This window comes from Ochlerotatus camptorhynchus, unplaced genomic scaffold (genome assembly GCF_037179485.1).
Source record: "Ochlerotatus camptorhynchus isolate MF236.1 unplaced genomic scaffold, CSIRO-AGI_Acam_v1.1 ptg000014l, whole genome shotgun sequence".
In the NCBI taxonomy this organism is placed as follows: Eukaryota; Metazoa; Arthropoda; class Insecta; order Diptera; family Culicidae; genus Ochlerotatus; species Ochlerotatus camptorhynchus.
In genome coordinates this window covers 4482804-4604699 of record NW_027040506.1, presented here as the reverse complement: position 1 = coordinate 4604699, position 121896 = coordinate 4482804, and the positions used below count along the sequence as shown (strand labels likewise).

Here is a 121896-nt window from a genome sequence, read left to right as displayed (position 1 = left end):
ACTGTTTCAAACACGCAGTTGGTACTTGAGCGGTCGGTTTTCATCTCTTTTTGCCAGTGGTAGCGGGGGGGGGGGACACCCCTCACCATCCCTCTCCAAAGGGGGAGTTTGGTAAAGAGAGATGAAAAAAACGATTTGTACCTTCCTTAAAAGTTGTCCTAGCTCGCAATTGTAATATCTATATGCAATCTTCACACTGCCGTACTCTAACGGAACTATCAACTCTATGCTTTCATCTACTCCATCTATCGTATAAAAATTACCACTACAGTATGTTATTTTAAATTAGCATCTTCAACACTTTCAGTTATTAATTGAGAGCATAAATTTGCATATTGTATGGCATTTCTAATGATATCCAGCTGAGTGATAGGATGCATTTCGCGCCAAATCGTATTCGGAGCTGGCAGCACCCTCTCAGATTTCAATGAAACTTTCTGGATGTGTGGACCTTGACTAAATATGCCACTTTGCATACTCAGTTTTTCCAAAATTTATCTAGACTAACATTTGAGAAGGGCCAAACTTTTTCTGCCGATTTTTTTCAAAAAAATATTATGGAAAAATGACAACTCCTACAAAAATATGTTGTATGGATGACTTTAAGGAAATTGACCAAATTATCAAAAAAAAAATACTGAAAAAAATTTCATTTGAGGCCTACACTGAAAAAAATCGATTTTTAAAATTTAAAGTCGATTTAAAAAAAATGGCCATGTTTGATTTGGATGAAACTTTGCCTCAAGATAGGTAATTATGTTTACTACCATCCGTCCATACATTGCGAGATGGACACTTTTAAGGAAAAAAAGGTTTTGTTACAAAAACTTTTTCTTGTCTGAACTGATTTTTTTTTTTGATTTGCGATTTTCACACAAAACTAAACCAGTGAAGCTCAAAATCATCTCAGAATCCAATGAAGCTAAATTTGCGATTCAGTTTTGTCTTGTCATGTCATGTCATGTGTTGATCATTAATTTTACATTTTCATGAATTGTACAAATACATACATTATGTATACCATTAGAATCAAGCAAAATGCAATGTTTTGGTCGCAATTGTGCAAATACAGTGAAACCAATATTATGTTTATCAACAAAAATCATGTACGCTTCTTTTAGGGACATCATTAACAGGCGTTTTTGAACGTGTTCTTTTCGTCCATTTCTAAACTCGGAAACAAAATCATTTGTTCCGGGCATAGGTCTACTAATATCATTGTCATCAAAAAAATCCCTAACTAGTTTTTTTTGTATCATCGTTGATCCCATGCCCACTTCTTTTGTTGGGTGTGCTTAGAATACCCTGCTCATTAACAAGGCTCTTCACCTGCCTCACCATGTACGTTGGTGCGTCGAATTCTGCTACAACTTTATTCACGGACCAAGACTTCGGCAATACTGCTAATACTGTTATCTGATCTTTTCTGTCAGCTGTAGGGGAATTGAACTTCTTCTTTAGCTGCACAATCATTTCTTCGTATGCCTCTACTTTGCTAATGTCTGCTGTATCTAGGCCAAATATATTTTTTCGCACTGCTTGTGTAATTTCTAGAGGTTTTATTGAACGATAATCCATGCTCCTCATGTTCCTCGATGAAATTGGAGATAAATTCAACGTTTGCACAAAGCTATTAAACTTCTCAACATGGTATGGGCATTGCAGATCATCTGCTGATGGAATTGACTCCAATGATGGAACCGATGGTACCGTATCTGAAGGAAAGAAGAAGAAGAAATAATTAATAAGTGCAATTAGGAGGTTGCAGTTAAAAGTTGATAGAATCATCAGGATGACTGTTCTTACCTAGCTCATCTACGGATTGATGGCCACTCATTGATGGACCTGGATCATCACTATGCTGCTGCCCACTAGTTGACGGTTGGATATTTACTTCATTTCCAACCGATCGGCGTTTTTTCATAACTGGACTTCTATTATGAGATATCACGCTACGGCATGACTCACAAATGCTCATCGTTTCATCAATTTCGTGGTTATATCCCATAGAATGTATTTTTTTTACCATCGTTGACGATATGGCCCGTAACTTATTTCGGTTGCATCTCGGATTATTTATATTTGCACAACATTTCAATCCTTTGAGCCTTAATTTACTACTTTGGTCCATGATAATGTAGTAATAATTTTACTACAACTTGTCTTCACAACTTTCGTTATCAGATTGACTGCTGCTTGTAAGAAATCAACCTTAGTTTTATAGTGCTCATAGGTAGACATAGTTATAAATAACAGAAGGGCATATAGAATTATGATGCGATACGTTGACTTCCCAAATCGTTGTTGATTCGAAAGAAGATCTCAATTTAAATTTTATTCATACCTAATTCTTTATGGATAATTTGAGCTAAGAATTCTAAGTTGCTATAGAAGTATCGGATTTTCCCTCAGTAGTAGACAATATAATCAATTATATTATTTTCTAATGATATCAGCCCTTTTCATATGGAATTCTCGATTAATCCAATTGATTAGTTGCTGAATAGACATAATTGAATCACAAATGGAGCTTCATTGGGTTCTGAGATGATTTTGAGCTTCACTGGTTTAGTTTTGTGTGAAAATCGCAAATCAAAAAAAATCAGTTCAGACATGAAAAAGTTTTTGTAAGAAAAACTTTTTTTCCTTAAAAGTGCCCATCTCGCGATGTATTGACGGATGGTAGTAAACATAATAACCCATCTTGAGGCAAAGTTTCATCCAAATCAAACATGGCCATTTTTTTTAAATCGACTTTAAATTTTAAAAATCGATTTTTTTTAGTGTAGGTCTCGAATGGAATTTTTGTTCAGTATTTTTTTTTCGATAATTTGGTCAATTTCCTAAAAGTCATCCATACAACATATTTTTGTTGGAGTTGCCATTTTTCCATAATATATTTTTGAAAAAAATCAGCAGAAAAAGTTTGGCCCTTCTCAAATGTTAGTCTAGATATATTTTGGAAAAACTGTGTATGCAAAAGTGCTTATTTAGTCAAAGTCTACACATCCAGAAAATTTTATTGAAATCTGAGAGGGTGCTGCCAGCTTCGATTCGATTTGGCGCGAAATGCGTCATAGGCAAAATGTTTTACCCTCCTGGTATGAAGAAACGAATATAAGTGTTGCAGTCCATCAAATGGCGATGAATCAATCATTTCAGCGCTGCCAGCATTGAAAAAAATCACCTCGCATCACCCAGATATTCAGAGAAGTCGAACCGTGATAGGCCTTTTTAATGCATCACCAATGTAGAGTGCGCCAGGCGAGTTCGAGAGGAAACGTCAACTAAGGGATCGTCCATTAATTATGTCACACTTTTGGGGGACGGAGAGTTTTGGAAACTGTGACGAGCCTTACAAAAAACAATTAAGGTCCATGTAAAAAATGTGATAAAGGGGGGAGGGGGGTTGAAAATGGACCAAATTTGCGTGACATAATTAATGGACCTTCACTAAACCGTTTGTTTACATCCGAATAACAGTTTTTCACAACGCAAATTTTATCATTTTTCATTGAAAATCTTGCAATTTATATCAGTAACTGTCTATTTATACGAATTTCCACATATCTGAACTGATTTGCACCTAAATTATTCACACACAAGAAATCCGGATGATCATTACCACTAAAGCTATTATGTAATATATTAAATACTATTACAACTATCCATTTTATGAACAAAAATATTGCTGAACACCAGTTGGATCCTTACAAAAATGATACAGGATTAAATTTGTCAACTGTAGATCAAGTGTTGGAGCATCTCAGCTCAATCAATTTACCAGGCAATTTGAAAAAGTGTTCCGCTTCTATGTCTCACGGCAAAAAATTCTGCTCACAACACTCTTTTTGACGTTTTCCTATTCACAACCAGAGGTTGAATCAATCGCTTGGTTTCTATTAAAAAGGCGTATAGCCATTTTGCCTTGAAAATTCCTTGCCTTAACTGAGTAGACTATCTGCGGATTTTATTTAGTTATACCGAACATCTACGAAGAGATATTGGAGCGTGGACTTTGTATGGAAGCGAGCTGTGAATTTGCTAGTTTAGTGTCAAACAGTGAAGCTATTAGTTAGCTTTAAATCTTGATGAAAGTCTATGGGTTCGACGCCAGAGACGAACAAGCCAATGGCTGAAAGTCTCTTTAATAAACTATCATACATAGCAAAAAATAAATATTAATATTATATCTAGTTGAGCCGGTGGTGTAGTGGTAAGCGTGAAGGGAAGTAAAGCCGTTGGTCCCCGGTTCATGAGTTGATGGGTCGATATGTAGGGGCTAGGTGTGGGTGCTGCCTTCCTGGCGTCGGTAGCATTGGTGCTCAGCACGGAAAACAAGATCAACGGAAAACAAATCGAGGAAAAAAAATATTACATCCAAGAGAATGCACTTCTATTATGTTGAAAATCTCATGTAATTTGTACGGCCACAAAAAATAAACAAATGCAGTAAAAGCAGCGTAATGTCACAGTATTGGCAAATCAAAGTTGGCACTCGTGGAGAATAGATGAACTATGAAAGTGATGATGGTTTCAAAATTTTACACGGTGAGGTATACGAGTTCAATCTTAAAATGCCTTTATTTTGCAAATGGAACATTTTATTTAAATCTGGTTAGTGCTACGTTAGTAGAAAACTTAAGGACCACTCAAAAGGTATATAATATAGAAAAAATAATTTCTTTTCAGATTTTTAGGTGTATGCATACATTTCAGCTTTTCTACAACTGTAGCAACAACCAGATTTAAATTCAATGCTCAGTTTTCAAAATAAAAGCATTTTAAGATTGCACTCGTATACCTGTCCGTGGAAAATTTTGAAACCATCATCACTTTCATAGTTCGTCTATTCTCCACGAGTGGCAACTTTGATTTTCCAATTAGCAATCATTTTGTCCTTTTTGGCTAATAATATTACACCATATTTTCGACACGATGGAAGTGCATCCATTTTGATGTGATATCAAAATTAATATTTTGCTGTGTAACCTAACCTTTGAAAACAAAATCATTGTGCTCAGAAAACGAAATTTCAGATGATAAAATCCGATTTTATTTCTTATTTAAGGGGAAGATTACCACCCTGAAAATAAAAAAATATTTTCGGCACGTTTGTAGTTCTCTAAAAACATTGCAAAAATTATCAAAAATCCAAGAAAATCTGTTTTTTCCTTAGATTCTTGAGAAAATTTACATGTAAAAATAGTTTTTCTATCTCATCATGAAAAAAATATTGGACTCTCGCAAAACCGAAAAGTTGATGTTTTGTGATTTTTTGAGTCTAACTTTATGCCATGATAAATTACAAAAAATATTTTTGCAAGTGAAATTTCTTTAAAAAATACGAAAAAATGTGATTTTTTTTAGATTTTTGATATCTTTTCCAAATAATTTTTGAAAAATCGAAACATAATTATTTTTTTCGGAGCAATATGCTTCCCCTTAAAGAACCCAATTGAGCGCTTCCTCGAATGGAGATTTTTCACTAGCTTGGAGGATACAGTGTGTGACCGAACTGTCAGTTGATTTTGACGTTCAAAGTGTCATTTTACATGCTTAATAGACGAGTGCACGGATGGATTTGAGTTCACTCACTCGACAAAAAGTGACACAACAGCGGGGCAATGTTTACTAAAAATGAACACATGAATAATGCTCGAATAACATTTGAAAATGGATTATCAATTTTTCTAAACAACTTGCAAGGTCCTTTTCCCGAGAACCGAAGTATGCTTACGTAAACCAAGAGCACTATCGGGAAGGGGAGAATTTCTCCTATCCGATGGTGTTGTTAGTTTGCGTGGGAGTATTCGGTTCACGTGAAAAGGGCTTAACAAGTCTTGTGTACAAAAGTTGATAGACCCGTTTCAAATGTTACGCGAGCATTATTCATGTGTTCATTTTTAGTAAACAGGGCCCCGCTGTTGTGTCACTTTTTGTCGAGCGAGTGAACTCAAATCCATCCGTGCACTCGTCTATATTGTCTGTTGCAGTTGTGACTGGATTTTTGGGAATATTTTGAGTCGCACTTTGATGGTACGCTGACGAAAAACAACGAACTTTTTGGTTATTTCACTCCTAGAACGCTATTGAGTTTAACACATTTGGAAACAAAAAAGGTTCACCATTTGAATTTAAACACGTCTTAAAATCATTTTCAATCTAATTCATACTTAGAAAACCATATAATTGTTCACAAATAAGTAATTTAGAATTGTTTGCAAAATTGCAAATATTTTGCAAAACTATTTTTACACGTGTTTCGAGTAGAATGCAATGAGAGTGTAAGATCTTGAAATCAAAACAACAACAAAAACCAAAACAGACACTTTGTTGTTGTTGTTTAGTATTCACTTCGGATAAGCATATAACTGTCACTTTGACAACTCTATCTGTCATACGCATGGCCCGCACTTATTTCATCCCCACACTTTCAAAGTGCGGAGTCCAGTAAGGTGCAAAATGCGCAATATTACAGTGTATTAATTGTATTTTCACTTTCAGCGGCGCAATTCGTGTCTTCTGTGAATCGTAAGAGTCGCTCATCTCTTTGCTCTACATCATATTTGAAATTATAATATACCGGCTACTTTTTCGAAGGGACGTATCAGATTTTGTAAACAATGCATTTGATCGTCCAGTTAGCGTAACTGGTAGCTTGCCTACGCATACTTACACTACTATCAGGTAATACGTAAGCGAGCTACCAGTTAAGCCAAACTGACGATCAAATACATTATTTACAAAAAAAAACTAATACGTCCCTTCGAAAAAGCAATCAAAATATGAACTAAAACTCTCAATTTACGTCAATATCCGCATGATTCAGAATGGTGACCAAACGATTGTGAGTGGGAGGAGTTGAGACGGACGCAAACCTTCGAGCAAGTAGTTTTACATCAAATCACCTAAAATATAAAATAAATGGTGTAGTGGTAAGCGTGATTACCTCTCACCCTAGCAGGCCTGCGTTCAATCCCAGTCGGCGCCACCGGGATGTTCTGAGGCATAACATCTCTGATCACGCCTTCCTTCGGAAGGGAAGTAAAGCCGTTGGTCTCCAGTTCATGAGTTGATGGGTCGATAGGTAGGGTCCAGGTGAGGGAGCTGCCTCCCTGGCATCGCGCATCGGTGCAGCACGGAAAACAAATCAAAGGAAAAAAAAGGCGCTTTAAGACAAACGTGTGGAAAGGGGGGAGAGGGGGTAATTTTTTCCTCAATTTAACGTTACATAACTATTGCACGGCTCCTAAGTTTTTTTTTAAAGTTTTCAGTGCACTTATGCCTTATGAAGTTAACATTCATCACCTTTTTCGGGTAGTCCAAATTAAGTTACAATCAGCAATAGCGTTTCTGCACAAAAAAAAACTCTAGAATTATAAATAGGAAAGCAGTTGAAAGCCATGCGGGACCATTTCACCCTAATGAGGGTTGTTTAAAGGATCTGCTAGTCCGTCAACCGGTCCAAAATCCGACCACACTGTTTCGAAGCATGCGCAAATGGAGGTACATGCCACAAGCCGCCCGCATGAATCGCCAAATTCGAACCACGCGCCATGACAACCGTTACGTGTTGCACACGTGAATCAACGCCGCTCTGATGGTTGATTGATTGCAAACTTGTCAATCAACAGCTGGTTGTTTTGGTCGGCGAACAAACCCCTAGCAACCGCCTTGGCGCTATCGACCAAACTCGATTTGCGAAAAGTTTTGCCCCGAAAACTGCTTCGCATCGTCAGAAATTCCTGCACAGTGCAACAACACGGATCGGTTTGATTCTTGGTGGTAATCCGAAATGTCGACGGTGCGCCGTAACGTGGGACGTGGTGGCAAAAGTGTCCGTGGAAAAAGTGGTAAAATTACCACTCCGAAGGGTTCCTCTGTCGCCGGCAGCGTTGCTGGACCACCGAAGGAGAAAATTCCGCCGAAGCAGGACAGCGAAGAATCGGAATCGACGGATGCCGTTTCGTCCTCGGACGAGGAGGAACGCTGGAAGGAGTCCAAGCATACCAATGACGTTCCGTCGGAGTACTGGCACATCCAGAAGCTGGTCAAGTACATGAAGGCGGGCAACCAGACGGCCACGATTGTGGCACTGTGTTGCCTCAAGGACCACGACCTGACGACGCAGATGAACCAACGGGCGATCCAGGACTGCGGCGGACTGGAAGTGCTTGTCAATCTACTCGAGAGCAACGATCTCAAGTGTCGACTGGGAGCACTGACGGTCCTGTCGGAGATCTCGTCCAACTTGGACATCCGCCGATCGATAGTTGACCTAGGAGGTATTCCGCTGTTAGTGCAGATACTGTCGGAACCCGGACGGGACCTGAAGGTAATGGCAGCCGAAACGCTGGGCAACGTGGCCAAGGTGCGGCTGGCGCGGAAGCTGGTCCGCAAATGCGACGGAGTGCCACGGTTGGTCGACCTGCTGGATGTTAATATCAGGTGGGTGGATGGTTTTTGCTCTATCGTTGTTTTTTTTTTCATCGCTCTATTTGGCTGTTTGGAATATTTCCTTCATCGCATAAAAGGCACTTATACCCTTGGAACGTTTGAAAAATGTCAGTTTATCTGAAGGTTGAAATGTTGCGTCTTTGGCTGGAAATGGATTTTTATTTGGCCTTTTTTTTCGGAATTTAATGAGGTAACGTATTTTATAGTTTTAAAACTTTTAAAGAGATGAACTAGCCTTAGGCAAAAATCTCTCTAATAAAGAAAAAAAAAAAAAAAAAGAAAGTTTTAAAACTTGCCCTAATTATTAATTCAACTACCTGAATTGCGTCTTCACGTTTTCATGGCTGTTCACAACTCGAAGTCGGTAATATTGGAAAAGCTACTGAAAATTTAAAGCTATACGCATGACCCAGATAGACATTATATTTCTCTACAACTTTATCTCAGACGTCATTTTGATCAGAAGTGACGTTTTCTTGCAACAATGTATTGATAAATGACAAAAAGGCCAATTTGAAAAAAAATGCAAGATCCAAAATGGCTGATTTTTTGCCAAAATGGGAATGATTGCCACACAGCCAAAAATAAATTTTAATGTTACATCCAAGAGGATGCACTTCAGTCATGTCGAAAATCTCATGTAATTTTTATGGCCACAAAAATAAACAAATGCAGTAAAAGCAGCATAATGTCAGTTCATGCACTGTATTAATAATAATTTTGTCGTTTTTGGCAAGTAATATTACACAATATTTTCGACACGATTGAAGTGCATCCACTTTGATGTGATATCAAAATTATGTTTTTGCTGTGCATAACAAACAATTGTGCAAAGTTTTATGCAAATCGGAGAAGGTCATGTTATCCGATTCGTCTTTTGGCGTGGAACTACTCATATGTACACCCCCGACCATAAGATTGGGGTCACCCCCAAAAAAACATTGTAATGTGTTATTACCATTACATGTTATTAACGCCCAATTTTCGACTCTTTAGGTCATTTGAAAGGTATTGAATGGAATTTTCTTCGTAGGTAAATGGCTCAATATAATGTTCGAATTGTGTATGATAAAAGTTCATTTAAAGTTACAACATTTTTCAAATTTTACTCTAAATAATCATGACTAATTTGTTCAGAATTGGGTTGGCAAAATTTTGAAATTAAAATACTAGTAGAACAATTATTATATTCCCAACAGGACACTTTTGCGAACATTTAGATCAATTTATAAAATTTTTAATTCATGAGAATATTTATTCAAGCCACCGAACAAAAGTTTAGGCCCTGGGCTTTGGTAAAACCTCGAGTTTAATTAGGCTACCAGGTCCCAGGACGGATCTGGATCATTACCACATTGGGAAGATGCACACTAATGTTGCCATATCAGTGTTGATGCTTACCAAAAGTGCATATGAACCCGCTTTTAAAAGTATAATCATAGAAAAACAGACGTAACTCTTTGAAAAAGTTTTTCTTGAAAACATAGTATCTCAAAATATAGGACCTCAGTAACGGCATCTCTCGGGCTTCTCACGGAAAACAAGTTTATATTGCATAAATATTACAGAATGTATAGAAACGTCAAAGTGATCCGATGCCAGAACTGTGGCGAGTAGTTCGCGGAACTGCTGATATTCAAATCAACCGTTAAGTGTAAAGATACACAATGAAGAGTTACGTCTGTTTGTCTGTGGTATAAAAACAGATTAATCATTACCGTACATTATTTTTTTGCTAACTGATTTTGATTTTTTTTTTTTTACCAGGAATGCTGGATTTAATCACTGTAAAAATCATCTGTTTGATAACGGATCCTTTATTGAATTTGATTTATTTCTATGGGTATGTACGTTTGGAAAGTATCAGCACAAAGATTCTGCACACGGTCTTGTGAGCAGAAAGTGATTTTTTGAATCTATTTATACAGTCAATTTAATCTTTTAAGGATTTTTCCTAAATGTTGGGATACAAGGGTTTAAAAATCATGGATTTTATTTTTGTATTCGGTGTTTTGAATCTAGGAGAGCACGCTAAGAGACGTATCGTCTGTTTGAAGTAACTTAAATTTGATTTAAAGCAGTACAGACCTCTCAGTAATGAATTCAGGTATAATTAAATAGCTTATTCAAATTCAACATTATATCTAGCTTACACATTTCATATCATTTGGTAGCATCGTAGGCAACTCAATTAAAAAAACATCCAACCACCTACCTCAATCTAATCATTATCCCTTCCCATGGCGATCATGTAGCCTGAATGTGACGAGTCAGCTATCTATCGGCTTTGGATTGACTTGTGCTCTTAATGCCCCATCATGCGCTGCAAAATGAATAAATGAAAATGAAAGTCACCGATCAAAAGTTTAGTGTCACCACACAGTATGGCGTTTCACTGATGTATTTTAAGGTGATATGTTACTTTAAAAAAATATATGTTAAGCTGCTTATCACATATCTAAAGTTGTGCGGAAAATAGCAAAGATATGATTAGAAAACATTTTCAGGATCTGTTTAGAGGGTGAACCCAAACTTTTGATCGATGACTTGAATACATATTTTCATGATTCAAATATTTTTAAATTTTTCCATCAAACTTTCTCAACTGGGCCGTTGAGTATTGAATAAGGGTTGCACCACCACTTTAGTTTCAAAATTTGGCTTATACCCCGTTCACATTACAACCTATATCACGTAATATAGGCTGTCTTGCAATGAGCACTCATACATAGGATTTCCAGTGAAAACTAGATGTATGAGTGCTCATTGCAAGACAGCGTATATCACGTGATATACGCTGTAATGTGAACGGGGTATTACCTATTCACGCTTATCCAGTGTAAATATTGAAACATTTTGTGACTTTAGATTTAGTATAAAACATCTGAGAAAAATAATTAGCGGCACCGGTGGTGTAGTGGCAAGCGTGATTGCCTCTCACTCCAAAAGTCCTGGGTTCAATCCCAGTCGGCGCCTGATCTGAGGCATAAAATCTCTGATCACGCCTTCCTTTGGAAGGGAAGTAAAGCCTTTGGTCCCCGGTCCATGAATTGATGGGTCGATAGGTAAGGTCCAGGTGTGAGGACTGCCTCCCTAGCAGGTTCCAGTAGCATTGATGCTCAGTATGGAAAACAAGATCGACGGAAAAAAAATCAAGGAAAAAATATCTGAAAATTAAATTGCGCCATTTGTGTAAGAAATAATTTTTATTCAATACCTTTCAAAAGACCTAAGGAGAACGAAAATTTGACGTAAAATGACAGAGATAGGGAAAATGTATGTAATGTCGGCCTAAGTGTCCCTAATTTGGGCCCATAAATAAATTCTGGAATCGACTAAATTTTCAATAGCAACCAAAAATATCCATTAATACCGTCCCAATGACACGTTCATCTAGATACAATTGATAAATAGCAGATTTTTAGCGATGGGCCCAATCTTAGATCCATAGGCCAACATTAGAGCCATTTCCCCTATGAACAAAACACACTTGCATGTTTTTTTGGAGGCAACCCCAAACTTATGATCGGGAGTGTAGGTGCGCATGCGAGATAAACTGATGTTAATGTTTACAATCACACATCATGACACTCTTAGTGTATTGGTGACCTAGCGTTGCGAAAAAAAGCCTATCCAGTTTGATCATCTCTCCTGTTCTTTCCACAGCATACTCCGGTCCCAGCGCGATCAGCTGAGCGAGGACGAGCGCGAGATGTTGGACATGGCCCGGGCTGGGGCGCGTGCTCTCTGGTCCCTGTCCGAGTCCCGACACAACAAGGAACTCATGTGCAAGGGTGGCATCGTCCCTCTGATGGGCAGACTGCTGAAGAGCGTCCACATCGACATCGTGGTTCCGACTATGGGTACCATACAGCAGTGCGCCTCGCAGGCCAACTATCAGCTAGCTATCACCACCGAGGGAATGATTTTTGACATCGTGTCGCACCTGACCTCGGACAACCTGGACTTGAAGCGGCAGTGCAGCTCTGCGATCTTCAAGTGCGCGAGCGATAAGGTAAGTCGGGTGGTTTACAGGTACAAATGCCCATTAGACTGATGCAAAATTTGACATTTTAGCTCCACAGTGCTCAAGCGGCTCCAAATCGGGTCCAGATTAGCCTCCCATGGTTTGAACAGATTTGGTAAGAAACTGACTGGGCACAACCAATTTGAAGTTTATATGAGAATTTCTATGGGGAAACCAAACTATTTTTTCGTAGTCTTCTATTCTTCTTCCATATAGCACCGTTAAAAAATTCTATAGTTATTTTTATGCAAAAATTTCACAGCTACAACTTTTCGGAATAATGTTTTTCAGCCAATTGTTTAAGATGACATGATCAAGCAACTGTTTTGTGGGCAACACTGTATTCTTTAGTGTGACATAGTATGTCTTAGCTCAATTCTACGTGCCAGAAACACCAATGTTGCCTGCTGACCAGTTGATAGAGCATAATCACAAGACAATAGTGACTTTAATCATTAATAACTTTTCATCCTTACATGTTATGGAAAAATGGTCTGCAACAAAGTTGTAGCTATGAAAATTTACTACAATTGCAGTAATCAAGTTTTAGATCAGAGTAATAGAGTGAATTATTAAATAGATACGTACACAAAATTTGGCTTTCCCATAGTAATTTCGATATAAACTTTAAATGGTTTGTGCCAAGTCAGTTTCTTGCTAAATGATTTTAAATTTTGGAAGGCTAATCAGGAACCAAATAGGAACCGTTTGAACACTGTGGAGCGAAAATTTCAAATTTTGCATCAGTCTAATGCCCATTTATATGTTCAAATAAGGGTTTGCGTTTAGATTTCTCTATATTCCGCAGAGTGAGTCAAAATTTGTAGTTTTTGAACTTAATGTCTCGAGCATAATTTTGATAGGGTACATGTACTAAATATTGGCCATACATTTCACTATGGTGTAAGGCCATGGTTTTGAAATTTCACCAATTTTCTCCTCTGGAATACACCATTTACAGTAGTGGCCTTTAAATTAGCACAATAGGTTGATTTTCATACAAACTATACACTTAGAAATTCAGCTACTTTGAGACTAAATCTCCACTAAAATGACAAGATCTGATCATTCAAACAAGGTTGTACATGTTTTGAAATTATTTTCAAATTCAATAACCTTTATAATGAAGGTCCCTCCCCTTGGCTAGTTTTTTGCACCTTTTTGTTGGTGGGCGGGCTTAATTTCATGCTTTTTAGTGGAGTGTTGGAGACGGTAGGTTTATGGCCGGCGTTGTTGGCTCATGCCGCGATAGAATGGTGCCATGGGCAGGCAATGGGGATTACTAAGCTTCCCCTCTCTGATAATCCACTGCATGATAGAACCAAAGATCTAGTCTAGCAGTGATAGTATTACACTTGTTACTCCTTTTAGCCGCGTCGTAGTACGCTTACGTATAGGCACTGACAGTGGGTGCGATACTGGGGGGTTTTGCCGCAAATAATTTTTTTTACGCAGATAGATTTATTTGGGTTTGCAAGGGAATTTTAGGGGTTTGAAAAATTTATTAAAGTACCCAACAGTGCTCCTTCTACTTGCGTGACAAGCTTTCATTGTTGTTTTCATTGAGGTATTACTCAGGGAACAATGTTAAACACCATTTTTGTACATGGCATTGTAACTAATCTTATATGTGCTTCATTTTGATTTGAGATAAGTGTTTGAACTATGACTCGGGATTTCCACTGTGGTGTGGTTCAATTGTGACATACCCATATGTATTTTTGTGGTGCCACATAGTGGAAACGTGAGAGCATAATTGGAACATTTACCCTATACAATATACAATTTAAAATTAGCTTGGAAACTATCTTCAAAGTGAAGCATTTTAGTCACTTGAAGGTGTCACCTGGGACGAACAAACATATAATTAATATATGTTAAAGCCAGAAGTACTTGAAACACGTTAAATTTTAGTTTAAAAGCATGGGTTATGATTGTGTAGGTAGATTAGAGATTTCAGTTATTTATTGAATAAGACTAAATAAACATCAAATGAACTTCAATTAGAGAATTCAGAAAGTTAATTAACATAAGAGATAGGACGCGGGGGGTCCGCTTAGGGAGGCAACTAGCCTTTAGAGTTGTATAATAAATCTTTCTATTTAGTATATTTGTTAATTACAGGCAATGTCAAAAGCAGTCATATCTTCAATCAGGCGCTTACGAATAAGTGAAGTTTTAGGAAAGGTGTGTTAAATATGTTGATAGGATTGAAATAAGAATTAGGATTGTTGTGCTTTAGTTTTCGATAAGGTGTGATGGGTCAACTAAACCCTTTTGAGCAAATTTACAAAAAATCAAATTGATTGAGTGATCTATTGAAAGACATTGCGTTGCGTTAGAAAACAGTATTCTTCTCTAACGAAAATTGACAAGTCATACATCTAACATAGTAGTAGTAGCAGTGACGTATAATCAAATCACAATTTCTGTCAATAGTGCTGGAGGGGCCGGCAGGGCTGAATATGGATCAAAACTAACATAACTCTTAACACTAAAATGATCCCGGAACTAACACTCATCCATTGCACTTTTAGTTATATATTAGTTTTATTTTCCAACTAATTTATCTATGCTTCTTTCTATTGTTTGGATCAAGTACAACTAATACTAATCTACCTTTATGTATGATTTAATCCATTTTAACCCATTATCTTGGCGAATCATATGGAGCTGGAACTCAAAGAAATAACGTGATTTCAATGGACTAAGGAGAAGGACTAGAATTACTCCGAACAGGATACCAAACAAATTCAGGACCAATCCAAATCAGACCATACACCAACAAGGCATCGGGGCGTTATATACTCGGAGAGGTATTTGATAAATAATCAAAAAGTGGTGAGGTAAAATCAGAGTAGAGCCAAGGATCATGAGAGATAATTGTCAATAATTCATTAATTAGTAGAAATCTCGATAACTTTTTCAAAGGGACGTGTCGGCTTTTGTGGGCAGTACATTGGATCGTCAATTTGGCGTAGCTGGTGGCTCGCCTACGCGTTGGCGATCGGGTGCATTGTTTGCTGGAGCTGATACGTCTCTTTGAAAAAGTAGTCGAGAAATAACCATATTATCTTATAATTGATATTGCTATATTTAAAATAAGGGTTTAACGAGTTTAAAAACAGATAGGGAAGGACAATATACACAAGTTGACACAATACACAAGACAAGTTGGGGTTAATACACAAGACAAAATGACAAAATAAGTGACGACAGAAGACAAGACTGGGACAAAAATCAACCTTAAAAAAAAACAAGAATGCGCAATCAAAACGCTATCAAAACTATTTGGATCAACAAAAAAACAACAGGGACCAAACAGGCACCATAGCCTATTTAGGAACGTCTGTGTGTTGATTTAAATAGAGGCTCATAGAAGCAAAATTTATCAATAAAAGGGGTCCAGTATAGAGTTTAAGCAAGTGCTGCCACTGTGATCACTACAAAAAAATAACCTTTAAAATGAAGGTCAAAGTTTTACCGAACGTTCAGATGTTATGATTTCGGTAAAATTTACCCAACACGAAAACAAAATCATAGTATGTAGCCAACTCTGACATGTTGCAACTATGTTTTGTTATGATCAATCAAGCTGAAATTTTGAAACAGAACTAAAAATAATGAAGTAATGAAATTGGGTTTATCATATCAAAACATAGTTGCAACATGCCAAAGTTGGCTAGTTTGTATGAAAATCGGCCTAAATATTGTGCTAATTTAAGGGCCACCACTGTACATGCCCAGGAGTTCATCATTTGGCAGTTCCGGACTATGGACTCTTAAAAATAGACAAAAAATTGTGGCACAAGTTTGTTGAAAAATTACAAAGACGCCATTTTGAAAAATTTACAAAATCTAAAATAACTATTTTTTTGCAAAAAAAAACTGTGAATTACTGCCCACGACAAACAATTCTGCAAAATTTCATGAAATCGCAGAAGATCGAGTTGTTCCGATTCGTCATTTGGCGTTCCGATTTTTGGATTCTCCCCCTTCCCCCCCTCTCTCATTGCAGACAGCGAGCGATATGGTACGTGAGTCGGGAGGCTTAGAACCGTTGGTCGGTATTGCCCGGGACAAATCCGTGCGGGACAACAAGCCTTTGTTGGCGGCAGCTACGGGTGCACTGTGGAAGTGTGCGGCTAGTGAAGCGAATGTGAAAAAGCTTGATCAACTGAAGACAGTTCAGGTTCTGGTACAACTACTCAACGACGAGAGCGAAGATGTACTTACTAATGCCGTTGGGGCTATCTCGGAGTGCGTCAAGTATCAAAACAACCGCGAAACGCTACGCATGTGCGGTGGCATACCACTATTGGTCAATTTGCTCAATATGACTCACGCACCGCTCCTGGAGAATATCGCCAAAACGCTGAAGGAGTGCGCCACAGACCCGGAGAGTATGACCATCATGGAAGATCTGGATGCGATCCGTTTGATTTGGTCTCTACTGAAGAACTCCAATCCGAAAGTGCAAGCCTACGCTGCATGGGCACTTTGTCCGTGCATCGAAAATGCAAAGGTATGTGCAGTACAAGATTTTACCTGGTGTTCTAATGTTAGTCCCATTGTTTGTAGGATTCCGGAGAGCTGGTGCGTAGCTTCGTTGGTGCTTTGGAACTGGTCGTCGGACTGCTCAGCTCTCGGGATAACTTTGTCTTGTCGGCGGTTTGTGCCGCCATTGCCACCATAGCCAAGGATAGGGAAAACCTGTCGGTCCTGTCGGATCACAAGGTCATTCCCATGTTGGCCCATCTCGTGTACACGACGGACGATCTGCTGAGGGAAAATTTGGCCGCAGCTATAGCAAGCTGTGCACCGTATGCTTCGAACACCCAGGAGTTGGGTCGCCTTCGAACCGTGACGCCCATAGTCGGCTACATGGTCAGCAACAATCCGCGAGTTCATCGGACGACGGCAATGGCACTGCAGAAGCTCTCGGAAGACCCTCAGAATTGTATCACGATGCATCAGGTGGGTTTGGGAAGAGCTTTTCCCGTAATTGGTTGACTAATATTTGTGTTTCTTTTTCTGTTTCGTATGTGTCAAGAGCGGCGTGGTTCCATTTCTGTTGGAAACTGTCGGCTCTAAAGATCGTGAACTACAGGAGGCTTCCGCTGGTTGTCTGCAAAATATTAGGAAATTGGCTCTCCGGGCAGAGGAGCTAGAATTCCGTGGCGAGTACTAGCGAAATAGTTTACGGTCTAGGATGATTTCAATTCTCATTTAGGTTTGATAAGATACGGAATCTAGTCGATGTTTTATGGACTGTTCCACTAAATTTTGGATTTGATTGTTTATTGCATTGAAAATTTGTGTAGAGAATAAACTCAATTGTTTGAATGATCTTTGGGGGCTATCCATATACCACGTGGACAGTTTAGGTTCAAGGAGGTTGATGTTTGTTTACATAGGGGGAGGGGGATCTAAAATCTCTTGAAAACTGACCACATGGTTTGCGAATAGCCCCTTACGTTTATAAAAAAAAAATAGTGACATGACACCACCTTTCAACAAAATCAATATATCTTAAAAGCTTAATTCTAGCTTTTCGTTTACAAATTTAGAATCAAGTTTCGTTGGCCTTGACCTTTTCAAGCCGATCGAAAATTGAAATAAGTTCGATATTGCTCATCACAGACTTATTGGTCGGTGTTAAGTCAGATGGGACTAATTATTATTTATTTATTTCGAGAAAAAAATGAATTTAAAGTTTGTTTAGCAGCATTGCGTCTTATGAATAGGGTAACCCGTTTTTCCGTTGTCCCTTGCTTACATTTACCAAATATACCAAACAGGCTTGTATTGCTCATTACAACTAAAATGTTATTTTTCGTAATTATGAAACTATGAGATACTATAATGATATTTTTAATTTGTAAGAAGCAAGAAGAGGTGGAAAAGTTTGTGTATGACATATAAAATTTGTCAATTTTGCTATCAGAAGGTCACAACTAGTGTTTTTATAATCGCTGAATGCTCGTCACATTGCTCATCGTTACAGCTAATCTCTATTGTGACCCTCTGAAAGCTAAATTAACAGGTTTTATGTGTCATACTCACACTTTATCTTCTCTTCTTGCATCTTGTAAATAACAATTATCATTAAAATATCTCATAACATCATAAATCCGAAAAAAAAAGTATTTAAGCTGTAATGAGCATTTGCCAGCTTGATGTCAAACAGCATTTTCTGGCAAAATAGCGAAGATTTGCATGAAGCCTTGCGTAATTGTTTAAAATGGGTGATGTTTCACATTTTTACTATAATTCGGTCATTTTATATCATGTTTTATTTTCAAAATGGCATCCTTAAAATTTTCAAAAAATTAAATCACGGAAATGGCATTTCTGATTGAAATGACGTCTGACCAAAGTTGAAGAGAAAAATAATGTCTTTCTTCATTTTTATTTTAAAACATTTTTAACATTTTACTTTAAGTAAAAAATTGAAACTAAATTAAAACCCCAAATATCTCAATATATAGGTTAAATGGCTCTAATGTTAACCTATGCTTGATCCCATCGCTAAAAATCTGTTATTTATCAATCTTATCTAGATGAACGCGTCATTGGGACGGTACTAATGGATATTTTTGGCGCTATTAAAAATTTACTCGATTGCAAAATTTATGTTTGAGCCAAAATTAGGGGCATTTAGGCCGACATTACATCCAATTCACCTGCTTACCCGATTTAAAAAGAAAAAAGTGAAAAAGAGCTTATGAAATATCTAAAACCATGAACTCTTGAAATCTTGCAAAATTCGTATAACATGAACTGTTGGTAAAATGATGGGCAACGGGTTGACTCACCAGGAAATTTTGCGGGACGGGCTTCGGGTTTATATGTACCGGGACGGGTTTCTCTTCTTCTCTATTCCTTACAGGTGATGTAAAAGCGATTAGCTTCCACGGGCAGCGGCAGCGGCAACAGCAGAATATACAGGCGAAACGAAGTTTAGGATAGGCTCCTCCAGTTGCAGCAGGTTGGTGCCCTCCAATAGGGGAGACTCACTTGCCTTTCTTCCAATCAGCAACGGAATCACACACGACTGGAAACTAACGCGCGACGGGTAAGAATCGGGGAAAAACTCGGGAAAAACGCACTTTTCGGGAATAGCAAAGAAAAACAACTTTCACTTTCAATTGCTTCCTACGTTGTTGACGATGATTGACGTATCGAACTTGAAAACGTCTGCCTCAGGTTCCCAACTGATGCCGAGTGTTTTGATGGTCTCTTCGGGGCTGAACTTGATGGAAGATTGAGTGCCGAGAAGCTCTGGAGGAAGACCATCCAATACCTGCAGCGAATTCGAGCACCACTTCCGCAAAAGAAAACCACCCTTCTGCAGAAGCTGCATCAACTCCGTGCGCAATTGGATTGCTCAATCGATTGTGTTGTCACCGGTAATGAAGTCGTCCACGTACACATTCTTCCTCAGTGCCTTACTTGCCTTCGGATATTGACTTCCATGATCTTCAGCTAACTGCAACAGAGTTCTCGTGGCTAGAAACGGAGACGGCGCGAGTCCATACGTAACGGTGCACAGCTCATAAGCTTGAACGGTTCCGCTGCTACTGGGTGGCCACAGAATCTTCTGCAATGGCCGATCTGTATGGTGCATCAATACCTGCCGGTACATCTTCTCCGCATCCGCCACTACTGCGATCTTGATCATCCGAAAACGAAGATGAATGTCCAGAATGTCGTCCTGAACAACTGGCCCAACTAGCAGCGCATCGTTGAGAGAATGTCCGGTGCTAGTTTTCGCTGAGCCATCGAACACAACTCAAACCTTGGTCGTCGTGCTCGATTGTTTCACCACGGGATGGTGCGGGAGGTAGCAATTGGTTGATCCATTATTATCGTCATGGGGATCGAGAACCATATGGCCGAGACTGATATATTCTTCCATGAACGCGTAATACTGAGCCTTCATTTCATCATCCTTTTGCAGCCTCTTGTCCAACCACTGTAGACGCCGCATTGCCATGGCTCTAGATTCCCCAATCATCTGGTCACATTGGGGATGTTTGGGTATCCGAACGATATATCGTCCGGTAGGATCTCGGGAAACTGTCTGCTGATAGAAATCCTCGCAATTCTGCTCGTCTACGGAGTAATTTGAGCCGCTTACTTCCTCGATCTGCCAAAATCGCTGCAGCAGTTCATCAACCGGTACAACTGTCGCCACATGACAAGTTGCTATTGGCTGATGGTAATTACCGCTGGACTCATCGATCTTTCCAGAGGCAATCCACCCAAACACGGTTTCGACGAATAGGAGACTTGGGAGGCGGAACCGTCCATTCCGCAAAAAGGAAAAGAAGTGAGCAGCTCCAATGATCATGTCCACCCTACGAGGTGTGCCAAAGTCGGGATCCGCCAGTGGAAGATCGTTGGAAAGCTTCAGTTCAGATGCGTTGAACGGTACGGATGGAGTGTCGCTGGTCACTTTCCGCAATACCAGGAAATCAATCACCTCACGAAAGTCGGACACACGTGATCGAACCTCGGCAGATACTTCATGCTTGGCGTTCGTAACGGTCCCATCTACGCCAGCGATCGGCACGTTAACAGACCTACGGTTAAGGTGAAGTTGCTGACAAAGACGCTCGCTAATCGCATTCGGTTGGGATCCAGTATCCAACAAGACACGGGCGATGTGCTCTTGACCGTACGCATCTACTACCAGCAAGACTACGGTGGTCAGGAGAACACTGGTTGATTGAGCCACTGCCATCGAGGACGGGGGTTCGTTTACGGGAACAGCGGAAACGGCGGCAAGCATAGTGGAAGAACCTGGATTGGCAAGTTCAGATACTGAATTTTCATTGGTGGTTGGCAAGTTGAGCTCGTATGGCCCCGGATGGATCATCGAATGATGTCGCTTCGAGCAATGCTTGCATGAATACTTCGAGCGACAGTTGCGGGCAAAGTGATCACTACGGACGCAGTTGCTGCAAAGTTTCTTGTCCGTAACCACCTTCATACGACCTTTCGAGTCCAGACCGTTGAAAACGGAGCAATCGAAAATGGAATGTTTCTGCCTCTCACAAGCAGGGCACATCGGGAACGATTTTGCTGCAATTTCAGTTGCTGCATTTGCGCTGAATCGGGGCTGGTTTGATTTCTTCGGAGCTGAAGGATGATTAACGGACTTGGGATTAACATGCTGCGGTCGGTTGATAGAAATCGTCTCAAGTACGCGCGCTCGCTTCTGCAGAAACTCGACCATTTTGGAGTACGTAGGGTGTTCCTCCGTTGCGATCGATTCTTCCCATGCTGTAAGCGAAGCGTCGTCCAACTTGTCCTCGAGCAACTCGATGAGGATTGAACTAAACTGCTCGACTGGCTCACCAAGTTGTTCCAGAACTATGGTGTGGCGCTGAAACTCGTCCACAATTCGATGAAGCGCTTCCACGGTGTTACTCTGGATCTTCGGGTACTTGAGCAGGGCTCGGATGTGTTTTTTTTTTCGGAGAATGGCCTTGTTCGAGTAACGATTGATTAACGTCTCCCACGCGACAGCGTAATTACTTGCCGTTATCGTTATCGACTGGATCAAGTTGGCTGCCTCTCCCTTCAGGGCAGCCCGGAGGTAATGGAACTTCTGCACCTGCGATATCTCCGTGGACGAATGTATCATCGACAGAAACGTATCGTGAAATGTCAGCCAGTTGTTGAAATCGCCATCGAACTCTGGCAGCGATATCGTCGGCAGCTTTATATTGGCGAGGGTGGTTGGAGCAGCAGGTGCGGTAGATGGACCAGCAACAGCAGGAATGGCGGCAACTTCGTGGCTAGGCCTGCCTTCACACGGAAATAAACTTCTTCTACCTTTGCTCTCAGCTCCAAGTTGTTTTCCAAAGATTCTTCGGAGTCATCCAGATCTTCACATTCTTCCTGCAGGGTCTCGAATACGTCCCACACCTTCTCCAGACGATCCAATCCATGGGAAACTTCATGCTGATGCTGCTCGGGAACGTAGTCGGTGAGAAACTGATCTAATCGATTGATCCGTTCGATGGCATTCCTTCTTCTAGCCTCCTTCATCTTGATCCGTTTTTCGTCAGACATCTCGTAAACACGGCACAAGCAATAAGGCTAAAATGGTCAAAAATAGACCCAAGAAGCACCGCGATGATGGACGTAGAGGAGAGGTACTCACCTTGTACCTCTTAGAATGAGGCCTTTTGTTTTCAAAATCACGATCCGGGAACATTTTTTCCAGTGGGTACGAGCTGATTTGGGCCACTCTAATGCGGGCACAATAGCGTCGAAGTGAGGTTCCACTGACGACTTCACGCGGTCGGGAAAGGGACACCAGTATCCTGGTCACGGCACCATATTTTTTTTTCCAGAGATTGAAATTCTCGCTCAACTGCAAAATAATCTACGCATCACTCAAGCTGTTATTTGCAGAACTGAGCACCGGCAGTATTTTCATCTCTCATTATTTAACGATTATTCATTATCCTCTCCCATCTAAACCGTAAAAAAAAAACGCTCTCTCAAAATCGCCTCCCTTTGGACAACGAAAATATTTGCTGATGTCCGAGCAGGAGTGTAAAAAATAAGCGTTTGAGTCGAATGTGATATGGGAAATGGCTCTAATGTTGGTCTATGCATCTAAGATTGGGCCCATCGCTTAAAATCTGCTATTTATCAATTTTATCTAGCTGGACGCGTACATATGACATATGAGTTGAAAAAGTAATTAGAACTGTCAGAAATGGCTTTTGACTTCAATTTAGATGGGCTACAGTCCAACTAACGACTCCTTCATTTTATTTTATTTTGATCCTATGTTGGCCAACCAATGTGAGGCTAAGTGAATTGACATTAAACCATGTCAAACTCCGTCATCCAGTTAAACAGTAGGCGAACAAAAAAGCCTAAAAATTCACACCGCCTCACCTGTTAACAGCGATGCCATTTTGCCTGATTTTTGTACAAGAAAAAAGAAAGGACAACCATGTTTATTTTGATATCGGTAGGTAATTTAACCAGTTTGTAGCATCAAAAATAGTTTCAAAAATTAACTATTTTTTGAGCTAACTAATTTGTTTCAGAACCTTACGGTATCAAAATATACAAGAGGATCCCATCTATTTTCGTGTTCCAAAATCCGAAAATGTGGAATCACTGGCTGTTAATAAAGGGAAATGGATGTAATGTCATCATAAATGCCCCTAATTTGGGCCCATACATAAATTCAACAATCGGCTAAATTTTCAATATCCATTAGTACCGTCCCATTAGCCGGAGGCGGCGGGTTCGATTCCCGGTCCGGTCGAGGGAATCTTTCGGGTTGGAAATTTTCTCGACTTCCCTGGGCATAGAGTATCATTGTGCTTGCCACACAATATACAAATTCATGCATTGGTATTGGCATCGAAAGCTCTCAATTAATAACTGTGGAAGTGCATTTAGAACACTAAGTTGAGAGCACGCAATAAGCTAATATGCGCTAAGCAATAAGCTTGAAATGCGAATAAGAAGAAGAAGTAGTACCGTCCCATTGACGCGCTCATCTAGATAAAGTTGATTTAGTTAGCAGACATTAGAGCCATTTCCACTATCTTAAAAGTCTGAAAGAAATTTAAATTATAACCTATTTTTTCATGATTTTTCTATGACTGAGATTCGAAATTTCAAAATCCAAATGTTGTTTTAGTTCCAATCTCGAAGATTTTTTTCTCTCCAACTGAACCGAGGTAAGTTTTTCAAGATCTTTGATTACGATATTATTTTGAAGTCGAAAAGATTGAAAGCTGGTCGGAGCTGAATTTTTTAATTATTTGGTATTTTTCTGCATTGAAAAACATTTGGTCGATTTTGTTTAATGTTCGACTAGGTGCAACAAAGAAAAAATGTTAAAATTATCAATTCATTTTTTTTTTTAATATTCACGTACTAGGATGAGTACTTAAGGGGGTTGATCTTGATAAGTTCTTTAGTGGGAATGACACTGATGAAGACTGCACATTGTAGTCGAAATACGTATCTGTCGTGGATACCAAAATTAATAAAGTAGAATTAAATGAAAGATAACCTTTTTGCTGTTTTATTTAAGCATTCCGCTAACAACCCAATTTCTTTATCTAACAAGAAAATTTTCTTAAGTTTGAGATCCTTAAAAACCTTATGAGATTGTTTAGAAATAAATATAATTAAATTTAGTGTTTCACCATTAAAATAAAAGCAAGCCTCGCCATAATTGGTTATATTATTTGACGAAATTGAAATTTATCCTACAGGAAGATCAAATAACAAATAGCCTTGACGCCTTTTGATTGAATAGCAGTTTAAGAGTTTCTAGTTAACCGTAGTTTAACAAAACAAAGTAATGCCACAGGCCCCACCTAGGTCCTCTTCAGTCAAATTTTCTAGCTACGTCAATGCAAACATATCTCTCCCTTCAGATTCTCATGCATTTTCACGCACTCATACTCCCAACGCAAAACATATTATTCCAGGTTAAAAATCGTCAAAATCGCTCAAACGTCAATTGATAGCATACTTATGCATGTTGTGTTAGTTTTTCATCCAGTGATGCAAAAACAACAGTAGATAATTACAATGAATATCGCCAAAATATAGAGCAATGAATTTTTGAACCTGAAAACTCATCGGTGATTTTTGCGCTAGTGAATTTTGCAGGGACAAAACTCCGAACACTGTGAATAACCATGGGTTTGCGAACGGCAGACTCACCAGCACATGAATCAGCACAAGTTTTCACTAGATAAATCAGCTCAACCAACTAGCACGAATTTCAGTTGCTCCTGAAATCTTATGCTGACTACTTTTTAGTACAGTTTTAGAACACTAGCACACCAGGACAAGTGTAAACACGCCATATGCCCGGTTTACATTAGTGCTGGTTCATTACCCTAGCAACACACATGTTCTATAACAGTTTATGTAACCTTTGCATGGCTGGATTTGGTTGTAAAGAAGTTTACTCATACTTACTACATAATTATATGAATTGGTGTTACTTGGGTAGTGCAGATGAGCTACTTGCTAGCAAACATGGACATCAGCATTTTGTTAACAGTTGTCTGCAACTGGTTCCTGATGAATTCTGATGAATGTGGGCGTTTTGCGTTAAGCAACTGATTGTTATTGGCAACCCTGTTTTAGGTGCTCCTGAATTTGCAAGCTGACTATCATTTTGGGTTTTCAGTATGATTGGAATGCTTGCATTGTGTCAAAACTACTTCATACTGATTGTTATTTTCGTAATAGGGTGTTTACATCTGTGTTCGTGTGCTTGTGCTAGTGGGATTAGGGTGGTCCTCAAATGATTGTCGAAGATTAATTAAGTTCCTATTTTTTGAAAATAATGACGCACGCTCTGCAAAAAGTTGAAGCTGAGATTATTTCAAGCAGGCTTCCGGAAATCTCACGCGTACACAAATGCGACAGCGAGCTGTGAGACGGAGCGTCGCATGACTCTCAAATCCATGGTGTGCTACATTAATTGTACAAAAGAGAGACCAGAACGATGCGCGCGACAAGCTACACGCTCTCAACAAATTCGAGCGTTTCAATTTTTTTTTTGTCTCATCGCATTGCTCTCTCAATGCGACGCATGTATTCAGTCACATGCGACTGTTTCATTGAAACATCTCAATGCGCTCTCTCAGGGCGCCATCGCCGTGCGCTGTTTCGCATGCCTTGACTCTCGCGGTCCCATCATATGTGATGTCGGGTGACGAGAGAAGGCACAGAAGGCTTGTGTGCCCTTTTCACATGTGGCTTTTGAAATGGGGTGAAGTTTTTAGATGGTTCCAGAAATATCTTCTAGTAAAGATTCAAGCAGGCTCAACACATGGTTCCAGAGATATACTGGAAACACCGTAAGATCACCATTCATGCTCCTAGGAAGACGCAATTGCTTGTCGAAAGGATTCTAAAGGAAGGTAAAGGAAGACTACGTGAGCGGTGGATGGCAACCTTACGGTAGTTGGGATACCGTTAGCATGTTAGCACCCCAAATAATTCCGGAATAAATATCTCTGGAGCTATTTGTCCTTCAACAAGTCCTTATGCGGAAATCTTCTAAAATACTTTTTTTTTAAGCCTCTGAAGCTTTCAGCCCATTTGGCGGAAAAATAAACAAGCTATTGCGCATTTGCACCAAATTAGACTGCCGCGCTAAAAAAATCCCTCAGAATACTTTTACTCAGACCAGTAAAAAAATAAATGGACGATTTTGAATGTAAATAAAAACAAAAAAATGAGTTAATGATATCATAAGATCAAGAATTCCCTCAGCTACATTTCACTTTTTCAGCCAGATTTGAAAAATTAGAGTAGCAAGCGAAAACGGTCGAAAGATTTGTCCCATTACATAAGACACAACATTGAACAGCCAACTTTTAATTCATTTTTCTCGAAATCAAAAAAAAATGTCACAGTTCGGTCTGACTTGACCGATCATATCAACACGCTAGTAATGATGTAACTCTGAAGATTAATATTTGTATTTTGTCTGGCTTGAGTGAACAATATTTTATGGGATTATTTTCAACGCAGAAGTGTACTTTGCTGCAAAAACGTTGGTGGTGACTTCTCATGACATACACACAAATCTACACTTAAAAATTAACCAAGTTTAACATGCTGTAAATTTGTTCTGTTATGATCAATTGAGCTGAAATTTTGACTAAAAACTTGCTTATCCATTGACCTTTTTCCGATCAGCGATGCACAAATTTTAATTTTGTTGTCACCTTCCAGCAGGTGCTTCAAAATATTAGGTATTTCTTACACGTGAAATTCAACATATTTGTAGTTTTGCGTCAAAATTTCAGCTCAATTGATCATAACAGAATACATTTACAACATGTTAAACTTGGCTAGTTTGTATAAAAATACCTTTGTCCGATCAACTTTGCACCGCAGTGTACGTTGGTACAAAATGCTGGATTAAGGTTAATGTAATAAATTTAGGAAAAAGTTGTGTCATATCTGTATTACGGAACTTGTATTGCTTCAGGAATTGTATTGAACACCTGTCAATGAACAAAACTTACTACGGCAGCATCTGAATTCTTCAGATGTGTTAGTGCTCACAGGATAGTTCATACCAGCCATCATGATGCTGAATTGAAAAGATCAATTTGCGTCAACAGATTTCCAAAAAGTCCTAGTGTTAGTACCGTGGACCCTCGGTGAAATTGAAAAGAAAGCATATTAACGAGCAAATAAACCACAACTTGATTGTACATTTCGCTGACCAAAGCCACATCTCTTCCTTCGTTCGTTATGGATGGGCTATTTTTCAAGTTTATGCTTTAGTCAACGAAAATTGCCGCTAGAAAAACTTTGTTGGTCATAGACATCTGACACCTCTTCTACAGGTTCGATAAGAGTGTAGTAGCTACGTCGCTTTCCATCGTTTTCAAAACAAAACAACACTTTTCCCACATCAAGAACACGAGTTGGTCTTCCAGTATAGTTTGTTATTTCAATGTCGTATTGAGACGTCGCTTAGCGACGTCTCATTGAGAAAAGCGCATGAGCTTCGCCACGCGATGTCGCATGATACTCGTTCTCATGAAACGCATACATCCGGAAATGTGCTGTGCTTACAAAACAGTGCGACACACAGACTTTATGAGAATGTGAGATGCGACAAAACTGAAGAGAGAGAAACAGAGTGCTACAAATCTCTTGCGCATGAGACTGCTATGATTATGAGACTATTCGTATTGCGTCTCGCATACGGTAGCGCGCGCACTGGAAGCCTGATTTCAAGTTACTTTGCTGATGGAACGTTTTTTCCATCTCATATCTTTCTTATTTTGCAGCAATTTTGCAGAATTGACTTAGGTGAGCCTGAAAATTCCAGTTTTTTGCTCTAACTTTTTTTTAAATTTAAAGTCATCTTGAGATGATTTGTAGAGCTTGTTGAAGTCACTCCGGTGGCAAAAACGTCATCCAGGATCATTTTGCTTGAAGCCACAGTTGTTGGTTCTTTGGCTCGATTATCTGCCAATCTAAGACAGCTGATGTTAACATTGAGAAATTATGCTCCGTCCGCATAGATGTTTGATTTGTTACGCGGCAAAATAATCGTGATAAATGTTCAACAAGCGCGTTCTTGTAGGAATTAAATATTTATTATATTATTTTTAAATTAGACAAGCTAACCATGAAAAGTTTAAGTTTCAATAATGACTATTCACGTAATATTTTTTTAACACATACGTGTCGTCAATGCACATATAAACATAACATAAAAACTGTAGGGTACAGTGCTGACACCACCAATGGTGGTGGCTTCAGCAACCATCCTTCTTGGCAGAGGATAGAGTCGGTGTATAATGAGTCACGCCAAGAGAAAAACAGTTGAACTCGCATCACGGTTTTCGAAAGATTCCCATTCTTTTAACTTGGCAACAGAGGACTTCTACATCAACTTCAAATGACTTCTATCGAGAAAAAATAATAGCGGCTGCAGTAAATCATTAAATCAGTGATTTTGTCACATTATCTTAACAAAAAATAGTAGAAATTCTCATTACTGATCATAACCAAACATATCCCATGACAATTGAATGCTCACTGCGTGTTTACTATCATTTCTTCGATTATATTTTATATTTTATTGCAATACCTTTCGTGGACCTTTCATAGCATCGTAATGTTTGTTTACTTTGTACGATAGGTAGCTGGTTTGACAGTTCGATAGGTGGACTTGGCTTCACTCTTGGCGTGACTCATTACACACCAACTCTAGCAGAGGAATGGTTGAAGTACACATTTTTATCAAGAAAAGTAAATTGATATCTCCTATAATTTATGATTTAACGAAGCAAAAGTCATAATGCCTTTGTCTTAAGTTTTAGAGGATTGATGTCCTGTGCGAACTTTGCTTTTATATGTTTTGGATTTTTTTAGATTATGGTGGTTTTCAAATTGTTTATATAGAAAAACTGCTTATTTAACTTTTGAAAATAAAGATGCATGTTTTTCAGTAAAGTTGTAGCTGAAATGATTTCATGCTACTTTGCTGAAGAAACATCTTAACGTTTCGTTTTAGGGGAACTTTTTCTTAATTGACTTTGGGAGTTTTTAAAATTTGAGAGCTATTTGAGAAATAAGATCGTTAAGAGATAGAAAAAATGTTTCTTCAGCAAACTAGATTAAAATGATCGCAACTACAACTTTACGAAAAAACATGCGACTTTATTATAAAAAAAAAGTTTTTTTTTATTTCAATACCTTGAGCATTTCAAAAACGGTCCAATAAAGGATTTTTTTATGCTGTAAGAGTTCAAGGAAGACACTTAACCTCCAAAACTTAATATAAAAGCACTGTGATTTTGTCTTACTGAATTCCCATCCTGGATCACTGTGCAGCAAAACTATAATTACCTCATTTTGTATAAATGTTGCTACTTAGTCCACTTTGACTGACTTCCGACCAATTTTAAGTAAAAAAAATGACATTTTGAACAATTTTAGAATCATATTGTTATACCGATGGCTTCTTTATGAACAGTTCTACTTGATAAGCCATGTACGCAAGTGTGCATATCGGGTCAATTCGACAGTGAGCATGCCTAAGGGCGTAAACGCGATGATCGATTCACTTCGTCGATTTTCTCTTTTGTTAATAACTTACTAGATTTAACGTTTCTCGTTGTTTCGCTTAGCTGAACCAATGCAAAGAGAAAATCGATGAAGAGAATCGATCATCCCGTCTACGCCCTTATGCATGCTCACTGTTGAATTTAATTTTATATTAATCACCCAACAGGGACTGTTCATTAACTACGTAGACAGTTTTTTTTTTTTGGATTCTCGAACCCCCCCCCCCCTCCGTAGACAATAGTCCGTAAAAAAAAAATTTTAATTTGTATGGGCCGTGGATAGTTGTCAACCCTTCCCCCTAAACTTTCTACGTAGTTTGTGAACAGCCACACAAGCTTATATTAGTACCAACATACTGCGAAGCCGCAAAGAATCTACATTCAAACATAATATTGCATCGCATCCAAATACAAACTCTTCCATCGTGTGTGAACATGTGCCACACCAAACCGTCAGACGGGGAACACCCGTATGACTAAGTCTCCGGGAGAGTAGTTGATGGAATGATGCCTATGCATTGCAGTCAGTAGCAATTGCACATTCATTGCAAATAGTTGTATTCAAACGAACCGTCATGGCGCTAAGTGACATCTTTGGAGTTTTGGAAGCAAATCAAATGGAGCTAGCTGAGGACCTAATGCGGCACGAATGGAACCAATCGGACCCGGCCAATGTGTTTTACCGAATCATTCGCAGTGGAGAAGTGCCGGTACTTGCATTGCTACAATCGCTCAAGCTATGTACCGAGAGGGATGTGTTTTTGCGCTGTTCGAATGCTCTGCACGAGTTGGTTATCAAACAGGTATCCATCGCCGATGACATGTACATGTATCTGTTGCGTCTGTTTGCCTCGTTCGGGTTGCGTCGTTTTTGCGGAAATCTGAATGCCAAGCAAGTGAATATCGTCGGGCGAAAGTGGACGGATTCGATTGATCTGGCGGTTGGGTGGATTGATGAACTGCGGAAGCGAGAGCAGTGGTTTGATTTCTTGAGTGTAGACAACGAGGTCGTGTTTCGTATTCGCATGATTCATAACGAATTGTTCTTCATCAAGGATCACAAGGCATTGAAGGAACTACCACTGAAAGAGACAATCTTCTGCTTGGCTATTTTCGTGACAAGCACAAACAATTGCCCGGGAGATTTTCTATACAAGACGATAATAAATCAACGAAATTTGAAGCAGTTCTTGTGTGCCGTTTCAGAGGATTTGAAGAACGTTAAGAAGAATAAAAAATGCACATCAAAAAGACATGTGTTGAAGAAATTAATTAAAACCTACCGCAAACTAAAGCAAATTCGATCGGTTATGAAACTTGTTCAGAACGTTCCGGTCAAGTTGGATGAGTTTACAGAGCAGGATTTCAAACGTTCGAAAGCTTCAACGACGATGGCTGCCTTCAAAAGGTTCGTGCAAATTTTCGGAGAAGCCACAAAAAATACTCTTGATTCGCCAAACTTCCCAAAGAAGCTAAACAAAATTTTGAAAAACTGTTTTCAAGACTCACTGTGGCTCAATTCTAAGTTCAGAGATCTTTCCAGCCATGGATATCCCCTGTCCAACTTGTATACGCGTGAATTTGACCAAATGTTCTACTATCGACATATGAAGCAGTACATGATGGTGATTGCGATATCAAGTTTGATTTTTAGTGTTTACATTTTCCACGACTGTACCCAGAACTTGTTTGGATTGATGAGACGAGCAACAACGATCGAGGAGCTTCGTGCACTGGTGCGTTATGCTGGAAGCCATAAAATGCACATCAACCAAAAATTTGCTCTCAGCGCTATTTTCCGCTACTTGGAGTACTACAAGTATGTACTGGATCTGAATACCCACTCAAATCCAGATCTGATCAAAGGTTCCTATGAAAGCTACTTTCAAAAGCTAGAGGCGGTGCAAGAACTAAACAAAGCTCACAAAGAGGCGGAAAGGCACATGCATATGATACAAATTGCAGCTTTTGCAAACGCCTCTATTCGATCAATCCATGTCATGCTTGATTCAAAACTGCAAACCTATAGCAGCAAGGATTTATTCGAGAAGATTGCTTCCAAATGGCTAACCAACGAATCGATGGAATCGATAGACTTTTTCACTGAAACTGCGATTCATATGCAAAGCTACATCCATCAACGGATCGAGCTTGATCACACATATTCCGATCAATGGATATGCCAGGAGGAAACGTGCAAGATCTTTACCAACTTCATTGCCGAATCCACGGACGGTAACGAAACGCTGGAAAAATTAAAGTCTCAGTTGCATGATAATCTCACCGGTGGCTATTACCAGAACATCTTCGGTCTCGACAGTAAAGCTCAAGCAATCACAAAGTCGCTCAAAGAACACTTCACGGGGCCAAAAGAGTCCGCTGAGTTCAAAGATCGGAACCGGGACTTCAAATTGATCCTGGCAAGAATTCGAAGAGAGGATGAAACCCTGTTGGAACATGAATTCAAGAGAATCATTCAACAAATCCGGAACGTTTTTGTAGAGAACCACTGTGAAACGTTTGAGAGCTTCTGCGTAAACTACATGAAGATTCCGTTAAAGTTTCGTCTTGCCTTGGAGTACTGGCAGATGCAGGCTATGGAAATACTGATCAAAACAAAACACTTCGGTGATAATTTCAGCACTCTTAAACGATCGCTCCCGATGATTTGGGGCAAAACGTATCGCAACTATCTGGCACATGATTCGATTTCGTACAACTTGTTAACAGTGTCGGATGTAACCAGAGGCCTTGTGAATGGATTTGTACTAGCATTCGACTCGGACGGGCTGAAAATTTTCTCAAAAGCTCAGGATTTTGATCTGCAAGGATTTGTGACGGTTGAAGAGAAAGGTTTCGAGTGGATTGGGATACAAACGCAGCTTCTTCAAGCATATCGGTACTGTGATGAAGCCGTGGTCAATGATTTTCTGCAGATGAAAGCTGACAAATGGGGTAGATTCTATCATGCCCCAGGAAGATTTCTTATCCATCGAGCATACTCGATTGCGGAAATATTAGCCCATGAAACGTTCAATGCGGGACAAATTGATCCGGCAGTTGTGGAATTAAGTACGAACGATCTTGTTTACAGTCGGATCATCACTCGAGGCGAAATAACGACAAATCTCCTGCTAAATTTAGAGCAATTTGATTACCTGGACATAACGGAAGCAATCGATCAATTTAAAGCACTACAACCAGATCTCATAGCTCCCTGCATAGGAGCTGTCCTGAAATACCTGGCAGATAATGAGAATTTTGATACAATGCTAATTCTACTAGAGGATTACGAAGATTATGCTGAGAACATTCTCAACCTCAGTGTGGGCTACTCTACGAACGGAAAAGTGTTCTGCAATCCGCTGATCACAATGGATAGCTCAAAGCTCGATCACTTCTTTCAAACCCAATCCGACGTAGCATTTTCAGCTGAAAGTTTACTGTTGATCGTCAGAAGCAACAACGTAGAAGCACTGGAAAAAGCGCTACAGTGTGATAGAAAATTGATTGCTGAATCCATCTGGGAGGAAGTTGTTCGAACCTGTTTCTCTGCAGGTCGGCTGGACATGATCAAGATCCTCCTTGCCAATAAATTAGAGTGCAGCAGTGGTTTGATCAAGGCCGTTTATCATCATCGCTGGGACATTGCCGAGCATCTACTCGACAATGGAATCGATCCATGGATCGATGAAGGGTTTATAATTTTCGTATCTGTATATGAAAAAAACTTTAAACTTGTTCGATCCATCGTCAGAAGATCGTTCCCAAAGGAATTTCATTCCAATGTTATTCAATACGTGGCAAGACAGGGATCGCTGAAATTGATGAAATTCATCTTGAACAAAACGATTGATTTGTGGTACTGCGAAGGTATTATGGAATGCGCACTGCAGAACTCAAACCCTATAGTAGTTAAATTTTTGTTGGAAAAAATATTCAAACCCAAGGACAATTGCTGCGATGATCCCGAGTTGAAACATTGGGTGCAGATTTTGAATGAGTTGCGGATTTTGGAATTTCTGAAATCTGAACCAACAGTCATTAGAACGGCTACCGAGTACAACCTGGAAGTGGCAGAGTGGTTAACGGACCAGATCTCCTCATTCTTCTGGATCAATCAATCGGGAGCAATCATTGGTGATACTGAAAATTACAACGAAGGTTCGCCAGCTAAGAGAACAATAGAATTGTGCTCTGCCTTGATTCGTCAAGTGCAAGAGTTACCAAATAAATTGCATCTTAAAACAGTCAGTCGCAACGTGACTTTCATTAATCGAGATAGAGAATTTAATATAGCGATCGAACTAGCAGTGCAGTCATCTAATCCAACACCTTACTTCAATAATGATCGTATAGAAATTGTTATCCCACCTTCTAATCACTACATGGATGCCGTTGTAATGTTACTGCGAAATCTGCTATTAAAACATGCTGATGTTGCATTGGCCAAAGCTACTGTTACCGTCTTGAGCGGCATCGATCCCCCTGAATGTCTCCGAATGCTCCACACTAAGTCTAGTAGTTGCATCATCCAAGATACTACCCGGAACACAGGCGTGCTACCTCACATCCCAGATTTTTCAGTATTAGACATCGTCCCAGCAAATGCTACCACGCGCTTTTTGCAGAACCTTCTCACTCTTGGTGCTGACCCTCTAATATTGCGCAGCACGAACAGAAACACCTTCCATAGTATTCTCTTGGAGAACCGCTCCCTAGAACACATCGACCTCGTATACCAGCACTGTGTCAAATCTAACCGAACTCACCTGCCGAACGGCGTCCACGTATTCAACCTAGCTGATGTCGATGGCCTTACTCCGTTGATGTATGCCGTGCGATCCAACAACTTAAAGGCAGTCGAATATCTTCTGCAAAACGGTGCTGAACCGATGGTAGCGGACCACCAAGGAGAAGCAGGAATCCTTCATGATGCCATACTGAATCAAAACATTCAAATGGTAGTGCTGCTTCTAAAGAACTCCCCACAACTCATCAACAAACCAGTCAATAGCGAACGGAACGAATCGGTGCTGGAAAAGGCAGTTGAAATCAACCATTTTCGCATGGTTCAGCTGATGCTAGAGCACGGAGCCAGCCTGGATCATCGCAACGGGAATGGAATGACGGCTGTAGGTATTGCCATTCGTAATCAGGCTGTCGAGTCGCTAAAGGTTATGCTTGATTTTGCCGACAAGATTGGAGAATCGATAGAAGAATCTGTTACCGTAGATGGTCAATCGGCACTGGAATTGGCTAGAGACGAGAACGATCCAGAGATGTTGAGCCTGTTAGTTGACCGAACACCCGTTGATGAATAAATGTGAAAAATTATATGTTGGCTTTCTCTACCATTCGAAATGGATCCTTTTCTTTCTGTCTTATTTGTGTATATTTGAGGTTCCGTTATTTCTCCGGTAATGTAGGCCGTTCAGTTTATACAAATCTACAGTAAAATTGAATATTTGCGGCATATCTGATCCCGGAGGTTCCCGGTTTGTGGATGTATCTCAAAAAAGCACATTCACATCCAAGTAATCACAATATTGTCAAGCATAAAAACAAATCGACACGGAACAAGTTTTTCAATAGCTAGCATTACTTCCCCTCATCGATATGCTCATGCGTCGCTCAACACGGCTCACATGTGGCATGAGGGATCCAGGTGGCGCAAACCGCCACCGTCGTGGCCTGGACAGCAACGTTCCATCGGTCGACGCCCGGCCTCGGAATGGTTCTTCAACGTCAGACTTTTGCGAGGAGCAACAGCTCGATTCGGACTCGTCCGTTTCGTCCGGTTCCTCTTCGGTCCATGGACGGCCTAAAAATGTGTATAAATTGTATCATTTACATCTCAGTCTTCGAAAACACCCCACCTCCGTCTCTCACCTAGAATAATGATTGATCGTCGCTTTTCATGGCTCAAATCACAGTTACAGAACGGATGCACACTGTCCGGACTGAGGATTAGCTCTACCTCCGAGTGCAAATCGTGCACGTCGCTGGTGGACCGTTTCAGCTTGGGGTAGCGATTCAGTACTCGCCAGAAGCGGCTCGCATCCCGGAAGACACCCGTTACTTGGTCGATGCTTTCGCGGACGGAGATCTCGTGGAAGCAGGCACAGGAGATTTCCTTCGCTCGGCGTTGGCCTTCCTCGGTCGATACCATTCGGTCGCCAATTTGGTCGATCTTGTTTCCCACCAGGATGACCGGAACGTCCAGCAGTGAGTCCTGGAACAAGTTGGAATTGGGGTTGAATGAAGTCAAGTTCAGCACTAGTCGGAAGGAAATTTGAAGCTGACCCAGGTAACCACTAAGCATTAGAATTTTCAGCATATCAACAGGTCTCATATTTGTATTACAGAAGATACAAGTGTGCTGTGCTCGTGAACGGACGTGTTTTTCTCACGTTTTTTTTCAATTTTTTTTTTTTTTTAATTTCTTTTCCAAAAAGCGTGATGAGAATTTGTCGTTATTGTTGGTCGTTTAAGTCATAGTGTGATTTATTGGGATTTCGCGAAAATAGACAGTGTTTCCGATTAGGACTTGCGGATCTGGCCGGGTGGTGGAGAGCTACTAATTTAACGGTGGAAGGTTAGGGGAGACATAGAGGAAGAATAAAAACATGTCTTTGGTGTGAGGAGATATTTCCTAGAGAACAAGTCTAGATAGAGCTGGAAACTGCTTTTGCAAACAATGACTTCTCGTGGTAATTTCTAGGAATTCAAGGCACGCCCACGCAAACCAACAAAACCAAACCAGTCTTCCCCTATCCGATGAAGATGATGGTTTGCATGGGCGAGCCTTGACTTTTTAGAAATCATCGGCCCTTATTACGAGTGTCACTTCACGATGAAAACGAAGTGAAGAGACCACTTGTCACTCACGGTGAAGTGATTGCCGTGTAAATCAAATATTAATCACTTCACCGTGAGTGATAAGTTGTCACTTCACCGTGAAGTGACATCGGTAATAAGCCCAATCGAGAGAATTCATTGTTAACAAAAGCTGTTACGCCCTAATTTCAGCTCTATCTAGAAGTAGGGATAGGTAGAAAACATAAGTAGGGGAAATGGCTCTAATGTGGGCCTATGGATCTAAGATTGGGCCCATCGCTAAAAATCTGATATTTATCAATATTATCTAGATGAACGCATCATTGGGACGGTACTAAAGGATATTTTTGGTTGCTATTGAAAATTTAGTCGATTGCGGAAATTATGTATCGGCCCAAATTAGGGGCATTTAGGCTGACATTACATCCATTTCCCCTATTAGATTTATTAGTAGAAGTTAAGTTAAGTTTTCTTTATTAGGGAGGCTTTCAGCCTGGGGCTGGTTCGCCTCCGGTTATTAGTGGGTTAAGAAGATAAGGGAAATAATACGCTATCGATATTGTTTTGAAGAAGGAGAATGATTTAGGGAAAAAGTAACAGTGAACCTTCCGTGGACGTGGACGGAAAGAAATGTTTACGATAGCTGTTTAGATCATCGCGAGCAATGAGGTACAGAGAGAGGTGGCGCAGATCGTGAAATAGGGTTGTATTAGTAAACCAAAAAATCAACGTAAACGCAAGTAGTGACGTCACTACTTGCGTGTACTTGCGTGTATCGTACAGTGGTTGTGTGAGTGATTGCTTCACCTCGGTAATCCAGCTCATTGCATCGCGAGCACTTGGTGGTATTGCGGAGGCAGAGTTTGGTGAGATCAATCTGATTATAAATCAATTTTAAATTCTATTTCCATTTACTACTACGTGGAGTTTCAAAATCTGAAAGTGTGTTTGCAGTACCATTAACTTTATGATAACGGTAGTGTTTACATGTGGGGCTTGTTGTAAGTGAAAGTAACCTCGGAATGGGGGGCGTGACTCTCCAGACACTCTGAAAGGGTTGCTGAATCTGTAATAGAGCTATCACCTTCTAACTCCACACAAACACAAATCAACCTCATATTTGCGTTACAGAGGCTTCTTGCATTTTAAATGCAAATCTGTTATAAATCAGCTATTAAAATGCACAATAGTCACAAATCAGCATTGCCAATGCTTTGATAACAAACGAGATTCAAGACGCTTTTATTAATTATTAATAATAAAATAAATTAAACCCTCGAATGCTGGAATGCCACATCCAGCGGTGGGATATAGCTGTCAAATACGAACAATCGCCGCCTACTTCGTATCGCTGGTTTTTATGGTTCGTAAACAAGCCATAAGAAATCTATAGGGTATGTACACGTTTGGAAGCAATTTCGTACAAGAATGATCATCAGTAGGCAGATTTGACAGCACCGAGGCTGTATCGTCAGCATTGAGTGTGCTACCAACGGTTGTCAAATTTCTGTCAGTAGCGCCATTAGCTTGTGGAGTCTAGCAGTAAAGTAGTCGTGTATTTTGTCAAAAGTGGCATTTAAGCAGCATTTGCTGCTGATAATGTGCTGTTTTTAATGCTTCTTGGTTACCTGTAGAGATATGAAATTTTGAGGTAAGAATGAGGACAAAGATCTTTAGAGTTGGTTGGAAATGCTAACATGAAGCTTTAGTGTGATAATTTATTAGCTAGAGAATGATCTTTAGAAGAGGGTAGGTGGATAGTTCCATTAGAGTACGGCAGTATGAAAATTGAATAGAAGTTGAAAATGAGCGAAGGGCCATTAATGCGACAGTTTTTAAAGTCAGACGCTCATCTTTTGCCTAACCCGTACGCGGAGACTTGAAGTATGTCTTCAAGTCTACAGGCAAACAATGTGCGTCCTCGTTTTGCTCATAAACTGACTGCGGCTGTGGAATACCCTCTTCTAAAGATCATTCTCTAGCTAATAAATTATCGCACTAAAGCTTCATGTTAGCATTTCCAACCAACTCTGAAAATCGCTAACTTCGCGTATGAAGTAATATAAAAACACTTTGAATGTAACAAAGATCTTGTTTATTTTTAAGGTTTTTCAAGGCAGTGCTACTAGAAAATCTAGTTAGAACATTCAAAAACCACCCACGGCATGTTCTGGTTGACCTGAACTGTAAATAAAGAAACCATCATCAGGACAGGAAATCAATTTCGAAATGCTTGTTGCACTGTTTCGAAGTTAATGGGGTGTTTACGCTTGTGCTGCTGTGTTGGTGCTAGTTTACTAGAGTTAGTAAGTAGTTATTGTCTAAGTTGGAGGTTTTGATTCGTGGTTCCAAGTTTGATTGGTGGGAAGGCCCGAGGGCACTACGATAATCGGGATTTATTAGTAGGTTTAAACTTGGTTGTAGAGTCCGGTTTCGTGAAGAAAACCAGTAAGGGCCGCAATCCTGGTGGGGTCGTTGTTGGCCGGTAACCCCGATGCCGACACCCGTATGGGTAACTGGACCATCGGAGTATCTGATGGTGTAGTCGTGGTACTTGTCGCGCTGGAGTTGGGTAACCGAGTTGGTTACCGCTTGTGGGTTGGAACCTGCTTTAGAACGGTTTTTGATAGTTGGATCAAAACTGGGCTTAGGTAAGTTTCAAATCCTGGCTCCAACACAGTGAACCTGGCACACTGTGGGGAGCTCCTGGTTGGCAAATTCCATCAGGAATTGATTGGCTTCCTCTAGGAGGAACCTTCCCTCACCTGTTGTCTTTGAAGCAATTCCGATCGCTCTTCGACAGAAGGCGTTGGCAATGAACCGGTTGAAAGGGAGCGAACCACTCTCTACACATGTAGTATCACCTAGGGCAGTTGAGGGCAGTAGGCCAGTGGAAATTCTGATGGCTTGATTGAACGTGGGCTGAGAACGTGATACGAGGGTTGACTATGGCCCTGGACAGGTGGAGTCTTGGTTGCAGTCCTGGTGTCGACCTCCAAAGTTAAGGAGAAGATTAACCTAGATTTGCAGTTAGATTTGACCTCGTTGAAGAGCGCTGTGAATGAATACTTTCTGTTAAACCGAACACCGGGAATGCGAATGGTGTTGCAGTATGGAATCGTGTTGAGAGTTTTTGTGGTATTTCTAATGACGACCAGAACGATATCGTCAGCGTGAGCAAACATGTATATCTTCTTAGGGAGATTTTGGAAGATCCCATTCATCCATACTAGAAATAACGTTACGACGATAACCTGTACTTGTGGGACTCCTGTCTCCTCCGAGAATGTTTTCGAGCAATGGTTCCCAATAATTACCAGGAAGGTTCGGCAGAGGAGTAAATTTCTTATGAAGTGGAGGATGTGTCCGCGGAGGCCCCATTCTACTAGTTGTCGGATGATGTCAGGCATCCAAGGCCTATTATATGCTTTTGAGACAGTGTACTAGAACCAACAATCAATTCGAAACTAACGATTTTAAATTGGCTCACTACTTGACTAGCCTATTGGTCCCAAGCAAACGATTAACGTATCCCATTCTAGTCGAAATTCTAGTACTACACTATGTTTGTTTAGATTTGCTATGAAAGTTTGACAGATAAAATGAGGGGTTCCTGGATTTTCTTATGTTTCGAGGGGTGCATCGATTAGCTTGGGACCGAAGATAGTACTCGAGCTGAGCCAAAAAGTTGAGCACGCAGCACAATTCAAAAATATCTGCTAATTTATCTAAAAGTAGAATTAGTATATTGATTCTGATATCAAGATAGGCTATACAACTTCATTTAAGCTGTAGTGTGCCCCGTAACGTGGGTAGATCACCTTTTCGTGGTACGTTACGGGATGTAAGATCTACCACCGATTCCTAGTCCTGACTACTTGAAACTAGGGGAATAGAATTTTTCAGTAATCCAAGGAACACATCTTAGTCCTTGTTACTTTTTATGCCTTGTTGATAGTGACAAGACTCGGCTTTGCCTACCGAGGATGATCTTGAAACAAGGAAAAAATGAGTTAGTTGTCTTCATCTATGTGATTCCTAATCTTCTAATCGTTGTTCCCTAGTTTGAAGTGGTTAAGACTAGGGTTCTGATGCATGGTCATTATCGGTGTCATACCTTAATTTTGTTGCTAAGGAATCCAATTTTGACTGACAAAGGGGCGCGCCTTTGGAGGGTGTTTCAACACTCGGAAGGGTATAAATAGCGGGACCTTTCTATTAGAGTCGGATCCTTGCGATAAATGCAAGAGTGGCAACTGTAAAAAAAATCGAATACTTCATCATTTGTCAATAGTGATGGAGTAATACGACATGCACTAAACTAAGGACACGGGATATACTACAATAGATCAATTTACTGGTCACAGTAGTGTTAGGTCCCGAACAGAAAAAAAAAGCTGTAGTGTGGACGAACTATTGATGGAGTAACTACTAGTTTAATCATAAATATCAGGACAAGTTTGGTCAAAAACGAGTTTGCAAACATTTTTGGAAATTCCCAGGCATTTTAAATTTTAATCGCTTTTTTTTAATGTGACATCCCAGCTCTTAAAAAAAACATAATATACTCTCCCCACGTTAAACAGTGACGGTGAAGACATTTAAACATATTTTTTCGATATTGTTGAAGAGTTTTTCGGAAACCATAGGTCGTATGAATAAAAGCGTTTACTTTACTTTTCCCGTAAGAAAAGTACGGGAAAGTAAAGTCAACTCTTTTTATTCATACGGCCCCATAGCTGGTGTGCGATCATTATTATTATTATTATTTTTAATAGGGATGACAAAAACCAAAATGAATTTTTTGACGTAAGACTACGGCCCTTATTACTGATGTCCCTTCACGGTGAAGCGACAGCTTATCACTCACGGTGAAGTGATACCCATTTGATAAACAAGGCAAGTGGTCACTTTACTTCGTTTTCACCATGAAGTGACACTCGTAATTAGGGCCTTCATCTTTGTGGACTATACTGGGGCACAAATAAAAAAAAAGTGTGACGAAATAGTGTCAAGGTTTGAACGCTTATAGTACGGTCAATGTAATTTATAAATAAATTTTAATTTTAATTGCATCATTTAATTCAGGTTGGACGAAAGATTTGTTTTGTATAAAGATGATAGTTTTTTTATTAATGGATAACTTTTGAAAATTGATCAAAAATGTTAGCCTTAATCAACAAATCACATGCTCACTCGCTATAATTATCGATAAAACATGGAGACGAGCCGATTCGCGCAATTGGCTCGTCTCTCTGTTCTCTCGATAATTATAGCGCAGGTTATAAAAGAGTGTGCCAGTATGTTTTGATGTCAGTTCATTTGCAGATGTGATGTGAGAATACTCTGCACATCATTAAATACTATTGAAGTTTGACTTGAATGACTCCTTTAAATATCGGAATTCCCAACAAAGTGAAAGATACCAGATGTACATTAGACTGATGCAAAATTTGACTTTTTCGCTCCACAGTGCTTAAATGGTTTCAAATCGGGTCCTGATTAGCCTCCCAAAGTTACAACTCATTTGGTTAGAAACAGACTTCACACAAGCCATTTGAAGTTTACATGTAAATTACTATGGGAAATCTCAACTTTTTGTTCATTGCTTTCTAGTCTTTTTTTCCGTATTAAGCTGCGAAACAGTTCGATAGCCATTCTTATAGAAAATTTTCTCAGCTACAACTTTGCTGGAGATCATTTCTATGTGAAACGAGACAAGAAAAAGTTATTAATTATTTAAGAGATTGGTAAACTTATGACATGATCAAGCAGCTGTTCTGTAGGCAATGTTGTATTTTGCAGTGTGACATAGTAGTCATGATTTTTGTGTCCTATTCAACGCCCCAGAAACACCAATATTGCCTGCTGAGCAGTTGATTGAGCATGATCATAAGACATCAGCGCATTGAACCATTGATAACATTCGATCCTTGCATTTAATCAAAAAGTGGTTGCACCTATTTGTTTATTTGTTCTTCGTCTTCGACAGTGTCGTACAGACTAGTTTAACTTATGCTATGTTTTTAATCCTATTTTTAAAACAATTTTTGGACACAATAAAATCAAACAAATCACTAACATTGTTGAAAGCTCTGAGGCAAGAACTGAGCGGGTTGTTATGACCATAACATGTTCTATGTGCGGGAACTGCGATAAGTGCTGAGTACCGCAGCTGACGCTGTGGAACGTTCAGTGATACTTGCAGGAGAAGATCCGAACAGTCGACGTTATTCTGGACGATATCGAATATAACCAGCCGCTGCAATTTCAGCCGTCTTGCCGATAGCAGTTCCAGATCAATTAGTTGACATCGTTCTGGATATGCAGGTAGATGGACAGGATCATTCCACGGTAGGTGCCGAAGAGCAAAGCGAATGAATGATTTCTGCACACGTTCGATGCGGATCACCTGAGATGTATGGTACGGTGCCCAAATGGGAGCAGCATATTCCAGGATACTTCGCACTAAAGCACAGAACAAGGCTTTTAATGTGTGCACGTCGGTGAATTGAGATGCATTGCGGCGAATGAACCCAAGAACGGAGAAGGCTTTGGCAGTAACGGTGGATATATGTTCGTTGAATCGAAGCTTACAATCCATGATAACTCCTAAATCACGGATAGACTGCACACGTTCCAGCGGAGCAGTGTCAATATTGTAAAGATGATTGATGGGAATCCAACAACGGCTAAAAGTGATCACCTTGCACTTATTGATGTTCACGCACATTCCATTTTCCTTGCACCATCGTGAAAGGGCATCGATGTCAATCTGCAGAGCAACACAGTCCAAAACAGACTTGATGACTCTGAAGATTTTGAGGTCGTCGGCAAAAAACAACTTTCCAGAAGATATTTGCAGGCACAAGTCATTGATGAAGAGCACAAAGATCAATGGACCTAACACACTCCCTTGTGGAACTCCAGATGGAATGTAGAAGGTCCTGGATCGTGCTGAGTTCACCTGGACGAATGCTTTCCTACCAGTCAGGTAAGACATTAGCCAGTCGGCTATCCAATCGGGAAAACCCATATGTCTCAGCTTTTCCACGGCATAGCTATGCGGAACAGTATCAAATGCTTTCGAAAAATCAATGTATACAGAGTCCACTTGATTCCGGCTTTCAATCTCACGAAACAAAACGTTGGTGTAGCATAATAAGTTGGTTGTTGCAGAGCGATGGGGAACGAATCCATGCTGGTATTCCGAAATTATCGGTTTTGCTGCAGACAGTAAGACCTCGTGGACCAAGGATTCAAAGAGCTTTCCCAGGCAACAGAGAATCGAGATCCCGCGGTAATTTTCAACGTGCCGCACGCTACCCGATTTGTGGATGGGAATCATTTTGGCAGTTTTCCATAAACCTGGGAATGTTTTTTCATTTAACGATCGATTGAACAGTATCGTCAAAGGTTTAACTATAGACTCGGCGCAATTCTTCAGCAGTGTTGGAGTTAAACCGTCGACTCCGGCTCCTTTCGACGCATCTAGTTTGGCTAACGCTCTCAACACTTCCTCACGAAAAAAATTGAAAAAAGGAAGGTGGATATCATGGGATGGCACATTTTGAAAACAACCCGGGTGAGGTTGGGGCGACTCCGCATTAAACACACTTTGAAAGAAGGTCGAAAAAAGATTAGCTGCCTCTTCAGAAGAGCAGGCCAAAGCGTCACCATACTTGACATTGTCCGGAACACGATTGCTTGCCCTTTGTTGCTTCACGAACCTCCAGAACATTGATGGGTTTTGTTTCAAATTCGATTGCAGCCTCTGCATGTATTCATGGTAGCTTGATGCTACGAGCTCTTTGTAGGACAGTTCCACAAGGTGAAGCGATTCTCGGTTTTCAATGGTTTTGTTAGCGAAGAATCGTTTACGTGCTTTACGCAGTCTGTTGCGCAGGTTTCTTAACTCAATGGACCACCAGGGCTTCCTGTTGGCTCCACTAATAGCAGGGCGGCGTCGAGAGACCTTCAAATGGAGAATTTCGTAAAGCTTGTCGTAAAACAGAAGAACAATATCATCGACAGAGTGCCCCTGAAGAAGCTGCTCCCAGTCAACCGATGAAAATTCTGCATTGAGAGATTCGAAGTCGCAGCGCCTAAGATCCAGATCAATAGAGTCCGACTGAGCGTTTGCTGGAACGTGCACACATCTATGTACATCAACTTGAAGTTCTAACGGCGGATGGTGAGGATCGATAGGCAAGAGTGGTAAAACAGGATGCGATATTTCAAAATCGTCAGGAGCGTTCGTAAAAGCCAGATCGAGTAGCCTGCCATTCGGGTTTGAGAATGAGTTTAGTTGAACCAAACCACATGTAGAAATGGATTCGGTAAGTACGAGTTCTTGTTCGCTGGAGGCATTCGCAGGCAGGTATCCATTGACATCTTCATCGAAGGTCCATTGCAGCTGAGGGAGATTGTAATCCCCAAGAAGTAAGACTATGTCGCTGGCCGCCGATCGATCAGCAACATACTGAACAGCGGAAGAGTGGGTGGAATATAACGCAGGATCAGAATTCGGACGAAGGTAAATACCGAAAATGTGCAGAGACCGGTTTGGTAGTTTCACGCACACAGCGACTTGCTCAAGCTGTCTACAGTCGGTTAAAGATACCTCGGTACAGTGCAGACTCAATTTTACTGCAACGAGCACACCCCCGCCTCTCGACAAGTTGCTTGTTGATTCACTACGATCACATCGAAACAGCGAGTAATCCGATGTTAGCTCCGCATCGATTATATCGGGCCGGAGCCACGTTTCGGTGAGAACGACCACATCGTAATCGCAGCTGGATAATCCTAACTTCAAGTCAGATGTTTTCGTTCGTAGACCTCTGACGTTTTGGTAATAAACCGACAGAAATCGATGTCTTGATGGGGTTCCACTACTGCCCCCACAGTCGTCGAACGAGGTCACGCAACGCTGGTAATCGGGTGCATTAGAAAGTGAATGATCATCAGGGAGCGAGCAGGTTGTTAAGCTTGAGTACTTGCCGGTGTTCACTGTTTGGAAGACCCCCTCTCCACTCCCGACAACGGGACCGAGACTCTGATGGCAGGATACTAAGTTGATACGGGATGCAAACTGGACCATGTCGGGAGGATCGGGGGCTTCCATGATGCTGTATAGCGGGCGTCTCGGTGTCGAAGTGTAGTTGGTTTGTATCGATGAAGTAGTTGATGCAGTATTAGCAGTCTCGGTTTCGATCTCGTCATTGGTGTTTGAACAAACAGAAGTCACAGTGCTATAAGTCGAAGCTACATCAGGCGAAGCATAAGTCGATAGTGGAAAGTACTTGCCTGATAATTCCGGTTGGAAGACCCCCTCCCCTACCCTAACAGGCCCGGGACGACTCGGTTGGCAGGATGCAGGAATGGGCACGACTGTTTCAGGTGGCTTGGGGGCTTCCATTAGGCTATCGACGTTGCATCCCGGGATCAGCCAGTAGGAGACGGGTTGACGGGCTTTCGAAATTTTTGGGAACCGTTGAACTCTCGAAACATGATACCTTCCGGCCACGTTGAAGGGTCCAGCGCTTGGGATTTCAATCCAGGGTCCAAACCAATTTTGAAGGAAATAAACGTTAGGTTCGATACGTCTTTTCCTTTGGGCACTAGTTTGACTATGTCAGGATTTTCACTGAGATTCAGGTTTGCCTTCACCATCACCAGAACTGACTCGTTTGCCACGTCAGGCCTGATTCGTGACAGGTAAAGCCAGAATTTCTTCGGCTCCGAGTACGTTGGGACGCATACGACATCCTGGCACGATGCTTTGGATCCAGACAAACAGTTGTCAACGATGCGAGGCTTCTCAACTTGCGGAATCGGCCTAGGCGCAGGCGGCGAAGCGGTACTGGTAGAATTAGACGCCAACTGCTTGATTTCGGTGCGCAACTCACTGATGGCCTGAGTGAGAGACACGAGCGGAGCAGTATCGATGGGTTTGATTGCAATAGATCGAAGGTGAGAATTTTCGAATAATTCCACGCATTTGTCGCACATCCAATAAAGGTTGCTTCGGTGTGTGGTGAAGTATCCCAATAGCGCACGAGACACTCCGGCGCAGCCCATGTGGAACGATCCACCGCAAAATCCGCGACAAGCAACCTGCTCAATGCCAACGATGGCAGAGTCACATTTCGAGCAGTTTTTCTCCATCTCGATGTTGATCACGTCTGAATGCGCCTAATGATGTACTCTTCGCTGTCCTTCGATGAAAGATAATTCGAACGCTGGTTGCAGGAGAACAGGCGCCACAACCAATGTCGACTAAGGCGGCAAAATCAGTGACGTGGGTGGTCGATGAGTTACGTCAATAAATTTTGGATCACAACAGCGTGAAACAAAACCACACGAATTCACACGGGACAACTAGTGTTTGCACTGAACTTCACGTTGCTCTTGATGTTTATGGAGAACTCAAGCCAGCAAACGTTAACACAAGAAAAAAGTCACAAAATATACACGAGAAAAGAAATAAAATTGAAACAGCTAGTAAACAAACTTAACCGTAACTCAAGTGCGAGTGAGTGACTGAGCAATACTCTCGGTTATTATCTGAATCTCAGAATGGTTTTTACGGAGACCCAGCAATATAATTGCCATTCAGAATCAGAAATCGGCATTCAATAGGTTGTAGTTGCAAACAAGTCGAATTGGGTAGCTCTCGGCGAAAATCTAGGTTTCTAATTTTTTTCCGTTTTCAGCTAGTACAACAAATGAGACCAAAACAATTAAAAATATTTGTGTTTTTATCACAGCCTTTTACACGGATACTAAAGCTTCTACTTTTCATGGTAACAACTTTAAAAAATATTGTTCAATATGTACACCTGTTTTGTCACACTGTACAAATTTTATAAGAAAACTAAATTCTAAGATCATAAAAATACCTAAAAGAATAGCTATTAATTTTTCATGAATTTAACTTTTTAAGGACCACATTATTCAACCTTTTTCATTTCAAAATATTTTTATGGATTTGGAAAGAAACATTTGCTTACACAACATAAAGATTTGTGATATCATGTGCACTCTGATTTTAAAAGTTGTTTTGCCGTGACTAACATTAGTATGTTTCTGATAGGTGGGTGAACATGAAACCTAATTATGAATAATAAAGTTTTATAATTTTGGTAATATTCTGTTTGATGATTGTTCTGCAGGTTATTACACTATTAAATATCCAAACAGTCCAACATGCTTTTTTTCTGCAAGAAATCCCTCAACTATTGATTTGGTCTTAACTGATTCATGTCAACTTTGTAGCCAATTGGTTACCCATGCTGACTTCGGTTCTGATCACCTTCCAGTAACTTTTGAAATATCCCAAGAAATAACTTGTAGTCCCAACAGCCCTATTTTCAATTACCATAGAGCTGATTGGGAGCAATATCGAACATTTATGGAATATAACTTCGATCCAAACATTCCTTTGCATACCAAAGATGAAATTAATTATGCTCTTGAATCTCTGACTACTTCTATAGTTGAAGCAAGAGCTGCCTCAGTACCAAAATGCGAGGTTAAATTCGATTCAATTATAATAGACGACGATCTTCAGCTCTTGATCCGTCTTAAAAATGTCCGTAGGAGACAATATCAAAGAACACGCGATCCTGCCATGAAAGTTATCTGGCGGGATTTGCAAAAACAAATTAAAAAGCGATTCTCTGCCCTGAGGAACAAAACTTTTGAAAATAATGTTTCTAAATTAGACCCGAGTTCCAAACCCTTTTGGAAACTCACAAAAATTTTGAAAAAACCTCAAAAGCCTATTCAAGCACTTAAAGAAGGTTGTAAAATTTTGTTCACAAATTTGGAAAAAGCTCAGAAACTTGCTAAGCAATTCGAGAGTTCCCATAATTTCAGTTTGGGTCTTACTAGTCCTATTGAGATTCAGGTTGCTCGGGATTTTCTGAATATTTTCTCTCGGGAAAATATTTTTGATGATTCCTGGGGGACTGATTTGGACGAAGTAAGGTCTATAACTAAAAAGTTTCAAAATATGAAAGCTCCAGGTGATGATGGAATTTTCTATATCCTCACCAAAAAACTCTCAGAGAGTACCTTGTCTTTCTTGGTAAAATTATTTAACAGATGTTTCCATTTGGCATACTTTCCTGATAAATGGAAAAATGCAAAAGTTGTTCCAATTTTGAAGCCGGATAAAAATCCAGCTGAAGCTTCTAGCTACCGTCCAATAAGTTTGCTTTCTTCAACAAGTAAACTTTTTGAAAAGATAATTTTAAACAGAATGATGCTTCACATCAATACGAACTCAATTTTTGCAGATGAGCAGTTTGGATTTCGCCATGGACATTCAACTACTCATCAACTCTTAAGAGTTACAAATTTAATTCGTTCAAACAAATCTGAAGGCCACTCAACTGGAGTTGCTCTTCTAGACATAGGAAAAGCATTCGACAGTGTTTGGCATGAAGGTTTGATTGCTAAATTGAAAAAGTTTAATTTTCCACTTTACATTCTGAAATTAGTTCAGAATTATTTAACTGACAGAACTCTGCAGGTAAATTACCAAAATTCCAAATCCAATCGACTACCTGTTAGAGCAGGAGTTCCTCAGGGTAGCATTCTTGGGCCTATATTGTATGACATTTTCACTTCGTACCTCCCTGATTTGCCTCAGGGTTGCCACAAATCTTTGTTCGCTGATGACACAGGCATTTCCGCTAAAGGAAGAAGTCTTCGTGTTATTTGCAGCAGACTTCAGAAAAGTTTAGATATTTTCTCTACTTATTTACAAAAATGGAAGATTTCTCCCAACGCTTCCAAAACTCAACTTATAATATTTCCACATAAGCCCAGGGCTTCCTTTTTGAAACCTAGTAGTAGTCACATAGTCACTATGAACGGAGTTCCAATTTCCTGGTCAAACCAAGTGAATTATCTTGGATTAATACTTGACCAAAAATTAACTTTTAAAGATCACATTGAGGGCATTCAAGCCAAATGTAACAAATATATAAAATGTTTGTATCCTCTTATAAACAGAAAATCCAAACTTTGACGAACGAATAAACTTCTAATATTTAAACAAGTTTTTCGACCGGCCATGCTTTACGCTGTGCCAATATGGTCTAGTTTTTGCACTACCAGGAAAAAAAGCACTTCAAAGGATTCAGAACAAAGTTCTGAAGATGATTTTGAAGTTGCCTCTCTGGTACAGTACTACTGAGGTACATAGAATTTCGAATGTTGAGACTTTAGAACAAATGTCCAACAAAATAATTAATAATTTCAGGCAAAAATTTAAGCAATCCTCAATTGCAACGATTAATTCCCTTTATACTTAGATAATATTTAGTTTTAGTTTTTAGTTTTAAGATATCAATTGTTATACTGACATGCAGGTTTAAAAGACCTGTTTAAAATACTGAATTGCCAAGGCAGGAACAATGTAAAAAGACTTAGTTATATATCATAACAATTAAGGCTGGTAAGTTACTGTAGTAACTGGAGCACCTAGGTTAAAATGAAATGTATTTTTTTTTTGAATTTGAAACAAATAAAGAGTTAAAAAAAAAGTTTTATAATTTCAAAATTTGAATCTTAATTTATTCAATAATCGCCAAATTTCAATTTTTTTTATAATTAATTGTTTATTTTGAAGTTTAACTTCTCAATAATTAATTTTGTTATTAATATATTATTGAATGGAGCTGCAAAAATAATCGCATAGTCCTACGTCAGCAATTATCATCAATGCCGTTAATATCATTTTAAGCTTTTTCGTTTCAACGTTTTTTTTTATTTATTTACGGTGCCCCCCACTTATAACGGCTTGAAGTTGACGATGACCGTAACTCAATAAACGATTTAGCTGTCAGGTTCAATTTGCTGCTATGGTGGTTTGCGCCAAATATTACTAAAGCTTTTTTTTCGCATGAAGTTTACCCATCTAATATATTTGCTGTATAAAAGTTGATTCAGTCTCTTTTTAGCTGATTAAGCATATTTTGGGTGAATAAGCTATTATTCAGCACTCATTGCTGTCGGTGAAAAATGTCGTCCACGGTAACGTTTATTGGCAATAGAGATCAGAACAGCACCCTTACGGTGAAGATAAAACTGCTATGATTATGATGAGCTTCTGGAGACCTAATCCTACAATTAGAATAGATATAAAGTAAATATATTAACCTTGCTGTAAGATCCTAACCGACGTCTTCGTTTGTTGTAATTGATTAGAAACTTCAACCGATTGCACTCATCGAAGCTGCACTTATCTGCCACCGAATACATCAAAATAAACGCTTCCGCCCATCGGATGTTTGCCTCCAGCGTCATGCAATCTGCTTCCTGTAAGTCAAATGAAAAGCAAAATATCAACCATAAAACGAAATCCTCAACCCTCCAAACCAGGTAAACAAACTCACATTCGGTTGTCCCGCAGCGTCCAAAATCTCAAACTGCACCACCTCGTTGTCCACTAGGGTGTGAAATGTGTACACCTTCTCCAGGTTTGGGTCGTACTCGCCGATGAAGCGTTTCGTGATGAATCTCACCACCATGGCTGCGTGGTAAAAACGAGACAAGAAAACAAAAAACCTTTAATCAAACAAACATCTTTACAAACATCTTTAATCACGATCGGAATCGCGTTTCCGAACTGCGTCTTTGAAGGTTGCGGAAAGAACGTAGGAAAGGAGTTCTTTTTTCCTTCTTCCCTTTGTTGATCGAAAAGCGATAAACGACAGTTAGAAATTTCCGCGACGCAAACGCTGTTCAATCGACGTCGTCGTTGTCGTTGACTGCTGAGTGTTGATAATAACAAACAATTGATCAATATCGCAAGTTGTGAAATGTCAGCCAGCGAACAAGCGTGAAAGTGCGCAGTATTTCTTTGTGCCACCAAGTGTACTCATTGTTGAATTAAATTGCTTGTTGAAAGCGGATGGAATTTATGCCAGCACGCTGTGAAGAGACGCACATTTCTAACAGAATACGGGGAATGGATGTTCTGTAAATCAGTAGCGGCATAATTCCATAATTGGAAATTTAAAAATCAAATAAACTAATTTTAGCAGAATTGGGAATAACGAAAATGCTACAAATGTCCCACATGACAAAATTTTCGTCACTATTTCCATCAATTTTTTCATGTCAATATTTTCAACAATATTCACAACCACCTTGACAAAAGTTGCCGAGGGTTAGGCCCCATCTGCTGGAAGGGGAAAACGAGGGGAAACATTGAAACATGAAACCAACCTAGAGTATTGACAATATTTTGGCTCGTGTGACGCTTGCTTTTAGCTAGCGGACAAACGGACAAAAATATGTGGGGTTATTCCGAGAGTCGAAGTGATTTTTGTCACTAGTGAAGTGAGAAAAGTCACGTCTAGGTGACGTGACTCTCCATTTGATTTACACAGAGAGTCACGTCACCACGACGTGACTTTTGTCACTTCGCTAGAGACAAAAGTCACTTCGACTCTCGGAATAACCCCCATGGTGAATACTCAGAAGCGTTGACAATCATATTGACGCAAACATTGACGACGAAAATATTAATGAACATATGAACGCGAAATCAAAAAAAAGTTTCAATATTTCCCCTTCAGTTTAACTACAGTAGCAGATTGGGCCTTGGTCTCGGCTACTTTTGTCAAGGTGGTTGTGATTTAAATCGGTATATTCCATCGGACACAACAATGTTAGTGAGGAGCGACCCTGTATTGATGACGCCCCGGAAATATTATTGAAAATATTGATGGAAATATTGACGGAACTTCTGTCGTTTGGAGTGCACCTTTAAATAAATTTCGAAAAATCGGCATACCGAGTGTTTTACCCGTAGTGTTCAGAATGTTTCCGAGCTCCGTAAAGCAAACAAAAAAATCAAAACTTCCATGCACCATTATCCTTTCCCTTTGCCTTCGCTCGAAAAGTGTTAGTAAAATTCCACTCCATTGTTTGCGGAATTATCGGTCTCCTGGGAAAACAAACTTCTCCCAGCCCCTACATTTACGGCGTGTGCTGTACTCCCATTACCCGCCCTTAAAACCGGAGAAAGTGGGTTACCGGTCGTCGTTTCAGGATGGCTATCGTGGAAAATTTGAGCCTCGTAATGCCCGGATCGGATCCAATGTATCTTCCCATTCTTCTTGTTCCCAGATCCTGTTGTGGCTGTATGTTTGCTCATCCACTGTTGGTGAAGGTACATCGTCGTAGCAGACGTACGATGATCATTAAAAGTTTTTTCTACGCTTCAGACTGTAGACTGTAGGACCACACTGATGACGACAGTACGGTGAGTGTAGGGGTGGTGTCATCGTAGTACTACAGCAGTACGTTACGAGGTCCGCTGATGCTGATGTTCATTCTATCCTGTCATTTTATCGCGACAGGAGGAAATAATTGCGCGAATAACCACGTCGTCGTCGTCGAGAGCGAGTCGATGGGCTGGAGTAGAGCTCAATAATGGTGTGCAGGAGGAGGTAGATTGGTGCCAATATTTTGCGTTTGTTATCACTTCCCAATGGTTGACTTTCCCCGGGGCTTATAGGTCGATTAAGTTCGGTTGATTTTCATCCCTTTTTTTACTGAACATGAAAGCACGTTGATTGACAGGTCTTTGCTTTTTAGATGATCAGATTGATGGTTTTTGCAGTTAGTGCTTTTGTTATTTGGTGCTTTTTCGGCTGGTGGGGATTCTCGGAAATCATCAATTGAAATTGTTTGGCTGGTCGTCGTTGTTTGTGTTGCAGTCCCATAAGAATAAATCGATTTTTTTTATGACATTCCTCAGAGCCGATAAGGAAATGGAACCGTTCGGAGAAAAATCAAAGAATGGAATTTCAATCGTATTTAAGGCACAGAGAGGAGCTGATGCGGATGGAGCAGGTGTTTTTTTATGGATTCTATGATACCTGATTTTTGGTAATAAATATGCTAGTTGCAGTCAGTATTCTTAGTACTAGAACTCCACCCGCAAACAACGGTACCCCTCTGTATCTCCTCGTAGTTTTATCACTGGTATTATTTAAACCTCTATCATCTTCTTCTTCTTTTTCGCATATCAAGCATATTGCTTAACGCATATTAGCTTATTGCGTGCTCTCAACTTAGTGTTCTAAATGCACTTCCACAGTTATTAATTGAGAGCTTTCGATGCCAATACCAATGCATGAATTTATATATAGTGTGGCAAGCACAATGATACTCAATGCCCAGGGAAGTCGAGAAAATTTCCAACCCGAAAGATTCCCTCGACCGGACCGGGAAATTGAAACCGCCGCCAACGACTTGATAATACCGTGCCTTTACTGACTAGGCTATGATGCCCCACCTTTAAACCTCCATCATTCTATTGCCATATAATCGAAAGTCAATAAAATTAGATATTTAACACACAAACAGATGTGTGAGGTACAGATGAAACGATCAAAACTCAGATTATTCCGCTTGTCAGATCATTCGCCGAATCTCATCATTTCCGTTTTGCAAATCGCTTCACATAAAAATACCATGTACACATGACTAATTCCGAGGAAGTCTCCCCTGGCAGGGAGGAAGGCGACTAAAACGATCTGGATCTGAGATTCCGCTTACTAGATGTTTATTTTTAGTTTCAACTGGTAGATTAGATTTCATGCACGCATCATCGATCGGTAGAGTTAGACTGTTGCTACCTTCTCTCCACATGCCGGCACATGCCACCACATGAAGCACTTGGAAGAAGAAAGAGAACATTCAACCTTCTATAACTACACGTGACATCAGATTCTAATATTTCGACTGGCAAGACCTTGACATTGTATTTGGAGTTTTCCGATGTTGAAATGTGGGTGTGCTATCCTCGACGAACGATGAACAAAAAGAAGCGTGGAACGTTTCGCCATAAAAACAATCAGAGATAAATAAACCCGTTCGGAATGAACGTACGAAATAGATTTGAAGATCCCTCTTCTCTCCTCAATGGCTCCATTACGTCCCCACTGGGACTTAACGCCGGCTCTCAACTTGATGTTATTTTAGCAATCCAACGGTTGTTAATTGAGAGCTTTCAAAGTCAGAACAATGTTTGCATTAGTAAACAGTAACCCCTCCATGTATGCGATGGGTGGTACTCTCCACCCACCGCTGTTTCTCGGCTGCCCTCCAAAAATTACGCTGATTTTTTGTATGTGGTTACCCAACAAACAATTGAGAGCTCTTATAAAACACCTGAGTTGATCAAACGTTGAATAATAGCTTCCAGAGTTGAACAAGAATGTATTTTTTTTTTTCCTTTATTTACAAGGCTTTCAGCCATTGGCTGGTTCGCCTTGGGAACTCCAGAAGGGAGTTCCAAAAGGTTTGTAAGAGCTGCTACAGTGTTTGTATAACCATTAACACCATTAACATAAAACACAAATCAGTATAAACATAAAGGACATATTAAAATAAGAACTGGCGTGGTACATCTGCGTTAATTCAGTTGGACTTCCAATTGGATTGCGGTAAGTTGTCATCAGGGTTCAGGGTTGAAACGTATCGTGTATGCCGGTAGTTGGAGCTAGTCATTGAGGGTTGCGTGGGTCGAGTAGTTTAGATCATATTGAAGAGTCCGGTTTCCTTCAGGAAGATAAACAGCGTAGCAGTCCGAACGGGATCATCGGAGAGGACATCCCGGATGCTGCCGGAAATGTCGTAGCTTCTCCTGGTTCCATCGTATTTCGGGCATATGCAGATGAAGTGCTCGACGGTCTGTGGGATGTGGCAGTGGTCGCATATCCTCCGGAAGGGTCCGTCCCCCTTATAGTTGTGGGAGACGTTTGTGTGGCCGGACCGGAGTCGCGATAAAACAACCTGCTCACGGTGGAGGGGTGGATCCTCCCATCTGCTTGTGTCCCCTTTTATCTTCCGTATAAACAGTATACTTCCGGCGAGCCAGTCCCGGCTCCAGGATTGGTCTACGGTCTTGGTGACCCACTTCTTCAGATCCTGCCCGGGGACCTTCCGGGTATATTTGGTCATACGACGGCCTGTTCCGGCGAGATGATCAGCTTCCTCATTCCCTTTTACACCGCAATGTCCAGGCAACCAAATGAATACCGTGTTGGGTGGCGCGTACTCTTGGATGGCCTGTATCCAGGGGTGCCTGCTGGTTGCGGATTCAAGTGCAGTGACTACACTAGCAGAGTCTGTGAAAAGTGCGATTGGCCGTGTATCCGGGGTAGTAACTGCGATAAAAGCTGCGGCTGCCTCGGCGGAAAAAATAGAGCACTCATCCGGGAGCCTATGACACTCCTTTAGGTGGTCACCGGAGATGCCGATGCCCACCCTTTTCTGGGCTACGGAACCATCCGAGTAACGGATGGCGTATCCAGCGTACGTCCTTCTCTGCAAATCCAATACCGCCTGATTTACTGCAGAGGGATTGGAACCAGCCTTGAAGTGCCGTTTGATGGTGTGGTCGGTCTTAATTGGCGGTTTGTTCCAGCCTCTGGCTCCAACTCAATGTGTCTTGCACACTGGGGGGAGAGCTCGGTTGGAGATTTCCCTGAGGGACTTGTTGGCCTCCTTTAGGAGGGAACCTTCCTCGTCTGTACCTGACGTTATCTCATTCAGCCCGATGGCGCGTTTGCATATAGTCGCGGTAATCAGGTGGTTGAAGGGGATTACTCCTCCCTCGATGCAGGCGGCGATCCCAGGGGTACCAGGAAGGAGTCCGGAAGAAATCCGAAGTGCTTGCTGGTAGACTGGTGTAAGCCTTTCCACCAGGCGTGGTTTGGCAAGGTACGTAGCCTCGATGCCGTAGGTCAGCCGCGAGTTTACTATAGCCTTCGCAACATTGAAGCGTGAGGTCCGGTTGGCGTTAGGATGTCGGCCTGCTAGTGTCCTCAGGATGTTTAGGCGCTGTTTGCAAGCACTCTTTACCTCGTTCAGGTGCGTGTTGAACGTAAGAGAGCGGTCGAAATGGACACCAAGTATCCGAAGGGTTTTTCTGAACGGAATTACCTCGTCCTGGATGCTGATCTTCGTGCTGAGGATCCGGTGATTGGACGGGCAAATATGAGTGTACCCGCTTTTTGCTGCGGACATCTGGAATCCCGCGTTTGATGCCCAATTCGAGATGTAGGCCGTGGCTTGAATAATTTTTCTTCGAAGCGCTTTGACAGTCTCCTTAATTGCCATAAGGACGATGTCGTCTGCATACACGAAAATGAATATTCCGACCGGCAACCTCGTGAATACCCCATTCATCCTAACGAGAAAGAGGGTGACCGCTATCACCGACCCTTGCGGTACGCCAGTCTCCTCGTCGAAAATCTTGGATCGGCAGTTCCCCAGGACAACCTGGAAGGTCCGGTGCGAGAGGAAGTTCTGGATGAACTTCAACACGTGTCCTTTTAGACCCCAGGCTATCAACTGGTCCAAAACACCTGGCATCCATGCCCGGTTGTAGGCCTTCGATAGGGCAAGCGCAACCAATTCAGCGTGATGGTTATTTGCGGACATTGACGATAAAGCTTCGCTGAGGGAGCCGAGGTATGTGCTGGTTCCGTGACCTGGTCTAAAAGCATGCTGTCGGTGGTCCAGGTGTTTCCCTTCCTCCAGGTACAGGATCAATCTCCTGTTTAACATTCTTTCAACCAGCTTAGACGCACAGCAGGTCAACGAAATGGGTCTAAATTTGTCCACCTCGTGCCCTGTGGAGTTCGGTTTGGGGATTGGGACGATCAAGCTGTGTTTCCACTGGTCGGGGAAAGTGTCACCCATCCATTCCTGGTTCACCAACTCTAGCATCCTAGCCTGCTCCCCGATAGGGAGGTATCGAAAGAGAGGATATCCCACTTCATCAGGTCCAGCAGATGCGCCTCTAGCTTTAGATAAAGCAAGGGCGAGTTCATCCATGCGGAAGGGTCGATTGATGTCCAGGTTGTCGCTGTCATTCGGGATCGGGATGTTTCCTATGGAGTGGATAGTCGGGCAATTCTTCCGGCGGAATGCTGGGTCGTACCTGTCGATCGATGACAGTGACGCGAAGTAGCTGCCGAGAATGTCGACGATTTCAGCTGGATTTCGTGTGGTCGTTCCGTCGTGCTCGATGGCGATACCACGGGCTCTCCTTTTACCGCTTATCGCGTTGACTTTGCTCCAGAGGTCAGCTGTTGTTTGGCTGGGGTTAACCTCGTCTAGGAAGGACTCCCAGCTCCCCTTTTTAGCTTCACGGATGATATCCCTGCAGTCATTCCTCTTCGTTCGGTAGTGTTGTAGTGCTGTTTCCTTGTCCGGATGGTTGGCAGGAAGTTTCTTGGCTGCCCGAAGGGCCTTTCTCCTGGCTTTAATGGCCGCTTTGACACTTGGGGACCACCAATGAAGGGCCTTTTTCCCCGGAGTCGCGCTTGTTCTTGGGATGGTTTTCGAAGCGGTATCGAACATCATCTTAGTGAAGTCGCTTATGGTGTGGTGGTAATTGAGCCGACAGTTTTCCTCAATAGCGATCTGGTAGGCCTCCCAGTCGGCCTGCTTATAAATCCAGCGGGGTCTTCGCGATATTTCGGGTGGGCATTCATCAAGCTGTATACTAATCGGGTAGTGGTCGCTGCCCCTCGGGTCATCGTTCACCATCCACAGTAATCGGTGTATGATACTGGCACTAGCGAACGTGACGTCAACCGTTGACATTCGGCCACGGGCGAACGTGTTGGACCCGTCGTTTAGCAGGATGAGATTCCTGGATTCGGCGATATCCATGATGATGCTTCCTCTTTTATTCGTTGGGTGTCGTCCCCATGCTTGATGGTGAGCATTGACGTCTCCCATCAGAATGAGAGGGCCTTCCAGGGTGTCAAGGAATTGGCTATCCAGTGGAATATTAATGGGTTCCAAAACAACATCAGCGATCTGGAGATTATGGTTAGGGATCATTCCCCAGCCATTCTGGCTATCCAGGAGGTACACAAATCCAGCGTCATCAGGATGAATCGGTCACTGTCTGGGCAATACCGATGGATCCTCAAGAAAGGAATCAACATCTACCACTCCGTCGCCATCGGGATTAGATCATCTCTTCCATTTGTCAGGATCACCACACCAGCTGACTTGCCAATAGTAGCTGCAAAAATACGCTGTCCGATCGTTGCCACGGCCATCTCGATCTATCTGCCCTGCCAGAAGATTTCAGACCTTCGAAACCGCCTGGCAAAATTCCTTAACAAGAATGTAGTTGTATTGCCATTTGATTAAAAGTTTTAAAAGCTGTTGGAGCACTTTTAAATGATTGTTTACGTTCGGTTTAACTATATGCTTTATAAGACCTACGATAACTTTTATAGCACCTTAGTTAAGCCGATTGACAAGAGCTATATAGAACGTGGAATAAACGCATCAAAACAAACAATTGGGAGCTCTTATAAAACACCTGAGTTGATCAAACGTTGAATAATAGCTTCCAGAGTTGTACAAGAATGTAGTTGTATTTCCTTTTTGGTTAAACGCTTCAAAAGCTGCTTGGAGCACTCTTAAATGATTGTTTACGTTCGGTTTACCTATATGCTTTATAAGACCTACGATAACTTTTATAGCACCTTAGTTAAAATGATTCACAAGAGCTATATAGAACGTGGAATAAACGCATCAAAACAAACCATTGGAAGCTCTTATAAAACACCTGAGTTGATCAAACATTGAATAATAGCTTCCAGAGTTGTACAAGAATGTAGTTGTATTGCCATTTGGTTAAAAGCTTCAAAAGCTGCTTGGAGCACTCTTAAATGATTGTTTACGTTCGACCAACCACCAACCACAATTTTTGCTAAAAATAGCACAAGTGATAGGCACGTTTATATGACCATAAGGCAATGATTATTCGACTGCAAGAGAAGTCACTCAAGATGAGCTTCATATACTTCTCTCATATGATCAAAATATGTATTCAAGAATAGAGCAGATGGAAACAGAAGCGGCTGGCAATCCGGGATCATGAGTTCGAATCTTGCTTCGAGAAACCCTCGGTGGAGTAGAGGTAAATTATATATAGGTGTTATTAATAAATGCAAACATTAATTTAAGACATATATCATATAATCAACGATAACATTTCTAGATAAATTCTCTCAATTAATGATTAGCGAGATTAATTGAAAAATATCAATCAAAGATTAAACAGATGCTTGTTACTACTTCCTCCATGATCACAGAATGTGAATTTTGGCATAATTACATATTTTTTCAATGTGCACAAATAAATTATATTAATAAAAACTGTACAAGTAATTATTTTGGCGTACCACGACAATTGTTAAACTAATTTTAATCTGTGAATATTGTGAGTACTTACACAACGGTTATTAAGGAGTCATTAAAAAGTGCTATAAACGCTTTTCACCGCTTGCTGTATAGTGATTATTTAGGAGTCATAAAAGAGTGTAACAAACGCCTCTCAGGTTCAATCTCAAATACATTACGAAGCAGCTGTCAAGAAGTGTCTACAAACGTTGTATAAGAGCTTTCACCAAAATAATAAAGCTTGAGTTTAAATATGTATCTATAAACGTTGTATAAAAGTTGCTTCTACTCCTATACCGCGTATACATATAATGCTGTAGTTGAACAGGTTCTCCAAACCAGTGTAAACAAGAGTTCTACAGAAGTTGTAATAAACAAATTGTACAGTTATTATTCAGCATGCAGTTGAATAAAATCACAATGGAAGCGTTTCTTCAACAAGAAATTGATTTTGGGTAAACGTTTTACTGAATACGTTAGACAACACCTTTGTGTTGCAGTTGTATAGGTTCTCCAAACCAGTGTAAACAAGGGTTTTATAAAAGTTGTGGTGAACACATTGTGCAATTATTATTCAACATGCAGCTGAACAAAATCAAAACGAAAGCGTTTCTTCAACTGGAAATTGTTACTTGGGTAGTGTCAACTATAAACTAGTTATCTACAGAAAATCAGCCCCATTGGTTGAAGGACACCCGAAAAATAGCGGTGGCTGAACGGTACCACCCACCGCATATATGGAGGGGTTACTGAAATTGTGTGGCAAGTACTCTATGCCCAGGGAAGTCAAGACATTTTCCAAGCCGTATAATTCCTAGTCCGGACCGGGAATTGACCCGAGTCGCCTCCAGCAGGGCCTGGCTTTATAGTTGCACCACATACAAACAGACATAACTCTCGCAAATTGTTCATCGAACACGTATTTAACGGTCAATTTATATGTTTTTAGTTAGTAGTACCGCCACCTGTGGTGCGCATAGTCAAGTTCCTTTCGACGATGTTTTATAGTGAAAAATATTCAATGTGTTATGTCTGATTGTCTGTGGTTGCGCCTTTACCGACTGAGTTAAGGGAGTCCCCGATTTGAAGAACACGGACGATTATCTTCCCGAACTGGGAACCGCAAAACTGCTACCGTTTCGGAACCAGAAACGTTCCCACCGTCTTCGAGCCAGTCCAGTATCAAGTTATGTGGTTAATATTGTGTTACTCTTTTTCTGGCAAGTTACGATGATTACATCGAGTCGGTTGGAGAAGGATTTGCGGCTTTGCGAACATTCTCTTTCCCGTGACATTGATGGATCGCTAGAGATTTCCTATTTGATCTCTGGTAATCAACGTTCATCGATAGAACGCTACTTCAACATTATTAATATGTCCCACCCGGTTGCTTTCACCACGATAGACTTGCATCGTGTTTCGATCAACATTGTGACATCGTGGGAAGCACATACCGTGGTGGGCAATAAATACCGATAAAATAAAATATTAATTACGATGACCCGAATAGAAACCCTGGGCGTATGGACGCGTGTCTGGACATCACGAGCGACGCCAGTCTATAAGTGTTTTTGATGTTATTATTATTTATATCCTCTCGTTTCCGATGTGGTCTCCTGTGGAATCGACCCACAAAAAAAATGCGACAGCCTGTTATTACTAACGTCTGGGGGGGTCGACGGTGGCGATAATCAGCAGATTTTTGTGTAAACAACACGTGTGTGTGTGTGATGGAACGTTATCATCTATATCTCCCTCCGGAAGGATTCGTATTATAGTAATAACACAATACAGGCTTAACGACAAAAATGCAGAGCTTTGGGAGGTGGGTGAAGAAGAAGAAAATGAAAACAATGCCAAACTGTTTTCATACTACATCACAGTAACGGAGCCAATCTCGCTTCGTTGACACCAGTCGCGTCAACGGATTATATTTTTCTTCTGTAGTGAAAAAAGGATGAAGGAAATCATGTCGATCATGCCGGGAAGTTTATTAGAAACGAGCTGGGAAGACGTCTTTGTGCGATACTTCTTTTAGCTGTACGCAAATTGGATTAAAATTTCAGAATTTCAACTGAAATTGAGATTTCAGCTTCCGAATAATCTACTTGATTTTTAAATGGTATGTACCATTCCATGGTCTGAAACTCTATCCCATCCTAATGTTTTCAATGTTTATCTTAGAGACTGTCCGTACAGGCTACGCAGACAGTTTTAGAGAGATTTAGGAAAGAGTGGCCATTAGACTGATGCAAAATTTGAAATTTTCGCTCCACAGTGCTCAAACAGTTTCAAATCAGGTCCTGATTAGCATCCCAAAATTTAAACTCATTAGAAAAGAAACTGACTTGGCACAAACTATTCGAAGTTTATATGGAAATTACTAAGGGAAAACCAAAGTTTTTGTCCATTGTCTTCTACTTTTTTTTCCATATTGCTTTTTCGAAAATTTCTATAACTATTCTTACGGGAAATTTTCTTAGTTACAACTTTGCGCAACATTGTTTTTCTGCCAAATGTCAAATTAAATTGTTATTAATTGTTTAAGAGATTGATAATCTTATGGCATGATCAAGCCGCTGTTCTGTGGGCAACACTGTATTCTGCAGTGTGACATAGTAGCCATGATATTTGTGCTCTATTCTTCGCACCAGAAACACCAATGTTGCCTGCTGAACAGTTGAATGAGCATAATCATAAGAAATCAGTGACTTGAATCATTTATAACTTTTGTTTCTTACATTTGATTGAAAAGTGGTTTTCAACAAAGTTGTAGCTGTGAAAATTTACTACAATCACTGCTATCATTTTTAAAAGCATAGTGATGTGGTGAATTATTAGATAGATATAAACAAAAACATAAGCTTTCCCATAGTAATTCCCATATAAACTTGAAATGGCTTGTGCCCAGTCAGTTTCTTACTAAAGTAGTTAAAATTTTCGGAGGCTAAGCAAGAACTGATTTGGAACCGTTTAAGCTCTGTGGAGCGAAAATCTCAAATTTTGCATCAGTCTAGTGGACATAGTTTTTTTTTTTTTTTTTTTTCCTTTGGTTTGTTTTTTCCGTCGATTTTGTTTTCCGTGCTGAGCACCAATACTACCGACGTGCCAGGAAGGCAGCTCCCACACCTGGACATTACCTATCGACCCATCAACTCATGAACCGGGGACCAACGGCTTTACTTCCCATCCGAAGGAAGGCGTGATCAGAGATGTTATGCCTCAGAACATCCCGGCGGCGCCGACTGGGATTGAACCCAGGCCTGCTGGGGTGAGAGGTAATCACGCTTACCACTACACCACCGGCGCCGCAACTAGTGGCCATAGTTAACTTGCATCACTTAGAATTACTCGCCAAAAATAAGTCTATCAACCGATTGCCATGAAATTTCCAGGGAATGTAATACTATATCAGCTTGGTTTATGTTTCTTTGTTTCACTCTATTTCTTCACCAAATCCAAATGCTCCAATTTTCTTCGTAGTTCCACCCATAAGGTATTGTACAACGGTGGAATCGACATTTTTTCTGCTTTCATCCATGATTTCAACATTTCCTGCTCCGTAATGACAACTTTAGGATGCTTACGGAGTTCGTGCTTCATTATAGCATGAAATTGACCCCATTCGTCCTATACCACTCCAGAACGTCCTTGGAGAAAGGATAAGAGGCTAGATCCATAAAAAATAGAGACGTTGTGTGATTTTATAAACGGAAGCAGTCGTTTCTTCAGGCACTTATTCATGTAGACTTGGCCATTTACGGGTATAGTTGTTAAGAAAGGCTTGCTTCGTTTTCCACACGAACAAATTGCCTGTCAAACCACGCATTTCTAGGGGAACTTTGACACCTGCTGTTTCCTCTGGGACTCTGAAACATTGAACTTGTTTTTCTCAGTCACATACTGGTTTCCCGGAATTTGTTTGAAGTCCGCTTTTACGCATGTTTCATCGTCCATGATACAGCGGTGTGGTTTTATCAACATATGTGTGTACAGCTTACGTGGTGCTTGATTGGCGGTTTCTGAACCTTGAATAAACGTAGTCTTGCACATTTCTTGGTTTTCTGCACGAAACTTTTTGTCAGGTGCAGTTTAATCACGACATCCCGAACGAAATAGTTGATTTTGAAGGCAGTAATCACTCGCTTTTTCTTGCACTCACTTGCTTCCGATCGACAGTAAAACGTTCTTCGAAACGTTTCATGACACGAGAAACAGTAGATTGTTGGATTCTCAACCAGGTTGGCCATACCTACCAATTTTCGGGATGCCTACCCATTCACAGACGAAAGGTTCAAAACTACAAATTTTAAACTTTTCCTACCGAGAATCACAGATTTTAAGTAATCTTAAAAAAAAATGTTCAATACCCATGTTTTGTTTTCCGTAAAGTCAGTTAATTAGGTTGTTTATCTTCGAAAAATATACCGATTTTTAAACATCATCTGATAGAGCATCGTTTTCTGAGCACAACGATATTTTTATAAATCCCGTAGACATTCATCGCGATTTTTAAATCAAGATTTAAATTTTTGATCGTTGACACTAAATCCAAAGATGAATACTAAGATGAAACTGTCGGAAGAAAAACTTTTTATTTTAGTGTCCTCTTTCACGGTTCCTTTCATCCAATGAATACCCCCCGTAATCAAGGTAATTTTGTGGTTTTGCTGCCCCCTTTGTAGAGATGAAATTTTGCGCTCATTTTTATCAAAACAAACACACCAAAATCAGAGATGTCCCATTTTTTAATTACTCGATTAACAACTAATTGATTATTTTTTGTTCACTGTGGTGCCATTTTTCACCCAATAAGAGTACAGCACATGTTTGAAACGATCGGTGGTGATGATCCTATGGAGATGTTAATGCGATTACATAGGGTAAATGTCGGCTTCGGCACCCATTGACTGTTTTCGGCAATCAAAATTTAAACGTTAATTTCACTATGTTTTACCATCAACACACTTCCCTGAATGTATCCAAATGATTCTTTAGTCTTTCAGCTTCAATCTGATTATATTTGTAGGACCGAGCAATCCTGTTATGCCAGATTTTTCTTCAAATGAAGCATACGTAATACAAAATGGGGCTGATTTCGAGTTGCCGATAATAGAACAGCTGGTTAACACGCAGTTCTAATGGGAAGGTTGCCGAAGAAAAAGGTGCTGCCGACAATAGTCACACTCACCTAAGAAGTTTAGAGCGTTGTAAAAACGCTTTCAAACAGTTTTGAAGAATTCTGTCGATTGGAATGGATAGAGAAGCAAGCAGGAGATGAATTGAAACAAACAGACACGTCATATATGTGCGTGACGCTGTGAAAATGCTAATAGAAGTGCGGACGCTGCTTAGATTGACGAGAATACGTAAATTCCCCTATATTTTACTTTTCGGTTCGTTAATCGATTAATCAATTATTCGAATGAAAATCGGCCATCCCTATATGAATGTGAAACGTCGTTTCAAATATAAGGACCGTACATAAATAATGATACAATTTGAAAGGGACCGGGGCTAATCACAAATTACGTCCCCACGGTAGCTGAAATAAACACGAGTGTTCACCGGTTGCTAAATCTATTCGTTGACAGCTTGGTCCCATACAAAGTTTTACCAAGGGGTGCAAAGATAGTGATTTATGTTAACTTAATAGACCCAGTGTACCAAAATTTAAGAAATTCAGGATTTCGCTTCCTTTTTAATGCAGTTTACGAATATGTATTTACCTCAATACCCCTATCCAACCCAATTTGATCGAACGCGATGCGTTTTGCAACTTCATTCGGATGAGTTTTTTTAAAGTTTAATCGACTTTCTCTGTCTGTCTCCTAGCGGAGGTGCTATTTTCCGTTTCTCCCTATTTTGGCTCCATATTCCGTTCGTCCTACTCACACTTACTTGTTATGATTAGACTACACTAATAAAATTTCAAAGTGAATTTTTGCAATGTGATCAACAAATGATGTCTGTGTCGGACGCATACTCAATATTTGTACACTTAAAAGCCATGTGTGACCTCAAATACTATTGATTTGACCCATAAAATTCATGTGTTCTTCTGAGCGGATTCTGTTTATGTGTGTTGATATGAAAATCATGTGGAGTTTCTCATGTGGATCAAATGTGTGGAATTTTGTGTGTGTAGAGTCGGTATATAATGAGTCACGCCAAGAGAAAAACCGTTGAACTCGCATCACGATTTTCAAAAGATTCCCTTTCTTTTCACTTGGCAACAGAAGACTTCTACGTCACCTTCTTTTGACTTCTAGCGAGAACAAAAACTACAAGGGACAGTCTTATGAGGTTGCACGCAATGGTGACGTAAGACTACGTGGTCTTATATTATAAATCTTATTTGTTAACTGCAGCAGGAGCTTGTGTTTTGTGTAGGAGTAGGAGTTCTCTCTGTTTATACTCTTTAGTATGACGCACTTGGCATAGATGGCCCAGAGCAACTCACGAAGAGCTACTGATTACGATATATAGCAGTGCGGCTTCTTCCTCTTTTTATGTATGCTCTAGTGGGCTACAGCTCGCTGCTTGCAGGCAGCCTTTCGTTATGTACTGGAGAACACCACCACTCACCACGCGGTAATTTAATAAACACTGTTTGTTGAGACCAGCTGGAATTCAACTTTGAAATCTGTGTTAGGGAAATCGCTTTTCACAGGCAATCGGTGATATTTTTAACTATCAAAGGAACAGTTGCAAATTCGTGCAATTTTCAATCGTGACATTTTGAAAATGATAAATTCTTAAACTTAACAGATGCTTTGAAACATATCTGATCGATTGGTGCTAAAATGATTGAAATTGGTCGAGGGGCAGCGGAGTTATTAACGTTCAAAATCTTTCATAATTTTGTTACATGTTCCATTTTTGGTTTTCACAAAGTGTACCCCCGTATAGAAATCACAGACGTTGTCCTACGTCAAAATAGCAGCTGTATTAAATCATTATATCAGTGATTTTATCAAATTATCTTAACAAAAAATTGTAGTAATTCTCAACACTGATCATAACCAAACGTATCCCATGACAATTTAATGCTCACTGCGTATGATCATTTCTTCGATTATATTTTATTGCAATACCTTTCGTGGATCTTTCATAGCATCGTAATGTTTGTTTGCTTTGCACGATATGTAGTCGGTTTGACAGTTCAATATGTGAGGTTGAAGGACTGATTGCTCGGTTCGAAAGGCCAAAATTGCGCATGATTTGTTTTCATCCTTCCCCCGCTCACAAAGTTTCAGGAAGCCTTCTTTAGACGGCCTACCAATAACTACCGATAAAAGTTTTGAGAAGCTACCGATAGTGAAAAAAATTATCTAGCCACCCTGTTCCCAACATCTTTCCGAAGGCTCGGTGCGAAAAATGTGGATTTTTGAGGTGCAAATTTTACGTGCTGTTCCTTCGACTCCATTTTCAAAACTACTAGAATTTACACGATTAAACTCAACTGGAAGCGCATCTTGATCTGATGGAGGAGGCTTATTGGATAGCGGAAGATAAAGTGTTTATTGACTATAGTTTTACGATGTTGTGTATAGTAAACAAGAATCCTCGGCTCTGTAAAGTTAATTCGGTTGGCTCAATCAAATAAATTAATGAACAAAGAATAACAATTACACCCCAATCTGGAACCGTTGAGCACTGTGGAGTGAAAATAACAAATTTTACATTAGTCTACTGAAGCGTGGTAGAGCTTCGTCGTAATCGCCCATTTACTTCATGCAGAAAACATCAAAAACACCAATGATTTCACCGTGCACCAATCAATGCAACATTTGTTCATAAGCTACAACACAAAGCCTTTTGAAGCGCATTGTATGAATATTTACATTCATTGTTCTCCACATAAAAGAAGCGCTCCTAGCGAATCCAATTTTCTACCTTAATCTGTTGGACGAAGAAAATCCAATGGCGTTTGAATGCGTTAGGACGAAATTGAAACTCGTAGGATGAATTGAGAATCAAGAAACAGTGTTAGATTTTAAACAATATCTCAACAATGTGTGACTCTTTATCAAATCCAACGGTACCGTACGGAAAGATGACTAAATTTAGAAGAAATATGTGTTAGAATCAATCCATGTTTTGTTTTAACTTGTTAAAAAACGAGTGGTAAAGCGCAGCGACAATACCCCGGGGCAACATCTATTGGATTTTACTGTGGAAGTACTACCTATTTGATGCAAACAGTATCCCTACGCTAATGCGGCACTTGATAATCCGACGACTCGACAATCCAGAACTACACCATGGATTATGAACGGCCCCTAAGCCTAAGTATAAACAAGAATTTGTATACATCGTGTGGGCGTGTAGCCATTTTGTTTTAATTTTCAAATATGGATTTGACAGTGCACAGTGGTCAAGAATGTAAATTTTGGTGGAAGGATAAGTTTTGAACCTGAAATTGAAATTGTAGACAAAAAGTGTATTCTACACAGTTGTTCCTTATAGATAGGCCCTCATTTTTATGACAATGCATTCTAGGGTGGTTCTTATTATCATTGAAATAAAAAATCTAACTTTTTTGTTTGAAAAAAATATGGTATACATTTTCCGGTAAAGTTATAGCTGAGCTAGTTTCAAGCAACTTTAAGAGAAATACTTTTGTGTTTAGCTATTTGCTTGAATTGAGTTAGGGTGTCTCTAAAACAACAGTTGTTTTGCTCTAGTTTTCTTATTTCAAATTTCTCAGCAAAGCTGTCTTGAAATAATTTTTAGATCTTAGAAGGCGCAAATTTTTGCTTCATAGAGCTTGTCGATATCTTTCGCCGATCAAGAGTTATTGACGTTTTTCTACTAAAAATATGCCCTTTACAAATGTTAACATCTCTGATGACAAGTGTAACGCATGTCAAGTTGATTGTCCTCCGGCATATCTCGCGTCACTTTTCAAATAGACCAATCTACATTGATCGATTCTCTTCATCTATTCTCTCTTTCGTTAATTACTTTGCTGCATTCATATTGCGTGCTAGTTTTTCTATATAGCCTGTTAAAAGAAAGTATTACAAACCGTATTGGACAATAAGAACAGCTGACCATGTTACTGGAGCCGAGTTATTAACTAAAGAGAAAGTCGATGAAGAGAATTGATCAATGTAGATTGGTCTATTTGAAAGGTGACGTGAGATATCTACTTAGTGACTTCACATCGACGCTGCGTCAGTCCATTCAATTTTGATCAGATTCAAATTTGACGCTGACGCTGACGCTCACGCTGATAGTGACGTAGTATTGTGGGTCCCGCTTTAGCCAATAAACATTTGATAATCCGACCATGCTTTCGTTGGATTAATGAAGTACTTTTTATTCAATTTCTACAGACCCAGATTTACCTAGAAGGGGCCCAACAAATATAAAAAAAAAAAAATTTAGAATTTGATGGTTGATGATTGGCCATTCCGGATCGAAGATTTGTTTGAATTGTTCGGATATCTAAGCTAAAAGATGTTCCGTACACTGAACCAATATGACATATTCCTGTTATGTGGAAGTCTTTTAAATTTGCGCTATAAGATAATCCAATGAAAATGATATGATTGAAAATGTGTCAGGTAAATTCTATATGAATATCTGATACATTTACAATGCTGATAATTTGGTAACTTTTATATGATCGTCATATGATAAATGAAAATCGGTCAAATTATAATAATTAATTGAAATGAATTTGAAACCCATAAGCATAAGCTTTACTTTTCACCACAATATAATGTATGTGTCATAAATCAATCGAAGTAAAGTTTATGTGGAAATCACATGAAATTTACTTCTTCTTTTGACACATATATTTAATCGATTTCTAAAAATAAATCGAAAAATAAACATCAGGCAGTGGGAGCTTTCACAGTTGTGTCTTTTTTATTGTAGCTGATTTGGGATTCGATCAAGAACTGTTGAGATGTGATGCTTTCGGTGTCTGCGCTCGATTCCACTGGGCCACGGCTGACTTCAAGATTGAGCTCGTTCAATTAGCATGAAGTAAGAACAGCTCTCCCGACATGGAATGTAGTGCAACGTTATGCTCGTTTTGCTAGAGTGAAGAAAAATAGCACTGACAAATTTATGCTCCGTTTCGGTGGTGTCGTGTATTCAAATCTTGCTTAATGATCCTGTGTGCAATAAAACAACGACTGCATTATTTGAGTTCATGGAACTCGTTCATGAAGTTCGAGTTCTAGTGCTGGAATCTGAATCAGCCGTGTAGAAGGCTTACAATTAGAATCTTAGCAAATAAATATTGCAGTAGAATCATTTTTTTTCGATCTCAATACATTCTTTTCCCTTTATCTTATGGAACAATAACAAACAAGGATTATTTCATATGCAGTATCATTGTTGTTAGCAATATTTAGTTCGACTAATCATTTTAATTCAATAATTTATGAAGAACAATCATGTAAGATGTATTTTATTGGGAGCAATATTCATCCCAGAAAACCATGCCAAAACAAATGTTTGCTGTTGGATTTCTTAAAAGGCAAATCTATATGACTATATAATGATTGGGATAGATCTGTTTACAATCTTTAAACGTCAAATTCAAAGGAACCTATTACAATGAGATATACATGTTTTCCTATACTGCAAAGTTAAATGACTGTCCAATAGTTTCTACATGTCTGTTCACACGCGACATATCAACAAACGTCAAAAATCGTTAAAAGCAACTCCAATAAAATAAACAAAATTATCTTATAAGAAATATCTTTTAGTGAGCAATATTCATCATAAAACCAGGTATATTTTACTGAATTTTCTCATAGTGCAAACTTATATGATTTTCCATTAGTTTCTAGATGTCTGTTCCCACCCATTACATATCACCAGTTTTTCACCATGAAATATTTCAGACAATATTCATATACATCTTATCTATCGCTAACCACGCTCAAAGCAAAGTATTATCAAGTACTAAGTATGTGAAATTACGATAGAAATCATTCCATATCGCAGTCATAGTTTTTAAGTGATAATCCAATGGAATCTATCAATCATCACATAGAATGAATAAATCTGCTGACATTGCTATGTTATAAGATGGATCCAATAAACGGTACATGTCGATTTGTTTCAGTGTACGAGCCTCCAGTTTAAGTTAACGATTCTAGGATTGGGCGATCTTGGATCGATCTTTGGAAGATCGATCTTTTTCATCTCGTAATCCGATTTTTCGGATCAATTCTTTTTCCACGAAAAGTTCGAAGAAATCGATCTCTTCTTTCGATCTTTTCGACCTTAAAATAAAATAGATGTTAAATTTTTTAAGTGTATTGAAACATTGAAAAAACGATTTCCTCTCTATGCCGACTACGTTGTAAATTTAACGAACATAACGTCAATATCAGCATCGCTCCCTACAATGACGTCACTACTTGCGTTTCCGATATTTACGAATACAGCAACATTTAAAGCTTTGGGCTACCTCCCTCCAGAGCTCATTGCTCCTTACCGTGACGACAACATTTAATTAAATATTATAAGAGAAAGAATTTCTTGGTGTACCAACATAAACAAGCGTATAAAAATAAAAATCAAAAGATCGATCCACCAAAGATCGATCCTTTGGTACCGATTTAATCAGTGGATCGATTCTAGAGCCAAATGTAAGATCGCCCAATCCTAAACGATTCACAAGAAAGATGTCAGGTTGAAAACGCTGGTCGGTGATCCGTCTATTTCAATGGATTTGGTTGATTTTCGCAACAGATGTCGCTAGTAAAAAAAGTTTTTAACGAAATATGGATTTTTCTGAAAAAAAAAAAAACAATTTGAAACCGGTACTGGAAACATTTTTTATGCAACACCCCTACCAAAGATTTGTTCTGTTTTTGCTTTCAAAATCGATATTTTTTTGACTTTTTTTTAATTTCCATGCCTAATTTTTATAGGTTTTGCCCTTATGAAGGTGGCGCCATGCTATAAGTAGTTGTGAGATCAAAAAATGACAGCATACAGTGATCCATTGTTGGTCTAGAAATATGCTTATCTTATGCTTATGCTTATCATCAGCTTAAAAATCGATTACCCGCTTTTTTGACCAGTGCGTACCTTTGCCACCTGCGTACCTTTGCCACCTGCGTACTTTGGCCCCACTTTACTCTATGTTCCGTTCATTTATAAATCCAGCCGATAAAAAATCAATTTGTTAAAGGTCGATCATATTTCGTACTCCATTCAAGGAATATTTATCCAGGCCAACTTGTAAAACCCCATTCCAACCATTAACCTTATAACAAAAGAGCTTCGCATTATATCTATTATTTACGGCAAAAGCTACTTCATTCAAGCCCTCTTGGGAATGAATTATGCATGTCATATTCCAATTACCCAATATACCACCCACGCACGTATGCTTCCTTCCTATATATGTTGGATTGACCCAATTCCCAGCGTCAAAAGCAAACGTAGAGTGAATCCCTTCATCTGGGACCATCCTCGCCGTCGGCATCATTGGTATGTGCCACCCGAAACGCCCATCATCATCCGTCTTCGTTGCGTGTAAAACAAGACGTACGTATTCTAGCAGTGCACAAGTCTCAGCATGGACTATGGTGCGGTGCGTGGTGGAGTGCGATCCATCCGTCTTGCTCAATCTGTTCCGAGGGTCTTTACCGCGGCCCTACATCCGTATCCATGGTGGGAAAGGGAAAATCTATATCACACGTTTTTCGACTAGCCGCTGTTCGAGAGATACCTGTGGGGATGAGGGAGGGAAATTTTTGAATCGGGATCCGATGACGTAGAACGAGCAGACGTTGTTTTGGTCGGCGCCGACGACGACGACACTTTAGGTGTTTTTTTTTATAATAAGATCCGATTCCAAGGCTTGAAGCGGTTGCCGAAGGCAACTCAGTACGTAGGGGAGAGCTGTACTAAACGCACCAGCGGAGTCAAAAGCATCAGTAGACCTTCATTTACGTTTGTTTGTGGTTTTTCATATCTATTTTGAGTATTTGTCTAGCAGTACTTCTAGTTTAGCATCTGAACTGGAAATACTGCATGACAAATTTTTGAATCGAATCGTTTTTGAAATAAATCGAAAAAGAGCGTTCTGCCCCAAGGGGCGCGTTTTTGTGCCATTCTCCTCTGGCCATCCGACACCGAAAGCTGTCTGCGTTTGCAAAGAGGAAATCTTCTTAGTTCCGGTAGCTATTTATTTTTCAGAATACAGCAAAAGCCAATGCAGCTGCCCCCCCACTTGACAACGATTCGATTTCAGAGGCGTTTTAGATTTCAAATTATGAGCCCAAGGATAATTTATGGCACTCTGCATCTGACGTGGACCAGTGGAACAGAATCTTCCGTACGGAAATAGGGACAGCTTGAAAGAAATATAAATTGCGAGAAATCGTACCGTACCGGGAGTGTGGGGATCATGGTGGCTAGGAATATAAAGTAGACGACCGCAAGGGAGGAAGCGATTAACAGAGGCTACCTACAAATGATGCGAGCTTTTTCGGAAGATCTTCCCAATGATTTATAGAGTCACAGATGTTCATAAGTAGATGATTAGATAAAGTCGACATGTAGCATGATTTATTTAGTGTCTGTTTTACGGAATAGTAAGTCTACAAATGTAGCAAAGATCTTCACTGTAGGAAGGCAGCTGATTGTTTGCATCAAAGAGAATAGTTGAATTTTACGCCGTTTGATTCGTTAACCATTTAATCTATTCAAATACATTCTCCTGCCAGAAACGAACCAGCCCAGGGCTGAAAGTCTCCTTAATAGTGATATAAATATATAAAAAAATACATTCTCCAAACATCGATGTCCACAGCTAAATAATGCAGCACTAAAAATAAATCACTCTAATGGGGCCCACGGTGTTGTTCCCGGATGACCTCGATCTCCGGAAGGATTTGTTTTCGTTTCTCTAATTAAAAGCGTGCTCGCCAATGCCAACCGTAAAACCCGGTGCGCTCAACACCTTCCTGCCTACCTGTTGGTCTCGTTTCACACAGTGAGTAGGTAGATGGAATACCATTGGAAAATAAGATAAATCGAACAGGGGAAAATGCGAACTAATTTGCAACAGCCAAACAAGATACCAATTGACAGCTGCGACCGGCCACACGGCTGTTGGGGTGGCATACGGCAGGACTTTGTATCGAAACAAGTGCATACATAATTCAAAACAACAACAAACTGCAATTGACGCAGTCCAGAAGTGTTTTCGCCGTAGACGATAAATATTGTTCAGTTTGAGACACTCGCACCAAATAAAGATAAGCATCTTCCGCATGTTTGCATCGTTCGGAAAATCCGGCACTAACACAATCTTCTAATGCATCCATACGCGTGTGTCTACTGTCTACTTAGTTCGAAGCATCTGCGATCAATCTACCCACCTGCGAGTGGATGGTGGATAATTTTCCTCGCTATTTTTGCTTGCAGCATGCAAAGATTATTTTGAGATGCTGTGGAAATCCAACTGCGAAAACTTTGGTAAGTAAATAGCACGTTAGGATGAACAATTTTTCCAGCTAATCATTTTCGTAGAATTTGGCGTCCTGTTTGAAGGCTATTAGGAAAGTGAACATTATCCGCTTAATGCTTGAAACTTCTTCGAGTGACATTTACAAGTATTCCAAATTGATTGATGAGTGTTTTAGTAGAATAATTGTAAATCTTATACGTTGTGTTTCCTTTTAATTCTTCTACTATGGTATCACTTTTACTTTCAGTAATTCCTTTTCACTATTTACATTTACTATCACTTAAAAAAAACTATAACGGCTACGTATTTCGTCTACTACTTGCAAAGTGTCTAGTCATATGACTGTCTATTATAGGTTTGTTTACGTATCTGTTATATTTTTTAAGTGTTAGTGAAAGTAATAGTGAATTTAAAGGTTAAAAAATGTAATAATAATATTTACAAGTACATGACACGCACAACCAAAATCATCTGTAGATTTCAACGTTAACCTCCTTCTGTGTTACTTAACAGTAATCTGCTTACCTGTCAGTCATGTGAGAGTAAGCAAATATACAACAAACAACAAGCCTGCTAGCAAATATGAAGTAGCTCATGGTCAATCCGAAACAGGGTGATACAGGATCTAAAACCATGGAAAAATCCACTATACCGTTTAAAAATCCGGTGTACCGTTTAAAATCCGCACACACTCAAGACTTTTGATCCGTTGAGTAAAATTAATTGAAATTTTGCGTAGACATAGTTTAATGTGTGTGTGTGTGTCATCCTCTATCTCTCACCCAGCCGGGGGCGTTGGACAAGTAGAACTGCGAATAATTTGATCAAATCTCATGCTCCGTAATGGTGCCCTTTATGTTGTGAAAACTATCACCAGTCACTTCGAATGTATGGGAATGGTAGGAAACCATTTGGAAATGCATGAACATTTTCAGTTTTTATTCATTATCGTCTTTATGGACAGTTTTAGATGCACAAAAATTGCACGAGTACATTACTATGGTGATAAGGTAAACACTCGTTTATTTGTTTCTTTCTGTAAAAGCATGTTTAGTCACAAATCGTGGATTTTCTGATATTCTCCATACTGCAAAAATGATTTTCCTACCACTGAAGGGGCGACATCTCTCGGATCTTCAGTATAGCTACTACTCAAATCATATAATTAATTCCACGGTGACTGGTATCATAAAACGGTTCAAAGAACGCCTGACTGTTGATCGGAAGCGAAGATCCGAAAAAAAAACCGTCAGGTCAACGAGAATGATCACAAACGCGTGGTTGGGGCCTTTAAACGGGAACCAAATGCCTCAGTTCAAGATGTGGCTAAAAAGTTGCATGTGAGCAAGACTTTCGTGCAGAATACCAAAACTTGAGCTGGATTACGTACGTTCAAGGTTCAGAAGTCCCCAAACCGTGACGAGATACAGAATACGGTCGCAAAAAGCCGTGTCCGGAAGTTGTACGACCAGAACTTAACGAAACCACACTGCTGCGTAATGGATGACGAGACATATGTGAAGGCGGACTTCAACCAGATTCCAGGAAACCTGTATGTGACTACCAAGGATAAGTGTGATGTTCCCGAGAAGCTCCGGACACAGAAGATGTCGAAGTTCGCCTAGAAGTTCTTAATTTGGCAAGCGATTTGTACTTGCGGAAAGCGGAGTACACGTTTCGTTACCGCAATCACCATGAATGGACAGGTGTATTTGGAAGAGTGTCTCCAAAAGCGGCTTCTCCTTCTCCTGAAGGCTCACGACGGTCCGACGATCTTCTGGCCGGATTTGGCATCATTCCATTACACAAAAGACGTGCTAGAGTGGTATAAAGCGAATGATGTCCATTTTGTGCGGAAAGATCTGAACCCCCCAAACACTCAGGAACTGCGCCCAATAGAAAAATACTGGGCCATTATGAAGGAGCCCCTTCTAAAACGACCTAAGGTGATGAAGAATGTAGAAGAAATGAAGAAAGCATGGGTTAATATGCAAAAAAAAAACTGTCGATTCTGAGGTCGTGCAGAACCTTATGGCTTGGGTTAAGATTCGCGTATTCGGAAATAAATTAAATGAATAATGTGAATGACTCCCTGAAAATTTGGTGATATTCGGATAAAAAGTCGAATTTTGAGAATGAATTTTGTGTTTGCGGATTTTAAACGGTACACCCTACCATCTACGGTGGAGTGCAAATGGATGACGATACGTGGAGGAGGAGAATGAACCACGCCACCAGCTGCTGCAAGAACCATCCATCGTCCACACTGCAAAAATTGGGTGACTCCGTTGGGCTGGGCACGCCGTAAGAATGCCGGACGACGACCCAGTGAAAATGGTTCTCGAAAGCGACCCAACATGTACAAAAAGAATAGGCGCGCAGCGGTCAAGGGGGACCAAGCAGAAGGCGACCTGCGGACCCTTCGCAGACTACGAGATTGACGACGTGTGGATCGAGTAGAGTGCAGATGACTTCATCGAACAACAGAGGACATCAAGGCTTTGGTCTGATTGGGAAGGTAAGGTTAAGTACTCATCCTCTAGGTTAACATGTCAAGATCACAGGTGTAAAAATGCAACTACAACGTGTAGAATTAAAGCATTGTTCTGGCAATGCTTCCTACTGTAAAGACGCTCTTGAAGTAATTGACATTGAAGTGGCCCCTCCTTGCAGGAATCATTTCCTTCGATAGATTTTTTTTTCAAAACGAGGTCGGGTATTTGATCACTGTTTTACAGTGGAATTGCCTAAGACTTATTCCTAAATTAGACCCTTTTATTTTTTTACGTAGGATTACTCTGTCAAAATCAGGTTTAGACCACTTATAACTCTGTCAATAGCAGATGGATTTTAATTTTAAACAAGCAAATCGATTGGAAATATTTCAACGAATCTGCAGAAAAGAACACTTTAACAATTTTCTATAGGTCACTATTGAAAATTACATAACTGTCCAACTGTTGCAATGGTGATCAAAATTATCACCAATTACCTGCATTACATATTACAAAGCGCTTTCCCTAACACAGATTTCAAAATCGAATTACATCTGGTCTCTCGGAACGGTGCTCATAAACAGCAGCAGCAGCAGTGCTTTCGGTGTGTGGTGTTGAACATTGTTGACCAGTACATAACGAAAGGTTGCCCGCAAGCAGCGAGCAGCAACCCATATGAGCGTCCATTCACCGAAGAAGGAGAAAGAAGCCGCACCGCTACTGATCGGATTCAGTAGTTCTTCGTGAATCGCTGTGAGCTATCTATGCCAAGCTCGTTACCCTCGTTCCAAATAAAATACAGCTCACCAGCCTCATCTGTGTTGAACACTAGACTGATGCAAAATTTACTTTTTCGCTCCACAGTGCTTAAATGGTTTCAAATCAGGTCCTGATTAGCCTCCCAAAGTTACAACTCATTTGGTTAGAAACAGACTTCGCACAAGCCATCTGAAGTTTACATGTAAATTACTATGGGAAATCTCAACTTTTTGTTCATTGCCTTCTAGTCTTTTTCCATAGTAAGCTGCGAACCGGTTCGATAGCCATTCTTAAAGAAAATTTTCTCAGCTACAACTTTTCTGAAGATCGTTTCTATGTAAAACAAGACAAGAAAAAGTTATTAATTATTTAAGAGATTGGTAAACTTATGACATGATCAAGCAGCTGCTCTGTAGGCAACACTGTATTTTGCAGTGTGACATAGTAGCCATGATTTTTGTGAACTATTCAACGCCCCAGAAACACCAATGTTGCCTGCTGAGCAGTTGATTGAGCATGATCATAAGACATCAGCGCATTGAACCATTGATAACTGTCGATCCTTGCATTTAATCAAAAAGTGGTCTTGAGCAAAGTTGTAGCTGGGAAAATTTCCTACAAGTACAGTTGAAAGCTTTAGAAGCAGACCGATATGGTGAATTATTAGATAGACATGAACAAAAATCTTGGTTTTACCATAGTAATTCCCATACAAACTTCAAATGGTTTGTGCCATCTCAGTTTCTCACCAAATGGGCTCAAATTTTTAGAGGTTAGTCAGGATCCGATTTGGAATCGTTTAAGCGTTGTGGAGCGAAAAAGTCAAATTTTGCATCAGTCTATTGAACACCCTAATAGCTCAGCATTCCTCAACCACATATCTTGGATTAGTTTTTAGATCACAATACTGATTGTGATGCATTTGCTCTTTTTCAAACTTAGCCCTCTTCGGCTATCGATCTTCGTTGTTATAATTTTAACATTATTCGACTGGATCGTGAAGATTCGCGTGAAGGAGGGATGCTTTTGGGGATCAACAGGTGCCATTCTTTTGTAGAGTTAATCTTCCGCAATTTTCAGGCATAGAAGTTGTCGCATGTCAGGCTATTTTTAAAGGTCAGAGCCTTTGTATTGCTTGTGTTTATATTCCTCCTCGAGTTTCGGTTAATCGAAAACAACTTCAGATATCTGTTCAGTTCTTCCTACTCCACGGTTCATTATGGGAGATTTTAATTTCCACGGTACAGGCTGGGGGGAACTGTATGATGACAACCGTTCTACTTTGATATATGACTTCTGCGACAACTTCAATATGACAATCCTTAACAATAGAGAAGTAACATGTGTGGCTGGTCCATCCTCGAATGGAAGTAGATTAGACCTCACACTTTGCTCTAATTCATTATCGTTGGATTGCACGTGGAATGTAATCCAGGATCCCCACGGTAGGGATCACTTGCCGATCAAAGTTTCAATTGCCAGTGGGTTCAATCCGTCAGAATCTGTTAAATACCGATTGGTACATGTTCAAGACTGTGATAGATTAAGCACTAACGTCGGTAGAAGGACTTGCACCGTTGGAAGAATATAACTTTCTCTCAAATCTGATCTTAGACAGCGCACCTCAAGCTCAAACTCGGCCGGTTCCAGGAACGTCTTTCCGTAGGAAACCTCCTTCCCCTTCCTGGGACCGGCAATGCACTGAGGTTTATCGTAAAATGTCCGACGCGTTTATGCTTTGCCGGAAACGTGGAACAACCGTGCAAAGAGCCTCATCAAAGCCAAGAAACGCAAATACTGGCAGCAATTTGTGGACGGATTATCACGCGACACTTCGATGAATACGCTTTGGAACGCGGCGCGAATGATGCGTAACCGGTCTTCAAACAACGACAGCGAGGAGTACTCGGATCGTTGAATTCTCAAGTTCGTGCGAAAAGTATGTCCTGATTCCGTGCCAGCACAGATGATTCCTTGCGAAACGAGGAATTCGGTAGACGAGATCAGCTAGCCTTTTTCAATGCTGGAGCTTTCACTCGCACTCCTTTCGTGTGGTAATTCGGCTCCGGGGGCTTATACGATCAAGTTCAACTAGTTGAAGAACCTCTCAGATGTCGCTAAGAGACACATTTTGAACTTGTTTGGTCAGTTCCTGGAGCTCAATATTGTTCCAGATGATCTGAGGTGGGTGAGAGTTATAGCCATTAAAAAGCCTGGCAAACCTGCGTCAGATTGCACCGATCTATCGCGATGATGTCGTGCATTCGACAATTGTTGGGGAAAATGATACTTTTTCGTATCGACAAATGGGCAGATACTCAATTTCGTTTCCGTAGGGGTAAGGGAATGAACGAATGTCTCGCGTTGCTTTCCACAGAAATTCCGTTAGCTTTTGCTATAAAATAGCAACTGACTTCTGTGCTTTTGGATATCAAGGAGGCTTTTGATTCAGTTCCGGTTGACGTCCTATCAGACAAACTCCATGCATGTGGCCTTTCTTTATTAATTAATAATTTTTTGTACAATTTGCTGTCAGAGAAACATATGAGCTTTTCTCATGGAAAGTTTTCAGCTTCACGAATTAGCTACATGCATTTCTACGCCACAGAAATTGACAATTGTGACAACAGGACGTTGAGACAACTTGCAGATGACGGCGTAGTGCCTGTCACAGGGCCTAAAGGGGTCGATTTGCAAGGGTTCTTACAGGATACCTTAGACAATTTGTCTACTTGGGCTATTCAGTCCGGTATTGAACTCTCCACGGAGAAAACTGAGTTGGTCGTTTTTTTTTTCCAGGAATCATAGCCCAGCACAACCAAAGCTTCAACTTTTGGGTAAACCGATCACTCATTCTATGTCGTTCAAATATCTTGAGATCAATTCCAAATGCACCTGGAGATCCCACATTGAGTATCTGAAGCGGAAATGCCAACCAATGATCAATTTTCTCCGAACAATTACCGGAACGTGGTGGAGAGCTCATCCGCAAGATCTTCTAACGTTGTACCGGACAACGTATCTTTCGGTTTTAGAGTTCGGTAGTTTTTGTTTTCATTCGACGGACAAAAGACATATAATCATACTAGAACGTATCCAGTATCGCTGTCTTCAAATCGCGTTAGGATGCATGCACTCGACTCATACGACGAGTCTCGAAGTATTAGCGGGCATGTTGCCACTCTCTGATCGATTTTCTGAATTGTTCCTCAAGCTCTTCAACCGGTGTGAAATTATGAACCCCCTGATGATTGCAATTCTTGAGCTAAACCCTCAAACTCGTTTTATGTCATTGTACTACGTGTACATAACACAGGATGTCAGCCCTTCACAGCATTATCCCAATTGTGTTTGCTTCTCTGATTTCGACAATTCTGCTCAATTTGAGAGAGAGAAAGATTAGTAATTTCCATTTAATTCCACTACCTTATTTGCTTATCCTTGACAGATACGCGTATTTCGTCTACAATATGCAGACTTCTTCAGTGTCTTGTACTAATACTCTGCACATTATAGACGAAATACGCGTATCTGTCAAGGATAAGCAAATATGGTAGAGGAATTAAATGGAAATTACTAATTTTTCTCTCTCTCTCCTTATACAGGTATTCCACTAAGACGCCCACATTCATCAGGATTTGCTCAATTTGATTTATGTGAGATTCGTGAGATCCCAGAGCATCACCGCTCCATGTTTGTTCCGTCAATTTTCCGTATTTATAACGAATTTCATAGCGCCTCTCGAATGCCTCAAACTCCTTGTTCCGTATATGTTGCTGAGCTGGCGGCAATTCATTATACACTAGAAACTATCGCCTCACTTGCACCAGATCACTACTTTATTTTTACGGATAGTCTCAGTTCTGTTAAGGCTATTCACTCCACGAGGCCGGTAAAGCACTTCTCGTATTTTCATGACAGCTTCCAAGTGCTTTATCTTTAAGATCTTTTGTCATCACCTTTGCATGGGTTCCATTTCATTGCTCGATTCCGGGTCCTGATGTGGTGGAAAAATGCCCGGATGAAAAAATGCTACAAGGTTTTAATAGCGATCGTCGAATATTCATCGGATCCTCCATTTGGCAAACTCTTTACCTTACATACATAAGTATTCTTTTAGCAACATGGCAAGGCATGGATTCCAAAATAGTGCCAGTCAACTATTTTTGTATTTTACTCGTTGAGTCCATTCCATACATTGCATGGGTGCAGACGCATAAAGGGTGATACGGTCAAAATTTGGTCAATATCAACTTGACGTATTTCTTTCAATTTTGCATTTAAAAAACCTGAACACCCCTCATTTTGAAGGTGTGTGTGTGTAGAATGTTGCTCCTATTTTGATTTTGGAATTCACTCTTCAGTTGTCAAAATGCCGTCCAAGCAAGAAGAACAGCGTATCAAAATTTTGCTCGCGCATCGCGAAAATCCGAGCTACTCGCACGCAAAGTTGGCAAAATCGCTAAAAGTTGCCAAATCAACCGTTACAAATGTAATTAAAGTGTTTGGGGAACGTTTGTCGACAGCCAGGAAGTCTGGATCGGAGGGAAATCGAAAACCGGAAGCCGCTGAGACGACAAAGAGAGTTGCCGGTAGTTTCAAGCGAAACCCTAACCTCTCTCTCCGAGATGCCGCAAATAAGCTGGGTGTATCGTCTACAACCGTGCATCGAGCCAAAAAACGAGCCGGACTATCGACTTACAAGAAGGTAGTGACTCCAAATCGCGATGATAAACAAAATACGACGGCCAAAGCGCGATCCCGGAGGCTGTACACGACGATGCTGACGAAGTTTGACTGCGTGGTAATGGACGACGAAACCTACGTCAAAGCCGACTACAAGCAGCTTCCGGGACAGGAGTTTTATACGGCAAAAGGAAGGGGAAAGGTAGCAGATGTTTTCAAGCACATGAAACTGTCAAAGTTCGCAAAGAAATATCTGGTTTGGCAAGCCATCTGTACCTGTGGCTTGAAAAGCAGCATTTTCATAGCTTCCGGGACTGTCAACCAAGAAATTTACGTGAAAGAGTGTTTGAATAAACGTCTGCTGCCTTTCCTGAAGAAACACGGTTGTTCCGTACTGTTTTGGCCGGATTTGGCATCTTGCCATTACGGTAAAAAGGCCATGGAGTGGTACGCCGCCAACAACGTGCAGGTGGTTCCCAAGGACAAGAACCCTCCCAACACGCCAGAGCTCCGCCCAATTGAGAAATACTGGGCTATTGTCAAGCGGAACCTAAAGAAGACCAAAAAAACTGCTAAGGGCGAGCAGCAGTTCAAGGTAAACTGGCTTTCTGCGGCGAAGAAGGTGGACAAGGTGGCTGTACAAAATCTGATGGCAGGGGTCAAGCGTAAGGCCCGGCAATTCGGATTTGGAAAAGCGGAAGCCTAACTGAATATTTTTCCTGAATTTTATACTAATTGAACTTGAAAAAGAAATTTAATTTGATTTTTTAAATAAACGATTTCACCGATTTACACGCGTTTTCCCTTGACCAAATTTTGACCGTATCACCCTTTATTCGCCGGCTGAAAGTTGCTATCTCGAATTCGAATCAACTATCTTGGATTCCAAAATGGCGGCGAACATGAGTTTAACTTTTGGAGTCCATTCCGTACATAGCCACATTGTATGATGTCGGGAGCTCTCCAGGATAAGTAAAAGTGCTTTTGGGGCAAGTTGGACGAAACATTCAGAGAAAATTGCCGAAGGTGATGGAAGACACTTTCGGGAGAAGTCAGAAGAATTCCTGGGGAATATCAGGAGAAGCTTCCAGGTTAAATTCCAAGAATTTTCCGGTAGCAGCCATAAGAAACTTTTGTAGGAAGTCTGGAGAAAAAAAAACTCACAGATGATGTAGGTAGAAGCTTCCGGAAGAAAATAGGGGAAGTTCGAAGAAGCTTCCAGTGGAAGATGTTAGAACCCTCCGAATAAAACTTGACACCTGGAAGACCCTTCTTGAACAAATCAAAACAAAATGCTTCCAGGCAAATCTGCTGAATCTTCAAAATAAATCGGAAGAACCTTCTGGAGGTAGTTAAAATAAGTTTCTGAATGAAGTCAGAAGAGCCGGGGAATTGAAATGAAATACTTTCATATGCTATTTGAGGCTACTACAGGCATTTTTTTTCTCGGGGAAACTTGATCAGACGATTTCTGTTTACATATTTATTCAAAATAATTGAAGGAAAACGGACTCAAATTATGCACAATCAACTATTTCGTACTTTATACTGAATAAATCGTCGAGAAATAGAGGTAAATTTATGAAAATTTATATGAGAAAAGTAGGTTAAGTATAAAGTGGTCTAATTTCCAGATAGGGAGAATATCAAGCTAGGAAGATTAAGTTGACTGTATGCCATGTGAAGAAGTTGACTCCCAATTAGCAAACAAACATGCAATTCTCTGTGATGGCACCAATGATCGGTACTGATTGACGAATCACGTTTTTCTTAGACTCGTGCAATCAGCATCGAAACAAATTATTATAGAATCATTTAAATGTACGTTTATAGCCCCAATTTTTGATCGAAATTCATCCCATCAAATGTTTCTATGAAAGAATCAACAGCAACTAAAACTCGCCTCAGATTCCTGTTGAATACTCACCCGTTTTCCCAACTCCGCTCTGGCCCAGAACCAGCACCCGAAAGGGTTTCGCTTTGGAATGTAGTCCCAGCTTCACCAATGACGATTTAGGCGATGTGGTATTCATTTTTCGGTTTCCTGATGCAAGACTTTTTTTTGCCACCGTCAAATGGTTGGGGTTGACGACGATCTTCGTGGAATCCTTTACATGCGCCACATCCTGTATGCTGTTGAACAACTTTGGCAGTAACAATGTCAACGGGAGGCACGAGTTACGAATGCTGAGACACAGTCAGAGGAACAAACTTTTCCAATAAATCGCTTTTCCCTCAATAGTCCGAAACTAGTGACACTTTAACAGTTCTTTGAACTTTCCTCTGTCTTGGAATGTGTATGCTATTACATGTGTTCCGAATCACTTTGTCAGACATAAATGCGTAGATAGGAAAAATTGCTAGATAAACACTCAATTAATAATCATTCACTGTTTTCCACTTAAGTACAGCACGTTCGGCGCGTTTATGCGCTATGATCATCTGGACGATAAATTACAATTATATTTGACCAACCAGCAATAGCAGCACAAGAAGCAGAAAGCGTGTTTGCTTTCATTCACTCGACGCACGATAATTTTGCACTTGGCATTTCGGTCAAATTGATAGCCAGTTACTTGGTCGGTCGGAAAATTACGATCACTACCGGTGTAAACACTAATTGATTTTCCCTGAGTTTATTTAGCATTCAGGCGATACCGATACGATGCTGGCTGGAATTCATTTTTCACAACGGTTCATTGTCGTAGTTTTATGGGTTTTCTCTGCATCCTGGACGGAGGTGTGTAATTTATTTTCATCCCAGCCTCTTCCGATCCATTTGAGGAAGCCTTTGTTTACGCTTCCAATATCCTGTAGGCCCAGGGTGGCCGGTTCAAGTGAAAGACGGTATATCTCGTGTGGTTTTCCTACAGAAGATATGTACACTAGTACGAACGTACTTGACCCTTCACCTCCGTTGTGCTTCCGAAAGCATTTACCGTAAACAGAAACATGAGTACGTAGTCGATTGAAACTGCACCACTCCTACCACTATATCCGTTAATTATACATCCACCCTCTCTTGGCTGTCCGTAACGCACGCTATATTTAAACGGGTAGTTCGAATCCTTGTTTACACTCAACTGGTGTTCTGTGTATGTTCACATTCGTTTTCCCACTACTGGTTGATCACCGAGATTTTCCGATCCTATTCGTTTGCCGTACCAACCGCAAATAACCAATGCTCAGCACTTTACGAGTCAATTTATATAAACACCCATTCACTCTCTACGCAGTCAAATATCTCTCACAAATTAATTTTCTCTCCTGCTCCTCTGACTCTCTGTTTTGATTTTCCACGCGCGCAATTTTCCACCCATCGAGCACGTTGCTGCCACCTGTTGATATCGTTTCCCTGGCTGCAGTTTGCGGTGAGTACGAAAGGTGGTAGTCACTTGAAAAGGAAAATTCTCATGAATGGCAATCTCTGTTTCGCTGTATCTATTTTGTTTGTAGCAGGTGATGGGCGGTGACCGTTGGAGTCGAATCCCTACTGCGCCCCACTTCGCTTCCAATGCAGGCTGTAATCGAAATCTAAATCGTAGCTACATCCAGCAGGTAACAAGACAACAATGTTTCCATACTAAAGAATGTTGTTTTCCGAGCGCTCCCTGTTCCTGGGATTTGCCATTTGCTAGAAAAATGTGAGATAATTTTATTTTTCAACGAAATTCCGGCGACTTCCTAAAGCAGATTTTATTTTTGCTAAGCGGTTTCGGTGCACGTCTTAAAGAAAGCGTTGTCTGTTGTTGAGTTAATCAAAGAGAAAATGTGATTAGATGCCAACAGCTGAACATTTAAGAGTCGCGTTTGCAAATTAAATAAATCTACCGAAATCGGGTTTTTGAACAACTGAAATAGTCATTTAAAATGTATACTACCGTTACATGTAAGAAATCAATAAAATTTAGAGATTTTGTTCTTATCATTAAATGGGGTTAACTGAACAATGTCTGCCAACTTTTACCGAGCAGTTTCATAGATCAAAAGTTACTGACCAGCAGAAGCCTGGATAAGTGTGTATCAATCAAGCATTAATTAAACATTTTAATGGTTACACTGAAACCTCCGTTTACGAAGTCTTTTTTTTACGCAGTATTCTATTTATGTCCCTCTTTTTACGAAGCTTATCCCATATAACGAGATTTCTTTTTACGAAGTAAATTCCAAATAACGCGTTTTTTTTTTTGCGATTTTCGGAAACTGGGATACACTGTGAAATACCCCACAATATTGGTTGTGTATTTTTGGAATCGAAGTGACGTGTAGGAACCAGAAATCGATGTCTGACGCCATTTAGAAATCAAAAATGGTGGCTTCCGGTTACAGAAAAAACGAAAAATACTGTCAAATACCCCAAACTACGGGTATCTTTGAAAAAGGATTGACGTTTAGGGACCGAAAATTCATGTCTGTCACCATTTTGATAGCCAAGATGGCGGCTTCCGATAACGGAAAAACTTAGACATTCTGTTAACTATCCCACAATATGGGTATTTTTGGAAGTGGAGTGGCGATTAGGGACCAGAAATTGATGTCTGACATCTGTTACATATTTTTACCGAGAAACACAAGGTACTCTCTGGGAGTTTTTTGATGAGGATATAGAAAATTCCATCATCGCCTGGAGCTTGCATATTATGAAACTTTTTAACCATAGATCTTACTTCGTCCAAATCAGTCCCCCAGGAATCATCAAAAATACTTTCTCGAGAGAGAATATTCAGATAATCCCGAGCAACCTGATTCTCAATAGTACTATTAAGACCCAAACTAAAATTACGGGAACTCTCGAATTGCTTAGCAAGTTTTTGAGCTTTTTCCGAATTTGTGATCAAAATTTTACCACCTTTTTTAAGCGCTGGAATAGGCTTTTGAGCTTTTTTCAAAATTTTTGTGGGTTTCCAAAAATGAAGAATTCAGACCTATGACGGGTAAGTTTCTGAAGGTCACCCTTGAGAAAATTCTTTTGCTGGCCTACGCATTGGAAAGGCAAATAGGCAGCTATAAACGTAAGTTGTCCAAATTTTGTTTCAACAGAACCTCCCAAATTTTCAAAAAAATTTGTTTCAAATGAAAAAAAAAAGTAGAAGGGTCTGTGCCTAGGTGTACGAAGGGAAGCTTTACGTAGGACCGCTAGTGGACGGAACAAATGTGAAGAGCATTTAGTTCTTTGATCAATCATCAATTATCTTAACTCTTTCCGTTTTTGATCTACACTAAATTTGTAGTATTTTTTTTTTTCAAAGAGAAAGTTGATGAAGAGAATCAATCAAAATCACTTGCACCCCTGCTTCTAAGTTTGATTACAAAATTACAATTATGTGTGGTCGTTGGGGGCCTGTGATTCTGAATACGGACAGACATGCACAGATAAATTATATTCCAACTCTTTACTGTTATAAGCTTGTTGGCCCTGAAAAGGCCGTTTTATTGTAGACGACACCCATGACTGCTTACGCTTGGCGTGTTCAGAGTAGGTGACAGCATCACGGATCACATTTTCCAGGAACAGGAATTTGTGTGGTTTACATGTATAGCTCATCAAGTGACATAGATGCGTCTTTTCAACTTTAGTTCCTTTGAAATTTTAATTATTATTAATTACAGTTCCTAGTTCTATCAGGCCTGTTTTAAGAATGACCACCTTGGTGGGATTGGTTTGTTTTAAATTTGAAAAAGGAGACTACTTGTAACTACTATTTACAACTATAACTAACCTACAACTACTATATACACCTAATCTACTATATACAAATTGCTTTTCAAAGCATGTTCTGATAAATTACATTTTTGGGCAAATTTAGTCTTAATTTCTTTAATTCTGTTATTCTAATGTCGAACGGACGATCAAGAACCATCCTCAGCACTCTATTCTGAACGACCTGAATTTTGTTCCTGTGAGTCTGTGCACATGATTCCCGCACCGGACCTGCGTATAGAATCGCAGGTGCTATGATTTGTTTGTAGACAGCCAGTTTGTTCACCCTTGAGAGGCGGGATCTGCGGCAAATCAGCGGATACAGACACCTAACCAAGGCAGAACACTTGACTACAGTTTTCTCTACATGCGAATGGAAGAGGAGCTTTTCATCGAACAACATCCCGAGATAGGTAACTTCGGCAGACCACTCAACCCTTGTGCCATCCATGATTACAGTACAAGATGGAGCCGGTTTCAGTTTGGGCGATTGCCGATGGAGGAACATGATCGCTTGTGTTTTGGAGGGATTTTTTTTAATTCTCCACGTGGTGGCATAATCAGCAAAGGCGATAAGGCATCGTTGAAGTTTGTTCGTTATTTCGCGAGGCATCCTTCCTTTGACGGCTATTGCGGTATCATCTGCGAACAGGAAAAACACGCAACCGTCACCGAGGGGAGGAATGTCGAAAGTATAAATGCTGTATAGTAAGGGGCCCAGCAGACTGCCTTGCGAGACTCCTGCTGGGATGGAAAACGTGTCTGAAAGACAACCATTCAACGATACCTTAAACGACCTTTGCTGAAGGTAGTTACGGGTGATTTTTTTTTTTCCTTTGGATCTTGTTTTCCGTGCTGAGCACCAATGCTACCGACGTGCCAGGAAGGCAGCTCCCACACCTGGACCCTACCTATCGACCCATCAACTCATGAACCGGGGACCAACGGCTTTACTTCCCATCCGAAGGAAGGCGTGATAAGAGATGTTATGCCTCAGAACATCCCGGCGGCGCCGACTGGGATTGAACCCAGGCCTGCTGGGGTGAGAGGTAATCACGCTTACCACTACACCACCGGCGCCGTGACGGGTGATTTTAACCAGATGTAATGGGAAGTTGAAGTTACAAAGCTTGTACACAAGTCCGTCAGGCCAAACATTGTCAAACGCCTTTTCAACGTCTAACAAGGTCATGGCTGTGCACATCACCCGATCATGATTGGTGGAGTGCCTCTTTCTGAATCCAAACTGTTCCGGAAGGAGAATGTTATTTTCCTCGACAAACTTGAGCAAACGATTGAGAATAAGTTTCTCGAACAATTTGCTCAGCGCTGAAAGGAGGCTGATTGGTCTGTAGCTTGAAGACAATATTGGATCCTTTCCGGGTTTGCGGTTTGGTATGATTTTTGCTACTTTCCAGATACTTGGAAAGTAGTGCAGCTCCAAACATCTGTTGAAGATAGCGGTTAGAAGAGACTGCAATTCAGGCTGAGTCTCTTCAAGATCAAGTTTAATATACCGTCAAACCCGGGAGCCTTCATGTTCTTGATGCATTTCAGCGCTGAGCAAATTTGTTGTACTGTAATCATATATGCCCCGTAACGTGGGTAGATCACTTTTTCGTGGTACGTTACGGGATGTAAGATCTACCACCGATTCCTAGTCCTAACTACTTCAAACTAGGAGAACAGGATTTTTTAGTAATCCAAGGAACCAGGGTTACTTCCACTCACTTGCTATAAAAAATTGTGTTTCCGAATTATGAAAACATTAGATGTGATAATGATAATAAGTACTTGTAAATTACAAGAAGAGGTCGTGAAGTATGTGTTTGACACATTAAACCTGTCAATATTGCTTTCAGTGCGTCACAATCAGCGATTTAACGACTCGTGAGCGCTCACTCAGAGTGAACGCTCGCGAATCATAAGATGGCCGATTGTGACGCTCTGAAAGCGAAATTGACAGGTTTTATGAGTCAAACACATTCTTTACACCCTTTTCTTGTTGCTTACAAGTACAGCATATCATTATATCATCTTATGATCTCATAAATTAGAAAACCATTGTTTTATAGCAAGTGAGTGGAAGCAACCCTGCAAGGAACACATCTTAGTCCTTGCTACTTTTTATGCCTTGTTGATAGTGACAAGACTCGGCTTTGTCTACCGAGGATGATCTTGAAACAAGGAAAACAAATGAGTTAGTTGTCTTCATCTATGTGATTCCTAATCTTCTATTCGTTGTTTCCTAGTTTGAAGTGGTAAGACTAGGGTTATGGTCATAATCGGCGTCATACCTTAATTTTGTTGCTAAGGAATCCAATTTTGACTGACAAAGGGGCGCGCCTTTGGAGGGTGTTTCAGCACTCTGAAGGGTATAAATAGCGGGACCTTTCAATTAGAGTCGGATCCTTGCGATAAATGCAAGAGTGGCAACTGTAAAAAAATCGAATACTTCATCATTTCTCAATAGTGATGGAGTAATACGACATGCACTAAACTAAGGACACGGGATATACTACAATAGATCAATTTACTGGTCGCAGTAGTGTTAGGTCCCGAACAAAGGAAAACAAATCATATCCGCCGGAGGCACGACACAAGGGGAGGCATCTAGGCTTTGAAAGTATTGTGCAACCTGATCATCGAGCGGACTTTGGATAGTCGAGCCAAGCAAATGCGATGAAGCGACATGCTTGCCGATCGCATTTGCTTTCTCCTGTGGGGTGATTAAAATCCGATCGTCATTATTTTCGACTCTGAGATGTGGAACGGGTTTGGGATGAGTTTTCAGGACCTACAACACGCCCGAAACTTTCATTTCGTCCATTCTGGAAGCAATCTGCCTGTTCAGATCGGCCCAGATCTCCAGTCCTCTGAAACTGACATCTACGAACATTTCTCAACCGAATCAGTAATTCGGTGTGGGAATCAATAGCAACAAACTTACCCCTCACAGGAACTTGTCGAATCCTTCCAACGAGTTGACGCTAGACTGCAGCGCTGTTTTATATCTTTTCAGGTTAAAGCAGAATGATGTGCAACCAAGTGGAATAAAAGCTACAAAGAGGAGTTGATGGGTCGATAGGTAGGGTCCATGTGTGGGAGCTGCCTCCCTGACGGCGGTAGCATTGGTGCTCAGCACGAAAAAAAAATCTCGCGTCACTTTTCAATAGGTTCTATTTACATTGATCGATTCTCTTCATCGACTCTCTTTCGTTAATAACTCGGCTTCAAAAATGGTGGTCTTCGTCGAATTAGATGCTAGATTGTCCATCGAAAATATCCAACCGTGGCGATTCAAAGGAAAAGTTGAAGAAGAGAATCGATCAAATTCATTTGTCCAAGTAAGGTTACATGAGCATTTTGTGTGGTGGTTGAATATGGACAAACAGGCAGATGAATTCTATTCCTACTCTTTACTGTAATAAGCATGGTGGCCCTGAAAAGGGCCGTTTGGTTGCCAAAGTTGGTGATAATTTAACATCCGAAACCGTACAGAGTGCGTATTTGTCGCTTCAAATCGTAGATGACATCCCATGGCCAATTACACTTGGTGTGTTTAGTGTAGGTGACAGCATCATGGATCTCATTTTCCAGGAACACCTTCAGCACACCTCGTAGATCAGACCGGATACGTTTGACACCGCCACGGCGAGCCAGACGACGGATGGTGGTTATCTCGAAGAACTTTGCGATGACGCTTGGCACCTTTGCCAGGACCTGTCACTTGTTGCTTGTTGGGAGTGGAAGAGTGGACTAGCCACCACCTTCCTACTGCTGCTATTACCGACCACCACGCCGTCCGAAGCAAAAATGAGCTGTTGCCATAGTAGTAGTAAAATGTTCGTTTATTTCTGTTGTTTATGATTTATACATTGATTTTACAGGTTAATTGATAAGCCTATCTGGCTCTTCATCTTTGTTCATTGGATATTTAGATAATTGGATAATTTACTATTTGCGTATTTCATCTAGTTAGCACAATACCCCTTGGGGAGTGTGTTTTGTTTTAATTGAAAAATTTGATAACCAACCTAACTACGACTCTAACTTAATCTAACGTGCCAGATCACGTATGATCTGATGATTTGATCTCAGACAGGTGTCTCTGAACCTTTCCATGGAGACCGTTTGTCGCTCTTCGAGAGGCTGAAGGCCAGCCAGGTGGAGGACCTCAGAATTGTGGGTCCGTGGAGGACTGTTTAGGATCATCCTAAGGATCTTGTTCTGGATCCTTTGGAGTTTGAGGTGATGGCACATAGCACAACTCTCCCAGATTGGCGTTCCGTACTCAATGTTGGGGAGGATGATTTGCTTGTGGATGGCAAGCTTGTTTTAAGGGAAAGGGTGGACTTCCTGTTGATAAGTGGGTAGAGCGACCTAATCAAGATGTTGCACTTGGTGGATGTTTTGTCCACATGGGACCGGAATAGCAACTTGCTGTCAAGGGTGAGACCAAGGTAGACGACTTCACTCGACCATTCAATGGGAGTGAATTGGAGTGTGGAAACAGGATGGTCTGTGTTTTAGCTGCATTGATACAAATCTTCCAGCTTTTAAAATAGTCGGACAGAACATCCAGGCCTGATTGGAGTTTTCTTGTCAGAGCACGGATCACGGATCACACAGATCATAGGACCAAGGAGGCTACCCTGGGGAGCCCCAGCATCAGCGTTGAACGTATCAGAAGGAGAATTGTTCAAGAAGACCTGGAATGATCTGACCGACAAGTACTTTTTGATGATCTTCACGAGGAAGATCGGGAAGTTGTATCGATGCAGCTTGTACACTAGGCCATCATGCCAGACATTGTCGAACGCCTTCTCGACGTCCAACAATGCCATGGCAGATATATTGGAAACGGACTTGTTCCGCTTGATGATGTTAGTAACCCGTGCGAGTTGGTGGATGGTAGAGTGGCCTTTCCTAAATCCGAATTGTTCTTTGAGAAAGATGTTATTATCATTTGAAAACACCAGCAGACGGCTGAGTATCAGTTTTGCGAATAGCTTCGAGATGGATGACAAGAGGCTGATGGGGCGATAGCTTTTGGCACTGGTAGGGTCTTTGCCAGGTTTGTGAATTGGAATAACTTTGGCTAACTTCCAGCATGCAGGGAAGTAGCCAAGCATTAAACACTTGTTGAAGACCACTGCAAGGTGCTTGAAGAAGTCAACACTCAAGTTTTTCAGCTCGAGGTTGACCACTCCATCGACACCAGCGGCCTTCATGTTCTTTGTTGATTTAATCGCTGCTATCACCTCATCAGCCGATGTTCTACTTTCGTCAGGGACAACTACGGGGGTGGCAGCGACTCTAGACATTGCCTGTGATACTGCAGGCTCGTGGGGACTCACCATGGCGTGGCCAAGGTTATGTGAATTTACAAAGTGTTGTCCAAGAGCATTGGCCTTTTCAAATGGGGTTATTAGTAAAGATGGGTCCGAATTTTGGTTAGGAGAGGAAAGGGGAGGAATGGGCCTCGGCTTATTTTTCAAAATCTTTACCATTTTCCAGAATGGCTTAGCACAATCTGGGAGAGAGCGAATCTTGTTTGCAAAATCGATATTTCTGAGATCCACCATCCTGGCTTGGATGATTTTGTTCAAACGGTTGCAATTGGTCTTCAGGTTAGGTAGCCCAGTACGCTGGTACTGCCTACGAATCGTGTTGCGGAGTCTAATGAGGTCTTTAGTAGGCCTGTCAAGGTTCAGAGTATTACTCACCTGTCTGAATACTGGCACATGTAACTCCCTGGCCCGGGAAATTGCTTGATCGATGGAGCGCAGACACCGGTCAACATCTTCGGACGACTCCGGTTGGACATCGTAGTCTACAGCGGTGTCGACGCAATGTTGGAACTGACCCCAGTGAACACGATGATAGTTGCGCCGGAAAGCTTCAAATCGATTTACGGAGGATCCCACCTCAGTCACCACCGGGTAGTGGTCCGAGCTGAGTTCCTGATAGGTGATAGGTTGAGCGATGTTGTTGCCCATGTTGCTGATGAAGATATCGATGGTAGCGTGAACACCGGACCGACTCAACCGGGTGGGAGTTTCCGGACTCAAGATGTTGTACTGCGCTTCCTGCAGGTCGTTGTTCAGGATGGTGCTAGGCGTGTTTGGCGTTCAGGTCGCCAGCGATGATAAAGTTTTCCCGTCGTCGTGTTAGCTTGATAATATCTCGTCGCAGATCTGCTGCCGATCCGTCCCTGATGTTGACTTGTTTGGGGCAGTAAGCCGCGACGATGGTGATGGGGCCGATAGGAGTAGAAACTTCCACCCCTACGGCTTCGATGATCTTCAGCTGAAAGCTGGGCATCAGTCGACAGCAGATGTTTCTCCTTAGTGCAATAGCCACTCCTCCTCCTCCAGAGTTGGTTCGATCTAGCCTCACGAGCCGGAAATCGGGAAGGTAGACGTTTGTTTCAGGCTTCAGGTGGGTTTCAGTTATGATGGCAATGTCGATGTTTCGTTCATTGAGAAACTCAACAAACTCGATGTTTTTGCTTTTCAAGGAGCAAGCGTTCCAATTTACGATCTTGATGGCTTCACGGTCCATACTTAGTGACAATGGACAGGGCAGTATGTAGCTGTTCAGATCGAGTCTTGCAGGTGCGCAAGATGATGATGACCTCGACCACGAGCGTCACAAGTTCCTCCGAGGTGAACGGAGAATCGTCGACAGGCTCACCTGAGACAGCACCAGCGTATGATAAACCAGGGGCGGTGGAGGGACCTGGCATTGGCTGGGCAGCAGCAGCAGCAGCAGCGAGACGATGCTGGACTGTACGATTGTTAGGAATACTCACATGCTTGACTTGTTGGTTGTTGAGCGGAAGTGGGACTAAGTTCGGAACATGTCGACGGGGCTGGAGAGCTGGGTACTGGACTTCCGTGCGTGCAGGAGGCGAACGATGATTACGGAGGCGACCGGGCTGATTATTGATCGTAGCCTTCCGACGGATATTGATGAACTCCACTCGCTTGGGACATCCGCGATTGGAGGCTTGGTGGTTTCCACCGCAGTTGACACACGTTGGCTCGATGTCATCATCTTGCTCACAGGACGCAGTCGAGTGAGTTCCAGCACACTTGCCGCAGATAGTCTTCATATGGCAGTTTTTGGTGCCATGGCCGTAGGAGAGACAGTTCATACACTGCGTAACATCACGATGTTGGGATTTGTAATGCTCCCAACTGATGATGACCTGAAACAGGTCCCGGATTTTGGATCTCAGAGCCGCTAGACTGGTGGATCCCTTCGTGAAGTGCACCAGGAACAACTGGTCACGGAAGCTGGTGTTGTGGTTGGAACGCTGGTTTATTGGGAACACCGCCTCAGGTTTGAGCCCAAGCCGCTCCAGCTCGGATTTAATCACAGCCGCCTCGAACGACGGTAATCCACGCAATACCAGCTTCAGTGGCTTGCTCGATGGCAGATCGTGCGTGAAGAAGTCAACGTTGTTTTCCTTTAGGAAACATCCTGTTTGATTGTACTCCTCCAGGCTGGAGCACATGATTTTGGTGCCGATGCTGCAAAGCTTGAAGCGAGGCAGCAGCTTGTGTTTTGCCAGTTCGGCACGCAGCTTGGCAACATCCTTCTCCGGCGTGAAAAGCGGGGGAATCCGCTCTCTTGCAGCGATGGGAACGAAGTCACCATCGCCATTTTCTTCGGGGAGCACCGCAAACTGGTTGGCTTGCAGTACCCGTTTTCCGGCGTCATCCTGCGACGCACTGTGCTGGATTACCACCTTCTTTGAAGGGCCCGCTGCTGAATCATTGGTACGTTTACGCACCATTTGCTTCGTGTTGGCAAGTTGCAGTGAACTAACATGGAGTTAGTTTTTAACATACCAGTAATCATGTCAATTAGAGATTTCTGTAAAATTCCATTTTAAGAGCAGTAATGCTTCCTAAGCCAAAATTATCAAAATTTCCGTTAGAATTACGTTGGTTAGTATTTTGATTTCTACCCGCTGCAATAGCAACATAGATAGTTCCATTTACTCGCTGAACATTGTTAGCAGCGAGGGGAATTGATATAGATGAAGAATTTGAAGCAGGGGTGATATTTGTACCTATGGGTACGAAAGTAGAATTTGTTCCTCGCTGACCGTTGTTAGCAGCAGAGGAATTTGTACTTGTCCCTTAGAACGAGATTGTAGGATCATTTTACGAGTCTTACATTCCCAAAAATTGGATTTGTGGTTTTCACCACAATTTGAACATTTAAATTTCTTAGGATCTATCTGGCATGTATCAATTTTTTGTTCCGTGACCCCATCCCTGGCACTTGCGGCACTGGGTGAGGTTTTGGAAACTTACTCCAGTCTTCCTGAAGTGTTTCCACTTCACTCGGACATGGAGCATAAGGCTAGCTTTTTCTAAGACCTTAAGGTTGTTTAGTTCACTAGACTTGAAGTGAACTAAATAAAAATCATTAGAAATCCCGTTGTGCGAAACGCCAGGACGGGATTTCATTTTCATGTTGATTACTTGGAGTGGCACAACTTCAAGTAATTTTGCCAGTTCATCTTTGATCTGATCCAGGGATGCACCACTGGGCAGTCCTTTCATGACAACCTTGAACACACGTTCAGTGTTAGTGTCGTAAGTAAAAATATTATGCTGCTTCTCAGTAAGATAGTTGAGAAGACATTTGAATCCGTTCAAAGTTTCAGCCAATACAGGGCATTCACTCCGACGTCCAATTTGTAGTGAAAACTTAAGTTTCACGAAGTTCAAAAGTTCCGTGCGAAGAGCATGGAAATCGGAAGTGGTTATCACAATAGGGGGAATCTTTTCCTTCTTGGCATTAAGCCGGGAATGTTTACTATAATTTTTCCTGGATGATGGATCATTCTTATCATCCGTGAGCAAATCAAATTGATTGCTCAAATTAATTTCATCAGAAGGGGGATCAAGTGATTGCCCTTTTCTTTTGCGCTTAGGCGCCATGGCGGCAGTAAATGTTTAATCCAAATCGACTTCCAAGCAGATTACTATAAGAATCTGAAGGATTGAAGAGGAATTTTCCAAATCGATATTCAAGAAGGGTCCAAACAAGGATCGAAGAGGAATAAGAGTCAAACAAGGTAGAAAATTTACAGGTATATTGAGCATTGAAAAGTGCTGTATAAATTTGTTGTAGCTTTAGGTAGTAGTAACACTTCCTTCAGCAAAAAGCAAATAGATCCGCACGGCAAGAGAGCACGATGCGGGCTGTCTACCGACAGTTGTTTTGCTACAGTTAGTTGTAGTTCCATATCATCAGCATCATCAAGACAATGCCCACGCACCGAACCTGATCCTGATCGAGTAAACAAACTGTCGATCGCACTATCGACACCGAGAGATACAACTGCTGTTGGGTCCGCAACCGTAAGCGAACTGTACTCATGTTCATGCTCACGAAAGGAAAACATCTATTTACCATTTTCTAGATAAACAAAAGCGATCCATTTGCTTCGGCTTACAATATGTACTTCAAAAACGACGTTGACCTAAAAAGACTGAATTGGATAACCTACTTTTCGCATCAACAAATATTTGATCCTGTTGGAACTGATTTCAAGCGGTTCTACCGAACATAATCAAATACCAACTTCGGCGAATTTAGTTTCGTAATGCGCAAAAAACAGGATAACCCGGTGAAATCAAGGCACATGTGAATACTGCAGAGGTAAATTTAGTAAACAACGCAACTAATTTACATAAAAATTGTGTATCAAAAAACTCCAACGAGCAATATTTTAAGAAACCAACAACAACTTAAATAAAACCAGTATCGATAATACTGACCTGCTCCACAAACACAAGCTGAACTAGCAAACAACAAAACTTTCGCCAAGTGGAAAGTTTAATTAGTAGCCAGCATCAGAAGCAAGGTGCGACCGGAAGTTTTCTCCCAGTTGGACGCAATTCCAGCTACTCGGAATGCTCAACTTCTGCAAAGCTCCATCTGTTTGGGTTTCACACACCTGTCAACGGAAATCGCTCTCCAAGGCCACCGATTCATTGAACTTGCCGTCGAGCAGTCATCAGCCCTGTAATCTGAATTGGAATCCCAAAATCTCGCGCCACGTTTCCGTCTGGTCCAGCCGACCGTGGGGCCTGATAAATGATGGCAATTCCATAGCCACCCCTTTTCCCGAGCGCTTTTCGCTGAATCGAAAGCCGTGTCGAGCGGCTTACCGTCTTAGTAATTCGTAGCCGCTCATAAATTATGCGCGAAGTGCCTATTTTTGCTCCCACTCAGTTTTCCCTACAGGTAGGACATATGGAGTTGTTCTATTTCTGTAGTTTACTGCCGGTAATCGCAAGTTAGTCCCATCTGCATTTTTATCAATTTTGAGTTAGTATCATTATTCAGTTTATTTTTCTATTTTTTTTGAGATGTGCTATTGAAAAAAAGTGGTTTGTTCAAGAAAAATGAAAAACAATGCCAAGTCAAATTGTCCCACACCGAAAAGTAACCGCAAGTCAGTCCCATTAGAAAAAAAAATATATTAGAAATGTTAGACAATACATCGCATCATGAGATTTGTCTCAAGACAGGGGATCTTGAACATGTCCTGATGTGGCCAATATAGTTCTTACGATACTCAATTTGACCGCCAATGGATATGGCATTGAATTATCTTGTGATTTGATGAATCGCTTGATGGATTTTGATTTAAAAACGATTTACCACTTCCCCGGGGATACCCGGAACATGTCCGGGTTTGGCCAACATGGTGCTGGTCACTGATCATGACTCTTATTGATCTTATGAATTCTCATGTGAATTGATTTATCGCATGGTGGGTTTGGCACGTTTATGAAAAGCTCTGGTCTGATGAAGACCCATGCTCACCGGAATATGTTCCGGCCATTGCTCTGGAACCAGCAAACCAAATCCAGAGACATTCAATAACGTTCTATGGGACCATGGTATCTTTCTACTGTTCAATACTGTGCTAAACTAATGCAGCATCGTCATGGAATTGTGACTGACTTGCGGATATTTTTCTCATTGACGTTAAATGTAATCGCAAGTCAGTCGCTTTCAGATTTTGGCCATAAAATAAATAAATTTCACGATATTTTTTCAATATTCTATGGTAAACATATATGCATTCTATCACATTGTACGTTTATTTTTAAATTCCAAAACTCCAAAATAAGTATCAAATCAGAAAACTTGTAAAATCTTTGAACGCTGTTTTCTCATTTCCAGTTTTTTTACAGATGGGTCTGATTTGCGATTATAGGCAGTTTACCTCCCGAAAAAAAAATGCGGTAAAGCTTGCTTTGGTAGCAACAGCAACTTTATCACCAACTCAGAAGGGGGTGGAGGTGATGGTTATTAGTTGCGCTTGATTTACCACATGTGCGGGTTAGCGAGCGGAGAAACCAACCAGCATCAAGTCACTTGTTTTGATATCGATTTACATAATGCTCACATAGCATATCATCCTCTAACCCGAGCAGGGAATCAAGGTAAAACACATTCAAGTCTGTCGTCAGCGTCGGACGGCAACTCAACGTGGAACCGCGAAGGCGCGAAATTTTCCGTTCACAGCTGATTGCTTCCATCAGCGAGGAGGTGGAGCATCCGCAGATTGCGATCCTAAATTTAATTGCTGTGGCTGCTACTGAATATTTGAGTGAATAGCCATAAAACTGCGAAACCTCCAGGATCGTTACATAATTTGTGGATGACCCGTAACACACCGGGCAATGGGGCGTCAACGTGGGACCCAAACGAAGTCACCCAGCAAGCAACGCCAAAGTTTGTTGTTCTACAAATGACGCAGTAGGTACCTTTGGCGCGTGAATGGAAAGAGTGTGTCACCAGCACGTGACGCCGTCAGGAGACAGGATGTGCCAATTGGCGGTCTATGTACCTAATCCCAACACTTTGACGTGTACTACCTTCCCAAGAATATCAATATTTATCTTACCAGTCCGCAGTTTCGAACGAGTCAAAAGTTCGCGTCTTTCGTAGGAAAAGTTCTTCCTCGCAATCTGTTGAAGCTTTCATAGCATCGTGCTCACTGCACGGTCGATCAGATCAACGCAACAATGGATCGAGTCGGCTCAATTTTGTCAAAAGTGAGTTGAATTTTCCGGGAAAATGTCGCAGAAAACTTCTTGGAGTTCTATTGGTCTACTGAGAGAAACCTCTATCGATTTTCCTCATATTTGAGATTTTTTTTTCCTGGAAAAGCCCGGAAAATTCAACTCACTTTTGAGTTAATTCAATGTTGATTTGGTCTGATCGACTGTGCAGTTCTGTGATGTCGTTTGCTATTCGATTGCCAAGAAATTACCGAAGAAACAATTAATTAGAAGTAACGGCGCAAACAAACTACTTTGATGATTTGCGGTGCTGATTGGGAAATGAGTGGTACCACGAAGAAAGAAGACGAATAAGTTGAACTGTTATGGCGCAGTCCTTGAACTGGGTATGCATGTGGATGCGCGAAGGTAATGGCTGCAGGGTGGGGGGTAAACTTCGGGTTCAAGATTTATCAAATGTAAATAAACTCGTTGACAGTTACATGATTCCGAGAGACTGGGGGTGGCGTTATTCTGCGTAGGTGACAGTACTGAGGCAGAAACTTTTTACCTAGCGAGAGATTAGCGGGCAAACGATTGGAAATTATTTCAGAGCACAACACTTAATTGGAATTTCTGCTTTCTCCTATCATCAATTCTCGAATTTGTGGATAGAAAACATTCACTTTATCCACTGATTTTTATAAACAATGTTTATGTTAAAGTATACTCAAAATCATCTATTAAATTACAATTCCAAGTAAATCAAATGTATTTCCAAAAATTGTTACGTGGTAGGGAGTAGGATGTTTCTGATTAGGGAAAGGTACCTATTTTGGCCACGTTCCAATTTTGCAAATATTTGCCGTTGATTATAAGTTTAAGATCTTGAGCAGGGCGTCACAATATCAGCTTCAATCGACCAAATCGATGCGACTGTTGGCTTTCGTTTTCTGTTAAAGTCGATCAGTTTCTCAGCCAGCGTTGCCAGATTGTTTTAAAGCTTATCGGTATCGAAGGTATTCAAAAATCGGTATTTATCGGTATTTACTTTTTAATTAATTTTATATTTTTGCCGTTTTTGAAAGCACATTTTTTAACAATGGTGACGACTGGGACTTGCTTCTCAGTCTTAAAACAATCTTTAATTTTTTTAGTTTAATTTTTACAATTATCGTTGTCCTCAAATGGTGATCGAAATTGTGACCAAGTAGTTTTTTTCAATTAAATATCATTACATGAACCCAAAATATGGAAAATCAGCCACATCAACGACTAAACTATTGACAATAATGACAAACAATAATTTCTCTTGAAAAAGGCCGCGACCCATGGCCGAAATGTTGAGCAGATTACATCGTAGTCGTTGCAGTGTTTTAAAAGCCGTTAATCAAAACAAAATGTTTGCTTTTGAACTATGATCGAAACTCCGGGAAATGTTTGAATTAGCTTCTGAACGAAGCTGAAAAAACATCCAGAGAAAGACGAAAGAAGCTCTCCTGAATGAAGTTCTAGTAAAGTTCTAAGAAAAGTTAGAAAAACACCCGGGAAACTTGCAAGACATGAATTGAGAAACTTGTGGCAAAATTTAAATAAATTATCGGAAAAAATCGGATGTCACATCCAAAGGAAGCCAGTTTCGCAAATCTGAAGTAAATTTTCAGAAGTACCCAACAAACAATTTTAGCTACAGCTTAGCTTATACAGGCAAAAATTAGCTGCATAAGGCAAATTTTGGCTGTATAAGCTAATCTGCAGCTAAAATTGTTTGTTGGGTAGCCATTTCCAGGAAAAGCCAGAAGAAGCTCGAAAAACCCTTCCAATAGAAGTCGAACAAAAAAACCTTTCGCTTATGGTCAAACTTCTAGAAGAAGACGAAAGAAATTTCTTGGAGAATTAATTGAACTTCCTGGAGAAGACGAAAGAAACTTCCTAGAGACGCTAACAGAAACTTCCTAAGATAGATTGGAAGAAAAATCTGAAGAAAGTCAGAAGCCAGAGCGCTTACGGAACAGTCGAAAGAAACAAGTACATAATTCATAAAACATCCCTAAAGACTCCGCAATTTCCCTCAAGTTTTCGGAACATTTCTGAAATGCACTTAGGAATATTCCATAATTCCTCAAAATTCATTAAAAGTTTTTGTAATTTTCCTGAAATTAGGGACTGTGACTACCGAAATATATCCAATAATCTTTGAAGGTCCCTGGACTTTCTTGAAGATTACGAAATCTCTTAAGTGCTCTCACAAATTTCTTGAATTTATTGTAATATCAACATTAAAGTTCTCTGATCTTTTCTGCCATCAAAAAAGCATAGAACTTCCCATGAAATGTTCTCGCAATGTTCTAATGTTCATGTAACTTCCCTTGCGTTTCCTAAATTTGCATGCGCCCCTCAGGACATTGCTGAAGTTTTTGGAAATTGCCTGAGTTTCTCGGAACTCTTTTATAATTTCAGCAATTTCATTGAAATGGTGGTGTAGTGGTAAGCGTGATTACCTCTCACCCTAGCAGGCCTGGGTTCAATACCAGTCAGCGCCGCCGGGATGTTCTGAGGCATAACATCTCTGATCACGCCTTCCTTCGGATGGGAAGTAAAGCCGTTGGTCCCCGGTTCATGAGTTGATGGGTCGATAGGTAGGGTCCAGGTGTGGGAGCTGCCTTCCTGGCACGTCGGTAGCATTGGTGCTCAGCATGGAAAACAAGATCGACGGAAAAAACAAACCAAAGGAAAAAAAAAAAATTGAAATTAATTGATCTCTCCTGATGTTCTCTGAGCTTCGCTAAAGTTCCTAAAAACCATTAAATTTCCCTGAAGTTCTTTGGACTTGTGAAATTTCCAAAATATTTATGATGTTTCCTTAAGTTCACTGGAGTTCGCTGAACTATTCTGAAATTTCCGGGTTTTCGAATTGTAACGAAAGTTTTTGCAACTGTCTTTAATTTATCACAAAAGTTTGGACTTTTCTGAAGTTTCAGAACTTCTTAAATGTTCCTACAACTAGTGTGAATTCGCAATAAAAAATCTGATAGCATCCTTGAAACTCCGGAAAAGTTGAAAAAACTGGCGGGAGAATATGAAAGAATCATTCGAGCGAAGGCTGAAGAAGCTTCCAAAGTAAAGTGGAAGAAAATTCCAGGGAAAAAAGGATGAAACTACAGGAAGTTAAAAAATTAATAAACACTTCCGGAAGATAAATAATGTTTAAAAAAGGAGGAAATGCACACATCAGTCAACAGAGTATCAACCATAAGGTATCTTTAGAGATGATTTTTTAGAATTTTGAAGGCTAAAAAACATATGAGGTAATCAAAAAGATACAAGTCTTTCACAAAAATTTTCTCCGAAATTCGAGCGGGGGCAGGCAATACTAATTTTGATTATTTAAAAAATCGGTATAAAATCTTAAAAATCGGTATTCTGAGGAACCTTAATTGTATATCGGTATCTAGTCCGGAATAAATCGGAATCGAATAAATCGGTATATCTGGCAACGCTGCTCAGCATTCTAGAACTTCCGTTGGCGTCCACAAGCAAATGTTCAATCGCTTGTCTCTCGTTCTCCCGTCGCTCCATTGGTCTTTCTTTCAACCTTCGGTGAAACGGACGGGCGAAAGAGCGTTTGACTTTGATAGTTTCGTCTTTCATGAAACACTTCAACAAAGGTTTCATGACGTATACAAAAATATAAAATAAAAAATAAATACATATAAAATTAAAATAAATATTTAAAGGATTTCTCACGTGGAAACACTTGAAGATTACACGTAATATGTTCAATTTATCTTCCATTCATATATTTATCTAAAACAAATTAACGACAACGGAATATTACGCATATTAAACAAATTGAAAGAGCGCTCAATAAACATTAAATGTTGAATAAGAGCTTATTCAGGAAAAAATAAGCTTCTTCAGCCAAAAAAATGGCTTATTCAGCTGTTGATCCACTCAAATTGATTGTTGGGTGGTGAAAGGGATTGAAAGCCATAATAAGGATTCATTTAACTAGAAAATCGACGTTACTAACATTGAAAGCAATGAGAAAAGCTACGACGAGAAGATCCACAGCCAGCCTTTCCTGCTAAAGCTGGGTTTAGACAGCCCAAGTAACAAAAAGTTCTGATAAAAGGCTATTTGTGGTGCAGCTTGGTTGAAGGTGGTCTATAGAATTCTAAGCAGCCTCATTTTTAAGTCGTTATAAGAACTTGAAAGTTCCGGTACCAAAATTGAAAAGCATTCTAAGCAGCTACTGGCGGAGCTTGAACGGAACTTTAAAAAAAAAGTTTAAAAAGGTATTTGTCCTCTACATCAATTCTATAAGTTCGCAGGACTTTATGTAAATTAATTCTAAAGGCAGGTATGAACGTCTATTGATTTATCAGCATTAGTAGTAGTATTGGAGTTGTTTGAAGAATTAAACCCAGTCCTTCTGCGTGAGAGCCTTAGCATGAACCGCTACGTCATCTGAAATATATTAAAGTGAGCTGTTGTCCCGCCTACTGTTGGAGTTTTCAGTGCCAGCTGACTGACTTGAATACGAAACACAACACCTTGATGAACTTTAAATTGGTGTTTGCCCGTTGTGGCACAGTGGTTATCGTTCGTAGTTCGCATGCCGAGTACACGGTTTCGAATCCAGGAAATTACTCTTTATTTTTTTTTATTTAAGTATAGAATATTGATGCGCTGCATAAATATAAGAATTATGGTTTATTTGCGTTATTCAATATTTACTTACATTAAATTTTGTTTATAATATAGACTTATGTAGATTGCTTCATGTGGGCTATGACCCACCTTTAAAGAAACTTTCAAATCCCTAAAAAGTTCCGCTGTGAAGTTTTGAGATACTTTAAAGTTGCTAAGAAGTTCCGCTGGGAACTTGTTCGGAACTTTGTTGTGGCCATCTTTTCAGCCTTGCCTAAAATTCCTAAGAAATGCTTAGGGATGCGATTTGGAATTTTGTTTACTTCAAGTTGCTAGGAGTACGCATCGAAACTTTTTGGAGCCTGAAGTTCTTCGTGCGCTTCTATAGTTTCTAAAGTAGCCAGAATGTTGTGTTAGAACTTTATATGCACTTTATGAAACTTGAAAGTGGGTTTTATCGTTGAATGCGAAACTTGTGCTTGCTTGGGAAGAAAGTTCTGTCGGAACTTTATTTGAGCTTTATAGAACTTTAAAGTTCTTTTGGAGCTTTATAGTCAGTTGAATGCATCTGACTTGAACGCGAATTGAACATGTAAACCATGCCATTCAACTGACTTTATCAACTCACTTGAATTGAAAAAAGTTGAACCAGGCTCAACTTTTCAAGCCAATTGAATTCAATTGAGTTGATCGTTTGACTTGCCTAGTCTAAACCCAGTTTAAAAGAGTGCTTCTTTTTCATTTTCGTTTCTTGCTGATTTCTTGAACACTTTGTATGAGAGAAACAAAACTCGAGTTCATTTCAGAGCTTCGAAAATGTAGAGCCCTGATCTTAAGCTGTTGATTCAAATCATTTGCATCGAAAGGCACATAAATATTGTTATGAAAAACTCAAGAAGTTTGTGATTTAATAATTTTTCAGAGGTATGGTCAAAATATAAATCTATGACTGGTGCACTTACCCGACTTGGAAACGATCTAGTAGACTGTTTTCCATGAAAACCGAGTTAAACAGCATGGTCTAGCGGGGCGTGGCGGGCACTCCATCCTGGGTGTCACCCATAACAATTTAAAGAGTGTATTCGATAAAAATAAGAGCATTTTCACTCCGAATAGCGAATGGCTAGAACTTTACTCAAATGTCGGTTACCCAGGGTTGTATATTTCATTTAAATATGACTGTCGTACTCTAGTGAAATTATTAACCTATTCTCTTCAGAACTTTCTCTAGCTAATAAATTATCGCACTGAAGCTTCATGTTGATATCAGTATATCATGTCAAACCAGCTGTTAAAAATTTATACATTGCTGAAAAACTACATGCAACTATTTTTTTCCATTCCTTGTTCAATGTATTAACGAATTATGAATCTTTAAAATGTGATAGAAAATACTGTTTTTGTTTGGCGAAAAAGGATAAATTCTTCATTTGTTTTGACGGGTTTAGATTTTTTAAGTTAAAATGAGCCAACTATACCAATGACCAATTATAAGGTGATCCATAAGACGTTTCGCAGTTGACCTGACAGCTAAAAAGCTGTGAAAGATTAGTTTGGTGCTGGGGAAGGACGTGCTGTCAAATCAGCCTGCTGATCATTGTTGTATGAAATTGGTTCCAAACGTAAACAAACCCTTTAGGTTTCTTATGGCTTGTTTACGTTTGGAACCAGTTATGCGAGGTAGGCGACGATTGTTCGTATTTGACAGCTACCTCCTCCCCCTTGATTGGGTGTTACCAATGCAAGATGTAAATATAAGCAAAGCTTTTTTTAATGGGAAAGACCTGTCAGCAGCGTTGCCAGGTTTTTTTCAAGGTTATCTTTATCAAATGCGTAGCTATCCAGGTTTACTGTTCTGCGTGCTTTAGGGAAAATTTTGAACTTCTTTTTCTCAAACTGCTTCGGCATTACCAAGGAGTCAAAAGTATCTCCAAATGACAAAATAACAAGCGATCAACGAACCGAATAATAACGCTATGTCAGAAGTGGAAAACAATAATGATATAATCTTCACCGTTCTTTTTCATGACAAGCAGCTCGTGCGACCCAACTCATTCGGGGCGGTAGAAGGAAACGAGCAAATTGTTGGCAAGCTGCTTCACGAAGTAAAGCCGAAGATGATACACGTGTGTTAATGGGAATTTTTTTGTTATGTCTTTTCCCGATTCATATCAAGCTATGTCCTCATCCGTGTATATTGCAACAAAGCAGGCAAGCAATATATCATTATCCTTCTACCACTCGGATCGAGCTTTGTTACAGAGCGAGTTTGTCATGGTAGTCGTAGCAACCGTTTTGTCTGTATCGTTGGTTGCTTTATGTGTTTGGATTCGCTGGGCATTACAGACTATTTTCGGCAACCAAAATTGAAACGCTAGTTTCACTGAATTTTCTTACGAAAACACTTCGCTGAATGCATTCAAACGATTATTTAGGCTTTCAGCTTCAATTTGATTATATTTTACCACTGAGAAAAAGCAATCTACACGGATACAAATTTTGTTCATTTAAAACAAAAATATAAATGTTTATACTCTAAACATATGAATTATTCAAAGTAAATTGAAAGCATGTTTAAAACTAAAATATTTATGTTTGAATTAAATTCAAAAGCATGTTTATTTCAACAATATAGGATTTGGGTAAACGGTTTTTAGCGTTCCTTCTTGTTACATTCGGAAAAAGTTGCCCCAGCTTTGCTCAACCTCAACAGAAAACGGCCATCCATTCCGGTTCCTCCTCCGATACCGAACATGGAAAGAAACCTGTATGAGGACCAGTGGCAGAAACCGGGGCAAAACGACGGTAATAACACAAATTTGCACCGGTTCCACTGAACTGGAACCCCCGGACACCCACCCCGACGGGTCTTCGCATCCCGGACCAGGACCCCAATACCCACAGGTCACCCTTAATCACACCCGAAAAAGAGCAGGAATTAAGATGCCCTGCCCGAAGATCTATTTTTTGTTTTCATTTCTTTGCAAACCGTTTTATTTTGCTTTACCCTGCACTCAACTACACACAAAAAATAGAAATGGTTTTTATAAAAATATTGCAATTTCAAATTAAAAGTTTCCTGAATTTCGTAGTTTTAACTTCGAAAATATTCGAAATGAATGTAATTTTGTTTGTTTAAAAGTTTTTCTTTCACTTTCGACTTGTAATTTTAAAAGTTTATATTTTTGAAATAAAAGTTGTTAAACTGTCAAAAATACCAATTCATAACAAAGTTTTTGGCAACACTGTGCCTTCTTTTGCCGCTAAATTTGAACCGATGTCACTCAGACCAAGAGGTAGAATAAACTGGGACGGAACTTTAATCAATTCATCATTTACAAGTAATTATAGCAGCTTCCGCGGAAAACATTTGCTACAGGTAAGATGAAATGACAAAACATATAAAAATTTGAGTTTAATAATTTAATTTCAGGTAAAACGGAAAAAATACTATCAAATCAAAAGATCTCCCCGGGAAACACATTGTTGCGCTGTTCCAATCGATGTGAGTTTTTGTTTGTAAGTAGAATTTTGAGAATACAATTGAATAATGTTCTGGATATTTTTGCAGAACCCAAGGGAAGAGCGATGCCATCAGTACAACTCATCGATTTCCTCAAGGAAAGCAACGTGATCCTCGGTTAAACGAAATTATTCAACTCAACCCACTGAAGATGAAAAGCGAACGCTGGAAATCATCAACCCCTGCAAGTAGCATGAAACGGCTCAGAATGCAAGTGAGTAATCAACGACTGTTTACAGTAGATGCAAAGTGTGTTACTTATTTTTATAAACTTTCCTCGCCAAGGACGGTCCGATTCAATATCTGACGTTAGACGAAAATGGACCAGGAACCGATCACGATGTTATTTGTTGGATCATCTTCTTCTGTACCTATCCATACACCTATCACCGAGCCTATCGCTATCGCACTTGAACATTGTGGTTCCTCTCAAAGTGAAGACAGCTCCAAGACCAAGGCCAAGATGTAAACGAAAGCATCACCATCGATAACACATATTCTTGGATCTTTTTGTATTGTTTTCTCGATTTATTTCTTATAAAAACACTGTGTAATATTTATGAAAAGTAAATAAATTTTATTATTTTGAAAATTGCTTATTTTGCTTTTGAAAATATTGTATTTTAAATTAAAAATTACACATATGTCATTTCAACTATACCATATTTTCAAGTCAAAAATATGTTTTACATGAGCAATATTCCGCCTTTAATTTTAACACAGTCACGCTTTTAATTTGACAGAAGTACAATTCTTTTTGAAAGTTTTAACTTTTAAAAGTTGCTAGCGAGCAACTTTTGATTTGACAGTTTGCTGACTATCGCTTTGAAAGCTAACCGCTTTCTACCAAAAAGAACCAATGCAAACTTTCAATTCTACCAATGGTTTTTTTAATTTTAGAAACGATTTTTCTTTGTGTGTACTAAAATAATTCCAAAATATGTATTCCATGAAAAGTATGTTTAAAATAAACATATTTATTATTGCTCGCATAGCTGTCAAACCAAACAAAAATAAATACGTTTATTTTCAACACGAATATTTTTGAAATAAACGTAACATTATTTTTATTTTAAACATTGATTTCACATGACTTCAAACATGGAATACGTTTGAAATCAACCTAATTTATGTTTGTGGCCAGAACAAACTGAGTTTACGTTTAAATTTACCTCAAATATTTTTGTTACGACGATAGTTTTTTTCTGCGTGTAGCAGGGTTTTCTTGAAATGAAACAAACGCACTACATAATGCTGCTGATTTCGAGTTGCCGATGTAAGCACAGGTGTTTAACACGCAGCTCAAATAGAGAGCACAGACAAACAGACATAACACTCGCAAGTTGTTCATCGAACAAGCATTTAACGGTCAATCTAAAAGTATCGTAGTTGGTAGTACCGCCACCTGTGGCGCCCATAGTCATTTCCCTTGAGTTTGACGTTTACGCACTACCGCCATCTGTCCACAGTGTACTCAACAGATGGCGGTAATGTTTTAGTGACGATGTTTTACAATGAGAAATATTCAATGTGTTATGTCTGTTTGTCTGTGTAGAGAGGATGCCGAATAAAAAGATTTTGCCCACAATAGTCGCTCTCACTTGAAAAGATTGGAGCTTTGTAAAAGCGTTTCAAAACAGTTTTTGACAATTCTTTCGACTGAAATTGTTAGAACAGCTAGCAGCAAACGATTGTAAGCAAACCAATACTGCATATGTGTGTTCCTAAGAGAAAAAGGCTATAGAAAGATGGACACTGCTTAGGTTGCCGAGAATACGTAAAGTCCCCTATGTTGTATTGTATCTTATGCAAAAAACAAATTACATAAATATTGCATGGAAAACAAAGTTCAAACATTTTACTAAAAGTTAATGCTCTACGATCAGTTTGATAGTGTACATTGTGTCCAATATGTGCTCCTTAAGTTATTGAAGTTTGTACTCCTTAAGTTATTGAAGTTTTTAACAGTTTTTGATATTTTTTTTACAAAAATGTGTGATATTTTTTCAGAGTGTATTTTTTTTTCTGAAAAGCCAATTCAATTTCCAACAACTTTGTCTTATTAAATTTTGATTAAATGAGCCGTTTTCGAGCTGATTTATTAAAAAAAATATAGAATACGCCATTGTGGAAAATTAGGCGTGAGTCAAAATGGCCGAATTTCAGCACAAACCTAGTTCATTGCCCCTAGCGAACAACTATGTAATGGTTTGTGAAATTCTGAAAGGTAAAATTTGAAATTCGTTTATTTTTTCGCTATTTGGCGTGGATTTACTCAACAACATCAACAGCTGTGTTTGCATCCATGCAACTTTTTGACAATGATTATTTGGTAGCCAAAAAACAGTAAAATAAGCGACTTTCAAGTTCACACTAAGTTAAACAGCAGAATAACAGCTGTCGCGGCATCGAATATGAGATAAGAGTTATCTCAAAAATTTAAAGTAGCTTGTACCCGTTTATATTTACGAAAAATGTTACACAGAAACAAATATGCCATCAAGTGATGAATCTTCAACTACAACTAAATCATCATTTATTTCAATACGACAGATCTACTGGAACAAGCCTAACAATTTCACATTTAAAAACAAACACATGATAATGATTTACACACTTCGCCACCTCCTCCAGACTAACCCGCCACTTTCTGTTCGATCCACTTGAGCATGTGATACACTGATTGTACCGACGAAATCCTGTAATCAGCATTGGTTTGTACGTTCTCATCCTTGCTCACTCTGAACGATCTTCCGAATCCCTTGATGGCGAGCATCACGTCCTCGTCGGTGGTGTCATCGCCGGCAAAGATCACCTTCCGAGTTTCCCAGTTGCTATCGAAGCACGACTTTAGGATCAGTTCCGCCGCTAGGCCTTTGTTCCACTTGATCGGTGGTTTGCCTTCTACGGCGCAGTGCGCTTGGTTGGCCCGGTAGCCATACGATTCGATGATCTGCTTTGCTCTGGCTTCCTTTTCCGGCACGAGCTTTGGATCCACTTGCCGATAGTGGAATGTGAGCGAGACCTTTTTGTTCTCCACCCAGGCTCCGTCGTGGGCGAGCTGAAAAAATGGCACAATGGATAATAATGAGAACAAATAGCACTCGGTACCGTATTTGTCTAACATTAAGTACATTTAAAATAAAATTTAGAAAAATCAACAGTCTTCTGATTTAAAACTCAATGCATTCCTGTTGAAGGTCAAAAGATGAGCGTAAGTTAGGCCTTAACAATGTAACAATGTGAAATAGACAACCTAACAGCTCTTACCTCTTTCGTCAGTTCATCCACCATATTTCCAAAATTATCGATCATCTCCTGGGAAATCCCTTGATTTTGCCTCGTACCATCCGGATACAGTACCTCCAGCCCATGGTTACCCGAGTAGACGATATTTTTGATTCCGGCCTTTGCCTTGACTCCATCAACGTCGCGGCCGGAAATAATCGTCACAAACACCCTTCCACTGTTGGCAATGTTCTCCAGGGTCTCCTTCATCTCCGGTGTCATGGCACTGAGATTCGGATGGGAGGTAAGCTCGGCCAGCGTTCCATCAAAGTCCAAGACCAGGGCGAACTCCCTCTCGTCGCCAATGTAACTGCATTTTTTTTTCGCACATCATAAATCATCACGTTTACGTTGTAAAATAGAGCAAATCTTACCTTCCCAGATACTGATCGAAATCCTCGAGTGACATCTTATCTCCACCGCTGTCGACTTTCAAGTGACTTAGGGCTCCGACCGGTACCGTCGTATTAACGCGCTCAACTTGGCAATTAGACGACACAATCAGACAGCTTAGAAAAACACTAATCATTAACGACCGTGCGATTCTGTTAGTTGTGTTGATATTATTGTGTTTCGTCATGACGATAGTAGTTTGCTCGCGCTTGAACCACAATGCTATTATTTTCAAATAAAGGACTCTCACGGTTCTCTCTCCAAGTACGGATGGCTCGTGGATGGCTGCTGCGGAAAGTGGACCTACACAATGCTAGCTGGTGGAAGCTCAACAAGTGACTTTTGCTTGCTCAGAGAAAAATCTTAAAATTCGGAGCAGAGAGAGCGTGTAAGACGATGAGATATTCCGTTATCGCCTAGGTTTTCGCATATTATTGTCATGCTTTGATTTTTTGTTGTTGTTATAGTACCAACAACATGAGATTTCTTTAGCACGTGCAGTCACACCAGCCGTTATCAGTCTTTACTAGTAATTTCTTTGTTTTTTTTTTTATATTTAGGTCTGTGCTGATTGCTAGGAAGTCCATTCTACAGATTTGTATGTTTATGTTTCGTTTATAAGGGGCCATGCTTTAAATTTGTCCCGCCAAATTGGGGAAACAATTTCCCCGCTCCCCCCTTTTGTCACGTTTTTCATATAGAGCGGGTCATAATATTCGAAAAATGAGCTCGTAACGAATGACCTAGATCTATTCCATAATCTCATTTCAACGTTTCAACTTATGTTTGTATTTATAAACGGACGCTTCTATGGAACAATCAGAACGATTAATCGTGTAAGATACAGTAATTTCTCCATTTATGCAGCGACTAGTACGAAACTATCGATTTGAAATTGGCTCACTACTTGACTAGCCTATTGGTCCCAACCAAACGATTAACGTATCCTATTCTAGCAGGCCCAACAAGCCGCCCTGAAAAAAAAACAAAGTTGTAAATACCGAAGAAAGAAATACGGATCGGAACAATCGGCACAGACCTACGCGACGAAATAAGGACTACGATTGGAAACTCGGAACATGAAACTGCAAATTGCTCGGCTTCCTGGGCTGCGATAGGTTAATCTATGACGAACTTCAACCACGTAACTTCCAAGTCGTAGCACTGCAGGAACTTTGCTGGACGGGACAAAAGGTATGGAAAAGCGGGCATCGAGCGGCTACTTTCTACCAGAGCTGGGAACCAGCTTTGTAGTGCTGGGTAAGATGCGCCAACGCGTGATTGGTTGGCAGCCGATCAACGCGAGGATGTGCAAGTTGAGGATTAAGGGCCGTTTCTTCAACTACAGCATCATCAACGTGCACTGCCCACACGAAGGGAGACCCGACGACGAGAAAGAAGCGTTCTATGCGCAGCTGGAGCAGGTGTACGACGGCTGTTCACAACGGGACGTCAAAATCGTCATCGGCGACATGAACGCTCAGGTAGGACGGGAGGCAATGTATAGACCGGCAATCGGGCCAAACAGCCTGCATGCCGTATCGAACGACAACGGCCAACGATGCGTGAACTTTGCAGCCTCCCGGGGTATGGTAGTTCGAAGTACCTTTTGACGGCAAGTATCAATTATACAGTGGAGAGTCAGCGTAGGGAATCGGATGTAAAAATAAAATGCACTCGCGGTTACACAGATTGTAAACTATATTACAGATCACGAATATAAAAGTGGTAAAAAATGTACTTGACGGTCGATTGTTCGATCGGAGAATGATTACCTTTGTTGACACACACACATCTGCTGCGCGAGGGATCGACAGCATAGCAGGGGGTTCGGACTGGGTGTGACTACCAAGGTGAATGGATAAAGGTGAACATTGTATTTCTCCACACTCCTCCTCAATGATCAGCCGCTTCACTGATACTTCCGAGCCCCAACATATCACAGAACATCTGGTGCTTCATTGGTCCAAGGGGTTTCGTCAAAACATCCGCAAGCATTTGATCGGTCGGACAGTAGACCAACTTAATCTCCTTCTTCTCACACAGATCCTTTACGAAGTTTTCTTTCGTATCGATATGCTTCGAGCGTCGGCTCGAACGTTCAGTCTTCACGAACGCGATGCAACCCTGATTGTCTTCGTGCATCACCGTTGAACACTTTTGCTCTTCTCCTAAATCGCGTAGAAGCTGCCTCAACCATACAGTCTCTTGACAGGCTTCGCTGAGTGCCACGTACTCCGCCTCCATAGACGAGAGAGTGACAGAAGTCTGGCGGCGGCTGGCCCACGAGATTACTCCACCTGCATACGAGAACACAAATCCGGATGTCGACTTTCGGCTGCCGACGTCTCCAGCCCAATCGGAATCAGCATAGCCGATCAGCGCTTGTTCTGGTTCTCCTCCTAGTTGTAGACTGTAAGCGGCCGTCGTCTTCAAGTATCGGAGCACTCGTTTCGCGGCGTTCCAATCTGCTTCTCCCGGAGCGCTGAACTTGCGTCCGAGGATTTCAGTGCAGGCTGCGATGTCTGGACGAGCGTTGACAGCAATGTATAACAGTCCACCTACAAGACTCCGATATTTCGATGAATCTTCGAAAGCTTCACCTGAATCGTCTGTTTTCAAAAACCCAGGCTCCATGGGTGACTTCGCCGTCTTGGCATGCTCCATCCCAAACTTTGCAACCATATTCTCGATGTAGTTCTGCAAACGAATCCTGTACACTCCATCTTTTCGCTGCACCTCCATTCCGAGAAAGTGTCGAACTTCACCAAGGCATGTGAGTTCGAACTCTTCCTTCAGAGAATCGAATAGTCGTTTGACTTCTCGTTCGTCAGTTGATCCAATCAACATGTCGTCAACATAAACAAGTAGGAACACTCGAATTGTACCTACAGTCTTCACATACAGGCACGGATCAGCGCCTGATGGTTTGAATCCTCGCTTCGATAAGGCTTTGTATTTCACGACTTCATCCTGCTCGTTGCGTTTGACCTTGAACACCCACTTTGACCCCACTATCTTGCGTCCTTGGGGAGGTGGAACAAGCTCCCAGGTCTCATTACGTCGATGAGAGGCAAGCTCATCCTCCATCGCACTCCGCCATTCGGGTATCTTCACAGCTTCTCGGAAGTTTGAAGGTTCTTCTACTGCACATGCCGCGACACCTACGGCGTAATCCAACACATAGTCATCAAAACGCTTTGGCACTGCTCCACGGTTCTGCCGACTCGATCGGCGTGACGTAGCTGGAACATCTCCATTTTCTTCATCAGCTTCGTAGAATTCCTCACTATCAGCTGACTCCGCATCGCTTTTGTCCTTCTTCTCCTTGAAAGGCAGCAGCTTGATTTCATCCTCGTCGTTCTCCTCAGGACCACTGGATGCAGGACACTCCACTGAAATCGTGCCATTGCCAACCCTAATAAAAAATAACCATAAACGAACGATAACCCAAATCATTGAACTATTCCACAAATGGTTTGGATGATACCCAGAACACGTCGTTAAGCAAATTAACCATACAATTTTTATTAGGGAAGCTCGATGAACCTGGCGTCTCGGCTCACAGTTATCCGATCCGTCTCATGGTCTACGAAACGGTAACCTTTATGCTCCATAGAGTAGCCCACAAACGTAAGCTTTCGCGCCTTGCCTTCCATTTTCCCTCGCTTCGCCTCTGGAATGTGTACGAAAGCATCGCTGCCAAACACTTTCAGGTGACCTACTTCGGGCTTACGATTCCACCACAGCTCGTATGGCGTTTTCTGGACGGATCTGGACGGTAGACGGTTCTGCAAATAGGTTGCGGTAAGCGTCACCTCACCCCAGAAGCGCTTCTCAAGGCCAGAGTCGAGTAGCATACAGGTGGCCATCTCGGTGAGTGACCTGTTTTTACGCTCAGCCACGCCGTTCTGTTGTGGCGAATAGGGGGTGGTGAATTGTGGTTTGATCCCTTCCACGCGGTAGAAGTTTCGCAGCTGATTGTTGTCGAATTCTCCGCCTCCATCAGAGCGGATAACCTTCGGCTTCCGGCCGTGCAGGGTTTCAACCCATCGAACATACTCCTTGATGCTCTCAGCTGCTTCCCACTTGTTCTTCAGGAGGTACGTCACCGTAAATCGACTGTAGTCATCGATGATGTTCATTACATATCGGTTGCCGCTCGGGGTGGCGGTGTTCATCGGGCCACACAGGTCGGTGTGCACGATGTCCAGGATTCCAGTCGATTTCCGCTCGGTGACGGCAGGAAAGGGAGGCCGAGCTAATTTCCCCTCCATACAACATTCACATGTAATTCTCAAACCACAATCGCTTACCTTCATACCTATTGCAAGGTTCTCCTTCACAATGCGCTCTGTCGCAGCCCAATCACGGTGGCCGAAGCGCCGATGCCACTGGTGCTGACAGTTCTCCCGATGCTGTTCGGTGGTTACCTTGAGTGAAGTCTCCGCAAGCCTCAGTCGGTACAGGCCTCCGTAACGACTACCAGATGCCACAACGACTCCCTTTGGATCCACGATCCTGCACTTTTCGTCGTCGAAACTCACGTTCAATTTCTTCTGTGCCAGCTTAGCAACTGAAATCAAACTGATCGACAGACCGGGCACAAACTTCACTTCACTTATGTATATCTTCATTACATCGTCTTCACCGTCTACACCGTAGAGAACACCACAGCCTTCACCTTGGATCTGCGTTTTCTTCCCATCCGCCAAGGTGATCCATCCACCAGCGAACTCCTTCAGCGACGTGAAGAACGAGCGGTCGTTCGTCATATGCGCACTCGCACCGCTGTCGATGATCCAGCACGCATTTTTGTTCCCAACAGTGAACGCAACATATTTGTTATCACCGTGGGCGGCCTTCGCTTTAGCACTTTCTTTTTCTTCTCTTCTGTATCTCGGTGCACTTTCACTGTCTTTCTTCGACGCCAACAGTTTTCTACAGTTGCGCCGGATATGGCCGGGCTTCTTACAGAAGTGGCACACTCGCTTCTCGCCATAAACACTTTCCGCGGAACGCATCGCTTTCTCACTTTTCGAGGCACTACCACTACCACCTTCCCGTTCCAGCCGCCGATGGTACTCGTCCATCAGCCTGGATTTGACGACATCCAACGAAATGTCATCATCTGATCGACTGTCGAGAGCCGTAACAAGATTGTCGAACGATGGAGGAAGGCTTCGCAAAAACATACAAATCTTCGTGTCTTTGTCTAATTCCGTTCCGGCTGCGTCAAGCCGCTCGAAAAGATCGTCCACTTCAAGCAAATGCTGCTCGAGATCACCGTGATCCGGCATATTCATCGCACACAGTTTCTTCAAGAGAGAAACACGAACCGAGCGAGTGGCCTTCTGGTGGTAATCTTTTAACGCATTGAACGCATCACGGGCATACACACTTCTCTTCACCAGCGACAGCTGGCTGTCTTCCAGCATCAACATCAACGTAGCTTTTGCTCGACGGTCGGCAGTTTTCCACTTCTCACTTTTCTCCTCCGGAATTTCTTCGGCAACTGCGTGCCACACATCTTCACGGGAAAGCAGATTCTCCAGGCGGACTTTCCACGTCTGCCAGTTTGTGCCATTCAATTTGGCAATGGTGAACCGCGGGTCAACCATTTTTCCACAAACTATTCACTTTTTCTGCTTGAACAAGTTTTGTTTACGTTTTCACTCACAGACCGTTCGCGATAGCACACTTCTTTTTCTTCACCTCTTCGTTACACTCGAGGCGGAACACAAATCAAAATGGCTCTACCCGGCCAAAGATTTTCCCGGACAAAAAAAAACTTTTCACACCGATTCCGCTGGGCCCATAACCTGACGGCAAGTCTCAATTATACAGTGGAGAGTCAGCGTAGGGAATCGGATGTAAAAATAAAATGCACTCGCGGTTACACAGATTGTAAACTATATTACAGATCACGAATATAAAAGTGGTAAAAAATGTACTTGACGGTCGATTGTTCGATCGGAGAATGATTACCTTTGTTGACACACACACATCTGCTGCGCGAGGGATCGACAGCATAGCAGGGGGTTCGGACTGGGTGTGACTACCAAGGTGAATGGATAAAGGTGAACATTGTATTTCTCCACACCTTTTTCCCCCGCAAGGATATCCACAAAGCCACCTGGAGATCACCTGACCAACACACAGAAAACCAAATCGATCACGTTCTAATGGACGGGAAATTCTTCTCCGACATTATCAACGTCCGCACTGCGGTACGAACATAGATTCGGACCACTACCTAGTTGCAGTATGCATGCGCTCAAAACTCTCAACGGTGCATAACACACGTCGAAGTCGAACGCCGCGACCCAACATTGAGCAACTACGGGACGCCGGAGTTGCCCAGGACTACGCGCAGCAACTGGAAGTTGCACTACCCACGGAAGAGCAGCTTGGCGCAGCTTCTCTTGAAGATGGCTGGAGGGACATCCGTTCAGCCATAGGTAGTACTGCTGCAGTGGCACTAGGTACTGCAATCCCGGACCGAAGAAATGACTGGTTTGACGGCGAATGCAAACTGTTAGTAGAGGAGAAGAATGCAGTACGGGGGAGAATGCTGCAACACCGCACGAGATTGAATGTGGAGCGATACAGACAAGCGCGGAACAGACAAAACTCGGTTTTCCGAAGGAAGAAGCGTCAGCAGGAAGACCGAGATCGCGAGGCGATGGAAAATCTGTACAGCGTAAACGACACACGGAAGTTCTACGAGAAGCGAAATAGTTCGCGCAAACGCTACGTGCTATATGTGCAAGGACTTGGACGGTAACCTTCTCACGAACGAGTGTGAGGTGATTGAGAGCAGCAGAAAACGAAGGTGGCACGTCAACAGACCTTGGAGTACGCGCAGAAGACGACAGGCTACCGGCCCCAGATTTTCAAGAAGTTGAGGAGGAGATCGGTCGGCTGAAGAACAACAAAGCAACTGGTGTAGATCAACTACCAAGTGAGCTATTGAAATACGGTGGTGAAGCACTGGCTAGAGCGCTGCACTGGGTAATTGCCAAGATTTGGGAGGAGGAGATATTACCGGAGAAGTGGATGGAAGGTGTCGTATGCCCAATCTACAAAAAGGGCGACACTGCTGAGCGCCACCTACAAGGTACTCTTCCAAATTCTATGCCGCCGTCTGTCACCATATTCAAGAGAGTTCGTGGGGCAATACCAGACGGGATTCATGGGTACCCGCGCTACCACGGACCAAATTTTTGCGATTCGGCAGGTTCTGCAGAAATGCCGCGAATACAACGTGCCCACACATAATTTGTTCATTGATTTCAAATCCGCATACGACACAATCGATCGAGATCAGCTATGGCAGATTATGCACGAGTACGGACTTCCGGATAAACTGACGCGATTGGTCAAGGCGACGATGGATCGAGTGATGTGCGTTGTTCGAGTATCGTGGACACTCTCGACTCCCTTTGAATCTCGAAGGGGGTTACGGCAGGGTGATGGACTTTCGTGTCTGCTGTTCAACATCGCGTTAGAAGGTGTGATCAGAAGAGCTGGGATAGACACGAGTGGCACGATATTCAGGAAGTCCATCCAGCTCCTTGGCTTCGCCGATGATATTGACATTATGGCACGGAACTTTGAGATGATGGCGGAAACGTACATCAGACTGAAAGCTGAAGCTAGACGGATTGGACTTGCCATCAACGCATCAAAGACAAAATACATGAAAGCAAGAGGTTCTAGGGAATACAATGTTAGCCTCCCACCCCGAGTTCAGATTGACGGTGACGATATCGAGGTGGTCGATGAGTTCGTGTATTTGGGCTCACTGGTGACCGCCGAAAATGATACCAGCAGAGAAATTCAAAGACGCATTATGGCAGGGAATCGTGCCTACTTTGGACTCCGGAGGACGCTCCGGTCGAATAAAATTCGCCGCCGCACGAAGTTGACTGTCTACAAGACGCTGATTAGACCGGTGGTCCTTTACGGCCACGAGACCTGGACTATGCTCGTGGAGGACCAACGCGCCCTTGGTGTTTTCGAACGGAAGGTGTTGCGAACCATCTACGGTGGAGTGCAGATGGATGACGGAACGTGGAGGAGGCGAATGAACCACGAATTGCACCAGCTGCTGGGAGAACCATCTATCGTCCACATTGCAAAAATTGGGCGACTACGGTGGGCTGGGTACGTCGTAAGAATGCCGCACGACGACCCAGTGAAAATGGTTCTAGAAAGCGACCCAACAGGAACAAGAAGAAGAGGCGCGCAGCGGGCAAGGTGGATCGACCAAGTAGAAGGTGACCTGCGGACCCTTCGCAGACTACGAGGCTGGCGAACTGTGGCCATGGATCGAGTAGAGTGGAGACAACCCGGGGGCAACTTGACAACTCCAGTATATTGCCTGTGTACCCCGACAATTTGGTGCTGGTGGTTCTGTCAAATTCACAGGTTTCAGAAGTGTAATCTGAATAGGGCGAATGCAGAAATGATGTACAGTAAATAAAAGGTTTAAAATTCATCTTATTGTCGCACGCCCCCCAAACTGGAACGCGCATGTGGTCCACGTTAATTCCGACGTCAAAACTAACATTAGTGACATAGGAAGTGCAGTGATGCCAGCGAGAAATGTCATTTTGATTTTCTCAATTCATAATCAGTTTATGAAACTTTTTTATGTAGTTTCGTATGTCTTTGAGCAGAACAGAACCAAATGCTTAAACATATGATTTGTAAAACGAAAATATGTGATTGTCATCGAATTAATCGAAACAAATGAGAATTGAGCGCGGATACTTTCGGTGATAGCCATGCTATTGCTATTATTGATATTGTGGCCAGATTAGTGAAGTTAGGTGAGGTTGATCCGATAATCTGACTGTCCAATCAATACAAAATAATGTTACCAACCTAACATTGTAAAAAATCTCCATAAGAGACCGTGATGTCGGAATATCGAGTCGTCGGATTAACGAGACCCGGAGTGGGGGGATACCATAGAGGTAACTCTAAGACTAGTAGGTCCCGAAATAACGTGCTCAACTTTTTGGTTCAGCTCTGGTACTATCTTCGGTCCCAAGCTAATCGATTCACCCCTCGAAACATAGGAAAATCCAATAACCCCTCATTTTATCTGTCAAACTTTCATAGTATATCAAAACAAACATTGTGTTGTACTAGAATTTCGACTAGAATGGGGCACGTTAATCGTTTGCTTGGGACCAATAGGCTAGTCAAGTAGTGAGCCAATTTAAAATCGTTAGTTTCGTATTGATTGTTGGGGATACCAACAATCAATACGAAACTAACGATTTTAAATTGGCTCACCACTTTAGTAGCCTATTGGTCCCAAGCAAATCGATTACGTACCCTATTCTAGTCAAAATTCTAGTACTACACTATGTTTGTTTTGATTCGCTATGAAAGTTTGACAGATTAAATGAGGGGTTATTGGTTTTTCCTATGTTTCGAGGGGTGATTCGACAAGCTTGGGACCGAAGATAGTACCAGAGGTGAGCCAAAAAGTTGAGCACGTTTCTTCGGGACCTACTTGTCTTAGAGTTACCTCTATGGGGATACCAACAATCAATACGAAACTAACGATTTAAAATTGGCTCACCACTTTAGTAGCCTATTGGTCCCAAGCAAACGATTAACGTACCCTATTCTAGTTGAAATTCTATTACTACACTATGTTTGTT

At 41.0% G+C, this 121896-nt stretch overlaps 4 protein-coding genes across 4 annotated transcripts; 1 reads left to right on the top strand and 3 right to left on the bottom strand.

Moving 5' to 3' along the window:
- The first annotated feature begins 7673 nt into the window (after window positions 1–7673).
- Window positions 7674–17756, top strand: gudu (Armadillo repeat-containing protein gudu). The gene is made up of 5 exons (XM_065222243.1): window positions 7674–8451; window positions 12127–12475; window positions 16506–17012; window positions 17069–17464; window positions 17541–17756. The coding sequence occupies exons 1-5, from the start codon at window positions 7799–7801 to the stop codon at window positions 17676–17678; spliced, it is 2043 nt and encodes a 680-aa protein (XP_065078315.1). The 5' UTR covers window positions 7674–7798; the 3' UTR covers window positions 17679–17756.
- Window positions 17757–20282: 2526 nt separating this feature from the next.
- Window positions 20283–22142, bottom strand: LOC135701213 (uncharacterized). Its single transcript, XM_065221980.1, has one exon. It carries the CDS (start codon window positions 22140–22142, stop codon window positions 20283–20285), a length of 1860 nt encoding a protein of 619 aa, XP_065078052.1.
- A 13352-nt stretch (window positions 22143–35494) lies between these two features.
- LOC135701546 (ras-related and estrogen-regulated growth inhibitor) lies at window positions 35495–85761 on the bottom strand. The gene is made up of 5 exons (XM_065222383.1): window positions 84533–85761; window positions 51360–51496; window positions 51124–51282; window positions 36001–36343; window positions 35495–35932 (listed from the first exon to the last, which is right to left on the bottom strand). The coding sequence occupies exons 1-5, from the start codon at window positions 84636–84638 to the stop codon at window positions 35697–35699; spliced, it is 981 nt and encodes a 326-aa protein (XP_065078455.1). The 5' UTR covers window positions 84639–85761; the 3' UTR covers window positions 35495–35696.
- A 25216-nt stretch (window positions 85762–110977) lies between these two features.
- Window positions 110978–112483, bottom strand: LOC135701068 (uncharacterized). Its single transcript, XM_065221781.1, has 3 exons — window positions 112195–112483; window positions 111803–112130; window positions 110978–111593 (listed from the first exon to the last, which is right to left on the bottom strand). The coding sequence occupies exons 1-3, from the start codon at window positions 112398–112400 to the stop codon at window positions 111168–111170; spliced, it is 960 nt and encodes a 319-aa protein (XP_065077853.1). The 5' UTR covers window positions 112401–112483; the 3' UTR covers window positions 110978–111167.
- Window positions 112484–121896: the final 9413 nt, after the last annotated feature.

Excerpts from the sequence above, each read along its gene's own strand:
- LOC135701546 (XM_065222383.1), bottom strand. The coding sequence starts at position 84,638 with ATGAATACCACATCGCCTAAATCGTCATTGGTGAAGCTGGGACTACAT. Across the intron at positions 36,344-51,123 it reads GGTTAGGATCTTACAGCAAG|GACTCACTGCTGGACGTTCC; the intron begins GTTAATATATTT and ends AACTTGTTCCAG. Across the intron at positions 35,933-36,000 it reads ACGATCAATCATTATTCTAG|GCCGTCCATGGACCGAAGAG; the intron begins GTGAGAGACGGA and ends ACACATTTTTAG.
- gudu (XM_065222243.1), top strand. The coding sequence starts at position 7,799 with ATGTCGACGGTGCGCCGTAACGTGGGACGTGGTGGCAAAAGTGTCCGT. Across the intron at positions 12,476-16,505 it reads TCAAGTGCGCGAGCGATAAG|ACAGCGAGCGATATGGTACG; the intron begins GTAAGTCGGGTG and ends CTCTCATTGCAG. Across the intron at positions 17,013-17,068 it reads CGTGCATCGAAAATGCAAAG|GATTCCGGAGAGCTGGTGCG; the intron begins GTATGTGCAGTA and ends CATTGTTTGTAG.
- LOC135701213 (XM_065221980.1), bottom strand. The coding sequence starts at position 22,142 with ATGATACATTCGTCCACGGAGATATCGCAGGTGCAGAAGTTCCATTAC.
- LOC135701068 (XM_065221781.1), bottom strand. The coding sequence starts at position 112,400 with ATGACGAAACACAATAATATCAACACAACTAACAGAATCGCACGGTCG. Across the intron at positions 112,131-112,194 it reads TTCGATCAGTATCTGGGAAG|TTACATTGGCGACGAGAGGG; the intron begins GTAAGATTTGCT and ends AAAAAAATGCAG. Across the intron at positions 111,594-111,802 it reads TGGATGAACTGACGAAAGAG|CTCGCCCACGACGGAGCCTG; the intron begins GTAAGAGCTGTT and ends CCATTTTTTCAG.